This window comes from Rhinatrema bivittatum, chromosome 3 (assembly GCF_901001135.1).
Source record: "Rhinatrema bivittatum chromosome 3, aRhiBiv1.1, whole genome shotgun sequence".
NCBI lineage: Eukaryota > Metazoa > Chordata > Amphibia > Gymnophiona > Rhinatrematidae > Rhinatrema > Rhinatrema bivittatum.
In genome coordinates this window covers 496650274-496794452 of record NC_042617.1, presented here as the reverse complement: position 1 = coordinate 496794452, position 144179 = coordinate 496650274, and positions in this window count along the sequence as shown.

Sequence of the window (144179 nt, the reverse complement as noted above, 5' to 3'; positions counted from 1 at the left end):
TCTGCAGCGACCAGGAGGAAGCTAGGTAATGAATCCCTTTTCTAACTCATCTTGTTAGCGAAAACTGAGACCTTAAATATCTGGAGCTGGTGTCGTCATCTCAGGGGGACGCCCCTGAGGTTCGTGCCAACGCTGGTACATCAGTCAGGCCGCATGCACGCGAGCGCACACCCTTAGGCATCTAGTCAACATGGCGGCTTGCAGTGTCAAGCCAGTCCAGGAACGCTGGAGGAGGACGCCATGGAGATGCCACAGCAGCCAGCCTTCCATCAACCCCAAAGGGAGTTGCCAACGAGGTAAGTTGGGCGGAGCAGAGACGTCGGGCAGCGACGGACACAACACAAGCATCTCTTTAGTATGAGTCCAGAATTGATGGATATCAGTAGCAGTTGTCTGTGCTGCTGGGGACGAGACTGATAATTGAAGTGGCAGTGGTGGTAGTGGTAGTCGTCCGTAGACCACTTCGAATGGTGTTGATCCAGTGGATGTTGCTGGATGAGAGTTTATGGCAAATTCTGCCCATGGCAACAGTTCGCTCCAATCATTCTGTCGGGTGTTCACATAGGCACGAATGAACTGTTTGAGTGTCCTGTTCATCCTTTCTATCTGGCCATTGGACTGAGGATGATATGCCGATGAGGAGTTGAGGGCTATATTGAACTTTTTGCATAATGCCTTCCAGAAATTAGCGGTGAACTGCACTCCGCGATCGGAGACTATGTGCTTAGGCAAGCTATGCTGGTGGAAGATGTGCATGATAAATAATTGGGCAAGTTCCATGGCGGTGGATAAGCCTGGGAAAGCCACGAAATGTGCCATCTTCGAGAACCTGTCAATGGTTACCCAAATGGTGTTGTTCCCTCCTGATGATGGTAAATCTACCACAAAGTCAGTGGCAATATGTGTCCATGGTTCTTCAGGGACAGGCAAGGGTTGGAGGAGAACCCATGGACGTCCTGGCGGCGTCTTCTGTTTAGCGCAGTTTGCGCAGGAAGTGACGTAGGCAAACGTGTCCTCTTTCATGTTGGGCCACCAATAAAAGGTTTGCAGTTTAGACAACGTCCTGCATTGCCCAGGGTGTCCTGAGAGTTTGGAGTCGTGGGCCCAAGCCAATAGTTTTTTCCTGAGGTTCTTGGGTACAAATGTCTTTCCTGCAGGTACCAAATGGGTAGCTGCCAATATGATCTTCTCGGGGTCAATGATGTGTTGCGGCTCTTCGGGTACGTCCTCGGAGAGGAAGGAGCATGAAAGAGCATCAGCTCTGATATTCTTTTCTCCTTGACAATACTTGATCACGAAGTTAAATCTGTTAGAAAACAGTGACCATCTCACTTGTCTATGGTTCAGGTGCTATGCGTGGCAGAGATACTCCAAGTTCTTATGGTCCGTGAAGACCGTTACTTGATGTTGCACTCCCTCAAGCTAAGGGCACCACTCCTCGAATGCCATCTTTATAGCCATAAGTTCCTTGTCTCCAACTCCGTAATTTCTCTTGCAGGAGAAAAGTGACATGAGAAAAATGAGCATGGATGAGGAACCTTAGAATCGCCAGCCTGGCTTAGTACTGCCCCTACGCCAAGGTCAGAGGTGTCGACCTCTACCATGAATGGTTTTGAGGGGTCTGGATGTCAAAGGCATGGCTTGGTGGAAAAGGCTTTCTTCAGTTTTTGGAATGCTGCAATTGCTTCAGGAGACCAATTAGCCACCTTTTTTTGTCATAGCGGTCAGCGGTACTGTGAGTGAGGAGTAATTTTTGATGAAGGTCCTATAATAAATAGTGAATCTTAGGAAGCGTCTGAGAGCCTTTAATCCAGTGGGTTGTGCCCATTTCTTGATATTCTCCAGCTTCTGTGGGTCCATTTGAAAACCTTCTTTGGAGACAATGTAGCCTAGGAAAGGCACTGATTCCTTATGAAATTCACATTTAGATAGCTGGTTCTCACAAAGCCTCTGTAGTACTCTCTTGACATCTTTTTGGTGGATGGTGATGTCTTGTGAGAAGATTAAGATGTCATCTAGGTAGATAACAACACATTTATAGAGGAGGTCGTGAAAGGTGTCATTCATTAAGTTCTGAAAGACAGCTGGAGCATTACACAGGCCGAACGGCATCACTAAATACTCGAAGTGGCCGTCTTGAGTGTTGAAGGCCATCTTCCATTCATCGCCAGCTTTTATGCGAAGTAGGTTGTATACTCCTTTCAGATCTAGTTTTGAAAAGATCTGTGCTCCTCAAGGACGCAATGTGCCATCCTTTTTGCCCACAAAGAAAAAGCCTGCACCCGCAGGAGATTTGGATGGTCTAATGAAGTCCTTGTTGAGATTCTCCTGAATGTATTCAGACATGGCCTTGTTCTCAGCCACAGACAAGGGGTACACTCTGCCCTTGGGTGGCCCGGTATTTGGCTTCAGATGAATGGCACAGTCATAGGGTCTGTGACGCGGAAGTATATCTGCAGCTTCTTTTGAAAAGACATCTTGAAAAGATGCGTATTGAGGCAGCAAGCCCGGCATTACTGGGGTGGTAGGCAAACAAGGTAATAGCTTAACCTCAGTCAGGCATCGCTGATGTCAGTCTGGCCCCCAACTACACAGTTCCAGAGTGACCGAATCAAATTGAGGCATGTGCTGTTGTAGCCATGGTAATCCCAGTACTATGGGGTGCATAGCCTTCTCTAAAACAAAGAAGGAGATAGACTCCGTATGGAGAGCACCGGTACGTAAACACACTGGTTCGGTACGTAGTGTTACTTCTCCCGGCAAGGGTTCTCCATGGATGAATGATAGAAGTAAGGGAGGCGACATGGTGAAAGTTGGAATCTGTAGATATTCCATCAGTCGTTGAAGAATGAAGTTGCCTCCTTCCCCTGAGTCCACTAGGGCAAGAGTCTGTTACTGTAAAGGACCGCAGATGAGAGATAGTGGAAGAGAGAGCGGAGGAGAAGGAATGGTGAGGCCTAAGAAGAGTCCTCCCGCAGGACATAGGCCTGTCCATTTCCCAGACATATAGGGCAATTTTGGACAGCATGACCAGCTTGTCCATAGTACATACACAGCCCTAACTTCTTCCACGTTCTTCTCTCTTTTAGGCTGTGGCCTAATTGCATCGGTTCCTCTTCGCCGGCTGCTGAGACTGTAAGGGTAGCCCTGGATGCAGTCTTGACTCGGACTTCACCCAAGAAGGGTCTCCTGGAAGTCTTGGTTTCTTGAACTTTATCTTGAAGCCGGCGATTGATTCCAGTTGACAGTTTCACCAGTTCAGCGAAGATTTCAGGCATCTCTTTTGCTGAGAGTTCATCCTTCAGGCGACTGTTCAGCCCTTGAAAGAACAGCGTCTTCAGGCATCTTGGGTCCCAGGATAGTTCAGACACCAGTGTCTTGAACTCAGTTGCAAAGTGAGCTAGGACTCGTTCCCTTGCTTTAGATGAACCAAAGAAGATCCTGTAAGAGAATATCGGACAGGGTCATCAAAAACTGATTTAAACAGTTCAAGGAATCCTTCAATGTTGTAAAGGATCGGGTCCTCGCATTCTCACAGTGAAGATGCCCAGGATAGGGTTCGTCCATCTAGATATGACAGGATATACGTAGTCTTCGCATTAGCTGTGGGAAAATGTCCAGGTTGTAACACAAAGTGCATGCAGCACTGGTTGATGAAGTCTCTGCATCTCCATAATTCTCCCGAGAAGCAGGTAGGAGCTGCTAGAGGTACAGTTGTCTTAACCGTCACCTCTGATGGTTTAGCCTCTTTACCTGAGGTGGAAGGGGAGTTCATCTGTTTGTGTAACAAATTGAATGCAGTGGTCAGTCCTTCCAGCACAGTCTGCTGTTTGGCGATCCGCTGGGCCAGGCCTGGAATGGCCTGCAATGCCATGAGCTGAGCCGGATCCATGGAGTTGGCAATCTGTTGTTATTACATGTGTTTTAGTGGATCCTTGGGTGCTGTGGAGATGACCACGCACACGGGGAGGAGCACCGTGAGGACCCACAGCATTGGGCTAGACTCTATACACAAAACACCGGAATAATTCTTTATTTACAGCTTGAAGTAGCCACCAGGTGGCAGTGGTGAGTTGTAGTCTCAGGGACCTCGGCAGAGGGAGCCCTTCTCTTCCGGATGACGTCAGGAGGTTCCGCAGCAGATACTGTGGATGAGACAGATGAGAAGTTAAAGTACTCACTCGGTGTTTAGCTGTTATGGATACAATTCCACCAGATGGTTAGCAGTAGGTACAGGCACTGAGGCAGGGAGAGCAGGCCCTCGAGGAGTGAGTGCCTGATCCCTGAATGGCACCTGAAATAGAACAGAGGGCCCCCGAGAAGCGGATACCCAAATTAGTTGTAAACCCCGAAGGGCAGAAGGAAAGCTTCCCGCAGGCAGCAGAGTAGCGCAGACAGAAAGAGTCGAGCCATTCGAGTCATTGCCAACTCAACAAGCTAGCAATCTTGAGAAGTATATATACCCGGAGTGGCATGACGACAGCTGAGGGAACGCCCTTGAGGTTCGCGCCACTGGGCGTACTTAGACGTGGGTTTCTCAGTGGAGAAAGGGAAATCGTGGAGTGCTCCAGGGATCTGTAGTAGGACCACTGCTTTTTAACATATTCAAAAGTGACCTAGAAATGGGAACAATGAGTGTTGTGATAAAATTTGCTGATGAAACAAAATTATTCAAATTTGTTAAATCACAAGAGGATTGTGAGACATTGTAAAAGGACCTTTCAAGACTGAGAGACTGGGCATCTAAATGGTAGATGACCTTCAATGTGGACAATTGCAAAGTGATGCATGTATGGAAGAGCAATCCGAATTATAACTACTTTGGAAGTTCCCACCCAGGAAAAGGATCTAGGCATCGTCTTGGGCAATATATTGAAATTCTATGCTCAATGTGTGGTGGTGACCAAGAAAGCAAATAGAAAGTTAGGAATTATTAGGAAAGGAATGTAGAATAAAACAGACAATATCATAATGCCTCTATATCGCTCCATGGTGCGACCACATCTTGAGTATTGTGTACAGTTCTGGTCACCGCATCACAAAAAAGCTAGAGCGGAATTAGAAATGGTACAGAAAAGAGTGACCCAAATGATGAAGGGGAAAGAACAATTACTCTTTCAGGAAAGGCTAAAGAGGTTAGGGCTCTTCACCTTGGAGAAAAGATGCCTGAGGGGAGATATGATAGAGGTCTATAAAATAATGAGTGGATTGGAATGAGTAAATGTGATTCGGTTGTTTATGCTTTCAAAAAGTCAAAGGCTAGGGGACAATCAGTGAATTTACTTGATGATACATTTGTTGCGATTTCCACTTGTAGGACAGGCCCAAAAGTGGCTTACTCACCTACTGACTTCCCGGCCCCTGCCACCGCCTGATGCCGGCAGGCATCACCCATTGCTCCTCTGACATGACCAAGCAGTGCTGTCATTGTCCCCTGCGGAGGTGAGATGCCACCATTGCTGCCACTACCATCCTGCAGCTGGAATGCTGTCAAAATCCAATGCTGGTGGATGCTGCCACTGTCTTCCTGTGCAGCCTCACCCAACTCCACCTGACCACCGTTGCTGCAGGTGATCCATTTTATTATTTATTTATTTATTTATAATTTTTATAGACCGAAGTTCTTGTAAGAACTACAAATCACTCTGGTTTACATAAAACGATGAACTGCCCAAAAGAGAAAGGGGCTTTACATGGAACCATAGAACAATTGGAACAATATAACCAATGACAATTTAACATAGTAATAAATAAATATTGTATATACAGTTAAACTATTTAACGTAGAAATAATGATATGGAGCATAATAAGAAATAAGAAATAATGACATGGAGCATAACATGACATGGAGCATAATAATGACATGGAGCATAATAAGAAATAAGAAATAATGACATGGAGCATAGAATGATCCATGCGGCAGACGTTCAACATTGCTGTGCTGAGTCTTCATGGCCTGAGGGCCACCAACTTCCATCTCTGCTCCTGCTTGCCAGCATTCTAGGTGCACACGTGTGCCTCTGTTTAGAATTTAAAGGGACCTTGGTGGGAAAAGGCCCGCGGCCCCTTCTGATGACATCCTTCCTGCAGCTCTAGAAAAGGGCTTTTCAGTTTTTGCTCTTGTCCTTCACAAAGGTCTGCTAGCACTTTCAAAGTCTTCCATATTTCCTGTTCCATGTTCCTGGTCTCCTGGTTTCAGTAGTCACCTCATGTTCCTGAATCCAAGTCTTTGCCTTGTTCCTGAATCCATGTCTTTGTCTCATTCCCAAATCTAATTCTTTGCCTTGCAACTGGTTCCAAGCCTTTGTCCTGTCTCAGTCTGTCTCAGTCTGTCTCAGTCTGTCTCAGTCTTCAGAGTCCTCATTGCTGGTTCAAGTCTTCAGAAGTCTGCAGATGAAGATGAAGATGAAATTTAATGTGGATAAGTGCAAGGTGATGCATATAGGGAAAAATAACCCATGCTATAATTACACGATGTTGGGTTCCATATTAGGTGCTACAACCCAAGAAAGAGATCTAGGTGTCATAGTGGATAACACATTGAAATCGTCGGTTCAGTGTGCTGCGGCAGTCAAAAAAGCAAACAGAATGTTGGGAATTATTAGAAAAGGAATGATGAATAAAACGGAAAATGTCATAATGCCTCTGTATCGCTCCATGGTGAGACCGCACCTTGAATACTGTGTACAATTCTGGTCGCCGCATATCAAAAAAGATATAATTGCGATGGAGAAGGTACAGAGAAGGGCTACCAAAATGATAAGGGGAATGGAACAACTCCCCTATGAGGAAAGACTAAAGAGGTTAGGACTTTTCAGCTTGGAGAAGAGACAACTGAGGGGGGATATGATAGAGGTGTTTAAAATCATGAGAGGTCTAGAACGGGTAGATGTGAATCGGTTATTTACTCTTTCGGATAGTAGAAAGACTAGGGGACACTCCATGAAGTTAGCATGGGGCACATTTAAAACTAATCGGAGAAAGTTCTTTTTTACTCAACGCACAATTAAACTCTGGAATTTGTTGCAAGAGAATGTGGTTCGTGCAGTTAGTATAGCTGTGTTTAAAAAAGGATTGGATAAGTTCTTGGAGGAGAAGTCCATTACCTGCTATTAAGTTCACTTAGAGAATAGCCACTGCCATTAGCAATGGTTACATGGAATAGACTTAGTTTTTGGGTACTTGCCAGGTTCTTATGGCCTGGATTGGCCACTGTTGGAAACAGGATGCTGGGCTCGATGGACCCTTGGTCTGACCCAGTATGGCATTTTCTTATGTTCTTATGTTCTAAGTCCTTCCTAGTTCCTGAGTCTGGGTTCTGAGTTCATGAGTCTGAAGTCTGAGTCCAAAGTTCTGAGTCTGAGTTCCTAATCCAAGTTCCTGAGTCTGATTCTGAGTTCTCAATTCCTGAGTCCTGTCCCTGGCCTTTGGAGTTCTTATTCCAGGTTCTGTCTTGTCAAAAGTCTTTGAGTCCAGTGCCTGTGCCACTATTGGCTTGGTTCGGGACCAACCTCAGGGTTGTGTAGGGTGCACAGTAGTACTGATCTCTCAGAGCCTTTGTCATGTTTCCAAGTCCTGAACCTTCATCTAGTTCCAAGTCCTAAGCCTTCATATTGTTCCAAGTCTTCAAAGTCATGTCCAAGCCTTCGTCATGTCTTGTTTTGAGTCCTCAGCCTTTGTCTGTCCTCACGCACAAACCACTTCCAAGCAGTAGTCCGAAAGGGCTTTCAAGTGGTCAGAGGGCTACCCCAGAGACCAGCATTACATTGCTGGGTCTCAGTTCTTGGTGGTTGTTGGACATCCGAGTGTTCTCCAAGTCCGGGTGTTCCTATGCCAAGCCAAGAGTTTTCTGATTCCAAGCTAAGAATATTCCTGTTTCAGCCAGCCCATGCCCGGATGCATTCACCCACCAGCAGCGTGGACAACAGCCAGCTGTGGGGTTGTGCAGGTTGTGTTGCAGCACAGGGGCTCACATTCTCGAGCGCCTAGCCGCATTTGCAAAATATTTAAGACAAATAAGACAAAATATATTTTTATTCAACAAATGAATAAACTCTGGAATTTCTTTCTATAGAATGTAGTGAAAGATGTTAGTGTAGCTGGATTTAAAAAAGGTTTGGACAAAAGTTAGATAATATTACCTGTTTTCTTTATACCTGAACAAATGAAAGCTTTGTTGGAAAATAGGAAAAGATTACTCCCCAATCCTTCAGTCCAAGATGCTTCAAATGTGGAGTCATAAAAGAAAAAAGAATAGTTATAAATGCTAAGCTTGTTCTTTAATTTTTTTTTTCCTTTTTTAAGATTATTTCCTCATATGTCCTGGAAGAACCCCCCTTCTCTTATGTTTGGGGTCAAGTTAATAGATCTTGTTTTTCTTTTGTAATACTACTGAGAAAGTTGTGAGATAAATTTTGAATATGTTCTCTTGTTTCTGTACAAAGTGATCATCCTTTGTAAATTTTGTTTAAACTAATAAAGATAAAAGAAAAAAAAAGAAAAAAGAAAAAAGGTTTGGACAAGTTCCTGGAAAAAAAGTTCATAAACCATTATTAAGGTGGACTTGGGGAAATCCACTGCTTATCCCTGGGATAAGCAACATGGAATATATTTACCTTTTGGGATTCTGCCAGGTACTCATGACCTGGATTGGCCACTGTTGTAAACAGGATACTGAGCTTGATGAACCTTAGGTCTAGCCCAGTATGGAAAATCATATATTCTTATTTCTTTTCATTTCAGTTTGTTTTAGTGCATGCTGTTTTACAATAGTGCACACTAAAACTAAAACCATACTGCCAAATTTTAAAAATACCCCTCAGACTTCACATATTACTCGCTATTCCTAGGCCTTCATGGGGAGAGATACAAGCAAGGCAAGATACTGGGCAGGACACTAAGCAGGAGCTGAGACAGGGCAGGAGCTGTGGACAGGATACTGCAATAGACAGGACTGGGCAAGGCCCGACAAGATCAGATAAGGACAGTATTGGTCAGGACAGATTAGAACAGGATTGAACAAGGGCAAAGCAAGACAACACAGAACAAAGAACAAAGAAGCCTGAAAGCAACAAGGCTAGAGGCCTGTAAGCCCTAGCAATAGTAAGAAGCCAGGAAAGGCCACAAGGTGGGATGTAGGCATAGAACAGGCCTAGATGCCACAAGGCAAGGTGAGGACTAGATATGCCACAAGGCAGGAAGCAAGAAGGCCCAAAGGCCACAAGGCAAATCAAGGCTTAGGGTAGGCCACAGAGCAAGGCACAAGGAGCAAGATGGCCTGGAGGCCACAAGGCAAGCTACAAGGAAACTGCTGCTAGATCAGATAGCCAATAATAACTCCATGAAGAGGCAAATGTGAATAGACAGGGCTCGGTTAAATAGGGTTAATGCTTGGGTGTGATGCAAATAGTGAGGAGGAGCTTGACAAGGCTGTAAATGAAGCTCGCTGAGGTCCCCTGATGGAGAGGAGCCTGCACTATAGGCTGAATCAGAAGGCCAATGAGGAGATGGCTTGCATAGCTCTGAATGGAGCTCATGGAAGACCTCTTTTGGGGGAGGAGGTGTCATTGCAGATCATCACAGGGCACAGTGAGCCCGTGAAACATGTGAAATCCTAACACCCATCTTATCAATGTCTTACATTTAACTTGCCAATGCTATGTTTTTTCCTATTTTCTTCAGATAGAACCTTCATCCAATTTTGGAAGGAAGCTTTTTTGGCTAAAATAATTTCTTTTACTTTGCTCTTTAACTAAGCTGGCAGTCATTTGGTCTTCGTTCCACCTTTCTTAATGTGTGGAATAAGCTGGACTGTGCTTCTAAGATGGCATTTTTAAATAATGTACACACTTAACCATTTTTAGTTGCACCTATCAGGTTTTTCTATCTTCCTCATATTATAAAATACCTCCTTTTGAAAGTTTAGTGCTAGAGCTATGGATTTATGCATTGTCCCCCTACCAGTCGTTAATTCAAATTTGATCATGTTATGATCACTATTGCTAAGGTCCCCACCACCATTACCTCTCTCATTAAATCCTACATTACACTAAGAATTAGATCTAAAATAGTTCCCTCTCTCTTGGTTCCTGAACCAATTGCTTCATGAAGCAGTCCTTTATTCCATCCAGGAACTTTACTTCTTTAGCATGTCCTGATGTTACATTTACCGAGTCAATATTGGGATAATTGAAATCTGCCATTATTACTGCATTGATAAATTGATTAGCTTCCCTTATTTCTCTTAGCATTTCATTGTCCATCTTATCATTTTAACAAATTGGACAGTAGTATACTCCTATCACTATACTCTTCCCTAACACTCATGGGATTTCTACCTATAAAGATTCTACTGTGCATTTAGTAGAGATGTGATTCAGCCGAACCTTTCGGTTTGGCCTTCGTTATCAGCCCGCTGTGGGAAATTTCATTTTCCCGTGGTACAGGCCGATTTTAATTCGTCTGCCCCCGAAACAATATCCGAAACCCGCCCCGACCCTTCCAATTTAATTAATTAGAACGGGGTTGTAAAAAAGAAAAAAAAAAAAGAAAAATAAAAAACCCAAACCCACCCCAACCCTTCCAACCCCCCCAAAACTTGCTGAAATTCCCTGGTGGTCCCAGGAGCAAACTCCCACTCTCAGGCCATCAGCTGCCCTTTTCCCCCCCCAAAAAAAAACAATAAAAAAACCACACAAGATTTTGTGGATTTTGTTAACGTTTCGTCACCCCCCCGAAATGCGACAAAATAGGAAATATCGTCTCTATTTCCTATTTTGTCACAAACGAATGCACATCCCTAGCATTTAGTCTCTTTCAGGATCTTTATCCTATTGGACTATATGCCATGCCGAACATAAAGCACCACCCCACCCCCAAATTAATCCATCCTATCATATAATTTGTACTGTGATATGGCACCGTCCCATTAGTTATCCTCTTTCCACCAGGTCTCTGAGATGCCAATTATGCCATACTCAGAGAGATTAACATATCACACACAACCACACCCCCACAGACACACAGACACACACACACACACACACAACCATACACACTCACACACTCCTTACTTTCTCTCTCTCTGTCCTTTCTCCCCAGAGCAGACTGAGCAGGGAGGAAACAATCAAAGCAGCATGTTTTTCAGTTGTTGAGAATTTGAATTAAATACAGTAAGAAAACAAAAAAATAAAAGGACTGGCCAAGCATACAGGTATATTTTAAGTTTTCCTCTTCTCCATCTCCGGCCTCTGGAAGACACTCTGATCATCTCCTGCCCCCTCCCCCCCCCCCCCCCCCCCCCCCACCCCCCCCCAAAATCAAACCTCTCAGGCTTGCTTTTCTCAGCATGGAATCTCTCATGAGACAGAGCAGCTCTGGGGATTGATTCCTTGCAAGGCTACAACCTCAGCTGATGCTCAGGGCACCCATCTGACACAGTCAATTTAAGGCTTACATTTTCTCCTTCTCCACCTCTTGCCTCTGAGACACTCTGGCCCCCAAACCCACCTTAACACTGATCCCTCATACTTGTCTCTCTCAGCATGGTGTCCCAGATATGACTCTTACTATGGACACTTTGGGGATTTATTCCACCTTTTGGCTGTCACCCTGGTCTAAAGCTGATGTCAACTACTGGAGCTTCCTAAGATAATTTTACAGTCCCAGGAGTTTCTCCACAGTGTGTTAGGCAAGAACTGAAATCTTTTCTGACTCCTGGCCTCCCAACCTATTTCTCCCCTTACCCTCTCCTTCTACTAAGTGGAAGCTTTAATGCTCTGACAGTCCCTCCTTTGAAGCAGCTTCCTCCTTCTCAGAGCCTCTGGGAAGTCATGCTTAGTGCTGTAGCTTTTGTTTTTTAAATGATGATTGACCCAAAGCAGTCGGTGCCTCCCTGGATGCTTGTTCATGCCACCCTGGGGTGGTACACCCTAGGGATGTGCAGCAGGGTGGATTCGTCCTATTTGGTATTTGTATTCGTCGGGACCCAAATCCGTTGCATCTGTTCTCGGGGGACCCGATCCATTCATTAGTTACATATGTATTAGTTTCCCAAAAAAACCCCATCCCAACCCTTTAAATTTAATTAACTATAACCCTCCACCCTCCTGACCCCCCCCCCCCCCCCAAGACTTGCTAAAAGTCCCTGGTGGTCCATTGGGGGTCCTGGAGCTGCAGCCCAAGTGCAGGGGTCTCCTGCACTTGGGCTGTAGGCTGCCGGTATTCAAAATGGCGCCAATAGCCTTTGCCCTTACTATGTCACAGGGGCTACCGGTGCCATTGGTTGGCCCCTGTCACATGGTAGGAGAACAAGATGGCACCGGCCGTCCATTGCACCTACCATGTGACAGGGGCTGACCAATGGCACTGGTAGCCCCTGTGACATAGTAAGGGTAAAGGCTATTGGCGCCATTTTGAATACCGGCAGCCGACAGCTCGAGTGCAGGAGATTGCTCCAGGACCCCCGCTGGGCCACCAGGGACTTTTGTCAAGTCTTGGGGAGGTCAGGAGGGTGGGGGTTTATTCGTTAGTGATACGTTGTATTCGTGGGGGTTCGCTATACGTTTTGTGACCTCCATGAATACAACAAATATGGCATATACGTTGCGGATTGCCAATACGTTGCAAACAAATGCACACCCCTAGTACACCCCCTTGTTTATGCACCCCTAGCTTACTCCATGCCTGCCATGATGTTGTCTCAGTGTGTTCCAGAGTGCTGAGTCCCCCTGTTCTGTTTGCATGGTACCATATAGTCATTATGTTAGCTGCCTCCTTCTACTGCTGTGCCTGCAGTTGCTGGTAATGTGGGCTGGAGGAAAAGAAGGTGACAGGGACAGCTGCCATCATGGATTAATCTTGGAGATACTGGCTTTAACTGGGGAGGCAAACAGGATGGCAACTAATTTTTTGGGATTGGACTTTGCCACCCCATAGCAATGCTTATGTGAGTATAAGGCAAAAAAAAGAGCCACACTTTGACCTGGGGTCTCCCCTGTTGGAGGGCTTGTACTCTGCCCTTGAGCCACAGAGTGGGTCTGTTTAATTGCAGTCAAATAAACTGAGAAGGCTTGTACACCTGCCTTAAGCCAAACCTGGGACGCTACCTTGAAGACTTTGATTGGTCATTGGGGGTTTATAAGGGATCATTGGGGATATCCCAATTTTCTTGGCAACTTGAAGGCTGCAAGTTGTGCAGCTGTGTGAGTACTGTAAAATTGCTGTTATATGGTTAAGTTTAAGTTAATGAAGGTGAAGAGAACCTGTTACGCCTTGTGTTATGAATAAATTCAGCATTGCATGAAGAAATACCTGTGTCTCATGTCCAGTGGCTAGCAATCTCACAATGGGATAGGGACAGAGGTAACAACAGTCAAGTCAGAAAAGTATAGAAATGATCCCATATTGTGCACATCAGGTCCATTAAAAAAAGGGTAGAGGAACATAGAACAACAATTGAGGGGAAGGAAGAGATAGAAGAAGTGAAAGGTAAGAGACGTAAAGAAGGCAGAAAATGAAAACAAGCATGCATCTCCTGTGTTTGTTGAGAAGACAGAAGATGTTGCAGAGGAAGTGGAGATGCAGAAGATGAAGGCAGTGCCAGTGCAAGATTGTTTGGCACCCTAGGCAAAAGTTCAGTTATGCACCTCCCTCCCCTCCTATTGGTGGAAATGGCTTCAGCACAGTGATCCCTTCTTTGGTTTTGGCTTTGGCACAACACCCCTCTGGGCTGTGTGCTGGCAGGATTTTGACACCTTCAAAAATTTGGTACTCTAGGCCAGTGGTTCTCAATTAGTGCGTCACAACATTTCCTGGTTCCCCACTGGCCCAGCTGCCCATGCCCCAGCAAGATGCAAATTCTTCCTCTGACCAGGCTTAAAGCATGGTCTCTTCTTCCCACATGTGCAGCTACTGCAGTGCACACCACTTCCTCTTCCAGGCTGCTGGGGACGGGAAGAAGAGACCATGCTAGGTACAAGTGCAAGCGTCATCGGCCTGAAGGAGAAGAGCATCACGGCTCCCAAGACCATGAGGGCTGGAAGAGGAGGAGGCTGTTGCTGCCACTAGTTATTCTTCAGTGGGGGGAGAAAGAGAGAGTGAGTGCATGAGTGAACATATGTGTTTGAGACTGCGTGTGTGTGTGTGTATGTGTGTGTGAAATAGCAGAAATGTAAGTGAGTGATTGAGAGCCTGAATGTGTGAGAGAGAGCATGTGAATGTATGATTAAGAGGCTGTGTGTATAAGAGAGCAAGAGCATGTGTGAAATTGTGTGATTGAGAGCCTACATAAATGAAAGAGAGAGAGCATGTGTCTATGTGTGTGATTGAGAGCCTGTGAGAGAGAACTTGTTTGTGACTGAAAGAGAGGAGAAAGGTGCAAGCAACTTCCCCCACCCAACTCACAACAATCTCAGGGCACCTGGAAATTGAACATTCCCAGTTATGGAGAGCAGAGCATTTTTTTATCATTATTTTTAATTATTGGGTCTTTGTGTCTGCTGTTTTGAAATATTTTATTGGTGTCTGGAAGTTTTTGATATGAGTTTTTAATTATTAGATATTCCATTCATCAGCTGTTTTGAAATAATCTGTTATTTTTATTATGGTTTTACTGCTCTTGATTTTATATTTCTTGATTTGTTTTATGAGGACTGGTGGTGTTTCTCCTTTTTTTCTTTGTTGCACTGCATACAGAGTCTCTGGCTTATTGTCGTTTCCAGTTCAGTTTTGGTCTGCATGTTTCTAGTTATGCTTTATTGTCTCTTTGTTCTTTGTTAGGTGAGTGCATGCCAGAGGACTAATCATGGTGCAGCATTTTTTAAAATAGTCTATAACTACTATCTGGAAAAAATAACACTGATCCATGCTGACTGAAAGCCTTAGTATGTGCTACTAGAAGCTACTAGAAGCTCTCACAGAATTTTTAAAAAGCTTTCAAACTTTTGGATTTGGCACTGGCAAATGGCTGCTTCTGCTCCTCTCTGTGTTGCAGTGGTCTCACATACTCACTGTGCTAGGAAGAGAGGTACTGCACTGTTACTTATTTTGATTTTTTCTTCACCTGTGACGACTCAGGGAGCAAGACACTAGACAATGTGGTGATTATAGTTATACCGTTGGTAGTGATTTTTTGGTCTCTGTCTATCTGGATACCAGTGAGATAAGCAGTGCATAGAAACTGAAAAGTCTTACCAGGCTGCCAGTTTTTTTTAAATTTGTTATTTAACAGTTTTTTCTGTATGGAGTCAGTCTCCACTAATGCATACACCACAGTACACATATATGATATATGTGACTGTGTACAAAGTGACAAACAGTTCTCCATACAGTGAGTGGTGGGATAGAATTACAGTATCTTTCGTAATACCCAAATCCCCAGTAGATAGTGTACTTCAAAAAATTCCATCATGTCAGGGTAAGGGAGAGGTGGGAATGCAGGCAGGGTTAGGAGCTTTGGCAGGAGCAGGACTAAAAAAAGGCAGTTCTGCACCTACTTTGAAAGGGGATATTTAAAGTCCATAATGCAAAGGAGGAAGGCAGTTCAATGCAGTAAAAATATACATTTTGAGAGCATGTGCCACAACCATCTGTTCCTCTCCTTCTTGCTTTAAGCAGAGGGAAAAGGTGGGAAGGCCATCCAAGAATGGCTTTAGCAGGCAGACATAGCAGAAGTGCAACACCCAAAGCCATCAGTATGCCTCTTTGATTACTGTTTCTAAGGCAGTGAAGGTAGTATTTGCACCAACTGACAAGAGGAAGAATCTTATCTGAGATTCTCTGAATCAGAAGATATTGAAGAGCTAGTAGCCAAAGAGAATTGGGAAGTTTGATCAGTAGCATCTTAATCTCCAGTTCTGTGATGGGGGAGGGAGAGATGATACTGAAAGTGTTGAGATCAACACCCAGGAAGAGCAGGCAGTGTAGATAAAGAATGTGAGCAATATCCATGGCAATTTTCCTCAGAGTCCACCCTCTACTTCAATTCCAGTGCCAGCATCAACCTCCAAGAATGTAGAAAAGGGAAGGTGGAGACTATGGATGGATCTAATCTGTTACCTTTATTTTAGAAAATTACTACTGTTTACAATAGATTTCATTAGATTTATAACTGAAGCTTTATTGTTACAGGTTTATGGTTAAAATCCCAATTAAGCAGGTTTGATATGTGTTTAAAGGTCCATTATTTTTAGCAAACAAATCCGAAAATTAGTCAATAAATTGAAAATGAAACTCTTTGAATGAGTTTGTTTCAATAGCTGGAACTTGTCAGTATGGAAATTGCTACACGCTGTGTTTGTGCATTATTAAAGTTGAACTTAAGTTTCCATTTTTGTAAACAAATAGCAAGTAAGGGAGAAACAGGAAATTTATATTAAAAAAATCAGCATTCTACTCACCAAAGCTATCTTCTACCATAATCATATGACCATGGATTTATAATGTGGCAGAGGCTAGTGATAACTTCTGTTTTACTTTGCATATTAGAACGCTTGTATTCATTATCATATAAAAATAGTTTTTAAACCCTTATAAACTGATAACTATCTATAATATCTTCTTTATTGCCTCAAAGCAGACTTTCTTTTATTTTTACATATTTTCTCAGCTTTTACTAACTGCTCTTTAAAAATGTTATTTCCAACCAAGCAACAAAATTAGGGAAGCTAAAATGTCAATTCGGACTCCTTTTAATAGTGTTGTTGTCCCAACATTAGCAATAAATCTAATTGACTGTGTTCACTCTCTGTAACAAGGGTCCAATTGCACCCTATGGTAACTGCTTCAAACCTGGAATTTTTAAACTTAATGCATTGATCTCAAAATATGCTATCAACCATACATTTTAAATAGAACATATTTCAAATCCCTTTCCTGAATGAGATTGGCAAAATAATGCCTTAACTAAAGTAAGAATGAAAAGGAATACATATTTAGTTTTCTTAATTATTCCTGATTGCATTCAGAGACAAACTGAAAATAAAATTGGATGTCTTAGATTGGATCTAAGCTTGCAACCCCATTATCACAACCAGCACAACTTGCTGAACAAGTCCAGAATGAAATAATATTGATTATATTAATCACAGATCTGATGTTTGCTGTATAGAGCTTTCTTTCTTACTTTAGAAATTTCATCCTAGAACTTTAATGATATTTGTAGAATGTAAGGTCAAAATTTGACTCCTTGCCTATATGACTTCTATCATGGATTACAAACTGGTTAAAAGACAGGAAACAGAGAGTAGGATTAAATGGTCAATTTTCTCAGTGGAAAAGGGTAAACAGTGGAGTGCTTCAGGTATCTGTAATTGGACCGGTGCTTTTCAATATATTTATAAGTGATCTGGAAAGGAATACGACGAGTGAGGTTATCAAATTTGTGGATGATACAAAATTATTCATAGTTAAATCACAAGCAAATTATGATACATTACAGGAGGACCTTGCAAGACTGGAAGATTGGGCATCCAAATGGCAGATGAAATTTAATGTGGACAAGTGCAAGGTGTTGCGTATAGGGAAAAATATCCCTTGCTGTAGTTACACGATGTTAGGTTACATATTATTTATTTATTTGTTAAGAACTTTTCTATACCGGTATTCATGGGTACATCATATCGGTTTACAGGTAAATTAACGTATTACAGAGAACAAGGGTGGGGGAAACAAGGGAACGAATGTAGAACCAAAGAACAGAGGGTGGGGGTGGGGGGGGGGAGTATAGGATAAAAGGAGTAACTAATAACAAGGCATAGAAAATACTGAAGAACGGAGCGTAAAATATACTGAGATACAAGTCGTAGGAAATACTGAATTACAAGGCGTAAAATATACTAATGCTCAAGGCATAAAATATACTGAAATACGAGGCAAAAAATATACTGAAATACATTGGGAATAAAGTACAGGACTATAAATGGATACTATAAAATAAGGTGAATCTAATAAAAAAGGCAAAAGATATACTGAAATACATGAGAGAGGATTTACAGAATTAACACTGGATGATATAATATAAGATAAATACAGTAATCTATATAAAATATGACGAATACAGTGAAATAATGGGGAGGAGGATTGGATGTAAGAGGGGGCACAGGGAGAAGCTACCACCCAGGAAAAAGATCTAGGCAGTCAAAAAAGCAAACAGAAGGTTAGCAATTATTAGCAAGGGAATGGTTAATAAAACGGAAAATGTCATAATGCCTCTGTGTCGCTCCATGGTGAGACCACACATGAATACTGTATACAATTCTGGTCACCGAATCTAAAAAAAGATATAGCTATGAAGGAGAAGGTACAGAGAAAGGCAACCAAAATGATAAAGGGGATGGAACAGCTCCCCTGTGAGGAAAGCCTGAAGAGATTAGGGCTATTCTGCTTGGAGAAGAGATGGCTGAGGGGGAATATGACAGATGTCTTTAAAATCATGAGAGGTCTTGAAGGAATAGATATGAATTGGTTATTTATACTTTCAGATAATAGAAGGACTAGGGTGTACTCCAAGAAGTTAGCAAGTAGCACATTTAAACTAATCGGAGAAAATTATTTTTCACTTACAGGCCGATACAGTATAGTGCGCTCCAACTGAGCGCACTATTAACCTGCCACTGGACGCGCGTTTTCCTTTACCCCTTATTCAGTAAGGGGTGGAAAACGCGTGTCCAACCCGCCGAACCTAATAGCACCCTCAACATGCAAGGTATTCGTGCGTTATTCAGAAAGTAAAATGTGCAGCCAAGCCGCACATTTTACTTTCAGAAATTAGCGCCTACCCAAAGGTAGGCGCTAATTTCTTCGGGCACTGGGAAAGTGCACAGAAAAAGCAGTAAAAACTGCTTTTCTGTGCACCCTCCGACTTAATATCATGGCGATATTAAGTTGGTGGTCCCGAAGATTAAAAAAAGTAAATAAAAATTTGAAGTCCGCCGGCGGCTGTCGTGTTGAAAACCGGACGCTCAATTTTGCCGGCGTCTGGTTTCCGAGCCCATGGCTGTCAGCGGGCTCGAGAACCAACGCCGGCAAAATTGAGCGTCGGCTGTCAAACCCGCTGACAGCCGCTGCTCCTTTTGCCCGTTTCTACTGCCGGGCCTCATTTAAATACTGTATCGCATGCACAGGCGAGTGACCTGTGCGCGTTCGCCCGTGGACTTTACTGAATCGGCCCGTCAGTGCACAATTAAGCTCTGGAATTTGTTGCCAGAGGCTGTGATTAGTGCAGTTAGTGTAGCTGGGTTTAAAAAAGGTTTGGATAAGTTCTTGGAGGAGAAGTCCATGAACTGCTATTAATCAAGTTGACTTAGGGAATGGCCTCTGCTATTACTGGCATCAGTAGCATGGGATCTTCTTGGTGTTTGGGTACTTGCCAGGTTCTTGTGGCCTGGTTTGGTCTCTGTTTTAAACAGGATGCTGGGCTTGATGAACCCTTGGTCTGACCCAGCATGGCAATTTTTATGTTCTTATGGTTCACTTTTGGAGGCCCAAGCTGTCTTTATAGTTGTCGGGGAGGGGGAAAGCCGAGGTCTCAAAAAACCCCCCAGGGGGGGCATTTGCTTGGCTTTGGAGAGTGAGTTTTGAGCTGCTTGGTCCTTTAAATTCTACCGCAGGACTATCAGGGCTCCTGCGAAAGCATCTTGTTGCTCCTGTGATAAAATAACATGACCTCCTTCAAAAAAGATAAATTAACTGTGCTGAATTTTTTCTAAATCAGCTGCATTATTTTATTTGCATACGATTTGGTATATATGAACTGCTTTTCATGGATTTGCAGAATTCATGCATGCAAATGCTATGCAAAATAGCTCATCGTAATAGAGGTAGGTGTCAGGCCTAAAAATTGTGCAATATTGTTATATCACACAATATATGGGGCCGATGCAATATGGTGCGCTGAGCCCAGTGCACTGTTAACCTGCAGTTGGATGTGGGTAGAATAGGCGCTAATCAATCCCGTCATGCAATAAGGGAATTAGCTCATATTCAATGCGCGTCCAACATGGAGTGAATCTAATAGCGTTCATCACATGCAAATGTATGTGAATAAGGCTATTAGGCATTCACTCCCGATGCAAAAAAGAAAAATTGTGTGTCTCGGACGCACATTGAACTGTCATCTATTAACGCCTGCCTGGAGCCTTGTGATAATAAGTAGGATGAAAAATAAAAGAAATAAAAGTAAAAAAAAAAAAAATTCACAGTCGGACCCATCACAAAAACTGATGCCGAGTTTATAGGCGTCGGTTTTCCTTAGCGGCGAACGGCCGTCACGAAAATCGACTTCAGGTTTATCCTAGCGCCTCCTTGATAACGCGATCCCCTAATTTTAATATTGCATGGTGCACCCCTTGGGGGTGCCTGGGGTGTGTTTAGAGAGCGGGCGCTGACTGCTCAGCGCCCACTTTCTACGCAACTTTATTGCATTGGCCCCACAGTGTTTATTGCATATTAAATGCTGTTTAACATGCATTCTAGCTATATTACAGCTTTGTGAATCTAGGCCTGAGTCACAAGGGGTAGCAGCAGGATTTGATAGCTGGCTTCCTTTGTACATAACCTGCTGCTTGACTCAGTAGGCTACTCCTGTAAGCAGACATTGGTCTCTGTTGGAATTCATCAACATTTATTTATTTATTTATTTGGGCATTTTATATACTTGATGATCAAACATTTTGTCTTTTTGCATTTTTCTTTCCTGGCCAGCAATATCATAAAAGGTAATTTTTACTCAAATTCATTTTTTAACTGTACACAAATTTGATTTAATGTACTTTAACTGGCCTTAATTTCAGAAATGGATTTCAGTATATTAATGGCCATAATATGCATGACAGAACTATCTGATCAATGGGTTGTTGAAATATGTGTGACTTGCTTTGCTCATCCCTGCCATTTTTAACTTAATTAGCAGCTGCTCAGAGATGGGAAACAGGTGCATTTCCAGGACCAGGCCAGGAAAGCCAGCCTGTAATTAAGAAGGAAAAAAGGGTCCAGTGTTGGGAAAAGTATCAAATCTCAGTCCACTGGGACTATCAAAATGGCCTCAAAGGCATAGTTACTCAAGATCTTAGGTATGCTAATGTAAATTATGCAAGCTTTTAAACAACATGGGTATATAATCATTTGGCAGGCGGGGAAAAGATTAGCTACTTTCTGTATTTTTGTTGGACTAAAGGAAAGAGTGTACTGAAAGTGACTATTGAAAAATTAGGATGTTAGTTGCTGAAATACTTTGTGTAATAAATGAACTAACATAAAAGAGATTTAACCAATCAACCATTTGGGTTCCACTATTTATACATAGTTTATTGCTCAGCTACTGATAATCTGTCTGTGTGAGTGTGACATATGAATTAGAACTAGGCCAGAAGCATTACGAAACAATTTCCCATAGGTGGTCTACAAATAGTTACCTAAAGGTTTTAGCATGACTGCCCAAGAAATATTGTTATGTTCAGCAGCTGGAGCTAAACTCAGGGCTTTTTTTTATCATCTTGATATAATAATCACTTTATTTATTGGCATTAAAATCACATTGAAAATTAGTATTACAATAAGCATGTATTTTTTAAATTTAAAGGGCGCGACTGAAAAGTCCTACTAATTCTCCTGTTTTGCATGTATGTGCCTGTCATTTTGCATCCTTTTCCTCTATATTTTCACTAAGAACATTTTTTACATATTTCTTTTTCTTTATATCTCAGACATCTCTCCTACTTTGTGTCATTTTTGTTTAGTGCTTTATTTGCCTTTCTTCTAATGCTATTATTCTACCCATTTTCTATCCAAAAACTGTAATGATAAAAGGAAATTATAGGAATTTTGGGCTCTAATAAAAATGTAATGTGCATATTAAGGGATGACTTTTCAAAAGCTTTGCATGTGTAAAATTGGAGGTTATGCATAGGTAGAGATCTCCTGGTCTCCACTAGGTGGCCCTAGATCCCTGCCCAGGGTTTTCCAGCTTAATTAGAAATACCATTTCTTAACAGCACTTCCCCTAGAGGCCTGCTATAAATGGTACAACCTTAGAGGTAGATTTTAGTACATGTGCGCACGTCCATGTGCATACTTCCCGGCAGGCACGCATGGACATGCACACATACGCGCTGGATTTTGCAATCCTCACACACAGGGAGAGTAGATTTTTGCAAGTTTCACACGGCGATGCATTGTGGCCCTCCCCAGGTCCCTCCCAGTCCGATCCAATTAAGGAGTAGATTGGGAGGAAACTTCCCTACGCCCTAGCCTAACCTCCCTTCCCCTTCCCCTCTCCTCTCCTCCCCTCCCCCTCCCCCTATCCTATCTGCCTCTGATTTTTTTAATTTTATCTGTTGCTCCTCCAAAGGAGCAGTAGCAAGTTGCACACACTGGCACCCTGCCGGCGCGCGCTTCCCCGGCACAGCGGCAAATGGCCGCTGTTCTAGTGCCTCAAGCCCCACCTCCCCACCTCCTGGACCACCCCTTTCTTTCGGCCTGGCTCTTGTGTGGGTAACACATTTTAATTTGCCCACGCACGTAAAATATGAGGGTTACGCGTGCATGGCATGGCTGCGTGCGTAACCCCCGTATTTTACACGCATGGGCAATTTTAAATTTGGCCGTTAGTGCATAAGGGGGCAGGGGAGCTAGTGGTCTAGAGAGTGTAGTCAATTACATTTAGCTTTTAGGATGGTAGGAGCTGCTTTCAGTATTCTTAACTTTGAGTTAGGCCCTCTTTGCTTAACTTACAGTTTTGTGAAGCAAATTACCTGCAGTGCACCCCTGCCAGTCAGGATCATTTTGGTACAGAACCTTTGGTTAGCAGTTGTACATTTTTTAATAATTTTTCCTATTGTAAGATCCTGGTTTAGACTGCAAAGGGACAATCTCCATATACAGAGGCCAGGTGTAGGAAGATCGGTGTGCAACTCTTCCTGCGAGTAAAGGGGCTGCAGTGACTTTTCACCTCAGAGGAAGTTTTGGGACTTTGAAAGTGTTTTCTTTTTTTTAGTTTATGAGGAGGTTAAGTGCACAGCTGGACAAACTTCATCCCATAGGCCAAATCTGACCATCATCATCTTTATTCCAGCCTGCTTATCCCTCTAAAATTTATATTATGTGCAGCCCTCACAATGTTAGAATTGTAGACAGGAATGTTAACGGTTGATTTGGTGGCACTAGTGAACGCTGCACTGGTCGGATTCAACCCCCTCCCCCTGCCAGCAAGAAGAAAGTCAGCACTATGATGCAGCAAGTGCTGCGTGTGCTGACCATGGAGGCCCGCGGCCAGGCCCTCCTACCCTCTGATACCAAATCCAGCACCCGGCTCCACGTCCCTCATGGCAGTAGGCTGCCGGCTCCGTCCTCGGGCCACCCACGGTACTCCTGATACTGCAACGAGCTCCTGTGTTTCGCAGCAGGCCTCTCCACCTGGCCCGCAGAGAGACGCCGCCATTCAGCGCCGCGACCTTCCCTAGGGGCTCACGCATCACTGTTTCTGTTAAAGGGTCCATGGTGGGAACTTGGCTACGGCCTGGATGATGATGTCGCTGAAGCTCTGATATATAAGGCCGGGCTCAGCTCCTGTTAGTTGCCTTTGCAACAGGTCTCCACGCTGGTTGTGTACTTCGTTGCCTCCTGGTGATTCCTTCGTGTTCCTGGTTCCTGTTCCCTTCGAGTTCCTGTGTTCCTGCTACCCAGCTTTCCCTATGGACTGATCTTCTTCTGGATTTGACCTCTGCTTTGTCTGACTACGCTATTGATCTCCTCCTGGACCCGACCTCTGCTTTGCCCGATTACGCTATTGATCTTCTCCTGGACCCGACCTCTGCTTTGCTCGACTATGTTATTGATCGTCTCCTGGACCCAACCTCTGCTTTGCCTGACCACGCTATGTATCATCTCCTAGTCCAGATCTCAGCCTTGCCTTGCCACCGCTCCTTGATTGCTGCCAGCCCTAACTCCAGCTTGTTCTACGACGCCTCTACTGTCTACGTCCTGGACTTGGCCTTTCAGGCTTCGGCCTGTTCTTGCTTGGGTTCCCCCAGTCAGACTTTGGTTCCTATTGGTGCCCGGGTTTCCGGGACTCTGTCTTGTCCAGTATAGACTCTCCAGTTCAGCTGTTGCTGCCTCTGGGCTGACCTCATTATCTTCTTATCAACAACTACATACAGAGGCCCACCTAACTTCAGCCAGCCCCAGTACCAAAGGCTCAACCCACGGGGAACAAGGGCTGGTATTGGCGAAGCTCCAGCCGGCCTCCGTCAGTCAGCCCACTCCGCCTGCTGATGGGTAGCGTCAACCCCACCTTGACCCAAGAGTCCACCTCCTGCGGAACAGCAAGTGATATGCTGGCGGGGTTTTTACCCCCTGCCAGCAAGAGGAGGCCCTGTATGGTGGTGAGCCCAAAGTTGACATGCTAGTGGACTTCTAGAATGCAAGAAAAAGATGACAGGAAGCTTGTTGGAAGGTAGAGTCAGATGCAGTGTTCCCTCTAAGCTGCGTGCACAACTTTTCCTGCAGAAGGAAACTCCCCCCCCCCCCACCACCGCCGTTCAGGAAGGCCATCAGGGGAATGGTGGAGCTCATCCTACCATGGCTCAAAATCAAGGGAGGCCCTGTATGTGTGTGCATATGTGTCTCTGTGAGAGCCTTTGTATGCGCACTTGTGCCTGTGTGAGAGCTTGTGTGTGTATGTTTCTGCATGAGAGCCTATATTCATGCATAGATGTGTATGTGAGAGCCAATGTGCATAAGTGTGAAAGCCTATGCATGTGTGTATCTGTGAGAACCAGTATGCATGTGTATATATCTGTGTAAGAGCCTGTGTGTATATATATGTGTATGTTTGTGTGAGAGCCTGTGTGTATGTTTGTGAAAGCCTGTTATGGTTTCAGCTGCATTGCAGCTTCCCCTCCACCAAGCTGGCCAACAGGGTTGTGCACTGTGCAGGGAAAAAAAATGTGTTTTTGTTATTCAGTTTGTCTTCGAGAGTTTTTTTTTAACATGAATTTTGGTTCAGGTTCTTATGGCCTGGATTGGCCACTGTTGGAAACAGGATGCTGGGCTTGATGGACCCTTGGTCTGACCCAGTATGGCAATTTCTTATGTTCTTATGTTCTTATGGTTCGTGGATTGCCTGATTTGTTTCATTCATAAGCAAATAAATGAATCAAACAAAACCCCCACTTCAAAATGGAGAATCAATTAATGTAGTGCTTTGCTCTGCATATAATAGACTGAGATTAGTGTGACAATTAAAACACTTTTTAAATCTAAAGGTGCTGAAATCTATGGTTAGTGTACTTGTGATTGCAGTTATTGAGATTACTGTAATCTTGCATTTTGGGGGCTCCCAGGAATCTAAATTAGGAAGTTACAAGTTGTTCAGAACATGGCTACAAAATTGGTTTTGGACTGTCAAGGCGAGAACCTGCAGCACCTCTTCTTGAGAAATGACATTGGAAGCTGATCAGATTGAGATGTATATTGAAAGTTTTGTTTTAACATTTAAGATCTCGCATTTCCGTAACAAAATCTCTTGGAAATGCTCCCAGAGAATTTCCCACTCAATACAGCTAACGGCTTTAACTCCCTTCGGTTAAGAGATTTCAACATGTAAGACTCCAAAATCTGTCTTTTTCTATGACAGCCCTAAATTATGGAATGACCTACCTCTGTATATCAGGGAAGAAACTGACTTGATGAGGTTTTGGCATAAGATAAAAACATGGTTGATGGTTTCACAACTTCCAAATTAAATCTGGGAACACCTTTCTACCCTTACTCCTGGGGGAATTCTGCACACAAAAACTGAAAATTCTGCAAAATTCTGCAAACATAATGGTCAAAATAACACAATTTACATGACAGTCTTTAAGTAATTACATTTTAAATTATTACAGAAAAAAGTTATTACTTAAAGTTGCAGAATTTTAAATAGTTTGAGCAGAATTTCCCTAGAAATTCACTGTAAAAGTGTCCCTTCCACATACACACACCCTCATACAGACTCCCTCACTCTCTCGCACACACACATCCCCTCATACAGGGCCCTCTCTCTTGCATACACACCCATACAAGCTCCCTTTCTCTTTCACACATACATCCTCACACAGGCTACCTATGTCTCTCTCTCTCATGCAGCCCTTCATATAGGCTCTGTCTCACACATACACAATCCCTTCACACAGGCTAGCACCCTCACATACACACGATCCCTTTTTCATACACATGATCTCCCAGTCTCTCACACACATACACACTCCTTCACAATTTCCCTCTCTCTGAAACCCACACTCAAGCATCCCCCCATCCACCCTCTCTTACCTCCCATGCTCTCTCTCACACCCTCCTGCTCTCTGTCACCCTCCCCACCCCTCCTCTTACCAACCATGCTCTCTGTCACCCTCCCCTCCCTCACACACACATTCTCTCATACCCTCCTGCTCTCTCTCACCCTTCCCTCCCCTCTCTCTCATCGGCATTCCGCGGGACTCACTCCATTCACAGCAAAGATGAAGGCCCGGCACGCCGTTCGTAGCAAAAAGGGAAGGCCGCAGGACACGCTCCATTCGCGGCAAAGGCCTGGAGCGCCATTTGCAATGAAAAGGGAAGGCCCCTGTGAGCTGCAACGGCGGGCCGGGCCTTCATATTCACCGCGAATGGAGCGCGGCACATGGGGGCCTTCCCTTTTTGCTGCAAACGGCGCGCAGGGCCTTCATATTCGCTGTGAACAGAGCGTGTGCCATGGGAGGTGCTCTGTTCGCGCAATGCTGGGGTCTCCTCTGCTATTTTCTGTGCAGAATTTGGCAATTCTGCACAGGGGGGAATTCTGTACAAATTGTGCGTTCCGCAGTAGTGCAGAATTCCCCCAGGAGTACCCTAAGGTATAAGGGTGGAGAAATTAGTTGGCAGTGTATATTAATGTGATTGGTAGTATATATTATTGTGATTGAAGAAAGATATAAAAGCATATGTATTTATGTTATGTTTTAACTATTATTTTATTGTTTATATGTTTTATGGTACATCGCTTTGGAAATTGTTATGGAAAAGTTGGAAGGCTATTAACAAATTTTATAAATAAATAAATAAAACCCCCAAAAAAACCCCAAAATCAAAATATCCTTCCCAACTTCCTGGCAAAATACCGGGGTCAGTAAAATCCCAGCGCCTACTTACCCAGTCTGGTGGGGATCTTCTAGCAAGGAATAGGCCGAAGTCTTGGACTTGCATAGGCCAAGGCACAGTAGGTCACCGTGGCCTTAGCCTACTCAAGGCCAATGCATCAGCCACAATCAGACCTGAAGGCCAGGTCACGGTACTGGAGTCTAAGCCTGGATCCAGGCCCGATACCAAAACCTGAAATGCAGGTCAAGTCCTGATTCCTGGACTTCAGCCTAGTCTGAAGCCTGAGACCAGGCCTGGTGCCATGACCTGACATGGAGGCCAAGTCCCAGTGGCGGGTCCTCAGCCTAGTCTCAGGCCTGATGCCACACCATGACCAGGACATCAGGTCCCAATTTCTGGGCCTCAGCCTAGGCTGGAGCTTGAGCCCAGGTCCAATGTTACAACCCAACCCAGAGGTGGGTCCCAGCGGAAGGGCCTTCGCTCAGACCCAGGCCCACCACTGCTACTTGACAGGGAGGCCAGGCTCGATGCTGCATCCTATACTGGAGGCTGAGTCCTGGTACGACCCCAGTGGATGGCATCATTTGGTGTTCAAGAACTGAAGAAAGAAGAGGATCCAAAGAAGAGCTCCCAAGCTTGGGCTCTGAGGCCTGGGCTTGGACCTGGACCAAGGCCCAGGAATCAGGACCCGGCCTCCTGGTTGAGACCTCGGCCTTGGGCCTGGGTCTGGGCCTAGGCCCTGGCATCAAGATCCAACCTCTAGGTTGGGTCATGGCATTGGGCCTGCCATTGGGACCCAGCCTCTGGGTCAAGTCGCTGCATCAGGCCTGGGTCTGAGCTGAGGGCCCAGCACTGTTCTAGATCAAGCCTTGTACATGCCTTACCAGCCTGTTCAAGCCTTGCTTAAACTCTATCAATATATCCAATCCTTGCTTCAGCCTCACCAGACTGTCCAAACCTTACTCTAGCCTAACCTTACCATCCTGTGCCACTCCGGGGGTGGTGTCCCCCACACTCCATCTGGACCAGAGCCATAACAGGATGCAGAAGCCAACCATCATACTCATGAGAGGTTGCAAGGTTCCTAGCCTGTCTGGTGAGTCTGCTTTTAATATAAGAACATAAGAAATTGCCATGCTGGATCAGACCAAGGGTCCATCAAGCCCAGCATCCTGTTTCCAACAGATGTCAAACCAGACTACAAGAACCTGGCAATTATCCAAAGACTAAGAAGATCTCATGCTACTGATGCAATTAATAGAAGTGGCTGTTCCCTAAGTAAACTTGATTAATAGCCGTTAATGGACTTCTCCTCCAAGAACTTATCCAAACCTTTTTTGGACCCAGCTACACTAACTACACTAACCACATCCTCTGGCAACAAATTCCAGAGCTTTATTGTGCGTTGAGTGAAAAAGAATTTTCTCCGATTATTCTTAAATGTGCTACTTGTTAACTTCATGGAATGCCCCCTACTCTTTCTATTATTCGAAAGTGTAAATAACCGAGTCACATCTACTCGATCAAGACCTCTCATGATCTTAAAGACCTCTATCATATTCCCCCTCAGCCGTCTCTTCTCCAAGCTGAACAGCCCTAATCTCTTCAGCCTTTCCTCATAGGGGAGCTGTTCCATCCCCTTTATCATTTTGGTTGCCCTTCTCTGTACCTTCTCCATCACAACTATATCTTTTTTGAGATGCTGCGACCAGAATTGTACACAGTATTCAAGGTGCGATCTCACCATGGAGCGATATAGAGGCTTTGCATTATGACATTTTCCGTTTTATTAACCATTCCCTTCCTAATAATTCCTAACATTCTGTTTGCATTTTTGACTGCTGCAGCACACTGAGCTGATGATTTTAAAGTATTATCCACTATGATGCCTAGATCTTTTTCCTGGGTGGTAGCTCCTAATATGGAACCAAGGGTTATTTTTCCCTATATGCAACACCTTGCACTTGTCCACATTAAATTTCATCAGCCATTTGAATGCCCAATCTTCCAGTCTTGCAAGGTCCTCCTGTAATGTATCATAATCTGCTTGTGATTTAACTACTCTGAATAATTTTGTATCATCCACAAATTTGATAACGTCACTTGTCATATTCCTTTCCAGATCATTTATATATATATTGAAAAGCACCGGTCCAAGTACAGATCCCTGAGGCACTCCACTGTTTACCCTTTTCCACTGAGAAAATTGACTATTTAGTCCTACTCTCTGTTTCCTGTCTTTTAACCAGTTTGTAATCCACGAAAGGACATCTCCTCCTATCTCAAGACTTTTTAGTTTTCATAGAAGCCTCTCATGAGGGACTTTGTGAATGATTATATACTTACCACAGCAGCATATGTTTCCTTTGCTTCTTGCCAGATTATAAACCCTTTGTATTACCTTAAATGCATAGTGTGTCATTTTCCCAACTTTAATTTACAGGACTACAGAAAATGTTGCTTGACCAATCCTGCCTCCACTCAAGTTTATACTAGCTGTGCTGTGCCCCTTTCAGATGCACAATTATGAATGCCATGGAATGGTAATTTAATTTCAAGGCAGAACCCTGCATTTTGGGCATGCATCAAATGTAAAGAGAAAAATGCACTGCTCATACTCTACTGCTTGAACTGTTACTCCCCTAATTCAAGCAGATAGAAATGCCGAAGCATCACTAGCTATCTGCCTCCAGATAGAATATGTTCCATCTGTGATGCTACCAATCCAGCTTCTAGGAAAACCAGAGCACATTTAGATACAGAGCCTTGGCCATAAGGAATGCTAATTAAAGGTACCTATCTATGGTATAGCCACAGGTGGGACTGGTTGGGCCATGAGCCACCCAGTTTGGGCTCATTCCCACCCAATCATGGCTGCCCACCACCAAACGAGGCCTGAAGAATGGCCACTGCTGACTCCATTATCACGGTGGTTGAAGGAGAGACCTTGCCAAAGCAAGGCCGCAATGGGATTCAATTCCTGTGGTGGCAAATAAGGCCCTGCCGAAGCAAGGCTGCCACAAAAGCCCATCTTGCATGGCATTAAAGAAGTCCCAACAAAGCAAGTCTGCCACAGGAGCCCTTCCTCTTGGCGGTGAAGAAGTCCTGTGGAAGCAAGCTGCCTCAAGAGCCCATCTCCATGGTGGCAAAAAAGTACCACTGAAGCAAGGTCACCATTGGAACCTATCCCCATGATGGTGAAGAAGGCCCCGCCGAAGCAAGGCTATCATGGAAGGCTATCCTCTTGATGGTGAAGAAGGTCCCACTGAAGCAAGGCTACCACGGGAGCTCATCTCCATTGTGGTGAAGAAGAAGGCCCACCAGAGTAAAGCCATTGAAGCCCATCCTCATGGTGGTGGAAGAAGGGGTTTGGTAGTGTATGCGTATGAGAATGGGAGCCAGAGTGTAGATGTTTGTGCATGAGAATGGTAGCCTGCTTGTATGTATACATTATGTTTGTATGAGAATGATAGCCTGGGTATTGTGTATATGTGTGTGTGAGAATGGGAGCCTATGTGTTTTGTGTAAACTCAAACTCACATCACAGCCAGACCTATTAGGGAAGCTTATAAGGGATCTCTACATGCCCCACCAAATAAAGCCATGCACCGATCAACTATCAGAGAACGGGCATTTTCGACAGCTGGTCCTTGTATCTGGAATTCTATCCCCCCGGACCTACGACAGGAATCCTGTCTTCTGACTTTAAAAAAAAAACCTCAAGACATGGTTGTTCGGTCAAGCTTTCTCTTGAGCCTATACTTTCACTACTATTGCATAGCCATGACACAGACTAAATGTAGACCTCCCAAGATTCTACCACTTATATAATTGTATTTAGTTTTCTAATTCCCCCCTGCTTTTCCAGTTCCCAGTTGCATTCCCTTGTTTTATTGTAACTTTTTCTTCTCCTTCTAGTTAATGTTTATTATGGATTTTTAATGTTATTGTTAAGATCTTTGTTCCCTGTAAACTGATTTGATTTGATTTGTATCACGAAAGTCGGTATAAAAAAGCTTTAAATAAATAAATAAACCTGAGATCATGTGATGCTGTGCAAGGAAGTGGATGTAGTTTGTCCTTGCAGGCTCCCTGTTTAACCATCCAACCCCATCTGTGGCTACCAAATATTTCTACAGGGCTCTATTTACAGTATAAAGTTCCTGCACCCTTCGGGAGGTAATTGAGACTGGTCATGTCTATGAGGACATCAAAGAAGAAGAGAGAGAAAGATAAAGAGAGATCAAGGCCTGAAGATCTGCTGTCTGAGGACGAGAGCGGGACGGCTGACTCTCTGGTGCCCGCAAATTTGGCCGATATTCAAACCGCTGTGATGGAAGCCTTAGAGCCTGAATTTAAAAAGCTTTCCCACCAAATTTCAGATCTAACATCCTCCCTCGACGGCTATGAGGCCCGTTTCACTGAAATGGAATAGCGGGAGTCTGGGACCAAAGATGGCCTCCAGACCACGTGGGCTGAACTGCTCAAACTACAGACAGCGATCGCGCAGCATACTGACCAACTGGAGGACTTGGAGAATCGGTCCCGTCGGTCAAATCTCCACTTTGTAGGGCTCCCGGAATCATTAGAAGAATGAGACCTTCCGAACATCCTGGAAGCCTGGCTGATGCAGGAGTTGAATATGTCTGGGGCGCGTGGCCCTCTGCGAATTGAATGCGCGCATCGGCTAGGTCAGCGTCGGGTGCAGCAGGACCGACCATGAGTAATCATAGTGAAATTACTAAACTTCATGCATAAGGAAGCCATAATGCAGGCAGTGCAGGGCAGGAAGGCTCTCTTCTTTGACGGTAGGAAAATACTCGTCTTTCAGGACTTTTCGGCAGCCTTCTCTGATCAGCGATGTGTGCTCTCTCCCTTCTGCGCCCAGCTGCACAATCTGGGGCAACACGCCATCTTGATCTATCAGGCCAAGGTCCACGTCTCAACCCCGGGAGGCCCTCGTTGGTTCTCGGAAGTGGGTGAACTCCGTGACTATATTGCGACGCTGGATCGGCCTGCAGCACGCACCAGAGAGCTACCCTAATTCCCTATCGCCTACGTCAAAGTTTCCTGCCTCGGATTTTTCTTCTGTTTGTTAATGGAGTGCTGTCACTTGGCTGTTTTCTTCTGCTCCTGGTCCACCCTTTGTGGTGTTTTTCAACTTGGGCAGCTGAGGCTTGGACGGCGTTGGAGACATTTGGTGCTTCAGCTGCTTTTGGAGCTGGATCGGGACGCTCATACCTTCAACCATCATGTTCAGCACAGTTTTTTGGATCAACCTCTGTTGGCTGTTAGTGCTGTTAGAGATCAATTTCCTCTGTTTATGATCTCCGATTGTGCGTTGTTATTTCTTATATGCCCTGTTCTTCCTCTTTCTTCTCTAGGGCTTTTATCATGGTCCCTTCTTTCAAGTGGGAAATAGGGGATGAAGTCAATGATGAAGTCATCCCCTATTCCTCCTGCAGAACCATCTCAGAAGAGGCATCCTAGCTCAGGAGATTCTCCTGCTCCAGCACATCAGACCAAGGGGAACCCTGCCTCAGACAACCAGTGCTCAGAAGGAGATACTATCTATATCGTGCATCCAGCTGTCAAGTGCCAAGTTCAAATGCTGGTCCTGTTGTCTTAATTCTAAGAAACCCTGTGCCAGAGGTTTCACTCTTCATCCACCCTGTGCCAGTGGTCGACTCATCCAAGGATCCTGAGCCAGGGATTCCATGCTCCACATATCCCATGTTAGGGGCTGACCCTTCATGTACCCTGTACCAGTGGTCCCATCCTCTAAGGATCCTAAACCTGTGGTCTTACTTCTCTGTCATCCTGTGCTAGCGGCCCTACATATTGGACACTCCCAGTCAGCAGGATCCTTATCCAGCTCTGATCTATTCAGCCTAGTAAAGGGCTCCAAATCTGATCCAGCCTGCCCAGCAGGTGGCACCTGCCTACAACCAGTCCACCCAGTAGGAGGTGTCTGCCTACAGTGAATCTGCCCAGGAGAGAGCTTCCATTGGTATCTGTCCACAGCCAGCCCACCCAGCAGAGCGTGACCAGCCACAGCCAGCCCACCCAGGAGAGGGCATTCATCTACAGCCAGACCACCTAGCAGGGGGCATCTGTCCATAGCCAGTCTGCCTAGCAAGAAGTATCTCCCCTGGTAATCAAGCCTCACCTCACTCACCCGGCTATGACCCCCATGGAAAACGGAACCCAGGAGGAGGGGGTCTTAAAAGCGGGGGGTACTGTTACATTTTCAGCTGCTAAGCAGCCTCCCTCCACCAGGGGATCCATAAAAGCATACCCTCCAAGCCGGCCAAGATCCTCCCTCTTGCCTGTACCACATCTAGGCTCCAGCATTACTTAACCCTACCTTGTCAGTCCCAAGATGCATCTGCATTGAGTCTCCTTTAGCTTTGCAGCCTACCTAGTCCTATCCCCATCTTACCTAGTGGCCTTTGGGCCTTCAGACCTTTTCTTTGCCTTTTCTTACTTCATGGCATCTAGGCCTTTTGATTTTTCCTTGCCTTGTGGCCCTCAGGCCTGACCCTTGCCTTGCCTTGTGCCCTTTGGGCCTTCTAGGCCTTTCCTTGTCTTTCCCCTTGGGGCCTTTCTGTATTGCTGCCTTCGGGCTGTATTTTCCATGTTCTATGTTGTCCTTGTTTCACCCTGTCCTGTCTTGTCTTAGTCTGTTCCTGTCTGAGCCTGTTCATCATACCTGCATGCGGTTCCTTTATAAGCCTGTTCCAGTCTTACCTGCACACTGTTCCTGTCTAACCCTGTTCCAGTCTTACATGCACTCTGTTCCAGTCCAAGCCTTGGTTCCAGCCTTAACTGCAATCTGTTCCAGTCCAAGCCTTACACCAGCCTTACCAGCCTGTTCAAAATTTTCTCCAGCTTTACCAACATGTCCAAGCCCTATTAAAACCTCACCATACTGTCCAAGTCTTGCTCCAGCTTTGCCTTGCCATCCTGCACCACTCCGGGGATGGTGTCCCTGTATTCCATGTGGATCAGAGCCATAACAAAGCCTATGTATGCATGTGTGCCTGAGAGTGCCTAAGTGTCACATATAGGCTCTGAAAGGCATGCACACATACACATAATTTGTCTGTGAGTGAGAGAGGGAGTAAGTGAGAGAATGAATGAGTTGTTTTTTGTGTGTGAGGGAGAGAGAAGGGATGATTTGTATGGCCTTACCTCCCCCATCCTAGGTATAGAGAGTAGGAGATTTTTAAAATCCATATTAGTTGTAACTATTAGGTGTAATTTGATGATTCTGCTGTTTTAAAATATTTTATTGTTTTAATATAAGATATTTTAAATTATTAGATATTTTATTCATCAGATGTTTTGAAATTTTTTTTTGCTTTTTGGGAAATATTAGAACAAATTTATGTACCTAAAATTCTTTAGTTTGTTATTGTTAGGCTTCTTGTCCTCATATGATCAATGTACATCTAATACCTGTAACAAACCTTTTTCAAACTTTTTGATACCCATTTTATAATTATCCTAGTTAGTATTAGTGTTTTCTTTTAATAAAATATTTGGCAATAGATTTTGTAACTTGAAACAACTTTGCTTTACACATGTTTTGGATATTGCAGTTTCTACTATTGAAATAAATAAATAAAAACAGTTAAATAAATATCCAGCTAAAATAGTCATTGTTTACTGATGACTATTGTTTTGGAACTGCAAAAATGCTGTATGTGCCATATAGGCTCATCACTGTTTTAAGTATCTTAATCATTTCCTTGAAAGCATCCTAATTTGTTCAAAATATAGCCCAGCTTCAACTATGAGGATGGATAGCACTAAACCAGGTGTGGGTAATTTTTTTGTGCAGGGGCCACATTGCAAGTTGTCAACCATAACGAGGGCGGGGGGGGGGGGGGGGGCTGATTCCTCCTTGGAGCCCCTCAACATAACAATCAAACCTGCAGTACTTGCTACAGGCATTTCAGCATCCATCAGACTTAAGCACCATCTTTGTTAGCACCCAATGAGCTCCCTTCAATCAAGGATCCCAGCCTCTACCAAAAATTAGCAAAACCTTCAATCCAAGAGGTACAAGGCATTTTCTCAGCTAGCAGACTACCTCACCTCAGTCACAAATGCAGAACACAGACAGGCCATCACCAAATCAGAATAAAACGGCCATAAGGTATAAATAGAAAGGTGCAGACAAAAAACTGAACTGGAATCCAGTAAAAGCCAAATTTATATGTAGTGTAGTAATGCAAAAAAAAAACCCCAGATATTTCACCATGCCTCATAAAACAAAATCAAGAAATAACAGCAATCATGACAGTAAACAATGTGAATAAAAGTATTTCAAAACATGATAAATAGAACATATAATAATTAAAAAGAATAAGGAAGACAGAGAAACCTGGCAGAAGTGAAGCTGAGGCCAAGCAGCATTAGCTGCTTACTTCACTTTGTTGTTGTTGATACAGTGCAGAGACAGAAGGAGTCAGAGCTGGCAGCAACTTATTAGGGTAGCAACCAAAACCAGTACAATGCTTCCTGTTATTATCTTTTTAATCTGATCTGGACTTTATTTCTTATTTATAAAAATGTATATTCTGCCTCCTCCAATACAATTGCTAAAGAATGTGCTGGATCAGAGTGTGATGATGATAATATCTCAGATCTGGGAAGCATAGTAAGGGATATCTTGATGGGAATTGAGAGTTTGGAAGGCATGGTTTGTCTGTAGTCAGAGGAGCAGGGTGAGGCTAGCATATACATGATTTATATTGCAGGGGTTGGCAGAAGAACCCTTCCCATATGCTTTACGTGAAAGTGAGAGATGTCCCTGGCCTTTTCCATCTCATCCAACTTCAACCAATGCTGAAGCAAAGGGTTCTCCAGTACCACCCAAATATCCTGGGGAATCAGTAATTTTGCTGAGCTCCTTCACTGTAAGAAGACTATAAGCAAGGTAAAATTAATGGGGCACCTCTCCTACGCCTCCGTGCAGTTCCATTTTCAGAAGCAGCAAAAGCATTATTGCTTGCAGAGGAGACTGTCAATCTGCATGCCTAATCCTCCAGTATAAGCAGCAGTAAAAAAAAGCACAGGAAAGGGAAAATCTATCTCACAAACCTGGTCCCTGGGACCCTTTCCCTGTGATACTGCAGGAGGCCAGCCTCCACTTCAGATACAGCAACAACTAGTCACCATGGAGCAGGCAGGGTTTTGTGCCATAGCACTGTCCTGGAGCAGGAGGCAGGCAGCATCCAAGATGATCACCAGGTACAGTGGAGATTGAGAGGGTCTGGATAACCAGTCTCTGCAGATGGTTTGAGAATGTGGGAGTCAAGCAGCTGCTCCACTTGTTAGTCCTCAGCTACAAAGTGCCCTGCAGGACCACATTTAGTAGAGGTGTCCACTCATTCTGTACAATCAATACTGTACTCAGATGCAGGAGCAGCTGGACAAGGCAGAGGGGAATAGCATACATCTCACCGCTGACTTCTGAACCAGCCCTAATGCTTTGTAGGCATACTTGTCCTTGATGGCACACTGATGGCAGCCTAATGAGGCAGGGGCAATCAGCAACATTATGATGGGTTAACAAACAGGATACTAGAGGGCAGGGCTGCACAACCAGCTGATGACCAGAGCCATATGTTCAGTCTATAACTTAGAGGCAATCCTGTGGATGATGGAGGGTTGCCTAATCAGCAGAGACAGAAATATTAATGGAGATTTTGTTACAGACTTTGGCAGTAATATGATTAGGGCAGTGGCTGATGTAGGCTAGAGTTACAGGGGTTTTTGTTGCTTTGCACACTTGCCTCAACTGTCAGTAAAGGATATCCTTGAACTAGGGGGCAAGGAGGAAGACAGCATCACCCTGCTTGAAGGAACATAGCCATGTATTTCAACCTGAACCTGAAGGCTAGGTAACAGCTATATCTCTGAACAACCTCATTTAGGATATGGGCAATAGATGGAATTATACTACCTCATACTGCAGGGCTTAGTAAACTGGCAGATACTAGGGGTGTGCATTCGTTTCCAACATATTGGTAATCCGTAATGTATAGGGCCATGTTCGTTGTATTCATGGGGAAGCGAAACGTATCGCGATTCCCCACGAATACGAATCTTCACCGAATTATTCGGCCGTCTAAAGGAGCGAATTTAAACAAACCCCCCACCCTCTTGACCCCCCCAAGACTTACCAAAACTCCCTTGTGGTCCAGCAGGGGGTCCGGTAGCGATCTCCTGCACTCACGCCGTCAGCTGCTGGTATTCAAAATGGCGCCAATAGCCTTTGACCTTACTATGTCACAGGGGCTACCGGTGCCATTGGTCGGCCCCTGTCACATAGTTGAAGCAATGGATGGCCGGCGCCATCTTGTGCTCCTACCATGTGACAGGGGCTGACCAATGGCACCGGTAGCCCCTGTGACATAGTAAGGGCAAAGGCTATCGGCGCCATTTTGATTACTGGCAGCCGACGGCCCGAGTGTGGGAGATTGCTCCAGGACCCCCACTGGACCACCAGGGACTTCTGGCAAGTCTTGAGGGACCCTCCATGGGGTGAGGAGTACCACATGAGAAATTATATTTACCAATATGATTTATCTTTGGGTCTGTAGCCTGAGCAGGGGATGAGACAGGGTCCTGGTCACCCTGATACCACAATTCTGTGCCCTTCCCAAACAACCTCTCACTTGTGGTACCACAGGCTAGATAATATCATCACACCAGAATAAAACAGTAATTAACCTTTTTACTAGTATTGTGTAAGTAGACAGTAAATCCAACTAGAACATTAAATAGGAAAAGTACAGCAGTGAAGTATAATATTAACTTGCAATTTTCTTATTTTAAATCAAGCAATGCAAAAATAAGACTGGGAATGGCCTGTTAGACAGAGCAACCAATGTACTCATATACATAGTGGGGGAAAAAAAAAGGAATGCTAATAGAGAATTCTTTTGGGGAGAAAGCAGTGAAGTACATAGATTTCAAAAATTATCTATACCAATGAGTACACAAAAGGGGGGGTGGAGTGGAAACAGATCCACCCCAATGTCACCAGTTTGTAAAGGGTGCAGCCTCTCCTAAATATAAAATTGTATAGAAACAAAATCAAGAAAATGAAGAAGTTCCTTTTCATGGTTGAGCTGGTTAGATGACAAACCAAATAGACGAGACTGCACTGTGTGGAAGATCTCACTCTCCTGGGGAGCTTCCCCAAGTCGTTTACTTGGTACTAAACAGAAGTGAGCTTGGTTTCAGTCTCTTATAGAAAGGCCACTGTACATCAGCTTCTCTTTCCCTGCCCTATCTCATGTGGCTGTGGCAAGGGTATATGCTTGACTTCAGCTGAAAGGCTGAAGTAGTTAAGATGAGATACTGAATTTGTGTCAAAAGGCAAAGAATTAAATCTTCTCCCTCTTCTGCTAATATACTGTTTGTGAAAAGTTAAATTACTCAATCTCTTAGAAGGGTTATCCAGCCATGTGGTCCTGGGCCTGGATATTCTGTAAAGGAAATCTTTCAGCTCCTGGCTCCTCTGTCCCTTGTTGGGAATTTTACATGTAGCTCAGCTATGAAGTAAGAACAGCTGTGTCTCTCTGTTTCTTCAGAGTGCAGACTTCTGTCTCTCCCTCTTGATAATTAGTTCTTCAGGAGAAGAATTGATTACAGAGGTGCCTGATACACTCTTCTCTTCCTGGCTCCTGGCTCCAACTCTGGCCACCCCACCCCTCACACAAAGCCAGAGCCAGCCAATATGTGCCTTTTTTTCTTTAATCAGTCTCCCAGCATTCCTTTGGCTTCCTCCTCTGCTGACTATGGGCCTCATTTTCCAATATCGCATTGGTAACGCATTAGGGGGCGTTACCAATGCAAATGAGGCTTCTTTCGTGCAGTGGGGAAACATCGCGTGCGGCGATGTTTTCACCATTCGCGAAAACATTAGCACCGCACGCGATGTTTTCCCAGTGTGCGATGATTCGTTCAGTGTTTCATCGCAGTGCACGATATTTGCCGGTTTTTGCACTTCAATCATCGCGGGCCATGATAGTCCTGGACAGGTATTTTAATCCCTATGGGAGGGCCACCTACTAACTCGGGGTGGGGATTAGGTATCAGCGTCGGGGGTTGGGGGCCACTGTCGCATTCCACATGAGACCTACGGAAAGAACAGTGGTCTCTAGTGAAGATTTGCTGGCCGTCGGAGTGAGGAAACTCACTCCAAGAGGAGATTTGGGCAACGTTCTCTCCACCTAGCTTGTTGTTGCCCAGGTAGAGTGTCCAGCAAGCTAGGTGGAGAGAACGTTGCCCAAATCTCCTCTTGGAGTGAGTTTCCTCACTCCGACGGCCAGGAAATCTTCACTAGAGACCACTGTTCTTTCCGTAGGTCTCATGTGGAATGAGACAGTGGCCCCCAACCCCCGACGCTGATACCTAATCCCCACCCCGAGTTAGTAGGTGGCCCTCCCATAGGGACTAAAATACCTGTCTAGGGCATAGGCACTATAGTAAGTCTCTCTCTCTCTCTCTCTCTCTCTCTCTCTCTCTCTCTCTCTCTCTCTCTCTCTCTCTCTCTCTCTCTCTCTCTCTCTCTCTCTCTCTCTCTCTCCCCAGAGCCTGAAACAGGCTGTCCGGAACTATCATGGATGGCGATCATCCTTTTCTGGCCCGTAATGCAAATTTGAGGGTTGTAGTTATTAGCCGCGATAGCAGCCGCGCTAACACTGCGGCTGTTTCGCCGCACACGATAAACAGGTTCCCGCTTTACATATGCTCCACCCCCTGAATACCAAATTACTAATTTGCAATCGCATTAACAGCTGTTAACGCGATTTGCGAATTTATCGCACGCGGTAAAGTGCTTGGAAAATGAGGCCCTATGTAGTGCTATTCTCTGGGCAGGCTAAACAGTACAGCCCTTTTCCCAACTTTATAGCACTGTGAGTACTGGATGCTGGTTCTTGCAAAATATTTGTCATTCACAAGAGATCACACAGCAGTTTTGATGTATTTTTATATTCCTTCACCTTGGCTATGGTGGCTTGCAGTCTTTGCAAAAAAATAAATAACACTTTTTGGCAGGTACAAAACATATCACTCAGATCCAGAAGAAGCTTGGTCCACATTGTAAAGCTCCAACACATGATAAGGTCTTGGGGGCAGGAACCTGGTTTATAGTAGTATGTTACATGGAGAAAATGTTGGAGGGCTTTTGGCAGGATCAAGGAATGATAGAGTAGTTGTTGGAGCTAGTCGAGGGCTTGCAGCTATAACTTCTAAATTGACTCAAACCCCTCACATGGATGGAAATCTAGATGTTGGCCACCATAAATGAGCCAACAGAAGTACTACCCCCTAATCCAAGCTCAATAGCCAAAACCTATCAAGCTTTTATTCATCCCCTTAATCATTTTCTTTACTTTCTCTGTACTTTTTATGGTTCTGCTATATCTTTTATGAGATGTGGCTACCAGAACTGCACAACGTACTCAAGGTGCAGTTGCACTATGGATCAATACAGTAGCAGTACAATACACTCTGTTTTGTGCTCTGTTCTTTTCCTAATAAACACAAAAATTCTATTTGCTTTTTTGGTCATTTGAAACATAAATCTGAGGATTTTAAAGTATTGTCCACAAAGACTAAAAGATAATTGGCAACTCCTAGTATGGAGCCTCTTGATGTGTACCTATAGTTTGTCTTTGTTCCTCCAGGTGCATCACTTTGCACTTATTTGACTACTTTAAATTTCATCTGCCATTTAGATGCCAAATTCTCCAGTCTCTCAACATCCTCTTATAATTACTCACAATCAGCTTGAGTTTTGACTACTTGAAATTTATTTGTGCCATTTGCAAATCTGACCTCTCTCTTGGCCCTCTATTTCTGGTTATTGTTAAATATGTTAAACAATATTGGTCCCAGCAGATGGCTCTCTCCCTTTGGAAAACTGACCATTTAGTGCTACTTGTTTCCTATCTTTTAACCAGTTTCCAATTCACAATAGGACTTCATCTCCTATGCCATGGCTTTTTAGTTTTCTCAGAAGTCTCTTATTAAGGAAATTGTTAAATGTCTTTTGAAAATCCAGGTATAATAGATTGGCCAACTCACCCTTATTTGTATGTTTTATGCCTTTAAAAAATGCTAATAGGTTGGGAAGAAATGACTTCTCTTTTAAATCCATGTTGGTTTTCCTCATTAGACCATTACTATGTCCAGTAATTTTAACCTGACTTTTGAAAAGTTATACACCTAAAAAATAGCACTAAAGCATATAAAATAGCATATATGTGAGTATGTGCTATTTTAGAACCTCAACATACATGTATAAAACAGAGTCTAGGAGTAAATTTGAGTATATAAAAAAAGAGAATTCTAAAAGTCACTACATATTCAGCTAAATCAGATAACAGGATAAGTAGTAGTTTTAGACAGCTCTCTGTTTTAAGACATATCCGGCACAGTAGATCCTGCTGCTACTTAGTCGATAAGTCAGAATTTTGCTGGATAAGTGTTGCTACTTATCCAGATAAGACTGAATTTGCATGACTCACAGTTTTTGCATGCACAAGCATGCTTGAGCATATATGTTCTCAGATTTTATGTATAACTGGCTAACTAACACAGCCACACAGCGGCTGAAAATGGATCTCTGTGTATTTGCTGTGAACTCCATCTTCCCTGTGTCTCTATGATTCTCCCTATGTAGGGGTACATTTTCAGCCATTGTGTAGCTCATCTAGTTAGCTGGATAAAGATTAGGGGTGTGCATTCGTTTTGAACTTAAATGGAAAACACAACTTATTTTTTTTTTTAACTTAAAAAAGTGATGAGGCGTAAACGATCGGATTTCCAACTTATTCAACATAGCTATGTTTAATACGTTGGAAATTGTGATTGTTGATCTAAATAAAAATTTAAACCCCTCACCCTCCTTAATCCCCCTCCCAAGACTTACCAAAACTCCCCAAGCTGGCCAAAAGTTCCGTGAGGGTCCCGGGAGCGGACGCGTGGGGAATCACGTGACGTCGGCGCCACGTCGGAGTGATGCGGCGTCACGTGGTCCATCGCGGTTCCGCTCCCGGACCCCTCGTTGGGCCCAAAAGGCACTTTTGGCCAGCTTGGGGGGCCTCCTGACCCCCCCAAACTGGCCAAAAGTGCCTTTTGGGTCAGGAGGCCCCCCCAAGCTGGCCAAAAGTTCCTTTTGGGCCCAACGAGGGGTCCGGGAGCAAACCCGCGGGGAATCACGTGACGCCGCGTCACTCCGACGTGATGCCGACCTCACGTGCTCCTTGCAAAGGAGTTCAGAAATGGCGTCCTGACCCCGCTGGACCACCAGGGAGTTTTGGTAAGTCTTGGGGGGGGGGATTAAGGCGGGTGAGGGGTTTAAATTTTTATTTGCACATATGGACATAGACTCAACTTATGGAATTCTCCATATGTCCATATTGACCGCAAATGACCCCCCCTTTCGACTTATGGACTTATGAACTTAAACTTTTGGTCTGCACATCCCTAATAAAGATATCTGGCTAACTAGCATGGTATATTTACTTAGCAGTGTGGTTGCACTGCTGAATATACCCAGCTATAGTTAGGTTACCTGGTTATGTCTAATCAGTTAATTTTAGGACAGCCCTATGGCCCTACCAGAGTTAGCCACATAGGTTAAGTAGGCTAATTCTGAATATCTGAGTTAGCCGCTCAGAAATGCCTCCTACCCGACGCCAGTACTCCTCTAACTTATGTAGTTAATTTCTAGCCAAATAACTCATTATGTGGCCAGAATTTAGCCACATAAAGCTATGAATATCACGGGGTAGGCATTTACCCTTGGATGCACTAATTTGTGATCTTTTATCACAGGAGAGGTCTCATTATTGTGGGGAGTGTATGCCATGTTATTTTGTGTTGTGGCCAAACACTGCAGCACATAACAACGCGGCAAGCAGCCCTTTAACGCAATAACAGCCCAACCTATGGGACTGCCATTGTCCTAAAAAGCCGCTGGACTGAAAAATGAAAGTTGAGGCAAATGGGGAGGTTGAGCGGGGGTCAGTATCCCCATACCAACCTGGGGCTCCTAGTTGAGTCAACCCCGACATCCACAAAAGTAAAATAAATAGAGAAAAGAGCCTACACAGCGATGACCTCCAGTCCTCAAAATCTTCCATGCCAAAATAAATCTGCTTTGGGTCCCAAGCTCTCAAACCTCCATGTGTCAAAGGTAGTATCCCAGCATCTTTTGATTCCCACTCCCCACCCTCCACAAGTAACAAAGATAGTGTCCTGGCCCCTTCCAATTCACACCTGTCCCCCCACGTGTTTCGACCCCACAATCCTATATCCACCATCCTCCCCCCAGAAGTCAGAAATTTGTAAAAACGTAGGGTGCACACCCCCACCTTCACCCTGTCCCTCCATCCTTACCCCCTTGAACCTTCAAATGGATCCTGCATAGAGGCGGGTTGCACCCTCACCCCCAGCCTGGTTGGCGCTATTTTACATAATGGTGCTGACCTGACCTTGACCCAGCTATGGATCATTTCAGTTCTTTTTAATTTTTCTGAGGTCTCGACAGAGGCCCCAGCTTTGTCCTGGGCCTAGACCGAGACTCCAGCATCATGCTCAGGCCTAGACCACGGCTCCTGCTTTGGGCCTCTAATTATGCCCTAGGAAAAGCGCTGGCTTCGAACCTAGGCCTAAGCTGAGGCACCAGCACTACGCTCAGGCATTAGCCGCAGCCCCTGCTTTGAGCCTTGTTCTGTGCCCTAGGTAAGGCCCCGACTTCAGGCCTAGGTGTGGGCCCGATGCATTCATTTAAAATGAATGCAATGAATGAGGTTTGTTTCATTCTGGGGTACCCATGATTTGTTTTGGTGCCTCCCCCCCCTCCCCCCCGAATGAAACAAATTGGGCATATTCATCACTTTTGTACATTTATTTTAAACGAATGCCTATCCCTATCATTTTTCACTAGACTTACTTTAGGTTTTCATGGAGTAAGTCCTTACTTTGTTATCAATAAATTGGTTTCTAGAGTTATTGTTATTTTATTTTCTTTCAGAGCAAAAGAATAGCTATTCAAAGAGCCACTGAGCTGCAAAGTTGACCAGTTAATCTTAATTTTGTTCATATATTCATCCGTAGCTAACAAGCTAGAGATGTGGCTGAATATCTTATTAAATCTAACCACATAAAACATATACGGTTAGACTGTAAGATTTTAAGGCAGTCCTTTGTGCCATCACACTGAAGAAGACAAATTTGACAGTTAGAGCTGAAAATTGTGCTAACTGGCTATATTTGAAAACCCCACTGTCGGCACATGCCAACTTGGCCTTATTTTTATCATGCTATATCTGCGTGTATAGCAATTTTGTGCAGCAAAATTTAAACTCAACTATGAAGGGAGGAGAGATTTTTAATGTTTAGATTGCTGTGGTTAAAACTGAATTTTAAACACAGAAATCTTTTGAATATCAACTCCCACTATTGTGTTATCTGTAATGCTGACTGGGAGAGTGGACCCTTAGTGCTATGGTACATTTGGCACCGCATAATATGTGAACCCACTTGGCACTGCCTAATATGTGAACCCACTTGGCTCACACCGACAACTGGTAGAGAAACCCTTGGGCAGGACCCGCCAGAACTTTGTATATACAAGACACCTCCCCCGCAGGTCTTAGATGAGTCCCTAGTGCTATCCAAGAGAAAAGAGAGACAGTTCCAGGAGAAGGGTCTGAGCAGGCAGCAGACAACAGAAACAACAAGCAGGCCAGTGCTTGGGGGAAGCAGCAGACAGCAGAGATGAGAGGCAGGACAATGGTCGGAGCAGGCAGCAGATGAAGCAAGGTCAGAATGCAAGCTGGGGTCAGAACCAGGGTGTCAAGCCAAGGGGAAAAGGGAACAAAGAACAACATAGACATGATAAGGCAAGGCAGGGGCAAGGTACAGACAAGGCAAGGATGATGAAAATACAAGGATAAGGCAAGGCAAGAATAAGGAGATAAACTAGCAACGTGCACTGGGACACATGCTTACCAGGGGATTTGTTGCTGAGGTGTTAGTGACCTTTTGTAGTGAGAGATAGGTGATGTCATCTAAGTGTGCCACAGGGACTTTCCTGCCGAGGCCCCTTTAAGAATCCAGGTGTCATGTGTGCGCACAACTAGGGGAATGCGGCTGATGGCAATCACTAAGCTGCTGTTGCTTAGTGCGCTGATGGCGCACTAAGCAGCAGCAGTTGATGGAGGTGGTGTCCTTGTCGCTCTGGCTTTGCAATGGCATCGGGGGTGAGTGAGCCAGCAATCATGACCTTATTGTTGTTTTAATGTGTCTACATCCTTTCCTATATGACTTTTTCTTGTTAATAGTGTTAGATTTCTTTTGCGGCAGACATCTCTCCTAATGCTGAGATGCAAATTCATTTTCTTTCACTGGATTTTTTATCATGCATTTATGCAAAGCTCCTCTTATCTCCTTCTCTATTTTGTGTTTTCCTGTGATGATTGTTTTAATTCATTGATAGATCTTTCCCATGATCTGTAGCTACTGTATGTTTTCCTAACTGACAAGAGAGTCTTTCTTGCTATCTGTACTGAAACTCTTGCTTAGTTTTGCCAAAATGATCAACATCAGGGCCCCACATGGTTGACAGCAAAGACTCTGACAGATTGTAACCTTGAGGGAAATTATGTCTATCTCTATATTTGTTACTTAAAACATCTGTATGCATGTATCTACACAGTGCAGCTTTTCACTGCACTTATTTCACACTGTACATGCATTCATATATATTTAATTTGTAATTCTTCTAGAGGGGCTGATAAATTCAGTTTGGAGTGTGGATAAATCTGGTGCAGAAAACTAATCAATTCATAGATATGTCACAAGGAATCATAAACAAGATAGGAAGTATTTGTTAGGATAGAATATTGTTCACGTGCAACTTCTGGCAATCTGTGATGTACCATGGATTTGCTAGGGATTGCTGCGGCAAACTGTGATTTTCTGCTTTGACATCAAAAGAGATGCACTACATTGTAGGAGTAAACTCGATCAAAAACACAGGACAACTACAAATTGCAAGAAGGGTAGATAGAGCCACTGGCACTGAGACATAGCAATAAGCTTGTCCTAGAAACAGTGATTTATGTGCCTCCACAAAACTAAAGTAGATCAAATCACTTCACCCTCCATTGCTTCAGGTACAAACTTACATTGTGAATCCTCTGGGAACAGGGAAAAACCTACAGTACCTGAATGTAATCTGTTTTGCATTGTCTGAAAGGCAGAATATACACTGAATAAATTACAAAAAATTAAATAAATAACTTTACCATATGGGGCAACTTTTGAAAATCTTAATCAGGCATTTTTAAGGTAAAATTAAGGGGCCTGTGAATAAGGGGCCTATACAATAAGGCCCAAAGGCATGTTAAGACCATTTGCATGCAATAAAAATAGTGTGCTAAATTATGGAAGGATAACTTTAAAACTTTAAAAAAGTGCACGCACATGCCTATATATACATATATATATATATATATATATATATATATATATATACACTGAATATACACTATATATATATATATATATATATATATATATATATATATATATATATATAGGCGCATGCAAAACTGTTCCATATTCTGTGTATATACACATACATGTAAAAAATTTGCAAATACATTCTTGCACTTATTCGGAGAAATTCAGAGTTATTCAGCTAAGTAGTGGCACTTATCTGGATAAGTAACTATTTGATTCAGCTAAGCAGTAGCAAAGCCGTTATTTAACAGGAAAAATCATAAAACACTACTTATTTGGCTAAGTCAGATAGCCGGATAAGTAAAAAAAACACTAAATATCTGACTAAATTACATCTAGATTCATCATTCTGCTATATTTATGTTTATTTATAGCAGAATGATGAGGTGCAAAAAAAGGGGCGGGGTGATAGTGGGCAGCTGTCCGCATCGCGGCGGTGCAGTTTTGCCTGCTGTGGTGTGGCTGCATCGCACACTATCGCCCCATAGCACCACGGGAAAAGGTGTAGTTATTTCCCACAGTATTGCTGGGAGATAACACTGACCAAACTCCATCCACACTACTCCCCTTCCCCTAATTACAATAATACCACCATGATGAGGACAGTATTGCATGCGGTAGGGCCTTATCACATGCAATAAGGCCGTACCACACGTGATACTGGCACATTGCAGAATAAAGAATTACCCTGTTAGATCTCTATAAGTAGTGGTTTTTTATTAACTTATCTAGCTATTTATCTTATCTTATTATATCTTATCCAGATATATTGGGACGAGTCCAGATATGTGCCACTACTTAGCCGGATAACTCAAAATTTTTCCAGATAAGTGCAGAATTTAGCTAGATAAGTGTGTGCAACTGATATACCCATGTATTTTTACATCTAATTTTAAAGTGATATGTGAGTAGATTTAAGATGCGTAAATTAGACAAATTTACCTCCGTAAGTCAACTTTTGCACGTTAAATCACGAGGATTTTTTTTTTTTTAGCATGAACATGGCAATCATATTACCAGTTTTATCAGTTAGTCTACCAGTTTGCCTAATGCATCTGCAGTTCATTGAGAGCCTCCTGGCTATTCAGCCTGAACTAATCGGAGAAAGTTCTTTTTTACTCAACGCACAATTAAACTCTGGAATTTGTTGCCAGAGGATGTGGTTAGTGCAGTTAGTATAGCTGTGTTTAAAAAAGGATTGGATAAGTTCTTGGAGGAGAAGTCCATTACCTGCTATTAGCCATTGCCATTAGCAATGGTAACATGGAATAGACTTAGTTTTTGGGTACTTGCCAGGTTCTTATGGCCTGGATTGGCCACTGTTGGAACAGGATGCTGGGCTTCATGGACCCTTGGTCTGACCCAGTATGGCATTTTCTTATGTTCTTAAGTTCTCCCATTTTACCCAGACTCCCAGACCTACTCAATATTTCACTTTTATCTTATTTACTATGGATGTGCATTTGTTTTGGATGAATTAGACAATTTCAATGAAATTGTCTAATTCATCCTGGTTTGGGGGACCCGAAAAATGATTGCAATTTTTCCAAAATTTTGGAAAAATTTGTTTTTCAGGTTAGTACGCACTAACTTCCATTAGTGCGCGCTAAGGGCCAGATTTTCAAAGCCCTACACACGAAAAAAAAAAGGCACTTACGCATGTAAATGCCCAGGGAGCGCATAACTCAAGTTTTGCATAGCGGTCTTTGTGCACGTAAATGACCCAGTGCGCATAAAGTTGTGCAAAAAAAGGGGTGTTTTAGAGGCATGTTGGGGCCGTGTCAGGGGCATGCGCATGACTTACGCATGTATGACGTATTTTATAAGGGACGCACGCAAATCCCCTGGTGCATTCAGTGTTTCTCACCCGCGTATATTTACTACTGCTTGCCTGTGGGCGCAAGGGACTTCTAAAGAGTCCTCAGTTTCTTGGTCTCATCACTCAGGGACCTTCAATTACAGAGAAAGGCCGAAGGTGGAAGGGCTTGTGGGGCTTACTGGTGGTAACTGGGAAACGGCAAACTATTTTCCTAGGCACTGTTAATTTGTGTGTAATGGTAAGGGACTGCCTCAGGAGCTGATAAACAGAAGGAACATCAATTCTCCTTGGGCATTCCTGTTTCTACACATGATTATAATAGCTGCATGGGTCCTCAGATCTATATGGCTCAGAAGAGAAAGAGAGAGGAGAAGAAGAATGTTAGGACTGATAGGGGTGTGCATTCGGTCCCTATGTATTGGCAATACGCAACGGATGTGCCAATATTCGTTGTATTCGTGGGGAAGCGAAACGTATCCCGATTCCCCACGGATACAACGAATTTTCACCGAATTATTCGGCCGCCAATTTAAACAACCCCCCCACAACTTACCAAAACTCCCTGGTGGTCCAGCGGGGGGTCTGGGAGCCATCCCATGCACTCTACACCCTCGGTACCAGTTCAAAATGGCGCCGATAGCCTTTGACCTGCTATGTCACAGGGGCTACCGGTGCCATTGGTCAGGCCCTGTCACATGGCCATCAGCGCCATCTTGTGCTTGTACCATGTGATAGGGGCTGACCAATGGCACCGGTAGCCCCTGTGACATAGTATGGGCAAGGCTATCGGCGCCATTTTGGTTCCTGGCACCCGACGGCACTAGTGCAGAAGATCGCTCCCGGACCCCCGCTGGACCCCCAGGGACTTTTGGCCAGCTTTGGGGGGCCTCCTGACTCCCACAAGACTTTCCAAAAGTCCAGCGGAGGTCCTGGAGCAACCTCCTGCACTCGGGCCTTATTGCCAGTATTCAAAATGGCGCTGGCGCTAGCCTTTGCCCTCACCATGTCACCAACCATCAGCCCCTTCTGGTTAAAAGACAGGAAACAGAGAGCAGGATTAAATGGTCAATTTTCTCAGAGGAAAAGGGTAAACAGTGGAGTGCCTCAGGGATCTGTACTTGGACTGGTGCTTTTCAATATATATATAAATGATCTGGAAAGGAATACGACGAGTGAGGTTATCAAATTTGAGGATGATACAAAATTATTCAGAGTAGTTAAATCACAAGCAGACTGTGATACATTACAGGAGGACCTTGCAAGACTGGAAGATTGGGCATCCAAATGGCAGATGAAATTTAATGTGGACAAGTGCAAGGTGTTGCATATAGGGAAAAATAACCCTTGCTGTAGTTACATGTTGTTAGGTTCCATATTAGGAGCTACCACCCAGGAAAAAGATCTAGGCATCATAGTGGATAATAATTTAAAATTGACGGCTCAGTGTGCTGCAGTAGTCAAAAAAGCAAATAGAATGATAAGAATTATTAGGAAGGGAATGGTTAATAAAACGGAAAATGTCATAATGCCTCTGTATCGCTCCATGGTGATACAGAGGCACTATATCTCAAAAAAGATATAGTTGCGATGGAGAAGGTACAGAGAAGGGCAACCAAAATGATGAAGGGGATGGAACAGCTTCCCTATGAGGAAAAGCTGAAGAGGTAAGGGCTGTTCAGCTTGGAGAAGAGACGGCTGAGGGGGGATATGATAGAGGTCTTTAAGATCATGAGAGGTCTTGAACGAGTAGATGTGAATTGGTTATTTACACTTTCGAATAATAGAAGGACTAGGGGGCATTCCATGAAGTTAGCAAGTAGCACATTTAAGACTAATCTGAGAAAATTCTTTTTCACTCAACGCACAATTAAGCTCTGGAATTTGTTGCCAGAGGATGTGGTTAGTACAGTTAGTGTAGCTGGGTTCAAAAAAGGTTTGGATAAGTTCTTGGAGGAGAAGTCCATTAATGGCTATTAATCAATTTTACTAAGGGAATAGCCGCTGCTATTAATTGCATCAGTAGCATGGGATCGTCTTAGTGTTTGGGTAATTGCCAGGTTCTTGTGGCCTGGTTTTGGCTTCTGTTGGAAACAGGATGTTGGGCTTGATGGGCCCTTGGTCTGACCTAGCATGGCAATTTCATATGTTCTTATGTTCTTAGGAAGGATTTGGGGAAGGGGACTGCTTGTGATCCATATAGTTTGAGGGATTAAGAAATCTTGGGCTATTAAGCATGGGAGATTTAAAGACATGTCACATGGACAACACAATTTTTTTGTTAACATTCAGGCTAATATGGTCCTCACATTACTGAAAAAGGTTTGCATCATGCAGTCAATAAAACTTATTGCTGTTGCGCAGGAGGTGGACCCTTGGGGCGAGGTGGGGTTGATGCTACCCGCAGGGCTAGCCCTATGGGTCCCCACCATCGGCAGGTGGAGCTGGCTGATTGACGGAGGCCAGCTGGAGGTTTGCCAATACCAGCCCTCATTCCCCGCAGATTGAGCCTTTGGGTACCGGGGCCGGCTGGTCTTAGGTGGGCCTCCATCCGAGGTCATCCAAAATTGATGTGAGAATCAGCCAGGGGCCAGCAGTGGTGACTGAGATCAGAGAACAAATCCAGATGAGGCAGACTCCTGGAGACCCGGGCGCCAAGGAGAATTGGGAACAAGATATGGGGTGACTGAGTAAGAACAAGCTGCAGCCTGAGAGGCCAAGCCCAGAGTAGATTCAGCAGAGGTGTGGTAGTGCAGGCTGAGATCAGGGCAGGTCGCAGACGAGGAAAAGTGGCAAAATGGACACGAGTCAAACCAGGAGTCAAACAGAGGATAGTCAGGCAAGGCAAAGGTCAAACCAGGAGTCAAGCAGGAACATAGACATATAAAGCAGGGGTCAAGCCAGGTAACAATCAGTAGCGTAGTCAGACGAAGCAGAGGTCAAGCCGGGTATCAATCAATAGCATAGTCAGATGAAGCAGAGGTCAACCAGGTATCAATCAGTAGCAAGACAAGCAAGGTAGACACGGAACTCAGGAACAGGGACGGATACCAGGAGCAAGGCAGGATCAGGAATCAGGAACACAGATGAAGCAGGAACAAACTGGGAACCAGGAACACAGAAGAAACGCAGAAACGAGCAACCAAGCACACGACAAGCGTGGAGACCTGTTGCCAAGGCAAGGAAGCACTGGCTGGGCCCGGCCTTATATACCGGGACCCAGCGACATCATCATCTGGGGCCACGGGGAGGATTCCCGCCGCGGCCCATTTAAAGGTAGACCATTTGCATGCACGTGCACCTAGGGAGAGGCGTGGCATGTCACGACTGCGTCTCCCCGCGGACTGCATGGGGAGGTCCACCATGGAGCTGGGACGTCCGCAGATGAGCTGGGAGCAATGGAGGCAGCCCAAGCACGGAGGCAGCTGCCCATGGCCGCAAGAGAGGTGGAACCAGGCACTGGAGCAGGCAAGTGAGGGTAAGTGGCCCCGACTGCGGTCCTGCCGCGACCGGCACACGCAACAGTACCCCCCTTACGCCCCCTCTTGGAGGTCTACCTGGATGAGCACGATGAAAGTGAAGGAGAAGCTCTTTGTGCAGGATGTTTGTGCAAGGTTCCCAAGAATTCTCTTCTGGGCCGTACTCCTCACTAGAAAGGAGGTACTCTAACTGGTGGCCCCTTCGGCGGTCGTCGAGAACCTCTTGGATTTTGTAGGTGGTATCAGACTCAGCAACCAGATGGGAGCGCTCAGGTGTCTTACGGGAAGGCCATGAAAGGATAACAGGCTTCAATAGAAACACATGGAAAGTAATATGTATGCCAAGGGTTAGTGGTAATCGGAGCTGATAAGTAACTGTTCCAATACGACGGGTGACCGGAAAGGTCCAATGTATCTAGGAGAAAATCTCTGGGAAGGCATTTTGACACAAATGTATCGTGTACTCAGCCAAAATGTCTGGCCAGGTTGAAATGCTGGGGCAGGACGTTGATGGGCATCTGTGGACTTCTTAGCTCGAGCCACTGCCTGACGCAAATGCTGATTTGTTTGGATTCAAAGTGCCTTGAGTGTGTCAGCGGTTGCTTGAGCGGCTGGCGAGGGCACAGTTAAAGGGATAGTAATCAGAAGGCGGGGCTGCCTGCCATAAATGATGGTAAACGAGAATACTCCAGTAGCAGCGATGACGTGGGAGTTGTGGGAAAACTCCACCCATGGAAGTAGTTCCACCCAATTATCCTGCCATTCATTGATATAGGCATGCAGGAAACATTTTAGGGAGCGGTTCATTTGCTCGGCTTGACTATTGGCCTGTGGGTGGTAGGCAGTAGTAAGGCTGATGTTGATGCTGAATTTACTGCACAGGGTGCGCCAGTAGCAAGCGACAAACTGGGGACCTCTGTCCGAAGTTATATACTTGGGTATGCCATGCAGGCGGAACAAGTAGAAAAAGAAGAGACATGCTAGTTTTGGAGCTGAAGGGAGGTCAGGCACTGAAACAAAATGGGACATTTTGGAAAACCTGTTAGAGATGTGCTTCGTTTTTAATCTGCCGGGTCGGGCGACCCATGGAAAATTTTGTTTTCCAATGGGTCGGATTTTTTTTCTCGTCAATTTTTGCCGGAAAAAACTCCCAACCCCAACCCTTCAAATTTACTTAAATACAACCCCCACCATCCCGATCCCCCCCCCCCCCCCCAAGACTTACTAAAAGCCCTGGTGTTCCAGTGGTGTCCCAGGAGTGATCTTTCCCTCTCAGGCCGTCGGCTGCCAGTAAACAAAATGGCACTGGTGGCCCTTTGCCCTTACCAGAAATACCAATCTGGTCAAACTTTGACTCAGCCTCCTCCATAGAAATCCAGGCAATCATCAAAAAATGAACCCTGCCAACCACCTCTCTCGACAGCATCCCCATACCAACTATCAGAACAATGGAAACCACCCTAAGAAAAACACTCACCGATATTGTAAACCTATCCCTGACTGAAGGAATCTACCCCCAACTGTCTCAAATCAGCAGCAATTAAACCGATTTTAAAAAAGAACAACCTAGACCCCAACAACCCTCTAAATTATCGCCCCATCTCAAACATCTCTCTCATAGCCAAGATCATTGAAAATGTAATACACTCCCAACTCACTAACCACCTAGAAAAAAACAACATCCTATATCCAACACAAATTAGCTTTAGGAAAAACCTCAGCACAGAAACACTTCTACTCTCACTGAATGACACATTACTCAGAGGCTTCGACAATGGGCATAAATACCTACTCATCCTCCTAGACCTATCAGCTGCATTCAACATGATAAACCACACAATTCTCCTGGACTGGCTGACAGAAATAGGCCTAACCGACATAACCTTATGATGGTTCTCATCATACCTATCTAACTGAAGCTACCAAGTAACAATTAACACTATCCTATCCAAAAAAAGTAACCTAAACACTGGAGTCCCCCAAGGCTCCACGGTTTCCGCTACTCTCTTCAACATATACTTACTGCCAATATGCCATCTTCTAAATGATCCCGGAGTGACTCACTTCCTCTACGCAGACAACATACAAATACTAATACCAATTCAAAATAAACTGTAAGAAACCTACAAGAAAACAGCCACATTCCTATCCACAATCAAACAGCTACTAACATGCATGAAACTCATAATAAACATCGAAATAAACATCTTGCAATTCACATGGAAAATTTGGAAACCCAAGCAAAGGCATGTTAATTTTCAAAAACACTAGCATTTCCATCAACTCTGTTGCCAGCCTTGAGCGGTGAGGGCTCATGATATCCCCTGTCATTGAAAATACATGTTCACTGGGCACATTGCTTGGTGGACATGACAGATATCGCTGAGCCACTTTGGCTAGGTGTGGGCAGACAGTGGACTTGTGTGCCCAATATGCCAGTGGATCTGTCTGCATGTCTTCTGTGGGCTCTGAGAGATACTGTGTCACTGACATTTTTGCTGGCATCTCCTTTGCTTGGGTGGGCTGAGAGTCACTCATGCCAGCTGCTTTCTCTCTAGCCCATTCTAGAACAGATGATTTTTTATGGGCAACATGACTTTAGCGTACTGAAGTGGAGGAGGAAGTACTAGCTGTTGCTGACAGAGTACTGCTCCTGCTTGGGCTAGAACTACTTTCTGAAGTGCCCGCTGTTTCCTCCTCTGCTTCATGCCTAATCTGTCTCTACCTATGGTGCTCATGTTCACGGACCTTTACTAACAGCAGGTCTTTCACCAATAGGAGACAATTGTACTGTTGGTGAAAGGGTGAGTTTCCCTTTCACACAGGGATCACAGACTGTGGCAAGCATGTATGTGTGGTCTTCTGTTAAAGGCCTTAATCTCTCTTGCACCTGCTTCTGCAAAAAGTCCAGACAATGCAGCACCTCTGCTGCCATTCCCTCTTCCTGTTTAAAGCCCTCCAAATTTTCCTCCAGAAAATTAACTATAGGGATGCTGTTAGCCAAGGTGGCACTTCTGGAACTCACCTCCTCCATGGCATCCTTGAAGGGCTGCAGGATTTTTACCAGCTGACTCATGACTGACCAATCATGATGCCCTAGGGGACTATGCACACCTATGTCCATTGCCGCAGAAAGTCCTGCAGGTATTCATTATCTTGGTGCTTGGACTCCAACCCCATAGCTTACTTCACTACCAGGTGCAGAGTGTGTGCAAAACATCATGTTCTGAAAGCCACTGTCGGATATTGCCTTTACCATGTTTGCACCATTGTCTGTGACAAAGAACCCTGCCTGAAGATTCCTGTATCACTGGTGTAGCTGCCAGCCTGCCAGCATCTGTCTGATGCATGCTAGAATATTGGCTGAGGTATGGGCGTTGTCCGTCAGGTGGGTGTGCAGTAAAGTCCACCTCCACCCTGATACTTGTTCACCAATAGAGCTGCTGCCTGCCCCTGCCTCAACCAGTGTGCATTCAGTGTGGTCCAGATATCGCAGGTGAAATGCACACTCCCCTCTGTCTTAGCTAGCAGTACTTGGATGCGACTGTGACACTGGTTGTACAGGCTGGGGATGACCTTTCTGCTAAATGTGGTTCTGGAGGGGACTTTGTAATTTGGAACTAAGACCTTCAGCAAATGCTTGAAACCCACATTCTCCACTATCTGCAAGGGCTGGTCATCAAGGGCAATCATTTCCCCAGTGCTCCTGGTTACAACTTTTGAGGCTGCCTGCCTCCTTCCCTGGGATAGCGTTACCAAACACCACCCCATTTCCTTCATGGTGGGTTGTCACTTTTGACACATGGCAGGGGGCTGCTGGCCTTCCACCTGACTGCTAGAAGGGGCTGAGGCATGGGGTGACTCTGCTCCTTTTCAACCACTTACGCTGCCTGGAAAAAGGGGTCCTCTGACTAGTACTGCCACCATCCCCAGATGGCAGTACTGTTGGATGTTGCTTCTGCATATGATGCATCATGCCAAAATTAATTAGATGTTCCATTTGCTTGCCTCTGCTAATAGTCCTGGGACAGTAATTACACTGAGCAAAATGCGGGTCCTCCTTCACTTTAAAGTGGCTCCAGATCACAGATTTATTTCGTGATCCCTTCTCTATAGCCTTTGGGGTGGATCCTGGCACTGGAGCTGAAGTAGTCAGTGCACCCTGAGAAGCAATGCTAGGGGCATCAGTCACACTCTGTGCCTCTGCTGACTGCTCTTCCTCCTCATCATCATCAGTTTCATCTCTCCCCTGCAGCTCTGAAGTGGAGGCTAAGACAGAATTAACTAATCCTCCTAAACCTTCTTCAGCTATTAATTCTTCCATTTCTGATGATGAGAATCCCACACAAGATGATTCTTCATCGGACTGAGACGCAAACAGTGCCTGCGTTACATTTTCAAATCTAAGTTGAGTCTGCTGTCGCACTGCTATTTTTGGGTGTCACCCTTTTGTCTTGCATGACTCAGCCTCCCCTTCCCTCACCTCCAAAACTACAGGGTCAGAAATAGGTGGTGGTGATGCATCATCTTTAAATTTCAGTTTTTTCCAGATGGAACTGCCTGCCCTTCCAGAGATTTTAGATTGGAACAGGTCCCTTTTAAACTTTAATGGGGAACTGGCACTGCCTTTTGAAGTGCCTCCTCTGCCAGTCCCAATCACTCAACCACGTCTAGCTTTCCCTGACATCATGGATTTAATGTCACTGCCTACTAGGGATTTCAATTAAAAGAATTATTTCCAAAAGAGGTACTGGGGAATTGGCTTCAAAGAGCACATCTGTCCCAATACATGTAAGTCTGCAAAACTGCCCACAGGCCTATGATGCAGTGCCTGGATGTACACTACAAATGGGACTGCTGTATGTGCACACACCAAACTTGTAACTACAGAAGAGGCCTACTGGGGATTTGTCTTCAAAGAGCACCGCTGTCCCAATATATGTGAGTCTGCAAAAATGCCCACTGACGCCCAGTGTCCTGCCTTGTTGGCTTAAAAGAGCATTGCTGTACCAATATATGTGAGTCTGGAAAACTGCCCACTGACGCCCAGTGCACTGCCTTGTTGGCTTCAAAGAGCACTGATGTACCTATATATGTGAGTTTGCCCACAGATGCCCAGTGCACTGCCTTGTTGGCTTAAAAGAGCACAGCGATACAGTCTGAGTTCAATAAAAAAAAACAAACCTGCAGTTAAAAAAAGCCTGGCTTACACAGCAGCAAAAACGAAGAAATATCTTTCTCAATGGAAAATTCTATCAAACTAGCTAGAAATTGAATATATCTCCCACCCACAACACCCAAATCCTGCTTGCAACCTACCCCAGGGGGGTAAATAAGCAGCAAAATTGCACTGCTAACAGCTTGTCTCAGTAGGAGAGACAGTCTGAGTTCAATAAAAAAAAAGTGCAGTTAAAAAAAAGCCTGGCTGACACAGCAGCACAAACGAAGAAATATCTTTTTCAATGGAAAATTCTATCAAAGTAGCTAGCAATTGAATACAGATTTGAGACACTCAGACTCTGAGTAAAGCCACCTCTTCGGACCACCCCCACAAAGAAAAAGCATGGCACACCACGTACTTAAGGTATAAATAGTGCTGCGTCATCAGGAACAGCGTCACAGAGCACTGAGTGATAGCGGCAATTGGCTGCATTAGAAAAATGCTTAGCTCTGATAGGTTGCATTCTCGTCTCCTTGCCAACCTGTCTGACCCACTTTATGACAGGGCTGTGAGGTCACTTATGACATAGGAAAGGGCTGGTTTTTGCTATGGATAGTCCCACATGGCCTTCTCCTATTTCAAATGGCCACTAAGAAATCACTGCGAACCAAAAGAATGAAACTAATATGATATGTTTTATTTGTGGGGGATCGCCATGCATTTCGCGAACCCACGAATACAATGAATAGGGACTTATGAGTTGCAGATTGCACATTCTTTGAAAACAAATGCACATCCCTAGTATCTCAGTTGCAACAAATCTTCAAGACTTTACATAGGCAACACCTAGAAGCAGAATGATACTCTGCATTAGGTTATATGGATTTCTTCCCTTTGTTTTATGTACTTTAAATAACATAAATTCATCTTGTAACTGAAGAAATGAAATCCAAGATTAGGTGGTACTCTCAAAGGGGCCGATGCAATACTTTGGCACAGAAAGCGGGCCCTGAACAGTCAGCGCTCACTTTCTTAACAAGCCCCCAGGTGCCCCCCCTGGGGGCACCATGCAATATTTAAATTAGGGGGTCATGTTAGCAAGGAGGTGCTAGGGTTGCTTTTGCACCCCAGTGCCTCCTTGCTAAGGAGAGCCCGAGTGCGTTGGCCCTCCACCGGTTAGGAAAACCGACGCCGAGTTTATTGGCGTCAGTTTTCCTAAATACCGCAAAGCCAGAGATTCAGGAAATGGATGCTTCTCAATTGACCGTCCGTTTCCTGCATCTGACTGCCGGCAATTTTATTACCTTTTTTTTTTTTTTGTTTAAAATTTGTTTACTTTTTCCTCCTACTTAATATCGCAACAATATTAAGTAGGAGGCAGTACAGAAAAGCATTTTTTTGTGCTTTTCTGTACTGGCCTGCTTCAGGCAGGCATTCATTTCTGATTGCTAAATGTGGATAAGGGGATTAAGTAGCATAAGGGGTTAATTAGCGCCTATACAACCCGCGTCCAACTGCGGGTTATACAGTGCGCTCGGCTGAGCACACTGTATTGCATTGGCCCCAAAAATTGAGAGCAGTCTAGTCACTCAAGCAGTATATTTCATCAGCATTTCACTATCCACACATGCCAGTGGAGGTAGGGAGACAAACCAGCACTTATAAGCTATAATCACCAACCTCAAACATGAGCTGCATTTTCATTTATCCAGCAGCTAAGTGCACACACAAACTGAGACATAAATACATGGAAAATCGAGCTAGACAGAAACATAGATAGAAACAGAGTAAAAGACAGGAGAGAGGACAACACACATATAAAGAGAGTGAGAGACAATTGTAGAGGGAGAGAGAAAGAAAACTGAGAGAAGAAACATACAAACATCAAACTCTAGAGAGGAAAGAGAAAAACAACAACATAAAATATACTTACATTCCATACTATCCTACAGTAGTCAGGAACATCTGGAAATAAAGTTTACAAAAAAGAATCAGATTCTTCTCAAAACATTAATATCAAAACAATATCTTTGTAATAATACTAGCTAAAATAGTGAAGTTGTACACATCTGACAGTTCATTCTTGCAGTTTATAGAACTGGTTCTGAATTTCCTACAGAGATATAGAAGAGCTCTTTTTTGTTTGTTTTTTTTAATCACTTGTTTTGCATTTTAATTCAACTTGTTTGCTTCAAATAATTATTGCCAGTTTACAATAATGTAACTAAATTAATTTAAAATTTTGAAATTCTTATCATTTATGTTGATTTCATATGATTTTATTTTAAACCCTGTCTTCTCGCTAAACCCTAAGAAAACTGGCTAGGTGGGTCCAAAGCCCTCTTCCTCTGTAGGAGACCTGGTAAGAAGAAGGGTATTTGCTAACTATTACCTTTGGGGTAGATTTTCAGACGAGCGCGAATAGCCTACTTTTGTTTGCGCTCCAGGCGCAAACAAAAGTACGCTGGATTTTAGTAGATACGCGCGTAGTCGCGCGTATCGGCTAAAATCCTGGATCGGTGCGCGCAAGGCTATCGATTTCGTATAGCCTGCGCGCGCCGAGCCGCGCAGCCTACCCCCGTTCCCTCCTAGGCCGCTCCAAAATCGGAGCGGCCTAGAAGGGAACTTTCCTTTGCCCTCCCCTCATCTTCCCCTCCCTTCCCCTACCTAACCCACCCGCCCGGCCCTGTCTAAACCCCCATCCTACCTTTGTCGGGGGATTTACGCCTCCCGGAGGGAGGCGTAAATCCCCGCGCGCCAGCGGGCCTCCTGCGCGCCGGGCCGAGACCTGGGGGCGGGTACGGAGGGCGCGGCCACGCCCCCGGACCGCCCCGGGCCGTAGCCACGCCCCCGTACCCGCCCCCAAAACGCTGCCGACACGCCCCCGCAACGCCGCACGCTCCGGCCCCGCCCCCCGACACGCCTCCCGACACGCCCACTCCGAAAACCCCGGGACTTACGCGAGTCCCGGGGTTCTGCGCGCGCCGGTGAGCCTATGTAAAATAGGCTCACCGGCGCGCAGGGCCCTGCTCGCGTAAATCCGCCCGGTTTTGGGCGGATTTACGCGAGCAGGGCTCTGAAAATCCGCCCCAATATCTAGTGTCCCATCTTATTTAATATTAGAAACCCCATTTAATACACTCAGCTACCATTAGCAGGAAGAGGTAGGTTAGAAAAGCATACCTTAACTCAGTATTCTCAGATACATTTATAAATTGATCTCAGACATCTTCCAGCTGTCCCAAAGATACCTCTTTTTTTCTTTTCTCCTTTCATTTTTTTGGCTGCCTTGATCTATACACATTTTATTCCTTTTCTATCCCCCTTCTCTGATCCTGTCCACTTCTATTCCCCTTTTTCTGGCTAAGTGGCACTGCTGAATATCCAGCAAAGGTCAGCAGGCACCATTTACTGGATAAGAGACTTAACCAGCTGTTTGTAGCTGGGTAACTTATGGGCAGGGAATGGATGGATTGGGAAAGAGTCAAGTTAGCTGGATAAGTTATCTGCTAACTCCGATATTCAGCATTTGTTGGGATAACTTATCCAGCTAACTCTGGTTGCGCCACAGGGCTGTCCTAAAGTTAGCTAGCTACACTTATCTGGCTAACATTAAGATTGATGAGTATATTCTTTGGCATAGCGGCGCCACTGAATATCCTGGCTAAATTAGTAGGATAAGTGTATCTGGCTAACTCGCTGAGCTACACAGCGGCTCATTAGAACACCAGAGATAATTTATTTATTTATTTATTTATTTATAACTTTTATATACCGAGGTTCCTGTATGGGATACAGATCACCCCGGTTTACAAAAAACTGCAACTTCGCACAAAGGCAGTACATAAAACAAGTGAAAAACAAGAAATGGTATAAGAAACAAGTGTATTAAATAACTGGTACAAAGAACTCAAACTGAATACTGAATATTATGTATGAAATAACAAAGAACTCCAGCTGAATATTATATACGAAGAATCGGTCCGAGAGACCGTCACAGGGAAATTAATGGGAGAGTGAGAAATAAACAAACATATAACGAGTACCGTATGTGGGTAAAAAATACCGTACGTTGGGCTGAAGGAAGGGGAGAGAAAATACACTAGGTAAATGAACATTGGGAACTGGACAGGACTGAACATTGGGACCTGAACAGAACTGTAATTAGACCGAGGCAAAAGTTAAGTGAAGGTACATTGGTCATTGGACTAGGCTGTTGTTGAACCCAGGCCAGGGTTAAGTGTCAGGGAAAGCATGGATGAAAAGCCAAGTTTTTAGTTTTTTCTTATAATAAATTCCTTGTATCTTTTCATAATGCCTATGAGGAAAGGCTGAAGAGGTTAGGGCTGTACAGCTTGGAGAAGAGGGCTGTTCAGCTTGGAGAAGAGATGGCTGAGGGGGCATATGATAGAGGTCTTTAAGATCATGAGAGGTCTTGAACGAGTAGATGTGACTCGGTTATTTACACTTTTGAATAATAGAAGGACTAGGGGGCATTGCATGAAGTTAGCAAGTAGCACATTTAAGGCTAATCGGAGAAAATTCTTTTTCACTTAACGCACAATTAAGCTCTGGAATTTGTTGCCATAGGATGTGGTTAGTGCAGTTAGTGTAGTGGGTTCAAAAAAGGTTTGGATAAGTTCTTGGAGGAGAAGTCCATTAACGGCTATTAATCAAGTTTACTTAGGGAATAGCTACTGCTATTAATTGTATCAGTAGCATGGGATCTTCTTAGTGTTTGGGTAATTGCCAGGTTCTTGTGGCCTGGCTTGGCCTCTGTTGGAAACAGGATGCTGGGCTTGATGGACCCTTGGTCTGACCCAGCATGGCAATTTCTTATGTTCTTATGTTTATGCATATGCACACACAATCAAAAATATATGAGCATAAGTGTGTGTGCGTCCCTATGCATGTATATAAGGGTGTATGCATGCATGTTTTAAAGTTATCCTCACTATGTTGTTGGGATATGCAATATGCTGAAAGGACTCAGCACAGAATAAGGGAGATATTGTAAACCTGGGCAGGAGCACATATTCCCCTGCCACTTTGGAGCCACTGTTGCTATGCTGTTCTGCCATCCCTCTCTTCCTGTTGCTTCCTATGCCGCAAATACAGAGCAAAACCTCTAGCTCCTGTAATGTGCCCTCTAGCTCCCTGCCTGGGATATATGCAGATACAGGACAGGGGAGCCAGTCAACAAGAGGACAGGAGAGTCTGCTGGGAGCGTAAGAACATCAGGGGAATTAATGAGAACACAGAAAGAGAAACCTAAAAACAGAGGGAAAGACCTAAAAACTGTGAGTGTGATCATTGAAGTTACTGTAGTGTTAGTTTACTGTGTATTAAGAGACAATTAGGAAATGTTATTGTTAGTTAGAGGCAGGTGTTATGGGAACTGGCTGCAGAGGCCCGTGGCCAGCTCCCTTCACTTAGCAACGCAAACCCCAGCTGACCGGACCCGGATGCCTCGCGGTTGCTGGGAACCGCCGCAGACTCATGCTGCTGTATCCTCTCTTCTCCAGCTTTCCCATGCTGCTGCTGTGACCCAACCAGGCCGCTGCCGGGAGGCCGCACGCCGACCAAGCCGTGTTCAGGCCCCGCGCTGGCCTCTCACCTATCCTCCGGGCTCCCTGGTGTCACGTGACCCCTTTTCAGCGTCACCCGTGTGAGGGGCCCAGACTAGGCCTCAGGCTATTTAAGGCAAGGCCCACTCCTCAGGCCTTGCCTTGGCTACTCCTGGCTCCTGTTTGTTCCTGGAAGCTTTATCTCTTGTTCCCGAGTTCCTGTTCTGCCTGACGCCGCCTGCCAAGACCCTTGCTTGCCTGACTACGAGATACGCCGCCTGTCAAGACCCTAGGCTGCCAGACCATGAGATCCGCTGCCTTTCTGGATGCTTGCCTATTTTACTACAAGTTACACCATCTGCCAAGACTCTTGCCTGCCTGCCTGACCTCGGCCAGTTCCTTGAGACCCCACGTAAATCCAGCCGTCCCCAAGGGCTCAACCTGAGGGGAACGAGGGCTGGTATTGGTGAAACCCCTGCGTGGTCTCAGGCTTCACCAGCCTCACCTGCTGATGGTGAATGCCTGTGGGGCTTCTCCCCACTGGTAGAACCATCTCCCCATCGGTCCAAAGATCCATGCTGCTAACAGCAGGGGAGCCTGAAGCTCTATGGGTAGGTAATTGGGATTTTAGAGGAGAGGTCCTTGCATGTAGAGCCCTGAAGCTGGTGGTTGGGAAAACAGATGGGCATGGAAAATAAGAGTTGAAGCTTGCTGGACAGACTGGATGGGCCGATTGGTCTTTTTCTGAGATCAATTTCTATGTTATATTTCTATGAGAGGAAAACCTCTATATTTTCTATGAGAGGAAAACCCATGCTGGGGGTGACACCCTGGTAAAGTTGCTGGGAGGCCTAGTGTCATGGCATCACATACCTGGAGGGAAGGCCTAGGGCCACAGTGAAGATCCACATTGCAAGACAACCTCTGATGAAGTATGTCCCCTAGGAGGTAGCAGCTGATGAGTAGGGGCTGAGGCTCTGTGCTGTAGCAGTGGACAGAATCATGGTCAGGTAAGCTGAGGTTGGGTCAGGCAGCGTTCATCCAAAGGCGAGAGTTGGGCCAAGGGAAGGCAGTATTCATACACAGGTGAGAGTTAGTCCAAGGTCAGGGTAGGCAGCATTCAGCATGAGGTTGGGAAAAAGGCTAGGTAAAGAGTAGTCAGTAGGGATGTGCAGACCAAAAGTTTAAGTTCATAAGTCCATAAGTCGAAAGGGGGTCCCATTTGCGGTCAATATGGACATATGGAGAATTCCATAAGTTGAGTCTATGTCCATATGTGCAAATAAAAATTTAAACCCCTCACCCGCCTTAATCCCCCCCCCCCCCCAAGACTTACCAAAACTCCCTGGTGGTCCAGCGGGGTCAGGACGCCATTCCTGAACTGCTTTGCAAGGAGCACATGACGTCGGCGTCACGTCGGAGTGACGCGGCGTCACGTGATTCCCCTCGGGTTCGCTCCCGGACCCCTCGTTGGGCTCAAAAGGAACTTTTGGCCAGCTTGGGGGGGCCTCCTGACGCCATTCCCATTCCCATTCCCATTCCCATTCCCTCCAAGGCCGCTCCGAAATCGGAGCGGCCTTGGAGGGAATGGGGGTAGGCTGCGCGGCTCGGCGCGCGCCGGCTATACAAAATCGATAGCCTTGCGCGCGCCGATCCAGGTTTTTAGCAGATACACGCGGCTCCGCGCGTATCTACTAAAATCCAGCGTACTTTTGTTTGCGCCTGGAGCGCAAACAAAAGTAGGCCTATTCGCGGAGTATGAAAATCCGCCCCTAAGTGAACTTAATAGCAGATAATGGACTTCTCCTCCAAGAACTTATCCAATCCTTTTTTAAACACATCTATACTGCACTAACCACATCCTCTGGCAACAAATTCCAGAGTTTAATTGTGCATTGAGTAAAAAAGAACTTTCTCTAATTAGTTTTAAATGTGCCCCATGCTGACTTCATGGAGTGCCCCCTAGTCTTTCTACTATCCGAAAGAGTAAATAACCAATTCACATCTACCCGTTCTAGACCTCTCATGATTTTAAACACCTCTATCATATCCCCCCTCAGTTGTCTCTTCTCCAAGCTGAAAAGTCCTAACCTCTTTAGTCTTTCCTCATAGGGGAGTTGTTCTATTCCCCTTATCATTTTGGTAGCCCTTCTCTGTACCTTCTCCATCGCAATTATATCTTTTCTGAGATGCGGCGACCAGAATTGTACACAGTATTCAAGGTGTGGTCTCACCATGGAGCGATACAGAGACATTTTGACATTTTCCGTTTTATTCACCATTCCCTTTCTAATAATTCCCAACATTCTGTTTGCTTTTTTGACTGCCGCAGCACACTGTACCGACGATTTCAATGTGTTATCCACTATGACACCTAAATCTCTTTCTTGGGTTGTAGCATCTAATATGGAACCTAAAATTGTGTAATTATAGCATGGGTTATTTTTCCCTATATGCATCACCTTGCACTTATCCACATTAAATTTCATCTGCCATTTGGATGCCCAATCTTCCAGTCTCACAAGGTCTTCCTGCAATTTATCACAATCTGCTTGTGATTTAACTACTCTGAACAATTTTGTGTCATCTGCAAATTTGATTATCTCACTTGTCGTATTTCTTTCCAGATCATTTATAAATATATTGAAAAGTAAGGGTCCCAATACAGATCCCTGAGGCACTCCACTGTCCACTCCCTTCCACTGAGAAAATTGCCCATTTAATCCTACTCTCTGTTTCCTGTCTTTTAGCCAGATTGCAATCCACGAAAGGACATCGCCACCTATCCCATGACCTTTTACTTTTCCTAGAAGCCTCTCATGAGGAACTTTGTCAAACGCCTTCTGAAAATCCAAGTATACTATATCTACTGGTTCACCTTTATCCACATGTTTATTAACTCCTTCAAAAAAGTGAAGCAGATTTGTGAGGCAAGAAACATAACATAGAAACATAGAAACATAGAAATGACGGCAGAAGAAGATCAAACGGCCCATCCAGTCTGCCCAGCAAGCTACGCACTTTATCCATTTTTATTTCCCTTTTTCTCTCTCCCACCTGTTACTATTGGCTTCCAGTACCCTCCAGCCCTAATTCTCCTCCACCCCACCACCAATTTAGAGAGCAGCGCCGTATCTGAATCCAAGTGACATCCAGCTCAATTAGGGGTAGCAACTGCTGTAACAAGCAGGCCACACCCTTGCCCCATACTCTCACCCACCCCTGTTATTATTTTTTGGTTTTTTTAAATTTTTTTTGGGAGATAGCAGCCCTCCATCCTTCCGCTCCATGAAGGTGGAACAATAACTACTGGCCACTGGCATCCCGCTCCGTGAATGCCTCTGTGGCTACTGCAGCTCCGTGCAGTGTTTGAATGCCTCTGTGGCTACTGCCGCTCCGTGCAGTGTTTTGCTGCCTCCCCTTTACTGATGCTCTCTAGACTTGATGGATCCACAGTGTTTATCCCACGCCCCTTTGAAGTCCTTCACAGTTTTGGACTTCACCACTTCCTCCGGAAGGGCATTCCAAGCATCCACCACCCTTTCCGTGAAGAAATACTTCCTGACATTGGTTCTTAGTCTTCCTCCCTGGAGCCTCAGCTCGTGACCCCTGGTTCTGCTGATTTTTTTCTGGCGGAAAAGGTTTGTCGTTGTCTTTGGATCGTTAAAGTTTTTCAAGTATCTGAAGGTCTGAATCATATCACCCCTGCTCCTCCTTTCCTCCAGGGTGTACATATTTAGATTCTTCAATCTCTCCTCGTATGACATCCGATGAAGACCCTCCACCTTTCTGGTTGCCCTTCTCTGTACCGCTTCCATCTTGTCTCTGTCTCTTTGTAGATATGGTCTCCAGAACTGAACACAGTACTCCAGGTGAGGCCTCACCAAGGACCTGTACAAGGGGATAATCACTTCCCTTTTCTTACTCAATATTCCTCTCTCTATGCAGCCCAGCATTCTTCTGGCTTTTGCTATCGCCTTGTCGCATTGTTTCGCAGACTTCATATCATTAGACACTATAACCCCTAGGTCTCTCTCCTGCTCCGTGCACATCAGCCTTTCCCCTCCCCATCAAATACAGTTCATTCGGATTTCCATTCCCCATATGCATTACTTTGCACTTCTTGGCATTGAATCTCAGCTGCCATATGTTCGACCACTCTTCCAGTTTCCTTAAATCCCGTCTCATTCTCTCCACTCCTTCCGGCGTGTCCACTCTGTTGCAGATCTTAGTGTCATCCGCAAAAAGACAAATCTTACCTTCTATCCCTTCCGCAATGTCGCTCACAAAGATATTGAACAGGACCGGTCCCAACACTGATCCTTGCGGTACACCACTTAACACCGCTCTCTCTTCAGAGAAAGTTCCATTTACCATCACACATTGTCTTCTGTCCGTCAACCAGTTTGCAATCCAGGTCACCAACTTAGCACTCACTCCTAAGCTTCTCGTTTTATTCACCAGTCTCCTGTGCGGAACCGTATCAAAAGCTTTGCTGAAATCTAAGTAGATGACATCGAGCGCTCTTCCTTGATCCAATTCCTTGGTTACCCAATCAAAAAGTCAATCAGATTTGTCTGACAGGATCTTCCCCTGGTGAATCCATGCTGCCTCTGGTCCAGCAATTCTCCCGACTGTAGATAGTTCACTATTCTCTCTTTTAACAGTGACTCCATTACGTTTCCCACCACCGAAGTGAGGCTAACCAGTCTGTAGTTACCAGCCTCTTCTCTGTTCCCACTCTTGTGAAGCGGGACCACCAATGCTCTTCTCCAATCACTCGGCACCACTCCCATTTCTAGGGATCTATTGAACAAGTCACACAGCGGACCCGCCAGCACATCTCTGAGCTCCCTCAGTATCCTGGGATGAATTTCATCAGGCTCCATGGCTTTGTCCACTTTCAGTTTCTCCAGCTCTTCCCATACATAGCCCATAGGGTAAAGCCATGCTGACTTTGCCCTGGGTAAAGCCATGCTGACTTTGTTCCATTAAACCATGTCTTTCTATATGTTCTGTGATTTTGATGTTTAGAACACTTTCCACTATTTTTCCTGGCACTGAAGTCAGGCTAACCGGTCTGTAGTTTCCTGGATCGCCCCTGGAGCCCTGAAACAAAAAAAAACAAAAAACTAAAGAGGTTAGTGGAGTTTTAAGGGTTGGAGCTAACATGGTAAAAGGTAATTAACTAAAAGGGTCAGGAAGTCCTATACTTTACCAGGGAATGAATTGGGGAAACTGGTTATTGTATCGGTACACATGTCTACTAAAATTCCCTCACTTTCTTGATAGAGGTGGCATTTGTGTGCACATATGCACATGTACACATGTATGGCCTATTTTATATCATGCGCACATAGACACATATATGTTATAAAATGGCCATGACCATTGCACGAACTGGCATACCTGTGTACATATGCACTAGCGCATCTGTTTAAGTTATCATCCCCGATTGTAGATTCTTTGGGGCAAGGACTTATCATACCTGAAAAAATGTAAACTGATTAGACCTAAAATTGGAAAGGCATCCTAGAAATAGAAAATACAAAACTTTATATCTGTATGGGAGCAGGTGAGAAAATGAAATCACTATGGTGAATTTTCAAAGGAGTTACGTGCATAAATGTAACACACTATCGTAGCAAATTTTCAAAAGTCACTTAAGAACATAAGAACATAAGAAAATGCCATACTGGGTCAGACCAAGGGTCCATCAAGCCCAGCATCCTGTTTCCAACAGTGGCCAATCCAGGCCATAAGAACCTGGCAAGTACCCAAAAACTAAGTCTATTCCATGTAACCATTGCTAAAGGCAGTAGCTATTCTCTAAGTGAACTTAATAGCAGGTAATGGACTTCTCCTCCAAGAACTTATCCAATCCTTTTTTAAACACAGCTATACTAACTGCACGAACCACATTCTCTGGCAACAAATTCCAGAGTTTAATTGTGCGTTGAGTAAAAAAGAACTTTCTCCGATTAGTTTTAAATGTGCCCCATGCTAACTTCATGGAGTGCCCCCTAGTCTTTCTACTATCCGAAAGAGTAAATAACCGATTCACATCTACCCGTTCTAGACCTCTCATGATTTTAAACACCTCTATCATATCCCCCCTCAGTCGTCTCTTCTCCAAGCTGAAAAGTCCTAACCTCTTTAGTCTTTCCTCATAGGGGAGTTGTTCCATTCCCCTTATCATTTTGGTAGCCCTTCTCTGTACCTTCTCCATCGCAATTATATCTTTTTTGAGATGCGGCGACCAGAATTGTACACAGTATTCAAGGTGCGGTCTCACCATGGAGCGATACAGAGGCATTATGACATTTTCCGTTTTATTCATCATTCCTTTTCTAATAATTCCCAACATTCTGTTTGCTTTTTTGACTGCCGCAGCACACTGCACCGACGATTTCAATGTGCACACTGCACCGATTGCAATGTGCACACTGCACCGACGATTTCAATGTGCACTTACATGCTTAAAGTGCACTTAAGCTGATAAATCCTATGGGCAATTCAATGGCATATATCATAACAATTTTCAAAAGCTCGCTTACATGGGTAAGTGCATTTATACTTGTAAAACCCAGTTTTAAGGCACACTTTCCCTCCCCTGATTTAACCCTGCCTTTTTTTCTCTATGGGCAAAAGTATGAGCACTGTGAAACATCAAATGTACTTTTGCCCACACTGAGAAATGGGGGCACAATAATCAACTTGAATTTGATTTATTTTGACTGATAGTTCAAAGTCCAAATCACTAGAGCACACTTTTTCTCTGATAGCAATTGCATGCTGAACTATGGTTTGCTCTGAGTCAAGTTAATCAATATTCAAACTACCATGACTCAAAAGCTTTATGCCCCAAATATCAATCACTATTGCCTGAATGTTAGATATATTATGCTCTTTCTGACTGCCTATTCTTTCTGAAAAGCATCTTGAGTCGTCCACTGTAGACATCATTCAATACTCATTTTTCCAGATTTTTTCCAAAGACAAAAAATCGGAATATCCCCTACTGACAAAGGCCTTGAAGCACACAATTTACGCGTAGAAAGTGGCTCATTACTTTGGAATGCTATTATTTACATTTTAAAATAAAAAAGACAGGCAGTAAAAGCATTAGCTCAGTAAACAGTTTCATCCTGCAGCTAAACCGGTGACATTAGAAAAGTAGACTCAGAATTGTTTCAGGCAAAAAAAAAAAAAAGAGCACAAAGTTCAAAGACCCTCAAGTCAATTTGCCTACAGAATTTGAAAAGAGCAATATCATTTGCCCAATAATTTAATATTCTTCAATGTAGGAAGGGAAACATTTCCAGAAAAAAAATCCTACAGATTAAATTTCATGCAGAAAATACTATGAATGCCTTGCCAAACTCTTAAATTTAGCATTGGTGAGTAAAGGCATTTTGATGTTTTTTTTACTTGTGCACTTTCTTTTGTGGATTTTCTATCTCTTCTTTCTCTCTCCACCCCTTGCTGATAAGAGGACAATGCTGAAGACGGGAATCTCTCCTTACTCCTCCCCAGAAGAAAGAAGTGATCACTGCCATGTGAAATTCATTCCCTCGCTCAATCTGCCAGAAGCCAGAAAGTCTTCTATAATAACTAAAGGTATGTTAAGATGATGAGACTCAAGAGGCTGCAATTCACCAGTTTGCTAGGTCCTTATCAGGCAGATAACATTACACATCAGTCAATATTTCTTAACTGAAAATTATGTCCCTAAATTTTCAGAAACAAGATCACTAGCAAATCATTTCTTATTGTATGATATTATTATTGTATGATATTGTACTTTCATAAATGCTTTTTTCATTCTTAACTGAAAATGCTACAGATAAAAAATTCTAGATAGGTTTTGAAGTAATTTGGGGAGACAGAATATACTTAGAAACAGTACATATAACAAATAACATAGCAGAGACTTCTTCAGATGACCCTTTGCCTCACCCCTACCACCACATATCCAATCACAAACCCTCACCCTGAACCCCCTCCTCCCATCATAAACCAAAACATCTCAGGAGACACTATCATGGAAATAAACAAGCCTGAGATGCCTTTCAGGAAGAGTAGGCAGTCAGAAGTGTGTAAAGTAATGGACATTCAGTCAATGTTGATTGATATTTGGAGCAATTGGGACATAGTACTTTTGAGTTAAGGTTGTTTGAATATTGATTATCTTGACTCAGAGCAAAGCATAGTTCAGCACACAATTGACATCAGAGGGAAAGTATGCTCTGGTGATTTGGTATTTGAACTAGCAGTCAAAATAAATCCTGAATCATGTTCAAGTCATGCTCCTACCATTGACCTTTTATTACTTTATTTTATCGAATTGTAACTGGTTAATAATAATAATAATAATAATAATAATAATAATAATAGCAACATTTTACTATTTCTTTTTCCATTTTTCAGATTTCTATTCAGTCAAGGTGCTAGTAATATGTCAGATTATCCATTTCAGAATGTATCATTTCTGAACTGTTAACCTGTAAAGCAGTTCTAAGACAGTACCTAAGCTATGCAAACTTCAAATCTTCATTACTCTCCCCCTTTTCTCATGCTACTGTCTGGCCACTGTCGTGCCAGATGGATCATATATGTGCTTCGCATCACTTATTATAGGACTGGCTAGACCAATGCCATCGCTTGATTTTCAGGACCCCTGTCATGAAGCTAGCCTGCCCTTTTCTTGTGATCCTATACCAACAAGCTCTGCGTGGTAACCCAGGATTATATGTAACCATGCCTGCTGCCAGCCAAGCATCTTACTACTTTGTTTCCAGCTGCTTGACAATTACTCACTGGATGTGTATGTGGGAGAACTTCTACATCTCTGATATCTGCCCCAATCACTACTTGGTAACAGTTAAGGACAGTCCCTGGACTTGGAACATTGTCTTAAGACCAACCCCTTACAATGCAACCTAAAGATTTCCTTAAGATATCACTGTGTGCCCTGGGAGTGGGTAAAGAAAAATGTTCTGTTTTTCAGATCTGACCAGTTTTTAGGGAGATTTTCTTTCTCTTCCAGATCTTACGTTGACTTCAACAGTTCCATGTAACCTCCATTTCTTAACAATGTTTCTGAAAGTTGAAATTGCTAGCTGACAGTGTTTGAAGGTTTTATGAATCAATTAACTTTCTGGACCTTATTAATAAACTTTTTTTTTTTTAAGGAGTAATGAAATCAACTGGAAGGGTTCCAAACTTTTGCAAAGACATTCACTTTTCTATTTTCAGTTTGCTAAAATCAGAAAATATGTAGTATTGTTGCATTGAAGAAAGCTGTCATGTCAAACTTTTTGACATGGTTGTGCCAGCTTCTGTTCACATACAGGCTGATTTTAAAATGAGTGTGTGTGTACACACATATGTGCTTATATGGTTGCATATGGCAAAATGAAGGAATTTTCAATGGCGTGCCAAATTATGGGCCAGATTTTAAAAGCCCTACGAACGTAAATCTAGAGGAATTATGTGCGTGGGGGGGTTACGCATGCCGGGCCTATTTTAAAAAGGCCGGAGATGCGCGTAAAGCCCCGGGCCACATGCAAGCCCCGGGGCTTTACTAAAGGGGCGATCCGGGAGCAGGGTGGGTAGGATGGTTTGGGGGTGGGGCGGGTCAGTGCCAGAGGCCTCCGACACAGCGACCATTGCTGATGTGTCAGAGGGTCGCTTGCCAGCAGTCTGCCGGCACACACAACTTGTGCCTGCCCGGAGGCAGGTGCAAAAGGTAAGACAAATGTCAAGGGGAGTTAGAGTAGGGCTGGGGGGAGAAAGGTTAGGGGAAGGGGTTGGAAGGTCAGGTGAGGGGAAGGGAACAGGGGAAGGCTGTGCGGCTTGGCGCGTGCAAGGTGCACAATTGTGCTCCCCTTGCATGCACCAACCCCTGATTTTATAACTTGCGAGTGCCTGCGGGCACCTTTTTAAAATCTACCCCTATATGCATACTGGCCCAGCACGACTGGGTGTGCATACCATGCATTTGCACATGGTGGCACACCCAGGGGGGGGGCGGTGGGCTGGCAGCAGCAGGAGAGGCCATGGGGCCGCCAGCAGCTGAAGGAGAGAAGCTGCAGGCCACCGGCACTCAATCCTTCAGTGGCCGAAGAAGGAGAGACCCATCTTCTTTTGTATGCGTGCACGTGTGCCCATGCACAGCTTCCACTCCTCCCTCAGAAGGAAAAAGCAAACAGAATGTTAGGAATTATTAGGAAGGGAATGGTTAATAAAACAGAAAATGTCATAATGCCTCTGTATTGCTCCATGGTGAGACCGCACCTTGAATACTGTGTACAATTCTGGTCGCCACATCTCAAAAAAGATATAGTTGCGATGGAGAAGGTACAGAGAAGGGCAACATAAATGATAAAGGGGATGGAACAGCTCCCCTATGAGGAAAGGCTGAAGAGGTTAGGGCTGTTCAGCTTGGAAAAGAGATGGCTGAGGGGGGATATGATAGAGGTCTTTAAGATCATGACAGGTCTTGAACGAGTAGATGTGACTCGGTTATTTACACTTTCTAATAATAGAAGGACTAGGGGGCATTCCATGAAGTTAGCAAGTAGCACATTTAAGACTAATCGGAGAAAATTCTTTTTCACTCAACACACAATTAAGCTCTGGAATTTGTTGCCAGAGGATGTGGTTAGTGCAGTTAGTGTAGCTGGGTTCAAAAAAGATTTGGAAAGGTTCTTGGAGGAGAAGTCCATTAACGGCTATTAATCAAGTTTACTTGGTGAGTGGCCACTGCTGTTGATTGTATCAGTAGCTTGGGATCTTCTTGGTGTTGGTGTGATTGCCAGGTTCTTGTGGCCTGGTTTGGCCTCTGTTGGGAACGGGATGCTGGGCTTGATGGACCCTTGGTCTGACCCAGCATGGCAATTTCTTATGTTCTTATTTAATCCTACTCGATGTTTCCTGTCTTTTAACCAGTTTGTAATCAACGAAAGGACATCACCTTCTATCCCATGACTTTTTAGTTTTCATAGACGGCTCTCATGAGGGACTTTGTCAAATGCCTTCTGAAAATCCAAATACACTACATCTACCGGTTCACCTTTATCCACATGTTTATTAACCCCTTCGAAAAAATGAAGCTGATTTGTTAGGCAAGACTTCCCTTGGGTAAATCCATGTTGACTGTGTTCCATTAAACCATGTCTTTCTATGTGCTCTATGATTTTTATCTTTAGAATAGGGTCAGGCTGTGCATGGAGGGTGTGTTGAGTGTTATTCAGCTACTCACATTTTAAAGAATAACAATCAATAGTATCATATCAGTATGGCACTCACATTGACAGCAAGAGTGCACTATTAATGGGGGTCATCTTTTTCTCCCCCTATAGTTGAAGACCTGAAGAAGAAGGCCCAGGAGATGTACCTGAAGCAGAGGCACTAGATAGACTGGCTGCATGCTTGGCAGGATGGAGCTAGACTATTCCCAACTGGGAATAGTCAACTAGTTCCATCTACGTACTTTCTGCATCAAGTACTATGCTAATCACCCTTAGCTCTGCCATACGCAGTTTTCACCTTACAGTAACTATCCTTCATACATCCCTCTGTCACAGGCTCCACCATCCTGATACAGTTTAGAAAATTTACCCTCTAGCTTAGCTAGCCACTTTCAGGGATTTTATTCCTACTCCTACATGGATTTTCAGGTAAACAATAAGGCAAAGATCCAGTAGAACAATGTGTAGCATCATGATTCTACATTCCTTGCTCTGCATACTCCTCTTGAGACCACTGTCCACACTGTCACATATCTCTTGCCCTTACCTCCCAGCACATAGTAGCCTCTACCAATTTATATCCTGCTTACATCAATATTCTGGAAGCCCTTTTACCTTTCTATATGGAAGCCAGCACCTTGATGACAGGGTTGTCCCATACCTAACCGCTTCCTTTTGCCTTCACCTCTCCCTCCAAAGGCAATTCCTCTAAGTACATCTATCATCCTGTGCATCATACTCTGCAGCATGTGAGCATACCACCTGGCACACATTTGCTTTTCTCTTCACAGGTGACAACTCATCCTCATTGTCATAATCCTCCTTGGATGAGGAAGAGCAAGAATCACCCACTGTTGGGAAATTAATATTAATGTGTTCACTCCACTTACTACTGATTGATCCATTCACTGTCACATTTATTTATTTAGGGTTTTTATATACCGACATTCTCGATAAATATATCGAATCAAGTCGGTTTCCATATAACACAACTGTCGCCGGTAAGGCGTTACATTAAAAAATAAACAGAGTATTGAACAGAGAACGTGTAGCGTTACCTTAAAACAATCAACAGATTATTGAACAAAAAATGTAAATCAATAAATATTAAATATTAAAAATATTGTCACATGTCAGTGAAAGGACCAATCCCCTATCACAAAGCTGTCCTGAAAGAGGATTGATCTTTTCACTGACATGTGTCAATGAAAAGGACCAATTGGAAACAGCTCTGCTGGGGGAGGGTCTCCAGACCTCAGAATCCACCATTTCAGGTACAGGACCTCTGGATTCGACCTGGACTGCTTAGCTCATCGTGCCAGACCTTGGTGGAGGGGAGGGGGGGGGGTAGATGAGGATGAGGAGGTCTGGTCAGGTTAGTCGCTATGCTGGTATGGGGTCCTGATGCCATTCTGGATGCACAGCCAGCTCTCCCTGGTGCCCAATGTTTTTGAGTGCGAAGGATGCACAATTTTGTCCTTATCACATCCTTTTTACTGCACCAGCTCATTTAAATATTACATTGGGTGCCCAGGAGAGGTGTCTGTGCATGTGTTAGGAAAACAAGTGGTCAATAATGAGTGCCCAGTTTATCGCACAGTGGCTCGAAGGCTCTTTGCACACAACTACCGTCTATACGGATCACAAGAACTTAGAATTTCTTACCCAGGCTCAACGACTGAATCCCCGCCAAGCCCGCTGGGCCTTGTTCTTCAGTCGATTTGATTTCATAGTACAATACCGTCCTACTGCCAAGAACCTCCGAGCAGACGCCCTGTCCCGGATCGCCTGTGCCGAAGAGGAGTTGGATCCTCCACAGTTCATCTTGGACCCCTCTAAGGTTCGGCTCTCAGCCTTGACCATCCTCTCGTAAGACCGCACCGTGCTCCCCCGCCGGGACCGCTTGACGGCGCTACGATGGGCCCATGACTCCTTAATTGGAGGACATGCCGGGCGTGAAAGAACGCTAGAACTGGTCAACTGGTACTATTGGTGGCCCACCATCCGGCGGGACGTCGCTTCTTATGTGGCCTCTTGCCCTACTTGCGCTCGCCAGAAGCCCAATCCCGGCTCTCCTTATGGTCTCTTGCATCCGCTCCCGGTTCCCACCGAACCATGGACCCATATAGCCACCGATTTTGTCGTGGATCTGCCTCCCTCTCAAGGACACACGGTCGTCTGGGTCACGGTCGACCGTTTTTCCAAGATGGTCCATCTGGTCCCCCTGCCTAAGCTTCCCACTGCACCCGAGTTGGCCCTCCTGTTCACCCAACATGTGTTCAGGCTCCACGGTCTCCCGCAAGACATTGTTTCGGACAGAGGTTCGCAGTTTGTGGCCCGCTACTGGAGAGCTCTCTGCAAATGCTTCCAAGTTAAGCTTAGTTTTTCCACTGCTTTTCATCCGCAGAGCAACGGGCAGACCGAGAGAATGAACAGAACGCTGAAGGCATATCTCCGGGCCTTCATTAATGAGAGACAAGATAACTGGACCGAGTTGCTACCTTGTGCGGAGTTTGCCTATAACAATCAAGTCCATGCAGCCACGGGCAAATCTCCGTTCCATTTGGTGTATGGCAAACCATTGCGACCACCACTCCCATTAGAGGCTCCCAGCGCCTCACCCGCTGTTCAAATCACAGCTCAACAGCTCCAGGCTTTGTGGCACATGACACGAAGGCAGATTCTCTGAGCTACTGCAAAAGCCAAACTAACGGCCGATCGCCATTGTCGGTCAGCACCTACCTTCCAGCCAGGGGATAGAGTCTGGCTAAGCACAAAGAACTTGCATCTTCAACTCCCATCTCGAAGATTCACCCCAAAGTTCTGTGGCCCGTTCCGAGTGGCTGAACAAGTGGGGATGGTGTCATACTGACTGCGGTTACCTTCTTCTTTCAAGGTACACAACGTGTTCCATGCTTCATTACTCAAGCCTGTGGTTCTCTCCCGGTACCATCCTGCACCTCCGGATCCTGTAACCACGACCGTTGAGGATGATCCTACATACCAAGTACGGGACGTCCTGGACATTCGATTTCACAACCGCCGATGGGAATATTTACTGGCATGGGAAGGATGTGGTGATGAGGATAACACCTGGGAGCCCAGTTGGAATATTTTGGATAAAGAGCTTCTGCACCAGTTTCACCGGGACCATCCAGAGAAACCCGGTCCTCTTAAAAGGGGCCGTAAAAGGGGGGGGGGGTACTGTTGCGGTCTCCACCGCTTCCCCCCTAATTGCCATATTCAGGGCTCACCTTCTATGCCGGGAACGCCGCTCCCGCGGCTCTGCTGGGTCTTTGGGGCGTCCGCCATTGCTGGGCCATCTCTCTGCGGCCCCGCGTGCGCGCAAGGACGCGCGTTATGGACGCACGCTCACCGGAAGTCTGGCTCTGCCTGAGTTAACCATGCCACGCCCCAAGCCTGATTTAACCGGCGTTCATCGGGTTTCTCATTGCCTTGCAACGAGGGTCGCTACTGCTTGTAGTTCTTAGTTGCATCTCTGCTGTTTCCTGCCATTGACCACTGCTCGTTCCTGACTCCGCTTCTGCCTGCCACCTGCCATTGACCTCTGCTCGTTCCTGACTCCGCTTCTGCCTGCCGCCTGCCATTGACCTCTGCTCGTTCCTGACTCCGCTTCTGCCTGCCGCCTGCCATTGACCTCTGCTCGTTCCTGACTCCGCTTCTGCCTGCCGCCTGCCACCGACCTCTGCTCGTTCCTGACTTCGCTTCTGCCTGCCGCCAGCCCTGACCTCAGCGTGTACCCGACTCCGCCTTGCCTGCAGCCTGCCTCTGACTTCAGCTTGTGCCTGACTCCGCTCCTGGTTGCCACCAGTCTCCAACCCCGGTCTGTTCAGGACTGTTCCATTGGCTACCAGTTTGACTTGGGGTTCTTCTCCTGCTACTATCTGCCAAGTCTGAGTCTTCACACGCTGCTGGCTCCGGTCCTGTCTTGGGCCGGTCATACTCCACGAGGTTACACAGACATTATCTCAGTTACCTGTCTGTCCTGCCTTCGCTGGCATTGCCTGCTCCCTGCCACTGGTCTCTGTGACTTAACCCTTTCCAGGCCTTCCTAGAGACTGAGACCTTACTTCTAAGTCCCAAGGTTCTGGGACCCTACGGGCTCCTCCTGGGGGGTTCCCGGGTGAAGACCTGTACCTGTGTCTCTTAAGTCCCAAGGTTCTGGGACCCTACGGGCTCCTCCTGGGGGGTTCCTGGTTCCCGGGTGAAGATCTATACCTGTGTCTCTTAAGTCCCAAGGTTCTAGGACCCTACGGGCTCCTCCTGGGGGGTTCCTGGTTCCCGGGTGAAGATCTTTGCCTGAGACTCCGCCTCCCGAGCTACTCTACCCAGGGTGGTTCGGCTCAAGGGTCCACACCGGGACTGCAGCTTCCCAGACTGCAACACTTCCTTAGTCTGAATATCTTTGAATCCATGCCTAATTGACAAACTGAAGAGTAGTAAATCACCTTGACCAGATGCTATACACCCCAGGGTTCTGAAGGAAATAAAAAATGAAATTTCAGATCTATTAGTAAAAATTTGTATCCTATCATTAAAATCATTCATTGTACCTGAAGGCTAGAGGGTGGCTACTGTAACCCCAATATTTAAAAAGGGCTCCAGGGGTGATCCAGGAAACTAAAGACCAGTTAGCCTAACTTCAGTGCCAGGAAAAATAGTGGAAATTGTTTTAAAGATTAAAACCACAGAACATATAGAAATACATGATTTACTGGAACCAAGTCAGCATGGCTTTACCCAAGGCAAGTCTTGCCTCACAAATCTGCTTCACTTTTTTGAAGGGGTTAATAAACATGTGGATAAAGGTGAACTGGTAGATGTAGTGTATTTGGATTTTTAGATGTCATTTGACAAATTTCCTCATGAGAGGCTTCTAGAAAAGTAAAAAGTCATCGGATAGGTGGGGATGTCCTTTTATGGATTACAAACTGGCTAAAAGACAGGAAACAGAGGATTAAATGGGCAATTTTCTCAGTGGAGGGGGTTGGGTAGTGGAATGCCTCAGGGATCTGTACTGGGACCCGTGTTTTTCAATATATTTATAAAAGATCTGGAAAGGAATATGACGAGTGAGGTAATCTAATTTGCAGATGATACAAAGTATTCAGAGTAGTTATATCACAAGTGGATTGTGATAAATTGCAGGAGGACCTTGAAAAATTGGGCATCCAAGTGGCAGTTGAAATTTAATGTGGACAAATGCAAGGTGATGCCTATAGGGAAAAATAACCTATGCTATAGTTACTAGGGATGTGCAATCGTTTTTCCTGAATTAGGAAATTTCAACGAAATTGCCTAATTCAGATTGGTTCAGGAGAATTGAAAAACGATTGAATTTTTTCCAAAATTTAGGAAAAAATTAATTTTCGGTTTAGTGCACTAACTCCTGTTAGTGTGCGCTAACTCCCCATTAGTGCGTGCTAACTCTGCCATGTTAGTGCACACTATCGGGAGTCAGCGCATATTAACCCAAAAATCGGGGCCCCCCCAAAAAAAACCTGAACCGTGAGAAAAACGAAATTCCCGCGGGGTTCCCCCGAAACGAAGCCCAACGCGATATTGAAATCCGAAGCACATCTCTAATAGTTACACGATGTTAGGTTCCGTATTAGGAGCTATCACGCAGGAAAGAGATCAAGGTATTATAGTGGATAATACATTAAAATCATCAGTTCATTGTGCTACAGCAGTCAAAAAAGCAACAGAATATTAGAAGTTATTAGAAAGTGAATGGTGAATAAAACGGAAAATGTCATAATGCCTCTGTGTCACTCCATGGTGACACTACACCTTGAATATTTTGTACAATTCTGGTCGCCGCATCTCAAAAAAGTTATAGTTGCAATGGAGAAGGTACAGAGAAGGGCGACCAAAATGAAAAATGGGATGGAACAGCTCCCCTATGAGGAATGTCTAAAGAGGTTAGGACTATTCAGATTGGAGAAGAGATGGCTGAAGGGGGATGTGATATAGGTGTTTAAAATTATGTGAGATCTAGAATGGGTAAATGTGAATCAGCTATTTACTCTTTCGGATAATTAAAAGATTAGGGGGCACTCCATGAAGTTAGCATTTAGCACATTTAAAACTAATCAGAGAAAGTTATTTTTATTTATTTATTTATTTAACACTTTTCTATACCGACCTTCATGGTTGAGGACCATAACCATATCAGATCGGTTTACATCGAAAGGGGGAACTAACAAAAACCGTAGGTAAAACAGGAAGAACAAATTTTTCACTCAACACACAATTAAACTCTGGAATTTGTTGCCAGGGGATGTGGTTAGTGCAGTTAGTATAGCTAGGTTTAAAAAAGTTTTAGATCAGTTCTAGGAGGAGAAGTCCATTATCTTCTATTAATCAAGATGACTTAGAAAATAGCACACTGCTATTACAAGCATCAGTAGCATGGGATGGACTTAGTTTTTGGGTACTTGCCAGGTTCTTATAGCCCGCATTGGCCACTGTTGGAAACAGGATGCTAGGCTTGATGGACCCTTGGTCTGACACAATGGGGCGGATTTTCAGAGCCCTGCTCGCGTAAATCCGCCCAAAACCGGGCGGATTTACGCGAGCAGGGCCCTGCGCGCCGGGAAGCCTATTTTACATAGGCCCCCCGGCGCGGGCAGAGCCCCGGGACTCGCGTAAGTCCCGGGGTTCTCGGAGGGGGGCGTGTCGGGGGCATGTCAGGGGGCGGGCCCGGTCGTCGCGGCGTTCCGGGGGCGTGTCGGCAGCGTTTTGGGGGCGGGTACGGGGGCGTGGCTACGGCCCGGGGGCGTGGCCGCGCCCTCCGTACCCGCCCCCAGGTCGCGGCCCGGCGCGCAGCAGGCCCGCTGGCGCGCGGGGGTTTACGTCTCCCTCCGGGAGGCGTAAATCCCCCGACAAAGGTAAGGGGGGGGGTGTAGACAGGGCCGGGTGGGTGGGTTAGGTAGGGGAAGAGAGGGTAAGGTGAGGGGAGGGCAAAGGAAAGTTCCCTCCGAGGCCGCTCCGATTTCGGAGCGGCCTTGGAGGGAACGGGGGGAGGCAGCGCGGCTCGGCGCGCGCAGGCTATACAAAATCGATAGCCTTGCGCGCGCCGATCCAGGATTTTAGTGGATACGCGCGGCTCCGCGCGTATCTACTAAAATCCAGCGTACTTTTGCTTGAGTCTGATGCTCAAGCAAAAGTAGGCTGATCGCGCTTCTTTTAAAATCTACCCCAGTATGCAATGTTATGTTCTTATGTGGTATATTTTCACAAAGTCCTGTGAAGAAGCTTCCAGAGGAGTTGTTTTCATGCAGCCTGGGCTGACATGGCTGTCCATGATCTGGCCCAATAGAGTCTCAAGCTGAGGATAATCTTGTACCAGAACAAAAGAATATGGAGGCTTGAGAAGTATACCTACTTCTACATAGGTTTGTCCTGAAGACGTCATCAGTAAGACTTAACTATATGTGTATTGTTGCTTGTCACCTTGTATGCAGGGGAGTGTTGCCCTCCTTCTATAATCAATAAACCCACCCTGGACTAGGTCTTTCCATATTCTGAATCTACCAGATCTTGGGTGGGAACCTCATTCACCTCAGCTGAGATTGTGAAGTCTGATAGTCCACGTGGATCATCCACCAAATTACAGCTGTGCATCTTCACAAATGAATGTGCCCACTCGCACTTCTAACGTTCATTCTCAAGTTGTCCTTGACAACATGCTCTTTTACTCCACAATGGAATTATCCTGTGGGACTTGCTTCACTTTGATTTCAACAATTCCAACAATCGTTTTCTTTGACCTGGGGTAACACTCTTCCTCATGTCCATTCCCAGCACAAAGTGAGCTAAAGGAAAGTATCTAGACTGTTACTGCTCAGGTGGACAGGTACCTCAGAGACTTTTTTCCTCCTCTGATTCTATGATCATCTCTGCTTTAAAGGTCCTCCCTTGACAGTGTATGCTTTAGCCTCTAGTGCTGTAGCTGTGTTATCGGGTTGACATCCATCACTTTGCTTTCTTGGTTTTGGCAATCTCTGGCCAAATCTCCTCTCGTTCTACAATTGAAACAAGTTGGGGAGCCTTGGGACTGTGACCTCAATATGGAACCAGAGCTTTCCTACTCTGAGGACCATTGTTGGGGCCCTGCATTCTCAGTGTTATGTCAGGGAGCCTTGGAGGGTTAATTTTCTAGTTTCTGCCCTAATTCTGTCATCAACTGAGCCTGATGGAAGGCTTCTGCTTTTTCCAAAGCTTTCTCCAGGTTGTACTCTGGTTGCTGGCACACACAATTCCACATGGTTGGTCCTATCCATCAAGGAAATTCTCCAGAAGGACATCAAGGCCTGTCCTCACCTCTCTCTGTAGCCACTTCCACCTAACATCTTTTAGCCAATGGAAAATGATTCATGGAGTTTTAATTGTCCATTGGGGTGCTCCTTTGAAACTATTTCTTGTATGTTTCCATTGTGTAGTCCATTTTTTCCATGATGGCAGCTTTGACATCTGAATAGCTGGCTCTCCCATCTGCATTGGCATCTTGAAAGGCAGTTTGGCTCTTGCCGGTAAATACATTTGCCAGGAAGGTGGTCTACTTAACTTCTAGCCAGTTCATTCAAAGTTCTTTAATAAAACATCCAGGTCTTCCCTTGACTTCATTTTAAACAGCACTGGAAGCACTGGGGTTGACTGTTTTGTTGTGGCCTGCATTGCTTGGGCCATCTGTGTCAGCATCAGCTTTCTGCTGTCTTAACACTCTTAGTTGCTGGCCCTACTGTTTGTGTAGGTTTCAACCCATTTATGGAGCTGCTCTTCTCCTTCTGCAAAAGCCTGTTATAACAGTTTCATGTTAGTTAACTGGCTCTGGTAACACAAAAGCTTTCTTGAAGGACTGTGCCCTATTCAGAATTACCTACACAACAAAACTTTCCCTCAAGGTGGAACCAAAATACACAGAAATAAAACTGCCTCTTTGCTTCTGACTCACTATATAAGTAGTGTTGCCAACTGGTCCCAGAATTTCAGGACAGGTTGATCCAGTCCTGGTTTTACCTCATTGCATGCTGGGACTTATTCTAAGAACAGAAGAACATAAGAACATAAGAAAATGCCATACTGGGTCAGAACAAGGGTCCATCAAGCCCAGCATCCTGTTTCCAACAGTGGCCAATCCAGGCCATAAGAACCTGGCAAGTACCCAAAAACTAAGTCTATTCCATGTTACCATTGCTAATGGCAGTGGCTATTCTCTAAGTGAACTTAATAGCAAGTAATGGACTTCTCCTCCAAGAACTTATCCAATCCTTTTTTAAACACAGCTATACTAACTGCACTAACCACATCCTCTGGCAACAAATTCCAGTTTAATTGTGCATTGAGTAAAAAAGAACTTTCTCCGATTAGTTTTCAATGTGCCCCATGCTAACTTCATGGAGTGCCCCCTAGTCTTTCTATTATCCGAAAGAGAAAATAACCGATTCACATCTACCCGTTCTAGACCTCTCATAATTTTAAACATCTCTATCATATCCCCCACTCAGCCATCTCTTCTCCAAGCTGAAAAGTCCTAACTTCTTTAGTCTTTCCTCATAGGGGAGCTGTTCCATTCCTCTTACCATTTTGGTAGCCCTTCTCTGTACCTTCTCCATTGCAATTATATCTTTTTTGAGATGCAGCGACCAGAATTGTACACAGTATTCAAGGTACAGTCTCACCATGGAGCGATACAGAGACATTTTGACATTTTCTGTTTTATTCACCATTCCCTTTCTAATAATTCCCAACATTCTGTTTGCTTTTTTGACTGCCGCAGCACACTGAACTGACGATTTCAATGTGTTATCCACTATGAAGCCTAAATCTCTTTCTTGGGTTGTAGCACCTAATATGGAACCCAACATTGTGTAATTATAGCATGGGTTATTTTTCCCTATATGCATCACCTTGCACTTATCTACATTAAATTTCATCTGCCATTTGGATGCCCAATTTTCCAGTCTCACAAGGTCTTCCTGCAATTTATCACAGTCTGCTTGTGATTTAACTACTCTGAACAATTTTGTGTCATCTGCAAATTTGATTATCTCACTCGTCGTATTTCTTTCCAGATCATTTATGAATATATTGAAAAGTAAGGATCCCAATACAGATCCCTGAGGCACTCCACTGTCCACTCCCTTCCACTGAGAAAATTGTCCATTTAATCCTACTCTCTGTTTCCTGTCTTTTAGCCAGTTTGCATCCACGAAAGGACATCGCCACCTATCCCATGACTTTTTACTTTTCCTAGAAGCCTCTCATGAGGAAATTTGTCAAACGCCTTCTGAAAATCCAAGTATACTACATCTACCGGTTCACCTTTATCCACATGTTTATTAACTCCTTCAAAAAAGTGAAGCAGATTTGTGAGGCAAGACTTGCCCTGGGTAAAGCCATGCTGACTTTGTTCCATTAAACCATGTCTTTCTATATGTTCTGTTGTCTGTAAAGTGAAGTGCTTAGTGATTCTATCTCTAGAACCTCGGTATATAAAAAATGTTAAATAAATAAATAAAATAAATGTTCTGTGATTTTGATGTTTAGAACACTTTCCACTATTTTTCCAGGCACTGAAGTCAGACTAACCAGTCTGTAGTTTCCCGGATCGCCCCTGGAGCCCTTTTTAAATATTGGGGTTAGATTTGCTATCCTCCAGTCTTCAGGTACAATGGATGATTTTAATGATAAGTTACAAATTTTTACTAATAGGTCTGAAATTTCATTTTTTAGTTCCTTCAGAACTCTGGGGTGTATACCATCCGGTCCAGGTGATTTACTACTCTTCAGTTTGTCAATCAGGCCTACCACATCTTCTAGGTTCACTGTGATTTGATTCAGTCCATCTGAATCATTACCCATGAAATCCTTCTCCATTACGGGTACCTCCCCAACATCCTCTTCAGTAAACACCGAAGCAAAGAAATCATTTAATCTTTCCGCGATGGCTTTATGTTCTCTAAGTGCCCATTTAACCCCTCGATCATCTAACGGTCCAACTGACTCCCTCACAGGCTTTCTGCTTCGGATATATTTAAAAAAGTTTTTACTGTGAGTTTTTGCCTCTACAGCCAACTTCTTTTCAAATTCTCTCTTAGCCTGTCTTATCAATGTCTTACATTTAACTTGCCAACGTTTATGCTTTTTCCTATTTTCTTCTATTGGTTCCTTCTTCCAATTTTTGAATGAAGATCTTTTGGCTAAAATAGCTTCTTTCACCTCCCCTTTTAACCATGCCGGTAATTGTTTTGCCTTCTTTCCACCTTTCTTAACGTATGGAATACATCTAGACTGTGCTTCTAGAATTGTATTTTTTAACAATGACCACACCTCTTGGGCATTTTTTCTTTTGTAGCTGCTCCTTTCAGTTTTTTTCTAACAATTTTTCTCATTTTATCAAAGTTTCCCTTTTGAAGGTTTAGCACGAGAGCCTTGGATTTGCACACTGTTCCTCTTCCAGTCATTAAATCAAATTTGATCATATTATGATCACTATTGACAAGCGGCCCCAACACCAGTACCTCTCTCTTTATTGCATTCACTAAGAAAAGCAAGACTATAAGTACCTGCATGCAAGTTAGTAAAACCAGGACTGGATGAACATATCCTGAAAATCTGGAACCAGCCCTGTTGCACTTAATCAAAAGGCTTTAAGCAGCCACATTTAAATTACTGTGTTTTGGTTCACTGATTCACTTCTAGCTGCGTTTCCTGGGTGTTTTACACATTAGCTTCACCCAGTACTCCAGCCTTGGGACACACTGCCCGGCGTTAAAATAAACCTTGCAGGCAATTCATTCTGGCTATCTACTACCAAGTATTTCCTTCCCTAACAGTGGGCTCTAGCGTGGCTCCTCGGCTATCTCTCTGGTGCTTTAAATTTCTACTAGTTTAATTGCCAGGGTTTTGACCATGATCTTTTTTCAAAAATATATTTTCTAGCACCCTAAGCAGGAGCTCTATACAAATCCCGTTTACATCCCATCATGGCATTGGGCCATAAACAATTCTGCTTTCTTTTCACTGGTCATCTTTATTAGAGATTGCATTCTATAATTTTAAAGTCAGATTTTGTCCCTCCCGATGCAGCTCTGCGAAACACGGTCCCGTGTCGGGGGATTGAATTCATTAACATTAGGCGACTGTTTTGTAGAGATGTGAATCGGAACCGGAATCGGTTTGGATTCCAGTTCCGATTCACATCGTGGGTTTTTTTTTTGTCCGGCCCAATCGTGGTTTTGTTTATCGGCTGCGCCCGAGCCGATAAACAAAAAACCCACCCCAGCCCTTTAAAACTAATCCCTTAGCTTCTCCCACCCTCCAGATCCCCCAAAAAACATTTTACAGGTACCTGGTGGTCCAGTGGGGGTCCCGGGAGCGATCTCCCGCTCTCGGGCCGTCAGCTGCCACTAATCAAAATGGCACCGATGGCCCTTTGCCCTTACCATGTGACAGGGTATCCGTGCCATTGGCCGGCCCCTGTCACATGGAGGGAGCACTGGATGGCCGGCACCATCTTTAAAAATGGCACGGGGCATCCAGGGCTCCTACCATGTGACAGAGGCCGGCCAATGGCACGGATACCCTGTCACATGGTAAGGGCAAAGGCCATCGGCACCATTTTTATTAGTGGCAGCCGACGGCCCGAGAGTGGGAGATCGCTCCCGGGACCCCCACTGGACCACCAGGTACCTGTAAAATGTTTTTTGGGGGGTCGGGAGGGTGGGGGAAGCTAAGGGATTAGTTTTAAAGGGTCGGGGTGGGTTTAGGGGTTATTTTTGTGTGCCGTTTTTCCCGCCCTCCCCCAAAATGATAAGAGAACCCCCACGAACAATATCGTGGGGTTTTCTTATCATTTTGGGGGAGCCCCCGATTTCTGATGATTTTGAAAATATCGACGATATTTTCAATCGTCCAAAGGCCGATTCACATCCCTACTGTTTTGTACATCTAATTAAATTTTTATAGACCTCCTCTTGATTAAAACTATTCTAAAATTCAGATGATAATTTTTGTATTACATTCATTTTTTTAATTACTTTATTTGATTTATTGTCCTAACTTATATTCCACTAGAAGTGTTATCACAGCACACAGTTTTCCTTTTCTAATCTTTACTTGTGTGATTCCTGCGCTTTGCTCCAGAGTTTCCTTTGTGCTGAAAATCTGGAGCTAGTTGGCAATCCTATACACAAGTCTCTTTCTCCAGATGGAGCTACCCTCCTTAGCCTGCTGTAAAATAATCTCTGGCTCAGTTGCAAGAAATAAAGAATATTTCCCTTATTTTTAGTGTGGTTTTTGCCTGTACAAGGCTTAGCACAGAAATCCCCAAACTGATGCCATATGTGGCCCCATGAGCACTTGTAGTTGACCATGAACAGACTCAGGCTGGACTCTGGCTGTTTTCTTATAAGCTTTTTATTAATCACAAAAAATATAACAAAAGCAGCTCTGCTTACCTTAGCAGTTCTCAAAACAAAAGACAGCAGTATTGGCTTTCCCGTGGATCCTCCTCTTCTGTGGGCTCCTGTGCTCTCCCTAGGCCTGGCTTCTTATCCCCTGCTAAAGAGAACACCCTCTGAGCAGAGCTCCTTTCCTAGCTGTGGCTTTAAAGGAGAGCCAAACATACAATCCTTCATACTCCTTCTATGCAAATTGAAGAAAGCATACTCTTAATCTTCTCCCCACTGTAGAATGGTTAGCATTTAGTCCCAATTATTTATCAGAATAAAGAAATCCCAGTTCTCATACATCTCCTGCATTCTTCTTAAATCTCTTAGATCTCCCTCTGGAAGCATCAAATTTCCACTGCCATCCCAAGTGCTTGGCCACTTGAGTCAATAGAAAAAATACTCTTGAGTAATACTTTCAACTCCTCCTCTTACGTTAATGATGGGAATCCATTCACATCCAATGATCCACCTACTCTGAATGAAAGAATCCACTTCCACAAATATACAAGATTACTGAGACCATGACCTTTGCAATCTTAAAAGACAAAGACAAAATATTACTTAAAAAAGGGGAAACTCAAAATGACACAGGGTGGAAAAACTTCCCTCTCGCTAACTATAGTCTTCAAGAAAATGTGGCCCAAACCTAAGGGTAAGGCACTATGCTTCAACTCTTTTTAGCCAGGCTTCTGTGAAGAACATCTTCAGAATCCATTTTCTATGGAAAATAATCAAAGGTGGGAGAGCCCAAGCAGGTATGTCCCATAGCAGGACTACTTAAGAAAAATCTGAACTAAGAATTCATGCCGTAAGATAGTGGTAGGGGTTTATAGAGGCTCAAGCACACATCATGCCATCCTCCTACATGGGGGAACTTAAACTTCAACCTCTATTTAGTAGTCTCTCTGTTTCTCCCAACAAAAACTTGGTTTACTCCATTCATAAGGAAACCAAGAGTGTCTTACAATTTATTTACAATACTTAGTGCATGAAACTTTTGTGTGTTGTGAGGAGTGGCATGGCACATAAAAAAGAAACATCCGTTTATGGAAAAAAACATTTTTATTTATAATTTATTGTTTAATGGAACGAAAAGCTGAGACAACATCTCTAACGGCACCGATCAAGTCTGTCATCATTTCCTTCATCAAAATCGCATGGGAAGCCAGCGCACCATTGATGTTGGCTCGGATCAACCTCATTTCCTGGAGCATCAAGTCATTGTGTTGATCCTGTTGAGAGGTGAGTCTATTCATAAACTGCTCGCTTAGGCCGTCTATTCCGAATAATACCTGTTCCAAGTCCTGTGATATTTCCCATGCCGGTGGAGCAGCAGCCTATAGCGGAGATGGTTCTGATGCTAGAAATGGTTCCATGGAGACAGAAATCTCAGGTTGTGTTATAGATGCTTCCAGGGCTGCAGATGCCTCAGGTTGTTGGCTCTCAGGAGACACCTCGAACAGATTAAGTGTGACCACTTCCTCTGTGGAAACGTGTTGGCTGGGGGAGTCTGTGTTCGACATGGGGAATACAAAATTGTCTGGCATGGGAATGGATTCGTCACGCGATCTGTGGAGAAAGATGGAGAAAGAGGTTGCAGTTAGAGTTGTCAGTTAACCCCTCAGGAACACAAAAGTCAATATCCAGTCAAACAAGATATATGTTTATGCCTACCTCGACTTGCTCCTGTGACAGCACCGAACTGTGTGTGCACACCGATGACAACCTCTGGCCTCACAGTACTGAGAACCAGCTCTTCCACAGGTGTCAACACAATATTACAACGTGGTCCTCCACCGGTCCTCTTTGCTGCCACGTCAATATTGGCAGCCTTTTCTTTTACCTTTTTTCTAGTGTCACGCCACCGGTGCTGTACCTGTTTTACATCCTGCGCAATCTTCTCCCAAATCCGTTTCTTCATGCAGCAAGAAACCTTGGACTGGAAGAGAACTTTATATTTGTCACAGATAGCACGGCACAGTAACTCCTTTTCTTCAACCGTGAAGTGAGCGTTGTGAGTTCGCTTTTTGGACGGCTGGCTAGAACTTGTGCCTTCCTGCTCCTGATGTTCACCGTACTCTGCCTCGAACTGCGCAATAGTACGTTTTCCAGCCATAATAGTGCCTGAATGGGAAAAAAAAAGAAGAATGAATGGGGAGAGATCATGTTGGAAATTGACAGAAGCAGAATAAATGAAAAAAATATTGAACCAGCAACAAGAGAGGCCCATAAACAGCATCAAGTAACAGCCTGAACTAGTGCCTTCCAGCGGTTGCCGATCTCCGGACTCTGCCTCTACCCGTGCAATGGAATGTTTTCCTAGCATGATTGTCTGAATAGGAGAAAAAAAACGGAGGAAAGGGATCAATGAATGGAGCAATAATCAAGAACAGAATGACCCCGAAGGAAGAGGAGCACATGCAGAGCATACAATAAAGAGTGAAAATCAACTAAACAGAAGAGGAGCACATTAAACAGAAGTAGTGATTTGTCTGGGGATATTCAGCAGTATAGGCATGCAGCTGAATATCTTGTCTAAGTTAGCTGGATAAGTCTATCTGTCTAAATTAGATAACTGACAATGTTTTGAATATCTATCCCCTTATATTTTGTGCCAGGTTGAAGGGTGCTTTCCTTTCAGGATGAGACACTGCATTCCTCCTCCCTTCTTAGGTAACTGACAGAATGATTTTTTTGGTGCTCTATCAATTACATGTATCCCTATAGGAGGCAGTTAATTTATCTGGGCAATATATGTGGTAAATGTATCACAAGTTTGCATATTTCATGGCTAAAGGCAATAATGATCTGTTAGCAATTATTAGGAAAGGAATGGAAAATAAAACAGAGAATATCATACCTCTTGTGCCCGGTCACAGATGGCTGCAACCTCTTATGCTCACCTCTTTTTTCCCTGCACCAGCGATTCTTGGATGAATGGCGGCCTCCGCCTGCAAACGCTGCCTTCCTCGATATCCCTGGGATGGCGTGAGCGATCCAGTCCGCCATCTTGAATCTGGGATAAACTAGGGCACACACACATGTGTCAGGCCCTCTCTTGTACATGTCATAGTGGGAACCTCAGGGGCATCCCCTTCGCATGATGTAACCCGCCAGTGTACTTAAACTGTTCCGCCTGATCTTCCTATGAGTTAGCAAGGACTTCCTTCCTGCTGAATTCCATTCTGCATTGGAGATGCTTCGCTGTTCTCTACTCTGAACTTTGTTCCTGTACTCTGGGACTTGGACTCTTTAAGTACCCGCTCCTTGGGGGCCTTGTCGCTTCCTGGCTATCCGCTCCTCGGAGAGCTTTCTGGAGAATCCTTCAACTCACGCTTGGGACTCTGCCTTGACCTGCCTTGTGAGTATGCTTCTCTTCTGCTATCATCTTTGCTGACGGAACTTCCGGTGTACACCGTGCTTTGGGCTACTATCGTGCCTCGCCTCAGCAAACCTTATTCTACGAGTCTACACTTCAGAGTTGGATCCTTCACCTTCCCAGCTCTACTGACCTCCGGCACCTCTCCTACCAACGACAGTGCAGATTCTCGGTGTACCCCATTCTGCGGGCCACTACCAGATCTACATTGCAAAGTGTTCCATCTTCAGGAGGAATTCCCCAGCATACACTGCTCTGCGGGCCACTACCAGGGGTATCATCACTGGGTAATCTATTCTGGACAGTGTCTTCTCTCCCATTCACTGAGCACTTCACCTATTTTCCAGTATAATAAAGTCTCATTATTTCAGTGTCCTTCTCTGCTGAGACCATGCCTATCATAGTGAGTCATCACAGGGATCCTCCTTGTGAGTGGAGTTAGCTCTCACCGCGATCCAGGGTTCACAACCATACCAGAACATAACAATACCTCTGTATTGCTCCAGTTGCAAGCCCACCTAGAATACTTTGCAAAAAAAAAAACAAAACATAAAATGAGAAAGATACAGAGAAGGGCAACCAACATGATAAAGGGGAAGGCACAACAATCACTGGCATGGTTAAACGGGGAGGTGAAAGAAGCTATTTTAGCCAAAAGATCTTCATTCAAAAATTGGAAGAATCCATCAGAAGAAAATAAGGTAATGCATAAGCTTTGGCAAGTTAAATGTAAGATATTGATAAGACAGGCTAAAAGAGAATTTGAAAAGAAGTTGTCTGTAGAGACGGGAGCTATTTTAGATTTAATTCTTAGTGAAATGCAGGATTTGGTGAGAGAGTTAATGGTGGTGGGGCCACTGGGCAATAGTGATCATAACATGATCAAATTTGACCTAATGACTGGAAGGGGGGCAATATGTAAATCTATGGCTCTAGCGCTAAACTTTCAAAAGGGAAACTTTGATAAAATGAGAAAAATAATTTGAAGAAAACTGAAAGGAGCAGCTATAAAGGTAAAAAGTGTGCAAGAGTCATGGACATTGTAAAAAAATATAGAAGCACAGTCCAGATGTATTTAACACATTAAGAAATGTGGAAGGAAGGCAAAATGATTACTGGCATGATTAAAAGGTCAGGTGAAAGAGGCTATTTTAGCCAAAAGATCTTCATTCAAAAATTGGAAGAAAGATCCAACAGAAGAAAATAGGGTAATGCATAAGCGTTGGCAAGTTAAATGTAAGACATTGATAAGACAGGCTAAGAGAGACTTTGAAGAAGAAGTTGGCTGTAGAGGCAAAAACTCACAGTAAAAACTTTTTAAAATATATCCGAAGCAGAAAGTCTGTGAGGGAGTCAGTTGGACCATTAGATGATCGAGGGGTTAAAGGGGCAATTAGAGAAAATAAGGCCATCACGCAAAGATTAAATAATTTTTTTGCTTCAGTGTTTACTGAAGAGGAAGTTGGGGAGATACCCATATCGAAGAAGGTTTTCATGGGTAATGATTCAGATGGACTGAACCAAATCACGGTGAACATAGAAGATGTGGTAGGCCTGATTGACAGTGGAAGAACGTGGGCAGTAGAGTGCCTCAGGGATCTGTATTGGGACCCGTACTTTTCAATATATTTATAAATGATCTGGAAAGAAATATGACGAGTGAGGTAATCAAATTTGCAGATGACACAAAGTTGTTCAGAATAGTTAAATTACAAGCAGATTATGATAAATTGCAGGAAAACCTTGTGAGACTGGAAAATTGGGCATCCAAATTGCAGATGAAATTTAATGTGGATAAGTGTATGCTGATGCATATAGGGAAAAATAACTCATACTATAGTTACACAATGTCAAGTTCCATATTAGGAGCTACCATCCAAGAAAGAGATCTAGGCAATCTTATATTGCTGCTAGTAAAACCAAACATTATTATACTGTTAGTAAAGAACAACCTTATCTGTTACCAATGTAAAATAATACCTGTTATAACTTATTGTAATATGTTGTTGTTATGATCATATATACGTTGTTGTTATATGATATATATATATACGTTGTTGTTATAACTTATTGTAATACGTTGCTGTTATGATTTACTGTACTATGTTGTTATACCTGTAAACCGGAGTGAAGGCTTGTACCAAACTTCGGTATATAAAAGCTCACAAATAAATAAAAAATAAATACGCATCATAGTGGATAACACATTGAAATAATCGGTTCAGTGTGCTGCGGCAGTCAAAAAAGCAAACAGAATGTTGGGAATTATTAGAAAGGGAATGGTGAATAAAATGGAAAATGTCATAATGCCTCTGTATTGCTCCATGGTGAGACTGCACCTTGGATAATGGTCACCACATCTAAAAAAAGATATAGTTGCGATGGAGAAGGTACAGAGAAGGGTGACCAAAATGACAAAGGGAATGGAACAGCTCCCCTATGAGGAAAGACTAAAGAGGTTAAGACTTTTCAGCTTGGCGAAGAGACGGCTGAGGGGGGATATGATAGAGGTGCTTAAAATCATGAGACATCTAGGATGGGTTAATGTGAATCAGTTATTTACTCTTTCGGATAATAGAAAGACTACAGACTTATCTCAAATCTCTCATTCATATCCTAGATCATCAAGAAACACATCAACCTCCAACTCTCTGAACACCTTGAAACTCATAACATCCTATACCCCACCCAACATGGCTTCAGAAAATCCCTCAGCACCGAGACCCTCCTTCTATCACTCACAGACACTGCCTTAAGAGGCTTTGATGCCGGACAATCCTTCCTTCTCATCTTACTGGACATCTCTGCTACCTTCGATACCGTAAATCATAACATACTTACGACATGACTGATGGAGATTGGCCTAAGCGAAACAACCCTCAACTGGTTTCAATACCTATCCAACAGATCCTTCAAAGTTCACATCAACAACAATGAATCTGAACAATTTTCTCTCCCTCACGGAGTCCCACAAGGTTCATCCCTCTCAACATATACATGCTCCTTCTCTGTAAACCTCTCTCTAGTTTGGACCTCATATTCTTCATCTACGCAGACAACGTCCAGATTCTCCTCACCGTAAAAGAAAGCATACCTAACACCATTGCCTTCTAGAATTCCCTCTCCATCCAAATATCAAATTTCCTCACACAGATATCCCTGACCCTCAACCACAAAAAAACTGAAATTCTTTATATATATCAAACAAAAGCACATCCAATACCAGCAAAGTCAGCACCTCCAGCCAGCCACACACCACTCTTTCCAATAAGGTCAGAGACCTAGGCATCTACCTTGACTCAAACCTCAACATGAAAAAACACATCAACCTGACAATTAAAGAAGGTTTTTACAAACTAAAAATCCTCAAAAAACTCAAACCTCTTCTATTCCACTATGACTACCGCACAGTACTCCAAACCCTCATACTATCCAAGCTAGACTACTGTAACTCCCTCCTCCTCGGACTGCCCGCTTCCACCACAAAACCACTTCAGCTACTCCAAAATGCCGCAGCCAGATCCCTCACAAACACCAACTGAACCTCACACATCACCCCAATTCTAAAAGAACTACACTGGCTCCCCATATCACACAGATCTCAATTCAAAACCCTCACCATACTACACAAAACCATCAACAACCAAAAAATCAAATGGACCAAAAACCCTCCCCAACTACAACATAGCCAGAAAAACCTGTGCTCCCAAAACACAGGCCTGCTTATCATACCACATACAAAACTTGCTCACCTGACCTCCACCAGACAATGCACCTTCTCTGTAGCTGGTCCAACCCTCTGGAACCAGCTACCTTCTCACCTCAGACTGGAACCTTCCCACCAAACATTAAAAAAACAATTGAAAACATGGCTGTTCCAGAAAGCTTACCAACTCGTGACCTAACACCACCTCCCCCCTCCCCCCCTCTCCCCCTTCCCTAGCTCTCTCCCCCCCACCCTCTCCTTCCAACTAAGTCACGTACATGTTCCTTACACACTCCTGTTGTCTCTCCCTTGCTTCTGCAGATTCCATTCCCGCCTTTCAGATACCCCACCCCAGCCGTACAACTTAAAACTTCAACTATCTCACCCATCATTAGCATTGTATAATCTGTTCTATCACCAAGGTTTACAGCCAAATGCTTAATTTTTCCCTCTAAATCAAAGTTAATGCTTCAACTTAGAACAATCTGTTTCTCAGTTACAACGAGAATGTTTCAATGTATAAATGTTACAATTTATAAATTAATGTTTCTATGTTCCAATGTATAAATGTTACTATGTATAAGTTAATGTTACAATGTATAAATAGTACGACCCCCTGTCATACTATTACCCTGTTATAATGTGAACCAATGTGATGTACCCCAACGAATGTCGGTATATAAAAACAAATTAATATAAAAGCAAATAAATAAATAATAAATAGGGGCACTCCATGAAGTTAGCATGTGGCACATTTAAAACTAATTGGAGAAAGTTCTTTTTTACTCAACGCACAATTAAACTCTGGAATTTGTTGCCGGAGGATGTGGTTAGTGCAGTTAGTATAGCTGTGTTTAAAAAAGGATTGGATAAGTTCTTGGAGGAGAAGTCCATTACCTGCTATTAATTAAGTTGACTTAGAAAATAGCCACTGCTATTACTAGCAATAGTAGCATGGAATAGACTTAGTTTTTGGGTACTTGCCTGGTTCTTATGCCCTAGATTGGCTACTGTTGGAAACAGGATGCTGGGCTTGATGGACCCTTGGTCTGACCCAGTATGGCATGTTCTTAATGCAAAAAAACAATTCCCCTATGAGCAAAGGCTAAAGAGGTTAGGGGTCTTCAGCTTGGAGAAGAAAGCTGAGGGGAAATATGTTAGAGGTTTATAAAGTCATGAACAGAGTAGAACAGGTAAATGCAAACTGGTTGTTTACTCTATCAAAATATAAAAAGATTAGGGGACACTTCATGAATTGCCAAGTAGCACATTTAAAAGAAATAACAGAAAATATTTTTTCATTCAGTGCAAACTTAAGCTCTGGAATTCATTACTAGAGGGTACGGTAAAGGCAGTTGCCATAGGTGGGTTTAAAAAAGGTATGGACAAGTTCTGTTGCTTATCCCTGGGTGTAAGCAGCATGGAATCTATCTACTAATTGGGATTTTGCCAGGTACTTGTGACTCAGATTGACCACTGTTGGAAAAAGGATTCTGGGTTGGATTATCCCTTGGTATGGCAATTCTTATTTTCTTAAAATCTCAATACTAGAATATATAATGTGACACCAGTTTGGTTTCATTATATGGTGTCATATTTTATTATGAACTTTATAGCAATGAGAAATCCAAGGAGTGTAAAGAAAACAGTGAGTGTAAGGAGAGCACTTATCCCAAAGGGTAATGAAAGTGTTTTAAAGAATGGCTTCATGATTACAGGAGGAACTAGATTTGAAGCTAGTTGAAGAGAGTGATGAAGCTTGTCCTGAAGATTTCAGGGTAAGTGGAGTAATTCTGATTCACTGGGGTGAGTGGGTGACATTTTCTGGCAAGGGATAAAGATCATCTGGAATGAGTGGAACCCTTAATGAATATTCTCCTCAATCCAGGAGAACAACATCCTTCCAGTGACATGTGAAATCAGTAATGTGTGTTTATGATAGGGGTGCTCAAACCAGTCCTTGGGTCCCCCTCACCAGACAGTCAGTTTTTCTGGATATCCCTATTGAAAATGCATGAGAAATATTTTCATGCATAGGAGGCAGTGCGTGCATATAAATCTCATGGATATTCATAAGCGATAGGAATGTTCAGAAGGAAAAAAATAGTTTCGTTTCATTTTTTGTTTCGCCGGGACCCAAATTCATTAGTTTCATAAGGCAAAAAAACGATTTGTATCTTAGTTTCATTCGTTTTTCGTTTGCCATTAAAGTCAATGGGAGAAGTATTTGCAGCCTATTTTTGGCTGCAGAATTGGGGTTTTCCTATCAATTCTGATGAAACCGGGGAGCAATCATCAGAATGAGAAAAGAGCTCCAAGGTACTTAGACTGTGGCAAAGTGGCACCAAAGTGGCATGAATAGCTTAAGGCACTGTAAAGGGGCAAAGGGGTACCAGGAGTGGCAAGAGTGCTTTAACAGAGGTTCAAAGCAGCAGGGAGAGTGTCAAAAACACACCACAGCTTCAAAAGAGAGCACCGATAACAGTTGCATGAACCCTCAAAGGCAGCACAAGAGGCAAGGTGGCAAGACAAGTGTCATCAACATCCTACAGCACAATGAAGGGGGAACATAGCAAGCAGAAAGAGTGTCAGAAAAAACAAAAAGCTTGATAAAGAGACAAAACAGCAGAAAGACTAGCACCAACACACTGAGGAACCATGATAGTGGCAAGAACACCACAAGGAGTAGAGTGAGTCGCCTGGTGTATGGCAGCAAGGCAGAGTGGCAGAAAGTTGATAGGGGCAAGACAGGCTGCCAGAGCGGAGGTAGTCTGGTCCATGTGGTTTTGATAGGGGCAAGACAAGCTGGCAGAGCTGAGGTAATCACATCCCTGTGGTTTTGATAGGGGCAAGACAGGCTGGCAGAGCTGAGGTAGTCAGGTCGCTGTGGTGTTAATAGGTGAAAGACAAGGAGGCAAGACAAGACAACGCTCAGCCAACGGATGGTGTTAGGCCAGTAGGAGTGGCCCCCGGCGTGCCGGTACCAGGTCTTCTGGGAGACGGGTTGTTTGTGAATGCAGCCGAAAGTGGGTGATAAACTAACTCCATCTAAGGCTAAATACCAGCATGATACCGATACTCAACAAGTATTTCAATAAAAAAAAGTGCAGTTAAAAAAACCTGGCTGCCTGGCAGGCAAAAAAGAACAAATATCTTTTTCAACAATAGAAAATTAATTGTAGCAAATTAGCAATAGCAATTGAATAAAGATTTGAGACACTCTGAGAGAGCTCAAACAGCAAACAAGCTTCTCAGATAGAACCCAAGAAGAGGGGAGCGGGGTGAAGGGGTACAGGGCCCCCTGCATGCGGCGTGACAGTCAACCAGGGCATACTGTCTACCCGACCCATCTTGAAACATGGACCAAGGAGTCTAACATGCATGCTAGGACCTGAAACATGATGAACTATGCCTGGGTGGGGTGGAGCTCCTGCGGGTGCAGATCTTGGTGGTATTAGCAAATATTCAAACAAGAGCCCCGGGGAGAGTTCCCTTTCCTTTGTGCAGGAAAGGGTTCCCTAGAATGGGTTTGCCTCTAGTGTGGTGATTCTGTTGACATCTAGTGAGCTCTCGCTGGTCTTTTAAAATTTGGTGGACATAGCAGATATACAAATGAGAATTTTGAAGGCTGAGGAGGTTTCCATATGAACAGCGGTTCAACATGTGTCAGCGGGTGTTAAGAGATAGGCGACACCCTGGGAGAGTTCCCTTTTCTTTGCACAGGTATATTGTGGTTTGATCTGTCACTTCTCCCTGAACTGGTTCACTGCCAGAAGAAAATGGCATCTTTTTCATTTGTGAAAGATAATGCAACAGAGGATGCTATTAGAACAATAGAGACTGCCATTTGTGAAGCAAGAACTGAGCTAGAGATTATTTGTGAATACCCAAAAGCTATTATCTGTACTTATGCACTTCAGCTGATGACAAAATAACTTGAAGAGCTCTCAGAAATAAGAAAACTTCTACTCAAGTCTAAATCTACAATATCAACCTATGTTGACTTTGTACCCTACGCAGTGCCTCTGTAAACTATGGGAACACAGAGAATGAACTAGAGTACAACTACCACCAGTTTTCTATAGTACTAGAAACAATAATGTTGGCACTTAAGAAAGATTTAGGGAAAATGGCCCATAATATAAAAGTCATGAAAACTAATGAGCATATGAAATATGCAAACTCCAAACATCTTAAGTCAGCTTTTTATGTTCTTACATTCCAAATGCTGAAAAACAGAAAAAAGAATTTTCTGGAAATAAGTGATGCACAAATGCATGAAACTGAAATTAGAGATACTAGAACTAAACTCAGACAGGAACAGTGTTTGGTGTCAGGCCCTTGGAGTAACATAAGGGCTGGACGGGCAGGCAAAGCTTTTGGGGTCAGGCCCTTGAAATGACATAAGGGCTGGAAAGACAGGCACAGCGTTTGGGGTCAGGACCTTGTAGTGACGTAAGGGTTAGATGGGCAGGCACATCAGTCAGGCCCTTGTAGTGACATAAGGGCTGGACAGACAGGCACAGAGTTTGGGGTCATGCCCTTGTAGTGATGTAAGGGCTGGATGGACAGGTACAGCGGTTGAGGTCAGGTACATGTGCTGATATTATCTGGAGCATATGAGGCAGTTGGAGCTGCTGCAAGGCTTTAAATTGCTTTTATTCATCTTGCCATACACAGGGAAAATTTGGAAACCCAAGCAAAGGGATGTTTATTTTCAAACACACTAGGATTTCCATCAACTCTGGTGCCAGCCTTGAGCGGTGAGGGCTCATGATATCCCCTGTCATTGAAAATACATGTTCACTGGTCACACTGGTTGGTGGACATGACAGATATCACTGAGCCACTTTGGCTAGGTGTGGCCAGACAGTGGACTTGTATGCCCAATATGCCAATGGATCTGTCTGCATGTCCTCTATGGGCTCTGTGAGATACCGTGTCACTGACATTTGTGCTGGTGTCTCCTTTACTTGGGTGGGCTAGAGTCCTTCTTGCCAGCTGCTTTCGCTCTAGCCCGTTCCAGAACATATGATTTTTTAGGGGCAACATGGCTTTGGCATACAGACGTGGAGGAGGAAATACTAGCTGTCGCTGACAGAGTGCTGCTCCTGCTTGGGCTTGCACTACTCTCTGAAGTGCCCGCTGTTTCCTCCTCTGCTTCATGCCTAATCTGTCTCTGCCTATGGTGCTCATGTTCACGGACATTTGCTAACAGCAGTCCTTCACAAATGTGAGACAATCGGACTGTAGGGCAAGTTTCCCTTTCACACGGAGATCACAGATTGTGGCAAGCATGTATGTGTGGTCTTCTGTTAAAGGGATGATGTCAGCCAAGGTGGCACTTCTTGAACTCAGCTCCTCTGTGGCACCCTTGAAGGGCTGCAGGATTTTTACCAGCTGACTCATGACTAATCAATCATGATGCCCTAGGGGGCTATGCACACCTATGTCCATTGCTACAGAAAGTTCATGAAGAGGTATCTGCTGCTCCACCTTCCTCTGCAGCATCATATAGGTGGAATTCCACCGGGTGGCAATGTCTTGAATGAGACGCTTGTGAAGCATCTCCAAATCAGTCTGCTTTTGTCGGAGAACCTGCCTCGCCTTCACACTTCAGTGGAAGTGCGCTGCTATGTTGCTGCACTTGTGTATTAAGTCCTGCAGATATTCATTCTCTTGGTGCTTGGACTCCAACCCCAGAGCTTATTTCACTACCAGGTGCAGAGTGTGAGCAAAACATTGGATGTTCTGAAAGCCCCCATCAGATATTGCCTTTACCATGTTTGCACCATTGTCTGTGACAAAGAACCCTGCCTGAATATTCCTGTCTCGCTGGTGTGCTGCCAACCCGCCAGCATCTGTCTAATGCATGCTAGATTATTGGCTGAGGTATGGGCGTCGTTCTTCAGGTGGGTGTGCAGTAAAGCCACGCTGATATTTGTTCACTAATAGAGCTGCTGCCTGCCCCTGCTTCAGCCAGGTCCCACCAGTGTACTGACAGGGAGAGGTAAGAGTATGCAGCATTCATGGCAGTCCAGATATCGCAGGTGAAATGCACACTCCCCTGTGCCTTAGCTGGCAGTGCTTGGATGCGATTGCGGCACTGGTTGTACAGGCTGGGGATGACCTTTCTGCTAAATGTGGTTCTGGAGGGGACTTTATAATTTGGAACTAAGACCTTTAGCAAATGCTTGAAACCCACATTCTCCACTGCAAGGGCTGGTCATCAAGGGCAATCATTTCCCCAATGCTCCTGGTTACAACCTTTGAGGCTGCCTTCCTCCTTCCTTGGCAAAGTGTTACTGAACACCACCCCATTTCCTCCATGTTGGGTTGTCGCTTCTGACACATGGCAGGGAGCTGCTGGCCTGCCACCTGATTGCTAGAAGGGGCTGAGGGCATGGGATGACTCTGCTCCTTTTCAACCACTTTATGCTGCCTGGAAAAAGGGGTCCCCTGACTGGTACTGCCACCATTCCCAGATGGCAGTACTCTTGGGTATTGCTTCTGCATATGATGTATCATGCCAAAATTAGTTTGATGTCCCTTTTGTTTGCCTTTGCTAATAGTCCTGGCACAATAATTACACTGAGCAAAATGCAGGTCCTCCATCACTTTAAAGTGGCTCCAGATCAAAGATTTCCTTTGTGATTCCTTCTCTATAGCCTTCAGGGTGGATGCTGGCACTGGAGCTGAAGTAGTGGGTGCACCCTGAGAAGCAATGCCAGGAGCATCAGTCACACTCTCTGCCTGTGCTCTACTCTTCCTCCTCCTCATCATCAGTTTCATTTCTCCCCTGCAGCACTGAAGTGGAGGCTAAGACAGAACTAACTAATCCTCCTAAACCTTCTTCAGCTATTACTTCTTCCATTTCTGATGATGAGAATCCCACATAAGATGATTCTTCATCGGAATCAGAAGCAGTGTCTGCACTACATTGACAGCGCTAACTAGAGTATGCTGTCGCACTGCTGCTTTTGGGTCTCGCCCTTTTGTCTTGCATGACTCAGTCTCCTCTTCCCTCACCTCCAAAACAACAGGGTCAGATACAGGAGGTGGCGGTGCATTATCTTTAAATTTTAGTTTTTTCTGTATGGAACTGCCTGTCCCTCCAGAGATTTGAGATTGAAATAGCTCCCTTTTTAACTTTAATGGGGGCTGGCACTGCCTTTTGAAGTGCCTCCTCTGCCAGCTCCAATCACTCATCTACCTTTCTCTGACATCATGGATTTGATGTCACTGCCTACCAGGGATTTCAATTAAAAGAATTATTTCTTTATTAGTGAATGAACACCTCTGTACCAATATATGTAAGTCTGGAAAACTACAAACAGACACACAGTGCAGTGCCTTTCTGTACATTACAACTGAGACGGCTATATATGCACAAAAACATTTAAACACCAGAGAAAAGACTGGAAGCCTGAGCAAGCACAATTCCTAGTGATGCTGCTTCTTGTTTGAAAATACCAACTCCCAGACAGCCACTGCGACTCTCACAATATCTCCCACCCACACCACCCATACTCTGCCTGCAACCTACCCCAGGGGTAGGAGATCAGCAGCAAAATGCCACTGCTGGCAGCTTGTCTCGGAGAGACAGAGAGTCAGTCTGAGTTCAATAAAAAAAAAGTGCAGTAAAAAAAAGCCTGGCTGGCACAGCAGCAAAAATGAACAAATATCTTTTTCAATGGAAAATTCTATCAAAGTCGTAAGCAATAGCAATTGAATACAGATTTGAGACACTCAAACTAGCTCTGAGGGTAAAGCCACCTCCCCAGACAACACCCAAGAAGAAAGTGTGTGGCACGCCTTGTGCTTAAGGTATAAATAGTGCAGCAGGAACAGCATCACAGAGCACTGAGAGCAGCGATTGGCTGTAGAAAAATGCTTGGCTCTGATTCGTTGGCATTCTGGTCTCCTTGCCAACCTCTCTGACCCACTCTATAACAGGGCTGTGAGGTCACTTATGACTCACAGGAAAGGGCTGGTTGTTGCTATGGATACTCCCACATGGCCTTCTCCTATTTCAAACGGCTGCTAAGAAATCACTGCAAACCAAAAGAATGAAACTAATATGATATGTTTCATTTGTGGGGGATCACCATGTGTTTCGCAAATCCATGATTCAAACAAACAGGGACTTATGCATTGCAGATTGCACATTCTTTGAAAACAAATGCACATTCCTAATAAGCGATACCCCAAAAACCTGCCTGGCTAGTGGGGACCCACAGGCCTGGTTTGACTACCAATGGTTTAGAAGAGAAGACATTTCCATTCTTCAGTGTGCTTAATGGAAGGAAAAAGATCTTAGTGGAGACCTGAGAGGGAAATATCTTCACGGCATTTGTATTTAAGTAACATGAGAATGTTAGTAACTATTTTTGAACTGCTGGATCCATCTGAGAAACTATGCTTTATTTTTCCTGAATTGTGGACTGTTTTTCAGATTTTTAAATGCCTTTCTGCTGGACTGAAAAATAGGATTCTTTAAGTTATTTTTCTTACTTGGAGCACCAACATTTGTTTCGGCTAAAGTTTTCTTTAAGATTCCTTGGGCCCCACAGATGAATCCTGCTCCCCATAGCTCGTGTCTGTGCCTGGTATTCCAGGGGCTGCACTGAGTGGTCAGTACTCTGCAACCTCTGACAATGATACCCATTGAAAGAAAGGTACATTAAATATTTTGTATATGAGGTCAAGCTAAAAACAACTCAAAATACATTAATAATGCACAAGAAGAAAACCTTTTTCAAGGGAAATGAAGTTCTTGAAGAAGGGGGTTAGGATATGAGGCTCCAGGGCACTAGAATGAGGAAAAATGTAAGAAATGTTTCTTCACAGAGAGAATGGAGGAGGTGTGGAACACTCTCCCAGAGTGGATAATGTTGACTGAAATACTAATGAAGTTTTAAAAGGTATGGGACAAATACAAAGGATCCTTAATTGCTAAAATTAGAGATATCAAAAATCACAAAAAATGAGCAACACCTCTCCCCAATATACAAACAAAGAAAAGGAGAAGGAAACAAATTATATGCCAAAATACTTATTAAAATTAAATAACTGACACTAAACAGAGGAACAGTATCAGAAGTAATTGTGCCAAAAATATAATCCACTGTCTCTTGCCCGTAATGAGCATCAGGCAATATCAGTGCTATGACACTCTTATTTTGATTATTTGCTGTTACTCTCACAAACTTCTAACTTGAAAACATTTTTTACAAATTATTTTATTAATATCTTAACAAAAAACTAACCAAGCATTTTATTACTTCGAAAAATATTTAGATCAAAATACAATCTATCCTTACTTGAACAACGATCTGTCTCAAAGGCATTCAGCGACAGCAAGCATTCTATTGGCATTCAATGTCCACCCATTCGATCTCAAAGGCATTCAGCAGCAACAAACATTTTGTCGACATTCAATGTCCACCCGACATGGACCATTTTTCGGTACAACTGTCTTCACCAGCGGTTGAGCCTCCAAAAATCTATATTGTAATCAGACACCTCTAACATACTGTAGACAATATCCTACAAGGAAAAAAGAAGACTAAAAAACAAGACTGAAAAAACTCACACCAATCACATCCCAAGCACTGCAGGCATTTATTACCTCCACTAAGCGTAACAACCGCATCGTTATAACAGCTCATTAAAAAAAACAACAAAACTTAATTAAAAGTAGAGATAGCAATGTTCAGAGTACCATAATCACTTGATTCACCAATGAGTATTGGTGCTTTTGGAATTAATATCAAAGTTGTAAATATGAAATGTTAGATGTCCTCATGGAAACACAAGTGCTCATGTAGTCTGGTCTTTCTGGCCGGCTGTGCATGTGACCAATAATGGTCCCTAGTAATGATAGTTATTTAGATTGGGCAGAGATAATAAAATTGAATTAGCAGCTGAGTCTGCAGGGCAGAATACCAATGCAGGCACTCATGTAGTTGGTCTGTCTGCCAGGCCACACAGGGCATCTAAGAGGCTAGATGTTAGAGGAAATGCAACACAGATGTTGCTTGCTGTTTAAATGTTGCAGAGTTTCTTGCTTAGGCCTAGGAGGGTTTATTTTTTTATTTATTTATTTTATTTATATTCCGCTTTTTTAGGCATTTCACATTCAGGTACTGTAGGCTGGGTTGCTGAAATAAGTGGGAAATCTTGTGGGCTCTGCTGTCTAGGATGATGGTGTTCAATGAGGGAAGACAAAAAAAAATGGCCCTGGAAAGTGAAAAATCTTGCAGGAGTTGATATTCAGTCATTAGAACTGGGATGCATTTATAGCAATGTGATTAGAATAACTAGGCAGCCTGCATGGGGTGAATGACCTTTTAACTCCTTCCTTTACTATAATACTAGGTTATTAATAGGGCTAAGAAGAAAAACAATTTTATTTAATTTTTTTGATATTTTTGGGGATGGGTTTTCTCACAAATTTCATTTTGTTTAATTTTTAATTTATTTCATTCAAAAAAAATGGAAAAAAAAATAAGAAATGGGGCCTACTACGGCCTCCTGTTTCCACCACCCATCCCTCTCCCCTGAAAATTTGCCAGGGACAGGATCCTCCATGGCTCCCACTTACCCAGTACAGGGGGGATCAGATGATGAGGCCTAGGGCTAGGCCAAGGCCTTGCTTAAGCCAAGGATGTAGTAGGTAGCCACAACCATAGCCTAAGCATTGAGGCCCGGTCTTGACACTGGGGTGTCAGCCTAGGCCTAAGCCCAAGCCTGACACTGGGGCTCGGTCCGAAGGTCAGGTCCTGACACATAGGTCTCTGACTAGGTCCAGGTCTGGTCCAGGCTTGATTCAGTGGCCCAGTCCAGAGGCCGGGTTTCGATGCCTAGGCCTAGGCCAAAGCCTGACCTTGGCCTGATCCCAGGGCCTGGTTCAGAGATTGGGTCCTGAGGCCTTGGGTCCTGAGGCCTTGGCCCAGGCCTAGGCCTCAGGACCCAGGCCTGATCTGGAGACCGGGTCCCAATGCCTGGGCCTCACCCTTGACAAATGCTCTATGCAGAGGTCCAACTTGGAGGCCAGGTCCCAATGCCGTGGCCCGGCCCAGAGGCCAGGTCCTGACACCATGGTTTTGGCCCAGGATCATACCCAGGAGGTCTTCTTTCTTCTCTTTTTTTTCTTCTGTCTTTACCATTGAAATAATGTTGTCCACTTGGGAGGAGCAGGAGTTAATTAATCCAGTGTATCCTCTCCTGCGGAGAGTACCATTTTGATGTATGGCAATTCAATAAGTTGCCATACATCAACAAGGCATCCTCTGCTGGGAAGGATGTGCGGGAGTTAATTAACTCAGATGCCTCCTGAGTAGAAGGCATCATTTCAATGGTGAAGACAGAAGAAAGAAAGTCGCTGAGTCTGGGCCTGATCCTGGGTCGAGGCACCAGCATTGGAACCAGCCTCTGGGCCAAGGCCCTGGCATCGAGATCTGGCCTTTGGACTGGGTTTTGGCATTGGGCCTGGGCCTAGGTCGCGATGCTGAATCCCCGACAGAGCAGGTAAGTTTGGACAATTTTGATGTCTTGGTTGAGGCCCTGGCTTCAGACCTGGACCTTGACCAAGACCCTAGGGTCATGCTTGAGCCTGGTACATGCTCCTGCATCAGGCCACTGCCCTGATGGCACACTTGGGCATAGGCCGAGGTCCCTGCTTTGGGCCTCAGCCTATTCCCTAGGAAAGGCCCCAGCTTTGGGCTTGTGCCCAGGCCCAATGATCCACTTTTTTGTTTTCAAAATGAAACATGAAAACCAACAAACGTTTGTCAGATTTTCAATCATTTTGCTTTGAGAATGAAATGAAACGAAATATGAAATTTTGTCTCATTTCCTATTTTGTTTCTCCCAAATGCCCATCCCTAGTTATTAAAACATAGTATATTTACTTTTACCATGACCATGTTAAAGAGGCTTATCATGAGAATTAGGTCCCTTTGTAAAAATCATGATTTTTAGATCTAATGTTAAACGTGCATGTCAAATATTAGTTCTGCTTAGTACATGGACCCCAAAATGAACTTTGAAGAAAGGTGAAAGACAAATGGGTTTATTTAGCCTTTGGAAAGAAGACTTATAGATTATTTGTTAAATGCAGAAAAGCAGACTGTAAAAAGATGGTACACAGTTCCATTTTAACTCTACTGGGGATAGAACAAGATGCAATGGGGTAGATTTAAAAAATTTGCGCAATCGCGTAGTTTTGTTCGCGCACCAGGCGCGAACAAAAGTACGCTGGATTTTATAAGATACGCGCGTAGCCACACGTATCTTATTAAATCTGGGGTCGACGCGCGCAAGGGGGTGCACATTTGTGCAACCTGCGCGCGCCGAGCCCAGCGCACACTGCCTGTTCCCTCCGAGGCCGCTCCGATTTCGGAGCGGCCTTGGAGGGAACTTTCCTTCGCCCTCCCCCCACCTTCCTCTCCCTTCCCCTACCTAACCCACCCCCCTGGCCCTATCTAACCCCCCCCCACCTTTGTCGGCAAAGTTACGCCTGCTGAAAGCAGGCGTAACTTTGCGAGCGCCGGCCGGCAGCCCCGCTCTGTGTTCCCGTCCCGGGGTCTGGTCCAGAGGCCACGGCCATGCCCCCGGAACACCCCCGGGCCGAAACCACGCCCATGTCGCCGCCCCTGAAACGCCGCATCACGCCCGTCGCCGCCTCCAAAACGCCGCATCGTTCCGGCCACGCCCCCGACATGCCCCCAACATGCCCCTTTTAGAAAGCCCCGGGACTTACGCGCGTCCCGGGGCTTTACGCGCGCCGGTGGCCTATGCAAAATGGGTGCGCCGGCGCGCAAGTGCCCTGCGCGCGTAAATCCAAAAGGATTTACGCGCGCAGGGCTTTTAAAATCTGCCCCAATGAGTGTAAGTTGAAGCAGGAGGCATTTAGGTAAATTAAAAAAAAAACAAAAAACTTTTTGACCAAAAGGAAACTTAAGCACAGTAAAAGTGAATCAGAAGATAATGGAATCTCCATAATTGAAAGTTTTCAATATCAGATAAGACAAATCTATGCAGTAAATCCTGCATACAAGGTGGACAGATCATAAGAACATAAGAAAATAAGAAGTGTCATAATAGGTCAGACCAAGGTCCACAAAGCCCAGCATCCTGACTCCCACAGTGGCCAGTCTATCACAAGTACCGGTCAGATCTCAAATAGTTGATCAGACGAGGTTCTGATAACTCTTCCACCTTTCTATGGTTCTACATACTATAAACATGGAATGGCAGAGAAATGATATAATCTCCTAATAAAGGAGTGGCCAACTCCAGTCTTCCAGAACCACAAACAGGTCAAATTTTTAGGATACCCATAATGAATATTCATGAGACTGATTTTCATACAATGCAGGCAGTATATGCACATCTATCTCATACATATGAAATAGCAGGCCTGTTTATGGATCTATATGGCTACCACTGACCTAACATTTTAAATTAATCCAAAATTCATGTTACTGCTTGCCATGTGAATCTTAGAAGAGTTCATTGTGGGCATGTTTTTCTTTCAGTTTTTCCCTTTATTATGTTTTCATATGAATGTATTATAATAATTTAATTCATTCATTATAAAATTTAATTTTTAATTATACTGCTAAGTACTTTTGGAACTGCTTTCCTGTTTAGCATACTTGCATCATCAAGAGTTTACAAATTGACTATTCCAAAATTAGCATAATAGTTTTTCTCAGTATAATTAATTGATGCTCTTGATTTAAACCCCCCCCAAAAAAAAAACCCCTGAAGATTTCAGAAGAGCCTTCATACCTGAGATTTACTTTCTAATTTCTGTTTTACCATTTAGTTTTATTCAGCTCTGTTTGAATTGTGAGAAACTGTTGAAACATAATAATTTATTAACTCAACTTTATTTGCAAGGAAGGTTCAGTTGCCCTTTATATTACTGTTATATCTCAAGACAGTGTTTCTTTACTTATGAGCAGATGTTTGAAATCCTCTAGGAGATTTTTTTTATAAGACTATGGAAATGAACTTGGCATGGGTACCGGACTCCCAGGTGGAGCGGGTGCATACAAGCCTCCTTAGAAGTCTTAGATCAAGGCTAGTCAGAAAGAGCAACAGAGCCCAGCCACCAAAAGCCTAGTGCTTTGGTGACTGACAGGTACAGGCTCCTTCTGAAGCATAAAAAGGAATGCTAAATGATCTCACTGACAGAATAAATCTTCTGTTTGTTTGGTCTGGACCAGATGTGCTACAGGCTGATGTGGAAATGTCTGCTGATGCCAATCTCAGTTTAAATCACAATTTGGCAGAAGGTTAGCTTTTAAAGTTGTATGCCATTTAGCACATTTGAAAAATATATTTGAATATCCATTTCACTAATTAGGTAATGCGTGAACTATGGTTGACTGTGCTCTTCCCAAAGGATTTCAACTCAGAGCACATAGTATTTCATAATGTGGTGTGTGTGTGTGTGTTGGCAGATTGTTTTCTGAAAAGCACTAACATGTATGATAAAAAAAAAAAATCATCTTCTAAGCATGGCTGAGAACATGTGTCCAATTTATTTTTTACAGTATTTTTGGGATTTGTTTCATTTAAATTCTGAGCTTAAATAAAATATATGGGCAAGCATTGCTCATTACATTCAAATAAAATTCTAGTGGTTTGTTAAACCAATTGAACCAATAACTAAAGGAGTCTGCTTTTTGGGACCCATATGATTGCCGTGGTCAGCACATATGCATGGATCTGAAAAACACCCCTGTCAGAGCCCCTATGTTTCACCTCCCCCCCCAAAAAAAAAAATTCTTGAAATTTGGTGTGGATAGAGCACCTACACCCATACACATGCATACACACACACCTAGCAATCAAATAAACATTTTCCTTTGGAAGGTAACCAAAAACCCGAGGCTTAGAGGCCTGGGAAAGTGGCATTGAACCCCTTTACATGACGTTTAAGACCATCATCTACTTAGAACAGAGTAACGCATTAAAAGCTTCACTACAATATCCCTGGCCCTCATTATCCCCTTCCTATTTTGCAGTCATTTTCTGACATTAGAAATATATGGAATTGGGAGGAGAAGGAAGTGCAATGAACATGAATCTGCCATGTGTCAACTCAATTTAAGGGAAAGAAAACAACAAATGGTTGCCCAAAACTCAGTTACCACGCTGCCTATACATTTTTCTGTTTTCTTTTACATTTAGTACATTTTTAACAAAATATACAATCAGTATGTTCAGGAATATTACCAAGACCTTAATTCAGTAAAGCAATAAGAAAATACAATCATAAAATTACAGTATAATCTCAGCTGAAGTCCTCAGAAGGAGGGAGGAACCACAGAAAATCTATATGGAAAAAAATGATATAACCATCAGTCATTACTCAATCAGATCGCATTGGGGTTATGCTGATACTACTCCTTAACTCCCCCAAGCCATTGTCTTGGGGTCCAGCTTCCAGGAAGAGTCCCTCTGGTAGATTTACCCCTCAAAAAATAAGAATCAACTGATTGGGGGTCATACAAAAATGAATTGTTTGCAATGGAAATTCAGCTGGCATCTGCAGGGAAACAAGGAAAAACTCAGCATGAAGGCCATAATGTCTTGGTTTAAGGACGTATATTTTCTTCCCTTAGTTTGAGAAACCCTGCAAATGTTGGGAAAAACCCTCACTTTAGGGCTGATGCAAAAAAGTAGCATAAAAAGTGGGCACTGAGTGTTCAATGCCTGCTTTCCTAACATGCCCCCAGGAACCTCTCCTGGGGGCGCCATGCAATATTTAAATTAGGGGTTGCGTTGTCAAGGAGGTGTTAGGGTCAATTGTGCACCCCGCAAGCAGGCGGCTGTCTGCGGCTGATTGCCAGTTTAGAAAATGGACGCTGAATTTATCGGCACCCTTTATCCTAATCAGTGCACAGCCACGGGTTCATGAAACAGACACTGGTCAACTGAGCATCCGTTTCCCAAACCTGACGCTGGCACTTATTTAAAAAATATTTTTTAAACTTTCCTTCCTCCGACTTAATATCACCACTATATTAAGCTGGAGGATGTACAGAAAATCAGTATTTTCTGCTTTTCTGTACAACTTTTTGGGGTGCTCAGTAATTAATGCTTGTTCCGGGCAGGCATTAAAATCTGAGCGCAAAAATGTGCGTATAGCATAAGGGGCTATGCACGCGCCGACACAATCTGCAAACTGTAGGTTAAACAGTGCACTCAGCTGATGGCACTGGATTGCATCGGCCCCTTTGTGACCAACAGTAAGTTTGTTCCTATATTGAAAAAAATGTTATGAGTCCAGTTTTTGTTCATTTCTAAAACAAAGTATACCATCCGTTTGGATCCAATTCCCCCTTCATGCTATGACTATTAACTAATCCAGGATTCAGGTGAGGTCCAAACTGTCAAGGAACAATTACTTCTTGCTCTCATCCCCGCCATACAAAGTATCCTTCAGTTTTGCCCATGTGCACAGTAGGTGTAGTGGTTGGTGAATGATATATCTCTAGCTGGGATCTAAGAATCTCCTGCATATAATGTCTAAACATTTCCATAGGAGCTATTCCTTCTACCTGGGAAAAGTTGACCAGGTGTTTTCTAAAGTTTCAAACTTCCTGTGAAGTATAGATTTCTCTTTTGTAAGAAGATCATTCTGCTCCTGTAAGGATGAACCTGCCCCCCCCCCTCCCCCGCGGCATTCATACATGTAGCATAATCAAGCAATACATCATCATAGACTTTAACTTTAGATTTAGTAGGGATGTGCAGGCAAAATGTTTTCGTTGCGTACGTGATACGTATTCGTGGGGGGTCAATTCCGTTTCATTTATTTATCTAAGACTTTTATATACCGGCATTAGTATGCAAACATCATACCGGTTTACATTGCAACTAAAAGAATGAAAATACAATCAACAGGGAGGGGAAGGGGGAGAGAGTAATTACGAAGTGCAGAAAGTATTGAATTAAAAAACATTAACTTTAAACGGTAACAGGCTAATTACAAAAGACTATATACAATTTAAGTACCACTTATATGAGGACTGTTCATGAAGTTAAAAGGTGAGGCGGTAGATGGAGACAATTATTCTGGGTAGGCCTGTCGGAAGAGCCAAGTCTTTAGTTTCTTTCTCCATGCGGAAGTATGGAGAATTCAATAAGTTGTCGATCTGTAAATACGTTACTACTAAATTAACTACAACCCCCCATCTTCCTGACCCCCCCAAGACTTACCAAAACTCCCTGGTGGTCCAGCGGGGAGTCAGGAAGCCATCGCTGCACTCGTTTGCCGGTTTCATCACGGCGCCGATAGCCTGTGTCACAGGGGCTACTGGTGCCATTGGTCAGTCCCTATCACATGGTCACCGGTGCCATCTTGTGCTCCTACCATGTGACAGGGGCTGACCAATGGCACCGGTAGCCCCTGTGACATAGTATGGGCAAAGGCTATCGGCGCCATTTTGAGTCCTGGCATCGGACGGCAGGTCGCTCCGGGACCCCCGTTGGACCCACAGGGGTCCGATGCCAATACTCAAAATGGCGCCGATCGCCGTCATAGTGAGGGCAAAGGCGATCGGCGCCATTTTGAGTATTGGGATCGAACAACCGGCGTGAAAGGAGGTCGCTCCCGGACCCCCGCTGGACTTTTTGCAAGTCTTGTGGGGGTCAGGAGGCCCCCCAAGCTGGCCAAAAGTCCCTGTGGGTCCAATGGGGGTCCCGGAGCGACCTGCCGTCCGACCCCAGGACTCAAAATGGCGCCGATAGCCTTTGCCCATACTATGTCACAGGGGCTACCGGTGCCATTGGTCAGCCCCTGTCACATGGTAGGAGCACAAGATGGCGCCGGTGACCATGTGATAGGGACTGACCAATGGCACTGGTAGCCCCTGTGATACAGGCTATCGGCGCCGTGATGAAACCGGCAAACGAGTGCAGCGATGGCTTCCTGACTCCCCGCTGGACCACCAGGGAGTTTTGGTAAGTCTTGGGGGGGGTCAGGAGGGTGGGGGGTTTAAATTTTTATTTAGGAGGCCGAATAAAACAGAAATCTGTTTAATACGTGGGGAGTCACGATGTGTTTCGCCTCCCCACGTATTTAACAGATAGCAAAAAATAAGTTGCGGATTACAAATACGTGGAAAACGGATGCACACCTCTAAGATATAGTAGTATTAGAAATGTTATCAGAGTTGTCCATATGACTTGTGAATCTGATGTAGGTCTCTATCCTAGAAGCGACTCCAGATCTTCCATAGAGTGATATTCTGAGATGCTAAAGAAATAGACATGGATGCCACCAGCTGGTCTTCTGTAGTTAGTTCTGGAACAACTGCCACTCCCTTCAGTAATTTTCCTCCCAGACAACCATCCGTAGATGCCAAGGGAGGCATCTCCTAATCCTTAGCGCTTCCAGCAACTACAGCATTGAAGGGTGAAAGGGGAAGAGAATGCTACCTGGGGCGGGGAGAGGTTTCCAAATTCAGGTGGCCAAGCATAAACAACTTCCTGCTGCCTGAGCTGCCAAAAGACACTCCAGACAACGGGACATCAGCAGATCTAACCACAAATTAAGCTGTAAGTCCAAACGCAAGATAATACTTTACCTTGACTTTGCTCTTGTTCATCTCATACAGAAAACGTATCCTTGTGAATCAGAATGCTGGACACAAGCTGGAGCTCAGCTCACTAACTTCTGCTGGTGTAATCAGCTTGACCATTAGGCAGACTAGGTGAGTGCCTGGGGCACAGGCTTTCAAATGGTGGCAAACAGAAGCTGCTATGATAGTAAAACAACAGGTCCTTACAGTTAAAGAAACTCATAGAGTACATATTCAAAACATAGCCATTTATCTAATTTAATCAAATAGACTGATTTGGCTAACTTAGATGTGATATTCAGCAGCATGAATAACCCCAGCTAAATTGTTACTTAGCTGAATAAGTATTACCCAACTAAATTTAGACCTTCTATGGAGCAGTTTTAACTTAGCCAGGTAACTTAATCAGCTAAGGCTGAATATCGTTACTTAGCTGGATAACTTATTCAACTAAGTAGTGCTGCCCTGTTATACCTATTGCCTGGCCATGAGTTAACTGGCTAAGAATTTAAGCCTAGATTCATCAAATTGCTATATTTATTGCGGGAATATGGTGCATTAGTGGCATGATTAGGCAAAGTTTTGACATTCCGCATCGCATAGGTAAAAATCTTAACTGAAGATAATTTTTTGTGTTGTGGGACACAGTATTGCGATGTGCAATGCATTGGTGCATTGCACGTCCAAACCGGGAGATATGTGCTGGTACACACAGAGTGGCTAATTAAAGCTGCCCAAGTAAGCGCATATCTCCTACTATGCGCACATGTGAAAAGTATTGAAAAAGGGGTGGGGGAGGCCAATAGATGTGTGCATATATCCTTACATGCACAGGTGCAGACCGTGATCCTCTGCCTCAACTTTACCTCTGCTATGGACGGCATGTAAGTCATAAAAGAAACAGTCTAGGCTAGTCAGTGGGTTATTACATGTTGGCGCAAAAAGGGGGAAAGGAAGACAAATATGTCTCATGAAACATTGGTATATACAAATTATTAAATAAATAAATAAATAAATTAGGGGGATTTAGAAGTCTTATCCTTAGCCTGGGTGAACTAGGAACAAACCGATGAAACTGGCAATGGCATTGGCGCGAGTCCCTTTTAGTGTAAAACTTTTGATTAACTAAAGTTACCAAATACACAAGCCTTCAGAGTGCTGTGTCTCTTATGCACTCCAAAGGCATATAAAAAAACATACACTAGTGATTTTCACCTTCTTCTTTCCTCTCACCCCCTCCCCTTGCAGCCCAGAACAAATCCATGTCACCCCCTACCCCATCCTTAACATCCCCCCACTTACCTGATAGAAGTAGGATTGACGTGCACATGTGCACACACATTTCAAAGAGGGCGTACATGTCCGCACTTTCAGCCTGATACCATGCTGCATTTTACCATGGTATTATTTATTTTGGTTTGCTAAGTTTTATGTTTTGTTCCTAGGATTCAGACTGTGTTAGATGGAACAGGAGAGGAGGGTAAACCAGATAGTGTAGAAAAGAGCTCCCTGCTCTTCAATCCAGCTCCTCCCCTCCTGCTGCTTCCCTTCTGCCCTCCTCTTATGTGTATGCTTTTACACTCACTGGGCACTGGTTGATTTTCAAAATGACACACACATAAAATAAGGTTTTGTGAGCATTAGTCGTTTTGACAATCAAACCCAAAATGTTTCCCTTATCTCCCCAAATGCTTATTTGTCTTGACTGTCTATCTGTAAGCTCCTTGGAGCAGGAGTTGCATTTTAGATGTATCTGCACAGCACTGCATGTGTTCTGTAAATGTTTAACGGCAGCAGTGGTAATAGTGTTCTAGGGCCCGGTGGGATATTTAGTGTTACCTTTACATAGGTAAGCTTGTTGGTTTATGGGTTCTGTTAGTTAATGTCGTTTTGGTATTGCAGCTTTGCTAATTATATTCTGAGTGACTTTTTTCAGAGTCTTATGTTACTTCACAAAATCCCTGGTAATAGAAATACTTTGTGTCACTGTTATTAAGGTGAGAACAGAATTTTAATTATTTTTTTTTTTTGTATAGTGATTAGTAAAGTGAAACATCTGAGTTTAGCCCAGGCAGTCATTTCAGAAATCCCTACTGCATTTTAGCCAATGGAGTATGGATATTTTTTAATTTACAAATTTACTAGGGAAAAGTGCCTGGTGTTACTCAGTCTTATTTATAACAGCCTTTGTGTATGAGTATCGATTTCAGTGTATGTGTGCCTCTGCCTGTGGGTATGGTGGCCTGTGTCTGAGTGGATGTCTTTGCCTGTCTGTGAGGGTGACTGGGTCTGTGTGTGTTTTGGGATGCCTGTGTGCGTATGCCTATGTATGTGTGTGTGTGTCTCTGCCTGTGGGTGCTTGTGCTTGTGGGTGTGTATCTGCCTGTGTATGTGTGCATATGTAGGTTTGTGTGTGTTTGGGGGAGCCGTTATGGGTGCCTGTGCGTGACTCTGCCAGTGTGTGTGTGTATGTGTGTGCCAGTGAGTGTGTGTTTGTGTGTGTATGCCCATGTGCACCTGTGTATTTGTGCCTGTGTATGCTGGTGCGCACCTGTGTATGTATGTGTGTGTGTGTGTGTGTGTGTGCATCTGTGTGTCTGTACAACAGTGCTTTGCAGACAGAGCATACTGTCTTTGCACAGTGTACCTTCCACTGGTTTGGGGACTACCTGGTACCACAGACAGATACTTCTGTGACTGACCGATTGACTGATACAAGCATTTTATGATATATATATATATATATATATATATATATATAATATGTATGTAGATGTAGATGTATTAATATCTTTTTCAGTCTACCTTCAAAGATTACAGATGTCTTAGTCATCAGACATCAATATGATTTCTGAAACATGTTTGTTTATATATGAAACAAAGTTTAATATTTAAAAGACAGATGTCCATTTATATGATTTTACAAGATTATTCTGGGAGGAATCATGATTATTCTGGGAGGATCATCATGATTGTTGACTTTATTTATTACAGTATTTTGGAAGGTGGGGGTGCAAGGCTGAAGGTTCGCCTACAGCAGGGGTGGGCAAAATGATAGGTGCTGGGACCTCATTACACATTATCGGCCGCAACAAGGTCCAGGGCCAGGGCCAGGGAAGGGGGTTCCTTTGGAGCTTCTCGGCACAACAATTAGACCTCCCAGTACTTGCTACAGGTTTTTCAGTATCCAGCAGCCTTACACACCACCATTTTCAGCACCTGAGGAACCTCTGGAATCATGGATCCCAGGCTCTACCAAAATCAGCAAAACCTTCAATCCAAAAGATATACTTTTTAAGGGCACGAGGCACTAGGCATTTTCTTCATAGACACAAAATTGGAAATACCCTTAAGGGGGTGGAAAACTTCAGAACTCAACCAAACTTGAAGGACGCACAAATCAATCACAGGTTAAAAAAACCTTCCAAAGTGATTTTCCTTTTATTTATCTATCTATCTATCTATCTATCTATCTATCTATCTATCTATTTATTTATTTGTTTGTTTGTTTGTAGATTTTTATATACCATTGCTTGGTGCAAGCCTTCATAACGGTTTACAAGGAACAAACATCAACATCTTTACAAGGAACAATCAAAACCATATGACAATTGTAATCTGTGAAACAATAAGAAAACTTATTGAAATAGAAATTATTTATATATCTAACAATAAATAGTATAAAAGATTATATGTGGAAAAAAAAATATAGAGGAACATAAAAATCAACAAAACGAACAAATCTCATTATATAATTATGAGTACCAGAGAATCGAATCCTATGTGGCTCAGGAAAGCACTAAAATCTTTAAAAAAACTGAAATTGAATTGCGTTAATCTAAGAAAATATACTTATGTGGTTATGTATAATGAAGAGGTGCTGTGTTGCTTGTGGAGGAGCAGTTTAGCCTATGCCGTCTTTGTATGTTTGCTCGAATAGCCATGTTTTGAGGTGTTTTCTAAATAGCTTTAAATTGCTCTGCAGTCTTAATTTTTCTGGTAGGGTGTTCCAGAGACCTGGTCCTGCTAGTGAAATCACTCTCTCCCATACTATGGTATGTCGAGCGGATATGACCGGGGGTATTAATAACTTTTAAACTTCCAAAGTGACAAAAAAATATACTTAGCTTCAGGTAAACAAATCAAAATCTTGTCTGTCTAGATGGATTATAGATGAAAAGAAGATGTTTGAAGGCAGCAGAACAGTCCTAGAAGTTCAAGAAAAAGGTAATAATATAGTGAGCCAATGCAGCCAGCATGTCCCCATTTTGCTGAATTCACTGTAGACCAGTTGAGTGTTTTTGCAGTTGGGGAATTTGATAAACCCTGAAACAGTCATTGTGGTGAAACACTGACCATGCCAACTTGCATCTAATTGATCCGAAAGCCATCTGTGCAATCTTTATGATTTACTGAGTTTTGAGGTCTTTCCTCCCCCTTTTTAAAAATAAATGTTTACAGCAGTGGGGTGCTTTGAGATCCTAAGCTGGGGATTCAGTAAATGCACAACATCCCCTTCCCTCCCGCCCCCACCTCCGGTATAATCACATTATTTTCCCTCTCCCACCCTCCATCCCCTGGCTAATTGCCTACTTTTCCCTGTCCCCCCCACTACCACCATCCCCGCACCTTCATCCCAAAGAGTGATATTTAACGTCCCTTAAGTGAAACTGAAGGCCAAACAGTGCATTTTTTTGGTGGTGGGCATCTGTCGTATCAATCTGGAAAGATTTAGTATTATATTATTTTTCATATGAAGGAAGCAACGCAAAATGATATTTAGCCTTCTTTAATTTCATTTATATTGTAATTCTTCCAAACAAAAAACTCTGTGTCCTTTCATCGATTCTTCCCAACATCATCCTAGGTCCTTCCCTTCCCCCAGCTCCTCCTAGGCTCTTTCCTAATAACAGATTTTTCAAGAAAAACAACATTTACAATACTGCCTTCTGTGGTAAAAATATCACTTACAACATGTATATTATATTTGCAAGCACTGCTGTGGTGTCAACCAGAAAATCTTGTCAAAAAAATAAAAAAGATACTAGGAATGCTTATGGTATTAGGCCTATTATAACAAGTGCCCTCAGAAAGCCATATGTAAACCGAATTACATTTACAATACAGTATACCTCCCATTCCAAGACAGCACTAACTGCCTGCACTAGAACCTACCAATGAAAAAGCAACATTTAACATATTACACCAGGCTTTAAATCACCAATACACCTACTATTAGGAAAACAGAACAATATAAATCCCTACGCAGAAACTACAGGCTAGTAGAATGCCTCACCTTGGTCATGCAAAAGATACCATAAAAGTATATATAAACTAGGGATGTGCTATTGTTCAACAAAATTGCCTAATTCGTCCTGGTTTGGGGACCGGAAACCCGAACAAATTTTTCCAGAAATTTCAGGAAAAATTCAGTTTCGGGTAAGTGTACACTAACTCCCATTAGTGCACACTAACTTGAAATTCACATCCCCCTGAATTACAAAGGCCCGAACTGCGGGAAATACGATATTTCCCACGGCAGGCTGAAAATGAAGCCCGAACCGAAAGGTTTGGGCTTTGCACATCCCTAATATAAACACACTAACATGTTCATTCTCACACACATGTAGTCTCTTAGACGCACAGGCATGCTCACTGACTAACAGACTCTCAGGCTCACACACACGCTGACTGTTTTGAGTCTAGAACATAATACACCCTCTTACTAGGAGGTGGAGATTGGAAAACAGAGCAAGCTGGACTACAGATCCTGACAGAGAAACTGCCTGCTAGAATAATACCTCACCTTGGATCCACATGCAAAGCAGACAGACCCTGTTAGAAATAGAAATAGTGAGACAAAAGCTGAACTGGAAAACCCAATAAGCCAGACTTTGCCAGAGAAATATAAACATGCATTTTTCCTGTACTGTGCCCAACAGAAATATTCAGAAGCACATTTCCCAAAATGACAGAAAATGAAAATTTCCACTTTCCCTCTCAGAGAAACAGAAGCAAGAGCATCTATTGCTCCTCCTTTTCCAATTCTCTCAGTCCCCAGCAGTCCTCGCCCCCCTCCCCCTTCCCATTCCCCAGCAGTCGAGTCTCTCATCCCCTCTCCCTGTCAGGCAGTGTGGGAGCCAGGTGCAATTGTGCATGTATGTGTGCGCTTCTTTGATTTCTGTTAAGGGCAGCAACTACCACTCCTTGCAGGTTACCACCATCCACCCTTTTCTTCATTTCTAACCTCTAGCCTCTAAGAATCTGTGGAGTTTTTCTTATCCCATGCCTTTTTGAATTCATTTTACTGTTCTCGTCCTCACTACCTCTTCCGGGAAGGCATTACAGGCATCCACCACCTTTTCTGTGAAGAAATGTTTCTTGATGTTGGTTCTGAGTCCTTCCCCCTGGCATTTCATTTCATGACCTCTAGTTCTACAGTTTCTTTCCCAACGGAAAATGTTCAGAGTTAGGCAGAGATGTGTAACAAGGTCTAGCAATATCCACCCAGGTGGAATTACTTAATCCAGTCATTGTTCCATGGGGTCAGGGCCAACACTAAGGCTGTAGTAGAACCACATTTCACTCTTCAGAGACATCAGTGTTGCTATTTTAAACAACTCAAACGTCACAATTAAATTAAATATGGTGTCAGCGTACCTCATACTGGTGAGATTAAGCTAAACCTTTACAGAGAATAATAATAATAAATATATATAGTAGTCACAAGGTTATTTTCTTTTCCTGTCTCCCGCCTCCTATAATGACTGCCCTTGTGACACACATCTGCCTGCTGGCTGATGCCTCTTTCTACCATACCAGTCCTTTTCCATTAAACTTATCCCATGGGTTTTGCACAATCCCATATCTCCCAATCCCTAGCAGTCTTGCTCCTCAGCCCTCTCCCTGACTTCGCACGACCTAGCAGTCCTGCTGCCCATCTCTCTCCCAGTCCCTAGCAATCTTGCTCCCCAGCCCCCTCCCAGACCTCTCAGTCCCTCGCAATCTTGCTCCCCAGCCCCCTCCCAGATCTTACAGTCCTTAGCAATCTTGTTCCCCACCCCCCTTCCTTACCTCCCACTCCCTAGTGTTATGCTCCCCAGCCTCGGGACCCCGTGGCCAGCTTCACTCACCCCATGCCGCCAGCTCATGGCAGCTCCCAGTTTCCCCCAGTCCGGGCCCTCCAAAGCTTCCACCCACGTGGCAGCCGAGATGCTGTTGACCTTCTCTCACGACTGGCTCATTTAAAGGGCCAGCAGTGGGAAAGGGTGCTGGGCCCCCACTGATGTCTGCCGGCCTATTTAAGGCTGCCTCTGACTCCAGCATACCGAATTGGCAATGTTTCCCACGTTCCTGTCTCAGCGTTCCTGTTTCAGTGGTCCCACCTCTGCAGTCCTGACTCAGCAGTCCAGCCACAGTGGACCTGCCTCAGCGGACCTGCCTCAGCGGACCTGCCTCTGCAGTTCCATCCCAGTACTTCAGTGGCAACCTCTCTGCTCCAACACTCTAATCCCAGTCCTCCGGGCTCAGTGCCTCCACTCAAGTTCGGGTTCTTGCCCTCTCGGGCTCTTCCTTGGCCTCTGGCCTCAGACCGGACCTGACCACTGCCTACAGCTGCCTGCCTCTGACCTCGGATCGGACCTGACCAGTGCCTATGGCTGCCAGCCTCTGACCTTGGACCGGACCTGACCACCGCTACAGCTGCCTGCCCCTGACCTCGGACCAGGACCAGACCACGCTTCCTTCGGCTTGCCTCTCGTTCACCCTGGGCTCAAGGCTCCATGGCATCTGTTTCTTCTGGCCGTTCTCCCAGGACCAGCCATGCAGAGGCCCACCTAAGACCAGCCAGTCCCGGCACCCAAGGGCTCAACTGCGGGGAACGAGGGCTGGAGGTGGCGACGCTCCTGCTGGCCTCTGCTTCCCATCCAGCCTCACGTCCCAATGGTGGGGACCTGTGGGGCCTGTCCCCACAGATAGTGCCAACTCCACCTTGGGCCAAGGGTCCACAATCCCGAACACATAGCAGTTTCACTCCCCAGCCACCTCCTAGTCCCTAGGTATCTTGCTACCCACTTGCTCAGCCCCATCTAGTTCCCTTTTCACACCCATCCCCAGCAGTCTTGCTTGCTCTGCCATCCCCCTATGTGAAGATCACACTCTCAGCCACTTATATCCTACCTGAGCCTCTAAGTGTCCTCCTGCTGTTGCATATGCAAAGGGCCACAAACAGCTGCAGCTTGAGGTCCTGGCCATCTCAGTCTCATACATGCATTCTCAGTTGCTACTTTTAACATGAGGTAGAAGACAGGAATCTGCAAGTCCCACCTTCTGCCCCGTGTGATAGTGCTCTGCATCTCGGGGCTGAATTGCTTCTCCAGTACTGATTGGCCCCATCACATGAGGATCCCTATCACTGCTCAGTGCTTGTTCCAACAATGTGCCTTCTTATTGGCTCGGTGGCCCCAGCCTCTCCTCCCTCTTTGGTTCACTTCTGTAGAGGACAGGATGCAGCCTGCAAGCAGTCAGAGGCTGTTTGTCTCTGGCTCCGTGATGGAATAAAAAAACCCAAAAGCTGAAAAAAAGCAAAAGGTCAAGGGCCAGGGATTCACTGAATACCTTGAAAGCCCTGACCACACGCCACTGGTTAACAGTTTGGTGCAATTGTATTTTCTCCAAGTTTCAAATTTGTATTAGACTTTGGTAAAGATTTTGCTTGACTTGTATATACTTCACCAACATCTTACTGTTTTCGATTGATGTCCCAATTAAAATCAGCATTACAAACACCTCTTTATTACATGTACTTGTCTGTTGGACAGAATTGAACAGTATCAGGAGCTTGGGCCATATGCTAGATAGTGAAAACCTCTCTCTCCAGTGTGTATCTGTCTCCTGTACTCAGAGCTGACCCAAGTAGTTGGAATCCCCACACACCTTCATGATTAGGAAACGCAGGGCATTAGACCCATGATAGATCTGGGCAAAAACCAGTCCTAGGGCAGAGAAGGAAATAGAAATGTTCCAAAAATCCCTAGGTGCCTGCTACTTGTCATCAGCATGGCCATTACACAGTGTTGCGGTTCTGGCCGCGAGCGCCGCAACCAGACCCTTACCTCCGTGTTCCTGGCCCTGTTTCCGCTTTCGTTGGCCTAGTTCCTGGCCTGTTCAGCGGCGTCCCTGCCAGGGTTGCGCCGCCGGGAAGTCTTCCATGGACGCCCTGTCTCTAGGCGCGCGTGCGCCACTTGGACACTTTTCTAGGCCATTTCCCGCCAGTGGCGACTCCACCCAATTCCTGACATCAGACACCACGGCCTTGATAAGCCGGCTGCGGCCACCCAGTCTTTGCCTTACCTACCAGATCCCTGTTGCGCTGTGCCCTGGAGCGTCCTGCCTTGCTATTCGCTCCGTTCCTGCTTGCCTGCTACAGTACCTGCTTGGTTCCTGCCTGCCTGCTACAGTACCTGCCTGGTTCCTGTTTACCTGCTACAGTTCCTGCCTGGTTCCAGTTCCCGAGTCTTGCTACAGTTCCTGCCTGGTTCCAGAACCCGAGCCCCGTTACAGTACTGACCTACTGTTCTAGTCTGGTTCCAGTTCCCAGTCCTGATCCACTACTGCCTAAGTCCCAGCGGACTTAGGCAGTAGTGGATCAGGACTGGGAATCCGTAGGAATCCTCCCCCGGGAGGATTCCTACGGGCTCCTCCCGGGGGAGTACCAGCTTCTAGGGTGAAGAGCACCTCTAAGTCCAGTCTGAACATCTGCTTCCCAGCCTGCCATATACTAGAGACATTGACCAACTTTTCCCAGTCTTCTGCAGGTCGGCCCAAGGGTCCACTAAACTGAGACTCCCATAACAACACAGCATGAACTATTGGTTATGCAGGACCTGGGGGTGAAAGGAAAGAGGAAGCAACTACTCCTAGTCACTTCCCAGAGTGCTGCTCAGAGATCCCTTTCCCCACTCATGATCTTCACCTTCCACTGAGAAGCTGCTGCAGCCAGGCCCCATCATCTCCAGGCATCCAGGATGCCAGCATCATCACCTTCTGCAGCACAGCATACAGTGGTTGGCTCCCAGCAGGGGTGAGTGACCAGCTCACATAAAGTTTACCAATGAGCAGGAGTTGGCAGTTGCTATCAGAAATACAGTACAGAGGAGGGGGAAGGATATCTGCAAACTGTGAATGGACTTCAGAAGGCTGGTGGATGTCGTAGAGCCTCAGAGGGCTTCATGGCTGCTCGTGAGTTGTTGGGCATGAGGTAACCACCACAGCCCCCAGCTTCAAAGTTATGATTTCCTTTCATAACTTTCAATACCATCTTTATTCTGATGATTCCAAGATTTATCTCTATATACCAGAAATTTCATCAGGAATCCAGTACCAGATCTTAGCTGTTGCATCCGTCGGTGCTACACGGCTTCACCCCGTTTGCCTCACCTTGTTCACGGCTCCTTCCGCTTACCTAGGAAAGATGGCTACCGCCACGTCTACAAGCCAACCTCTCCGGCGTCCCTGGAACGGCTGTGGTGCAGCCTCCCACCATGCTCCTCCCAGGTACCTACTAGGGTATTGATGCAGAAGAAGACATTGAATACAAGTTAGATGCTATTCTCGATGTGAGAAAAAGGGGCAGAGTATGGGAATACCTGCTATCATGGGAGGGTTATGGACCTGAAGTAAACTCTTGAACTCCTTTGCTAATATGACGGAGTTAGTTAATCTAATCCCATCCGATCAGACTTACTTCCTCTGCTAACCATGCTATACTTACCTACCTCCCCTTCTAACCATGTTCTATTTACTTCCTACCCCCCATACCTTTTCTCCTTTACTCCTCTATTCAAATTATGTCATGCACATTTTTTCCTCCCATGGCCCCCTAGGACCCTTTCCTTCTTTCCCTCCCACTTCTCTTTTCCCTTTTGTATAAGTCTCCTTAACACACCCAAGCGTGTTTTCAGTTTAGTTATGTATTTAAATGCTTAATTATACTTGCTCTCCCACTGCAAGTCCAATTTGTAAGTCTTACTCTCTTATATCTATCCTCACATTTCTGACATATGCCGAATTGTTACTAGTTGTCTATACACGTTTCAATATGTTCGTTATGAATGTGTTTTATGTATGATGTTGGTTTCATTGTAAACTGGAGTGAAGGCAGCCTGCTATACTTCGGTATATAAAATAATCCAAATAAATAAATAAATAAATATTCTGGATAAAGAGATGCTACAGGACTTCCATAGATTGCACCCTCAGAAAACAAGACCTGGTAGGAAACAGTGTGGACGCCCTTTGAAGGAGGGTACTGTTGCATCCTTCGGTGCTAGTCAGTTTCGCCCCGTTTGCCTCACCTTGTTCACGGCTCCTCCCACTTACCTAGGAAAGATGGCTAACGCCGCGTCTACAAGCCAACCTCTCCGGCATCCCCGGAAAGGCTGTGGTGCAGCCTCCCGTCATGCTCCTCCCAGGTACCTACTAGGGTACGCGCGCGTGTCACCCACGTCTTTATTCCAACCTTGGCGCGAACCTCAGGGGCGTCTACCCTTGCTGACATCACGCCATCTAGATATATAACCTATTCTAATTTGCTAGCTCGTTGAGTTAGCAAGAACTCAAATCCCTTCCTGTCTACGCTACTCTGCCACTTCCGTGCTGCCGCTGGAAGCTCTCTCTTTGCCCTTCAGGGTAACTGCTAATCTGGGTACCTGCTCCTCAGGGGCCCTCTGCTTTATTTCAGGTGCCTTACAGGGAACAGGTGCTCGCTCCTCGAGGGCCTGCTCTCCCTGCCTCGATGCCTGCACTATCTTCTTCAACCTGATGGAATCGCATACCTACAGCAAACACCTAGTGAGTACTCTAACTCTCAGTCTGTCTCATCCACAGTACTACCTTGCAGGGAAACCTGCTTCGGAACCTTCCTATACCAACAGGGTGAGAAGGGTTCCCTCTGCCGAGGTCCCTGAGACTGCTACTACCAGACTGCCTCACTACTGCCACCTCTGGTGGTACTCTTCAAGCTGTATAATAAAGAACTAACTGTGTTTGTGAGTTCTGAGTCTAGCCTAGTACTGTGGCTCCTCACGGGGCTCCTCTCCATGGGCGTGGTCATCTGCCACAGTACCCAAGGATCCACCCAAACACTGCTTAACCATAACTTCAGCCTGCTTGTCTGCCATTGCTGCTTGGATGTCTTATCACCACCTTAAACTCAACATGACCAAAATATGGCTCCTTTTCTTTCCCCCTAAGCTCACTTTCCCTCTTCCTCCTTTCACTATTTCTGTGGATAACACTGTAATGCTCCCTGTAATCTTGGTGTTATCTTCAATATCTCTTTTTCCATCTCTACACATATCAAAAACACTATTAAAATGTGCCATTTCTTTCTATATAACATCAACCAAAATTGTCTTTTCTTTTCTGAACACACTACCAAAATCCTTATCCACGCTCTTATCACCTCTTTCTTACACTATTGCAAACTACTCCTCACATGTCTCCCAATAAGCCATCTCTTTTCGCTACAATCTGTACAAAATTCAGTTGTGTGACTAATCGTTAGCCAAAGTTGCTACACTTATATAACTCTCTTCTCACGTCATTATATTGGCTCCCTATCTTCAGTTCAAGCTCCTCTTACTCTGCTAAAGAAGCTTTCACTCTACAGCTCCTCACTACTGTCCTCTCTTATCTCTCTCTCTGCACCCTCCTGGTGTACTCCATTCATCAAGTAAGTCACTTCTATCTTTGTCCTCCTTCTCTAATGCCAATGTCCAACTACATGCTTCTCACTTGGATGTACCATATGCTTGAAATAGTCTTCCTGAGCTGGTGCATAATGCTCCCTCTTGTGTCTCTTTTAAATCCTGTCTAAAAATCCATCTTTTTAAGGCTTCTTTTAAATATTAATCCCTGATTGTTCCATGTACAACGTTATTAAAATTTACCATTATGTTAATAAATGAAATTCTCCAGTCTTTTTTGGCCTGTATGTTTGTCATAATTAGATTGTAATGCATACTGAGGAGGGACTGTCTCTTATATATTTTTGTACAGTGCTGTGTACATTGAATAGTGCTAAAAGCATGCTAAGTAATAGTAGTAGTAATAGTAGTAGTAGTATCAAGACCTGGCCTCCAGTGCTTTCTGTGCTCTTAAATTTATGTAAATAGTTTTTACCCCTAGGTTTTTCCATACCTACTCATTTTGGGCCGGATTTTAAGACGTACACGCAGGCGTACATTTGTGCATGTAACCCGACGTGCACAAATGTATGCTCGATTTTATAAAATGCGCGCGCAGCTGCGCGTATGTTATAAAATCCGGGTTCGGCACGTGCTAGGGGATGCACACTAGTGCAACTTGCGTGTGCCGAGCCCTAGGGGAGCCCAGATGGCTTTCCTCAGAGGGAACTTTCCTTCCTCCCCCCCACCGTTCCCTCCCTTCCCCTACCTAACCCGCCCCCCAGCCCTACCTAAAAAAACCCCCAATCTTTATTTTATAAGTTGCACCTGCCTCCGGGCACGCGTAGGTTGTGCGCGCCGGCCGATGGCTGGCCCGTGATCCTGGGCACAGCGCTAAATGGCTGCTGTGCCTAGAGGATCCGGCCCCACCCACGCCCCACCCACACTCCACCCATGCCCCTGCCCCTTTTTTCAAGCCCCGAGACTTACACATGTCCTGGGGCTTTTCGTGCACCGTTGGGCCTTTTGAAAATAGGCCCGGCGCGCATAACCCTCCCTACACGCGTAAATCCTCCCAGATTTATGTGCCTAGGGCTTTGAAAATCTGCCCCTTTTTGTTTATTTTACATATTAAATGTTATGATAATATATAGATCAGAGCTTCTCAAACCTGACCTGAAGATCCCACAGCCACAGGCTTTCAGCATATCCACAATGAATATGCATAAGATAAATTTGCAAATTAAGTTTCCATGATATGCACATTTATTTCATGCATATTCATTGTGGATATCCTGAAAACCTGACTTGTTATGGGATCCCCCAGGACAGGTTTGAGAAGCCTTGATTTAGATTAAAAGTTTAATTCTGTGTGTGTTTTCTTCTTAAGCATGCGGTGTCCTCCCAGAGTTAAGCCCCTTTCAGGACAGCCTACTACACTCACTCTCACATCCACACACTGGCCAGCATATATCTAGGCATGCATCCCTGTCCTCTAAAAGTGGCCCTCAGACCCAGATTCCAACTGGAAATTCCTTTATCGTAATGCCAACACATATCTCTGGAAGTCCCACATGGCAATGGAGGTCTGCCTGCCAGAACATAGATTCCTCTGGACCCCTGTCTTCTATTAGAGAGATAGACAAAAGGAGTATTAGAAAACTTTCACATTAAAGCTCCCAAGTGTGTGCTATCAGGGACTCATTGATGTTCCAATTACTTCATGCTATCACCCACTTGCACCTCATATATTGAAGAAGGACCCACACAAAGGAGACATTTTTACTGGTTAATTATTCTTTCCATGAATCCTGCTATACCAGTCAAGATGAGTGGTTATATGCCCATACCAGTATATGGAGGCAGAGAATGCATCTTTCCTTTTTGACATCAACACTACTGATTGGAGGTGGTGCAGCACAGAGAAAATCCATAATTCCTATGACAAAGCTTTGAACAGATCATAAACATTCAAATTAATAAAAAACTCCAAACATTCTAAAATATTCTGCTATAGCGAGAACATTCTCTTAGAGCACATTAGAACATAAGAACATAAGAAATTGCCATACTAGGTCAAACCAATGGTCCATCAAGCCCAGCATCCTGTTTCGAACAGTGGCCAATCCAGGCTACAAGTACCTGGCATGTATCCAACAACTAAGTATATACCATGCTACTGATGCTAGTAATTAGCAGTGGCTTATTTCTAAGTAAAATTGATTAATAGCAGGTAATGGACTTCTCCTCCAAAAACTTATCCAAACCTTTTTTAAACCCAGCTACACTAACTGCACTAACCACATCCCCTGGCAACAAATTCCAGAGTTTAATTGTGCGTTGAGTGAAAAAGAATTGTATCTGTTTAGTTTTAAATGTGCTACATGCTAACTTCATGGAGTGCCCCCTAGTCCTTCTATTGTCCGAAAGAATAAATAACCAATTCTCATTTACCTGTTCCAGACCTCTCATGATTTTTAACACCTCTATCATATCCCCCCTCAGCCGTCTCTTCTCCAAGCTGAAAAGCCCTAACCTCTTTAGTCTTTCCTCATAGGGCAGCTGTTCCATCCCTTTTATCAATTTGGTTGCCCTTCTCTGTACCTTCTTCATTGTCTATCCATACCCTGTGAAGAAACAGAAATAACACAACAAAGGGAGGGCAGGCAAAAAAAAAAAGAGGCAGATTTTCAAAGACCTACGTGCGTAAATCCAGGAGGGGGGGGGGGGGTTACGAGCATCGGGCAGTCCGGGGGCAGGGTAGACAGTCTGGGGGCAGTCCAGGAGGCGTGGCCGAGGACTCTGGCACAGGGGGATTGCGCGCTGGCAGTTGGCTGGTGCGCACAAGTTACGCCTGCCTCTGGCAGGCGTAACTTGTGAGATAAAGGTACGTTTCTGTTTTTCTTCGGGCTGGGGGACAGGACAGGTAGTGGAAGGGAGGAGAAGGTGGGGGAGGGGTAACGGGGAAAGCCAGCTGGTCTGCCCGAGGGCTTGGCATGCACAAGGTGCACTAGGGTGCAACCCCTTGCGTGCGCCGACCCCTGATTTTATAACATGCGCGCGGCTGCGCGCACATATTATAAAATCGGGCGTACACTTGTGTGCGCTGGGTAGCATGCACAAAGGTATGCCGCGCGTGTACCTTTTAAAATCTGCCCCAAAGGTTGTAAAGGAAGATCCAACATGTGAAGAAGCTCCAAAATATAGTTCTGAAGTACCTATGTACATGACAGGTACCTGACAACCAAACTGTCTCCTTCATAGAGTGGCCCAACTTTCCAGGAAGGTCCTAGACCGGTGTAGTGGGATTCGTGGAAAGAAAATTAACAGGTTAAAATTTCTCCTTCCATGGATTAAGTTTGGAGGGTTATTAACTGTACCAAACCAAATGATATGTTATATAGTATCTCCTAATAATTTCCAAGCCTCTGTTTAAAGGTTGACAAAAGTACTTATTTCCATTGATTATGCTATAAAAAACAAAATGTATGATTACTTAATAATAATTGCTGAAGGATTAAGTTTGGAGGGTTATTAACTGTACCAAACTTATTGTATTTTTGTTCTTTCTGTTTCAAATATGGAAAATCAATAAATATATAAATTAAAAAAAAATACAGTGATTCCATCTGATTTCTTATTTAAATCTCTGCCTTCCCCTTCTACCCCTGAGGGACTGTTCAGATACATGTAATTCCCTTTAGTCCTGGTATGGGGCCCTGAAAGGATGGTGAGTATTCCTGTTAGCTGCCCCCTTTGTGAACACCGAGTGACTCCTAAGTTGAAACATCTGAAAAACAGTCCATTATCACATTCAGCCACCAAAAGTGGGAGGGAGGTCACGCCACAAAGGAGGGGGTTTAAACCTTTCACCCTCATTCCATCAATTTTCTCTGTTCCACCCTTTCTCTGCTAATCCACATTATCTCTCTCTGTCACCACCAACACTTTTTCTCCTCCAGGGAGACCCCCAACATTCTTTCCCTTTCTCCCTCTCTGACCCTAGCACTCTCTTTGCTCCCATTCCCTTATAAGTCACACCTCACAAACTGGTTCACCCTTATTCTACCTCAGGTGAGTCCCAAGTCCTGGAATTACAGCTGCATTTTCTCTCCATATGATGCCTACAGCGGGGTGCTCAAGGCTTACCTCTTCCTTACCTCCAGGCAGGGAGTGGCTGGAGCAGTAAACAGAGAAGCCCGGAGCATTTTAGTGTTTGTCCTAGGACTCAGAAATTGATGAAAATTTCCTGAATCTACAGGAGAAATCCCAAGGGTTCCTAGGTATGTCAATTGAACGTTTCCTTTTTTTGCAGTGTTTTGCATTTGTACTTGTAGCTCTTTGCTGTTCCTTCACACATCAATATATACTGTTTGGCTTTTGGTCTAGCACTACCCTTCTCAACCCCTACCTCCCTAAATTTGGCCCCCACACTCCACCTCCAATTCCCAACCCACCTCACCCCCAAATCTCCACTTCCCTGCTCCCACCTCCCTTCCTATTTCCCACATGGTACATACCCTGCAGGGATAGGAAGCTTCATGATTATATACATTCTGCAGGCCTCTCCAGACCTGTCACATTAGACAGTTGTTTCTTTAGACCCTCTGGATGGGGAAGAGCTGAAGCTCAATATTCACTACCAGAGAATCCTGCCTTGCCACGACCCTGTTGGTAAAATTAGGTTGCCTTTTTTTTTTGGGCGGGGGGGGGGAGTGGAGGTCATCATGGAATAAACCCACCCCAGCAAAAGTGCACACACACTTGTGAAAAAGTACACAGATACTAAACCTCCTACTTTTGCGTGAAACTGCACAAAATAAGAAATGAGCATGTACATGTACTTTAGGGAGTATGGATACATGTAATTTAGAATCTGTGTAGATGGAGCTGCACAAATTCTAAAATACAATGTCAAATTTGCATGAACCCATAAATATGCTTATATAGGCCCATGTGGAGTTGTTTGAAAGTTATCCTCATTATGAGCAAATAAAGCAACTGGGTAAGAGTATTCATTAAACAATAAACATCTGCTTCCACCAATTTAAGCATAAATCACTACATCTGGCAACATCTTCAGTAATGGAGAATAACAAATGAAAATAGTTAGCCTTAGAAGCTTAAAATTTTAGATAAAATAAGCAATCCCATTATGTTATATATTTGCTACCATAACTAAATTTTCTCAGCTCCTCAGAGTTAGTTATCATAAAAGGAGATGGTTTTTTAAAAGCTACAATTGAAGCCAAAGAACTTTCCAAACCTTAAAATGTCTTCTATTGAATGTTTTGCCAAGTATTCAGGGGAATTGAGGAACATAAATATATCACCAATGCAAAGTAATATTCTGTTAGTGTCAAGTCAAAATTTTATTCCTAGAGTTTCAATTATACATAGTAACATAATAATGGCAGATAAAGACCAAATGGTTCATCTAGTCTGCCCAGCAATTTGTTTATGGTAATAACTGCCTCTCCATGCATTTACCCCTGTTAAGAGTAGGAATTGCCGCTTAATGCAGGTGAACACCATGCATTCTGCTAAATAGATAGTGCAGAAAAAGTAATGGAGAGACATAATAGTTATGCCGCATATCCCTAATAATTCTTCTGCTCTGACATAATTAATAAGCAGGATGGGTTGGTGGTGGAGGTGGTGGTGGTGGTGGGGGGGGGGGGGGGTGTTTCTAAAGCACAGCTCCTAGTTTGCAGGAATTTTGTTCAAAAACAAAACTGCTTGGAACTGCAAACAATAATCACACACAATTTCCATTCTGACTGGGGATTAATATTGCTTTCTAATTCCAAAAGTTCAGAGGTGTAAAGTAGCACATTTAAAACTAATTGGAGGAAATTCCTTTTCACTCAGTGCCAAATTAAGCTCTGAAATTTGTTGCCAGAGGATGTGGTTAGTGCAATTTGTTGCACAGGAGGTAGACCCTAGGGCCGAGGTGGGGTTGATGCTACCCGTAGGAGGGATCCTACGGGTTCCCACCTTTGGAAGGCAGAGTGGGCTGACTGAAGGAGGCTGGCTGGAGCTTCGCCAATATCAGCCATCGTTCCCCGCGGGTTGAGCCTTTGGGTACTGGGGCTGGCTAGACTTAGGTGGGCCTCTGTATGTAGTTGTCGGAGAAAGGATGGTGCGGTCAGCCCAGTGGCAGCAACAGCTGAACTGGAGAGTCAGTACTGGATGAGGCTGAGACCCAAGCGCCAATAGGAACCAAAGTCTGACAGGGGGCACCTGAGCAAGAACAGGCCAAAGAAGCTGGAGTCAGGGCTGGTGGCAATCGTAGAGTGGTGTCAAGGCAAGGTTGAGGTCAGGACTAGAAGATGATCAGTAGCTTGGTCAGGCAAAGCGGAGGTCTGGACTAGGAGAAGATCCATAGCGTGGTCAAGCAAAGCAGAGGTCAGGTCCAGGAGAAGATCAATAGCGTAGTCGGGCAAAGAAGAGGTCGGGTCCAGGAGAAGATCAATAATGTAGTCGGGCAAAGCAGAGTTTGGGTCCAGGAGAAGATCAGTGGAGTGGTCGGGCAAAGCAGAGGTCAAGTCCAGAAGGAGATCAGTCCAAATGGGAAGCTAGATAGCAGGAACGCAGGAACGGAGAAGACAACCAGGAAGAGGAACTTGAAGGAAACAGAAACCAAGAACACAGAGGAATCACCAGGAGGCAACGAAGTACACAACCAGCGTGGAGACCTGATGCAAAGGCGACTAACAGGAGCTGAGCCCGGCCTTATATACCGGAGCTTCAGCGAAATCATCATCTGGGCCCACCGCCAAATTCCCACCACGGGCCCTTTAAAGGTAACATTGAGCGACGGCGTCTCTCCATGGGCCACGCAGAGAGGCCCGCCGTGGAACACAGGAGCTTGTCGCAGTATCAGGAGCACCGGGGTGGCTCGAGGATGGAGCCAGCAGCATACCACCGCGAGGGACTTGGAGCCAGACACTGGATTCGGCAGCAGAGGGTAAGAGGGCCTGGCCATGGCCTACCGCAGCCGGCACACACAACACAATTAGTGTAGATGGGTTTAAAAAAGGTTTGGAAAAATTGGAGGAGTAGCAGGAATGGAGGAGTACCTAGTAGGCTACAACCCAGCAAAACCAGGGTTCAAATCCCACTGTTGTTCCTTGTCACCTTACCTTCCATTGCTTCAGGTACAAAATTAGATTATAAACCCTGTGGGGATAGGGAAATAACTATAATACTTGAATATAATCTACCTTGAAGTGCCAAAAAGCAGGATATAATAAATAAATAAATAAATAAATTCCCAATTCTCCTTCTTTACTTGCCCCATCCCTGGTTCTCTCACCCTCTCTCTTCTGCCCACCTCCAAGATCTTGTCCCTATGCTGATAACCTTCTTTGATGTGGTTAGTGCAGTTAGTGTAGCTGTGTTTAAATAAGATTGGATAAGTTCTTGGAGGAGAGGTCCATTACCTGCTATTAATTAAGTGGACTTAGAAAATGGCCACTGCTATTACTAGCAACAGTAACATGGGATAGACTTAGTTTTTAGGAACTTGTCAGGTTCTTGTGGCCTGGATTGGCTACTGTTGGAGACAGGATGCTGGGCTTGATGGTCCCTTGGTCTGACCCAGTATGGCATGTTCTTATGTTCTTGGATGAGAAGTTCAATAACTGCTATTAATCACGTTGATTTAAGGAATAGCCACTGCTTTTACTGGCATCAGTAGCATGGGATCTACTCAGTGGGTACTTGCCAGGTTCTTGTAGCCTGGATTGGCCACTTTGGAAACAGGATGCTGGGCTTGATGGAAACTTGGTCTGATCCAATATGGTAATTTCTTATGTTCTTATGATATAAACCTGGCTATTCAATTCTTCAGGGACCTCGATCCTATTTAATAGGCTAATAGTAACCTAAATTGGCCACTGAAAACGTGATCTTTTAAATGGTGAATGGATGTTTTATTTGCCCTTAACTAGCATTTATGTTTAATTTTTGCGTTATTATGATTTTGAACTTGTTGATTTCATGTGTGGTATTTCTGTATATAGAATTGTATTATATCCACAACTTACTGGCAATTTGATTGCTAGTATTTCTTGAGGGAGTACTTTCCATTTGTTCTAGGCTGTGAAGTGGTAGTTACTTATGTCATTCTGAGTTGTGTAAATGCACATGTTCTTTGAAGGTTTACTCTTATAAGGTTCCTTTCCATTACTTAAGACAAAGCCAGTCTTTAAACAGGGTATTGCAGTCCAGTATTCCCCTCTGGATTTACTTTTTATTATACCTTCCAGTCAATGCAATTTCTTCAATAAAGGAGTAGCGTGATGCCTCACACCTAGGACATCTAAAATTATGTCTACTATATGCTGCATCAGTTGGTGTCTCCTTCAGGGAGGCCAAAACATATCACATTACAGTAGTCTAAGTAGGACATAACTAACACCTGTACTACTGATTTTAAATTTGTGGGAGATAAATAGGGATGCACCATACGAAGATATCCAAATTGATCTATACCATAGCAGAAAATTGACCATCTAGCAAGAGGGTAGAATCTACCTTAATATCTAAATTCCAGATCAAAATCTGCAAAGGAATTTTCACTCCATTCAATTCATCTCAATTTGAAAAGTCACATGAGGGTCTTGTTACCTTTCCATAAAGATTTAGACTTACATTTAACTGAAGCCTTTTCCAAACTACTGATTGTAATTCCAGATTGAACTTTCTTATCTCCTTTGGTCAACATCCTATAATTGGATAATAGATCTAAATATCATCAGCATATCAATGAAAGTTCAATTCTGTCTTCCTGAAGACCTTACACAAATAATCCATATTTATATTAAAAAGATGTGGATTGAACCCTGCAGTATCTCATATTGCACTTTCCAAGGGCAGAGTAATTTCTTTGTTGCGTCCGTCGGTCTTCGATGGCTTCACCCCACTTGTTGCACTCCTATCTCGGCTCCTCCCGCTTACATGGACAAGATGGCTACGGCAGTGTTGTCTAGCTGACTTCTCTGGCGTCCCCGGAATGGCTATGGTGCAGCCGTACGCCATTGCTCCTCCCAGGTACCTGCTAGGGTACGCGTATGTGCGCAACCCACGTCTAAGTACGCCCAGTGGCGCGAACCTCGAGGGCGTCCCCTCATCTGACGCCACGCCGATCCAGGTATATCTACTTCTCAAGATTGCTAGCTCATTGAGTTGGCAAAGGCTCGAATAGTCTGACTGTTCCTGTCTGCGCTACTCTGCCGCTTCACTGCTGCCTGCAGGAAGCTCTCCTTCTGCCCTTTGGGATTTGACTATTAACTTGGGTACCCAGTCATCAGGGGCCCTCTGTTCTATTTTCAGGTTTCATTCAGGGATCAGGCACTCGCTCCTTGAGGGTCTGCTCTCCCTGCCTCAGTGCCTGTAACATCTTCGACTATCTGGTGGAATCGCATAACAGCTAACACCGAGTGAATACATTAACATCTCATCTGTCTCACCTACAGTAGTTCCTGCTGCGGAACCTCCTGATGTCATCTTGGAGAGAAGGGCTCCCGCTGCTGAGATCCCTGAGACTACAACTCATCACTGCCACCTGGTGGCTATTTCAAGCTGTATAAATAAAGAGTTCAATAACCAGTGTTTTTGTTCATAGAGTCTAGCCTAGTGCTGTGGCTCCTCATGGGGCTCCTCCCCGTGGGCATGGTCATCTCCACAGCACACAAGGATCCACTAAATCACGTAATAACAACATTCTTCTTTGATGAATTTTAAAAGCTGGGCACGTGCCAAAATTAAGAGATGGGCACTCATGTAGGGCATGCATGTCCCCCTGGTTTTAGAAGCCATCTACATGTGTGCACATGTCTCGATGTGCGAATATTTAGAATCAGAGAAAAAAGGGGTGGAGTGTGGAGTGTGGTGTAGGCGTTCCAGGGCAGGGCTAAAAGATGTGCATGCAAGTACCTATGCACCAGGGCACATACATTTATGCATGCAATTACCTATACTCCAGTGCTGCATAAATTTACTTCTGCTATGGAGGAGGTATATATCTAAAAAAAAAATTACAGGAGTCTTTGAGGTGTTTGAGGGGTCTGTGGTAACTGGGGAGACTGTATAGTAAAGAACCAGGGGGGTTGGGTGGACCTATCTGTATACTGGGCAAACTGTTAGATGAACTAGTGAAACTAGTTATTGGCTGGATGAGCATCTATTATAAAATCCCCTCAGATGCGAGTCCGTAAGCCGATTTACGTTGCTGGTACACATGAGCTTAAAATTAGGTACACATATATACATGCCTAGACTATTTTATAACATGCACATGTATGTGTATGCATGTTATAAAATTGCCGTGGCTCTGGGCACGTGACCACACACACGTTTATATGTGCACCCACACACCTTTTTGAAAGTTACCATCCCTATCTGGTTTATACATCTTCTGTGAGTTGTCATTTCCTGTTTAACCTGTGTTCTACTGGGATAATTTATTACAGAATAGATATGTCATAACTACAAGTGTCTATGTGGATTTGAGACAGGGATGTGAATCAGATATGTGCATGAGGTTGTATGCTACATATCTGACACCATGTAGTGGTACTACCTAGGTTATAAGTAGACAGAGTGGTAAAGTAATGTTTGACAATGTAATAGACCAATATTCAAGCATGGCATCTGTCTTCTCTTTCTATAGTCCTGGGAATATTTTGTTACATCCGGGGTTGCTATAAGTTTGAGAAGATGAAAGGAGGGAAAGGTGAATATGTGGAAATGGTTTGCATGCACGTGACAAGTGTGTGGAGCCCATCACTGAGGTATTAGGATGTGACTAGATGAGTATGAAAGAGAGGAATAAAATTGTGAATACAAAAACAAACTAGGCTTAGAATATGATGATATAGTTGGCAGCCTATTAGCTTGGGCAAAAGGAGAGAAGACGGTGTAGCCTCTTCCAATTGGATTAATCAGTCACCAAGGATTTATTAATCCCCCTTCATTCATTATAAAATTAATTACTTGCAGAGACTTAGTGGGCTTTCCTTTAATCTGCAAGCTTCTGTCCAATACTAGGTCTACTAGTTGATTAAAATCCCCTCCTTTAATCACAGGCATTTCTCTTGTTATCTCTGCATTATTGGATTATGAATAAAAAAAAATGCTGGGAAATCAACTGTATCACATTAACAAATTCTCCTCTGGAGGTAATAGTCATCTGCATTCATGCACCATCTAATTCCAATTTTTGTGCAATCAGTGTAAGATCGTCAGACTTTTTTTTAAAGAGTATCACAGCTCACAATTGTATACTTTTTAAAGCAGTCTGGAGATAATGTACAATGTTTAATCTATCCTCCCTTCAATTTCATAAATTATTTACAGAATAAATGGGTCTTCAGCATTAATAATAAATCATGATTTTCTTTTTGTAAACAAATAAACTTTTTCTTAATCAGATTGTTAAGTTGATTACATTAAGGGATATTATATTCAAATCAGAGTTCTGTATAAAATATGACATTTAAGAACAGCAAGCTGAAAATGTTGGTTCCTCTGTCTTCCATTGCTGAAACTCTGCATAGACTTTCTCAAATTAAAAATCTGACATATGATAGTCTTTTTATTCCATCGTGAACAATCCAATGCATTAGTATTAACTCCAGTGCACTATTAAACAGAACTACTGTATTAGACAGGGACGGTAACTTTAACACAAGCACGCGGTTATCCATGCACACACACATAATTTGCCCACTGGCATTTTGTGCTCCTAATTTTAAGCGGTTACTCGAGCAAACATATTCAGGTAGATTTTTAAAAAATATGGGCGTGCCTCCATGTGCACATGCTACCCGGCGCGCACATATGGGCGCGCAATTTTATAACACGTGCACACCGGCGCAAGCATGTTATAAAATCCGGGCCGGCACGCGGGGAGAAGAGATTTGCCCAGTTTACATGCGGCAATGAGATCAGGGCTCCCCCAGTTCTCTCCCAGTCTGCTCAACCTGGGACAGTGTAGGCTGAAGAACCAAAGGTGTCTGGATGACCTTGACATGGCCTGGGAAAATTGGTGGACTAATTGGTAAAACTTGGAATGTCCTTCACATGAGCATGTTTTAAAATCTGCTTACTTGCATGCATTAAAAATGAGAAAGTTCTAATGAATATACGCACAATCAGCTACATTTTAAATTCCCTGCATATGGGGAAAACGAGGGTTACATCAGCTACATTTTAAATTCCCTGCATATGGGGAAAACGAGGGTTACACGCGGGGCCGGGCCTTGTGCACACCGCGCGCATCTTTAAAGGGGCAGAAGTGCCGAGCCCAAGAAAAGGGGCAGTCAGGGGGGCAGGGAGGAGCAGTCCGGGGGTGGGGGGCAGAGCTGGAGGTGGCCGGTACAGCAGCCATTTGCCGCTGTGCTGGGGGATCGTGCGCCGGCAGCCTGGCGTAAGTTCGGAAATAAAGAAAATAAAAAAAGGTAGGGCCTTCAAAGGGGTCGGGGAAGAGAGGGGAAGAGGGAGGGAGGGTAGGTAGGGGGGTGTCCAGACACCTTTGGTTCTTCAGCCTACACTCCCCCAGGTTGATCCAGACCTGTCATTCAGTCGTTTTAGGCCTAAGGAGAGATTTATACAGACTTACACCTCATCAAGAGCAGAAGTAAACATGCGGCCAACAGCCTGCCACGCACTGTGCCCACCAGATTTACAATTCGGGTTTATGCATATAAATTTTGGGTCCATCTTGGAACACCCCTGACATGCCCCCAACTCCACCCCTTTTTTTTTACTCATGCACATGCTTATTAGAACATAATTTACAATTTTTAAAATATGCGTTGCTCTTATGTGGCTATATCACTCCAAAGTGAAAATTACATCTTTATGGAGATTATAAGAATGCCACTCAAAAAATATCAAACAGTGTTCCTACACAGGGTATCAGCAAGCCACTGTTGCATATAATTTCACCAATATTTATGTTTTCCTACAGTATATAGCCTGCAGCTAACAACACTGCATTTTAGCACTGCCATGATTATCATGATGTTCATTTAGCTGGTACAATCCAATAATAAGCAGCTCTTTGTGCTACATTTCAGAACCAATGATTATCTATGATTGCATACTGATGATATCATTCCATGTCTCGGCATTTAAACTGTGGTATATGGTGACAACATGTAAGCAGAATAAAAGATGCCTGAGACAAGCTGATAATGGAGACAAATTGACTTCTTGAATAGCCTCCATTGAGATAAGTAATCTACATATAATCAACCCCTGATGCAGTTCTCCTATGAAACATCATCTGGTGTCAGGTCAGTTCTCTAGGTTGCCGTCATTTTAGATTTGTCACCGACTTGCTTAGTTTGTATTCTAGTCTGCTGACATTTTGAGTTTATCAGTTTGCTGACACCTTAAATATTGTTTTAACTGCTGCAAAATTTAAAAAAAAAGGTCAGTCTTTTTCCTGGGATAGATGATTGAATAGGCTGGCACTGGTAAACTGAAACTATACATGACAATGGCTTGCTGATACTTGTATATGAACTCTGGCCAAGATTCATCCAAATGCAATACATTTGCATAGCTATTTTATCACACCCTGCAATATTTTTATTTCACAGAGCCAGAGATACAAACAGGTAGACTCTTTATAAACTGTTTATACCACTATAGGAGGGCCAGCTAATAACTCAAGGTGAGGTTTTGATGGTGGTCTAGGGTTTTAGGGCCAGTTTTACATGCACTGTGAGATGTACGAACAGCACAGTATACATCAGTGAAGATTTGACGTGATTTTGAGAGAGGAAAGTCACACAAAGATGAGATTTCTACAATGTTCTCTCACCTTAGCTTGATAGTACCCTGGTAGAGAGTCCATCAAGGTAGGGTGAGTCCATCAAGTCCATCAAGGTAGGGTGAATCCATCAAGGTAGGGTGAGAGAACATTGTAGAAATCTCATCTTTGTGTGATTTACATGCAAATGTTTCACATACCCGCATATATGCACTATTTTTACACATATCCATTTGAAAATTCACCCGTTGTATTTTTTATATATATATATAGATTAACTCACTATGATGTTTGCCAATTTTAGTCTTCTTACAGATTTTGTAAAATGATTAATCCTGACAGTTCATATAATTATACCTACTAACTGAGTCAAAGTGTATAGTTTATATTGTACAATTATATAAGTGACATGGAGCTATTTGCATCCCTTGCTTGCAGCATTCCTGAAGCTTTATACTTTTGGTTTGAAACAACCTTTTTTATCAGCTATATCAGTCTGATGTATCTAATTGGATGCAGATCTTAAAACTGTATTCTGTAAAGGTATCTAAGGGGCCAGAGTTTCCTGAGATTCTGCAGCTGAGGAATCTGCTTGTGACACAATTTTGGAAAAGTGGTGCTTCTGTTGCTGCCCAGGTCCACTCTGCGGCTATTTCCTCTTCCATAGCCATCTATATCTCCAATTCTCTGTACACATTACAAGCCTTCCACACCTGGTCCCAGTGCCGCTGTTGTTCCCATTCCCTATCTGAACCTCATTTCTGACTCACAATGTGATATTTATTAGCTTTGAGCTGCGCTGCTAGCATCATGTAGCTCAGAGCTGCTAGATAGAGTTGAACTGGTACAACTGGTGATAGAGGGGATAAAAGAAGGGAAGGTGATACTGGAGGGAGGACAGAAAGAGAGATCAAGATGAATTGGAACAAGCACAGAGTTTGAAAATGAATGGATGAAATAGGTGAAGGGAGAGATGGGAGATAAATGGAGATGGATGGAGGAAGAACATGAAAGGTAGAAGGAGTCAAGCTATAGAAATACCATATAATTAACATACAAATGATCAAAGAACTCCTTTGGTAAAATCCTGTTTCCACAGAATGGGGTGTCACTTTAGGTGATGCCAGGATAAATTTAGACCATGCCCTTAGAATGCACCTGGTGTTACCTGGTGAAATGTCAGTCTGCTGGGTGGGAAATTAAAATCTTAGGGTTTGTCTGACCCAGACAAACCCTTTTCACTATTGACCTCCCAGTAGTAAAATCATAACTTAATATAAAGGCCAATGATTTGATAAAACTACTTTCTATCCCAGAAATATTTTGTTTATTTTCATGGTTTAAAACAAAAGCAATTGAAACATGCATACAAAACATGAATTGCGTATGAAAACACATTGCTCACTGATATGCCAATTAAAGTAGAATTGACTAAATCTGAGGAAATGTAAAAAAAAAAAAAATCTCCTTCAATACATCAGGGATAGTTTAAGCTATCTTAAATCGCTGAACCTACAATGCAGCTGAAATGTTAATTAAGCAATTTTTTTCTTATCCTCACCTCTGCTCTGCTGGCTTTAGTAAAAGCCTTTCTGCCAGTGTAACTCTCTACAGGTACCTCCAATTCTGTTTGAAGTTAGTGATCTGGGTTCGGCTTATAATATTCACAGTAGATTCACCTGCAAGATCAATAGAATACTTGCTCAAAGCTAGATTGTCTTTATATAACTCAGGATTTTATTAATTTATAAAAACTTGCTAAAACTTTCTCTCTTAGGAAAAGAAAACTTAAAAAATATTCACATTGCAGGTAATAAAAAAGGATATTCCTGTATTTCTGCATAAGGACAGTGATTTTCAAAGTCATTTATGTGGGTAAAACTGTACTTTTACTTACAGTAAAGGGAAGTTTTCCAGGAGGTGGGTTTAGGGAGGAGTTTGTACTTTCATGCATACTTTTGAATTTATAAAAGTATGTGTATAATTTTCTTGGGAAATCTACCTGTATAAATTAACAGGTGTAATAATGGAGAGTACTTTTCCTGGGATAATTTTCTATATGAAAGTATGCACATGCTTTCATTTTGAAAATTTCTGCAAACTTTAAGGTAAAAAGTATCTGCAGACTGCAGTCTTAAAATTGCCCCAATATTGTAATTTTATTTCTTTCAGATATGCAGGGGTGGATTGACCTATCGGGGGATCGGGCATCCCCCAGTGGGCCGGTCTACCTTGTCACGTGGTCTCGACCGCGTGGCTCTTTCTCAGCCCAGCCTCAGCGCCTTCAAGTCAGCCCCTGCCGGAGGCCAAGCCGGCAGGGGCCGAAGAAAAGAAGATCAGCCAGCGCGGGCTGAAGAAATGAAGATGAGAACCTCCCAGCCAGCCCCCGACGCAGATATTAAAATCGAGGCCGGCGGCGGCCGAAGAAAAGAAGATGGGCGCCTCCCAGCCAGCCTCAAGCGGGGGCTGGCTGGGCGGCGCCCATCTTCTTTTCTTCGGCCGCCGCTGGCCTCGATTTTAACTTCTTCGGCCCCCGCCAGAGACCAAGAGGGCCGAAGAAATTCAAACTGAGGCCGGTGGGGGCCGAAGAAGTGAACCGCCGCCGGAGACCAGCTGTTAAGCCTTGGATCGGAAGGGTGCTTCTGTGTGTATGTGAGAAAGGAACGGTGCTTGTGTGTGTGTGTGTATGAGAATAGTGCAACTTTTGAAAAGTTGGATGAAAGATTAAATTACTGAATGTTAAGCATCCCTCTTCTAGAAAATAAAATGTAGCAAAGTGGGTAGAGACAAATACAAAAGCAAAAACAAAATAAATTAAACTATTTAAAATGTTCATCTCAGCAAAATCACAAATTTAAGATACTGATGCCAGGTGGGTTGTTTTTCTTTTTTTTTTTAGCATAATTTAAGCATGAAGACTAGAATAGTTCCAATCTGAAATGGTTTAGCTATTTTTTTAAGCCTTTAGAAAATGTATATTTTTAAATGACTAAGACTGGAATCTTCCCATTTAAAAGGGAAGTTGACTAAGGATGTCTTTCGGTTCCATATCTCCCACATGAATAATCATATGACTGATAGTTTGAAGAAAGACACTTGCTTTATTGCCTGAAAGCGCAAAACAAGAGAAGCTGTACGATGTGGGTGGCTGTCCCTTGGGAGGACAGAACCTGAAGGAAGGGTGTCATTTCGCCTTCTGATAGGAATGTGGTTTTCTTATTTAATGGTTGGGATCATCACTTTCAATTTTAGTAAAAGTGAAAAATGCAAGTCTGAAAGCAAGGTGCTTCTGTGAGTGTAATGTGTATGTGAGACAGGGAGGGTGCTTCTGTGTGTCAGTGTGTGTGTGTGTGCAAGAGATATGGAGCATGTTTTTGGCTGGCTTGTGGCTGTGAGATAGAACATGTGTGTAATTGAGAGCTTGTGTGTAAGTGAAATAGAGAGAGCATGTGTATGATTGAAAGCCTTTGTGCAAGTAAGAGAGAGCGAGAGCATTGTGTGATTGAGAGAGACTGGCCAGAGAGGTGACATGTGTATGTGTGAGACTGATCAGGGAGATGACTGGTATGTGTGTGCTAGTGTGTGAGTGAGAGAAAGAGAGACTGGTTGGGGAGATGATTGGTGTTTGAGAGACAGAAACTGGTCTTGAGGGTATGACTAGTGTGTGTGTGAGTGAGAGAGAGAAGAGATTGGTTGTGGTCCCTAAGGAAGAGGACCATGAGGACAGCTTCAGCAGCGACTGATGCTTCTGGCGTCACCTGCAAGGGAAAGGAGTAGGAGAACTGCTGGAGAGGGTAAATAAAGGTGGCTTTTTAAGTTCATTTTTCTTGATTACCAATTTAATTATTGGGTAGTATGTGATGTGTCTGCTGTTTGAAATATTTTATTGGTGTTTGGTAAAGGTTTCAAAATTTCCTTGAGTCTTTAATTATTGGATATTCTATTCATCAGCTGTTTTGAAATTATTTTATTAGTATGATTTTATAATTATGAATCATGATTTATATATCTTGATTGTTTCATGAGGAATGGTGACATTTTTGTTTTTCCATTGTTGCACTGTATAGAGTCTGGCATGATACGTTTTACAGTTTAGTTTTTGTCTGCACATTTTTATTTATACTTTATGTGGCTTTATTCTGTATTTGGTGAGAGTTTGTGTTCTGCCTGCAAAGACTGAGAGGAAGCATTCTTTTAGTATGCGGTTTCTCTGTAGGGATCTGTAGTAGCTTGGCCTGTTCTGTTTTCCTGATAGGAGGTGTATTGATATTTTAGATTCTGGTGTAATATTTGTGGTATTCTTTTTTATAGGTGGGGTTGTTATTCTTTGAGTTTTGGCAAATAGTACTGTGTTGATACGGGAGTAGCATGCTGAAATATAGGGGTGTGTACATATATATGTAAATTAAATATGTAAATTATATATGTAAATTATATTGTATATGTAATTGGGTACCCATGGGCCAGTATGGAGAAAAATCCCCCGGGCCACTATTTTCCCTCAATCTGCCCCTGCAGATATGCATCATCTATGGAATTAAGGATTTCTGTATGCATTCCCTCCAGTACCACTT